Source organism: Schistocerca americana, chromosome X (genome assembly GCF_021461395.2).
Source record: "Schistocerca americana isolate TAMUIC-IGC-003095 chromosome X, iqSchAmer2.1, whole genome shotgun sequence".
NCBI lineage: Eukaryota > Metazoa > Arthropoda > Insecta > Orthoptera > Acrididae > Schistocerca > Schistocerca americana.
The window spans coordinates 370694714-370838892 of NC_060130.1; the positions used below are offsets into that span (position 1 = coordinate 370694714).

General features: G+C 39.8%; 1 protein-coding gene across 2 annotated transcripts; it reads left to right on the top strand.

Moving 5' to 3' along the window:
• Window positions 1-18496: 18496 nt before the first annotated feature.
• Window positions 18497-114004, top strand: LOC124554952 (zinc finger protein 135-like). 2 transcript variants are annotated; one of them, XM_047128650.1, is made up of 6 exons: window positions 18498-18751; window positions 39961-40026; window positions 72589-72753; window positions 77402-77584; window positions 82161-82216; window positions 109161-114004. In XM_047128650.1, exons 1-6 carry the CDS (start codon window positions 18749-18751, stop codon window positions 109804-109806), a joined length of 1119 nt encoding a protein of 372 aa, XP_046984606.1. In that variant the 5' UTR covers window positions 18498-18748; the 3' UTR covers window positions 109807-114004. The 2 variants fall into 2 exon arrangements, with proteins under 2 accessions (XP_046984607.1, XP_046984606.1); XM_047128651.1 differs by lacking the exon at window positions 39961-40026 and having other exon boundaries at window positions 18497-18751.
• Window positions 114005-144179: the final 30175 nt, after the last annotated feature.

Below are 144179 nucleotides of genomic sequence, written 5' to 3' on the forward strand. Positions count from 1 at the left end.
TCAGTCCGGAGCCGCGCGACTGCTGCGGTCGCAGGTTCGAATCAAGTCTGCTTTCGGCTGCGGTGGGGCGAGGACGTCCGCTGCGCCTCGCCGTGCGCGACCGTGAGCGCTTGCTTGTGTTTACCTTCTCGCGGCGCGAGTTGTATTTGTTCCAAGTTCAGTGCGATTATGGCACACACATGGCGCCACGATACGATCAAAATTACTTTCCAACCAGATCACGCGCGTCCTCGAGCCTATGAAATAGAACAGTTCATACGCGACGATCTACGTTTAGATCCGGCGACTGTCGTCGGAATACATTTTTCTATAACGGCGAGCGTGGTTTATGTTAAAATGACCAGTGCAGAGGTCTGCGCGACAGTGGTTTCTAAATACTCGAACTCTCTCCGATTCAAACATGCTGACGGGCATATCGGTGCAGTGACGGTGGATCATGCAGGCATGGGCCTAAGGACTGTAAGAGTTTTTGAGCTCCCCTTCGAGGTCCCAGAGGAAGTTGTCAAGGACGCCTTCCGACCATATGGCAATGTTATCAGCCACGTTGCAGAAAAGTGGCAAACTTTCTCGACGTATAAGGTCTACAATGGTGTGCGCCAAATTAAACTTGAGCTCAAGAAACATGTGCCGTCCTATTTGAACATCGGTGGCTGCCGTGCAATCATCATGTACGACGGTCAACCGCGTACCTGTTCCGGATGTGGGCAGGAAGGCCATGTTCGATCGAGCTGCTTACAACGTAGAATTACGCAGATACCAGTGGGAGACTCCGTTTCCCTGACGGGGACGACAATCCTGCCCCTCACGTACGCTCAGACGACGATGCGCACCATAGTTGAGGACGAAACGGGCGATCAGACACATCCATCGACGCCGGAAGTACCACGGGAGGAAGAGGAAGGACCCTCGGTGCCAACCCATATGTCGCCCCCTCCACAGCAACAACAGCAGCAACAGTCCCACGGACTCCAGACGCAACATAACGTTCAGAACGCGATGGACGTGGACGCGAACATTGTCCCGACCGCGGCTTTCCTAGCGGAAGGTGATACGACGCTGGATTGCCTCCCACATTCGGATACGGATGTCCACGTTCGAAAGCAACGTTCGCCCCGACGACGCAAGCGACGTCGGCGGACCCCGTCTGACGATTGCCTCCTACACACGGCCGGTCAAGAAGGTGACATCTCATCAGACAGCATGGATGCTGCGCCTGCTGAGGATCTAAGTGGTGTAGACGGTTCACTTGCCCATACTACGAGTGCCCAGTTACTTCTTGCACCACAAACGCGGCAGGTCGCGTCGATGGATGGCGATCCGTCTACCTCTACCAAAGACGACGTACGTGAGAGAGATTTAGGTGCCGATCAGCCACACAGCATCGTGTTGCACCCACTGTGGTCGGACGATGTTGAGGAACTTCCTGACGAGGGCACGGGTGACAGGGGAGGGGGCGGCATTGGGGATGCCACTACTAGCGTGAAAGACTCATAATTTGTAACGGGTTTGGTGGGTCCGGCATCTCTTGCGGTTAGCTTTTATTGCCATGGCGTCTACCCTAGGTGAAGAGGCTAGGCAGCACACCTTTCGCCTTGCCACAATCAATATCAACGCGATAAGGGCACCACACAAACTGACAATGCTACATCGCATGCTTGATGCGGCGGACATCGACGTGGCCCTCTTACAGGAAGTATGTGTCGCTAGTTTCCCTGACTTCTACGGATATACCGCCCACATCTCCCACGCCTCTTCTACCGATTGTGGTGTGGCTGTTCTGCTACGGGACGGTTTGGCGGCTACGGACGTACTGTACCTACCGAGTGCAAGAGCCATGGCAGTAACTGTCAACGGTGTACGACTCATCAATGTATATGCCCCTTCAGGATCAGGGAGACGGAGAGATCGGGCCCGCTTTTTTTCGGAAGATATTACGCGTCTATTTATGGGCCACATAGACGATATGGTGATCGGAGGAGATTTTAACTGTACATTATCTCCATCTGATCAGCAGCCACATCACGTCCCGTGTGCGGAATTGGAAATGCTAGTGCGTGACCTCCACCTGATTGACACGTGGCGCCACATCCATGGCCCAGCTCCTGGTTACACCCATTATACAAGCCATTCATCAAGTCGGTTGGACAGGATTTACGTCACAAGCACCCTTTCGACGGCGACGAGAGGAGCAGAGCTCTGGCCCGCTGCATTCACCGACCACACAGCCTATATTTGCACCATTGCCCTCAAACCTGCACGTGTGTGGCGCAGTAGGCCTCCCTGGAAACTGAACGTCGCCCATCTGGACGAGCCGGCATGTAAAGGTGCTGTCGAAGAGTCGTGGAACGCGTCCTTACGGCGTCGTGGTCGGTACCGATCGACCCTCAGTTGGTGGATTGAGTGTGCGAAGCCTGCTCTTAGACGCACCTTCATGGCTTACGGCCGGGAAGCAGCGGCATGGAGGAGGAGCACGGAAAACTTTTATTACACCGTCCTACGGGAATGTCTTGCTATGGAGCCCTCACCTGACAGGCAGATCACAGTCAATCGCGCGAAAGCGCAGCTCGTCTCCTTAGCACGCCATCATTTACAAGGCGCTGTTATACGGTCGCGTGCTCCAGAAATGATACAATCAGAAAGGCCATCTATGCACCACGTGCTCATAGAACGCAGGAGGCGCCGTAGGGCACTGGTAACCGACATGATAACCGACGACGGTCGACATGTGGTAGAACAAGCAGATATAGCAGAAGCCTTCTATGGGCATTACGCTCAACTTTATTCAGCAGTGCTCCCTGATATGGCGACGGTAGACACCGTTTCAGCACATGTCCACGGTACAGTTCCACCAGACATGGTACCGACTTTACTGGGAGAAGTGACAGAAGAGGAAGTGCTCCACGCCATTGGTAAAGGTGCTCCCCATAAATCACCAGGAATCGATGGGTTACCATTAGAGTTCTATCGAGCCTTTAAACAACTGTTGCTACCGTGTTTGATTGAAATTTGCCAGGAATTGATGTCCCCGGGTATAACATTGCCTGCACCATTCTTGGAAGGTCTGATTGTCCCCATCCATAAGCCGAAGGGACGGAATCATGTCCGCGACTATCGTCCCTTAACGTTATTGAACAGCGACTTCAAGATCTTTTCGAGGCTGCTATCAGAACGTATTCGCGGCACACTATTGCACGTCTTGTCCGGCGATCAGACGTCCTTGGGGGGACCCAACAACATCAGAACTGCGTTATGTCGTTACAGAGATCTCATCTCCCTTGCACGGGTGAGACGTCTGCCGGCAGCCCTCGTGTCTATCGACTTTAGCCAGGCTTTTGACCGTGTGGGCCACACTTTCCTCACGGCCGTTCTACGGCGCATGGAATACCCCGACCCCTTTATCACAGTGTTGACACGCCTACTACATGGTGCAACTTCTCGAGTTCTTGTCAATGGAAGACTGACGGCACCCATGCCGATCCGCCGATCAGTACGACAGGGATGTCCATTATCAACATTGTTATTTGCATTGGCCTTAGAACCCTTGTTGTGTGGTCTCCGAGACAGGCTCACTGGGATACAGTTCGGCGGCTCCATCTATCGCTGCACCGCATATGCGGATGATTTGATGATCGTCATACGAGGAGCTGACGATATGGCCGCAGCTTTGGACTGGATTGGAACCTACGGTACAGCTTCTGGTAGCCAAATCAACGTTGACAAGTCCGTCGCCTTGAGCATCGGGATTGGGCTACCGCAGGAACACATTGCCCCCTTACGCTTCAGTGATACTGTACGCTGCTTGGGCTTAGATTTCATGAACGACATGCGACGCGCGACGACGCTCAATTATCGACGCCTTCTTAACCAAATTAGGGCCGGAATTGCAAATCAGCGGTTGCGATCCCTCAACATCGTTCAGCGGGCGTATTATGCCAATGTATACCTTGCGTCCCGCATACCGCATGTCGCCCAAACGCTACCCATTCCGAAGCCCTTGGCTCGTAGCATTATGGCAGCGCTGGGATACTTCGTCACCACTGGTATGTTACTGAAGATCAGATACGTATCTCTTACCCCCCCCCCCCCCCCCCCCCCCCAAGGACAAAGGTGGTCTCGGCCTAGTTAACGTCCATGATAGGGCCATTGCCCTCTATGTCAGCTCACATTTATGTCTGCTGCGCCGTTGTCCTACGAGCCTCACGAGTCTGCTTCTGACGGCGCTACGTCCTGCTTCACTAAGAGCGCCGGTGCCACTACAGGACATCCCGGCGCCCCTCTTTTATATAGGACGTTTCTATTTAGAACAAAGTTATTGCAGTGTAGCGCTCACGACACCACAAATGGCCACAACTCGACGCCTATATCATGACATGCTGCAACGCCGCCCCCTAAATGTGGTCGAACTAAAATATCCTGACGTACGGTGGCGCGTGGTGTGGAAGACTGTACACGATGCCATGCTTGATTCCGATGTTGTTTCTCAATGGTACGTCGTCGTTAATGGGAAGCTCGTGACGCAAGCACGTCTCTACAATATCCACATGACAGAATCTCCCAATTGTGTGGGTTGTAATACAGTAGATTCTGACGAGCACCGCCTCAGCTGTGGAGAGGCGGAACCGGTTTGGCACCTAGTGCGGCAGATGCTGGCTTATCTCTTGCGAGTTAGGCCGGAGCATATATCTGCACGCACGTTATTGTTTCCGGATGAGACATTTTACCCCAAGACTCGAACCAACTCCGTCACCTGGATACGTGGACATGCCGTCCATTACCTCTGTCGTGACGGACACAAGGATTTCCTTGACTTCTGGCTCTATTTGCAAGAAAGACATCATGCTATTTCCGGGCATACCAGATATCGACAGTGCTTCGCAAACTACCTATGGAGTGCCTTTCACAGCCCGCCGTGTAGCTGGAATGTTCCAGGCAGTGGCAGATGAGGTCAGAACGAACTGCAAACGACCATATATTGAACAATCTTATCAGTGGGCGCAGTCGCTGGAAAGCCTCACTACGACGTGGTAGTTTTCTTTTCATGCTATTTATGTCTCATATCTTCGATGGCGTCTTCATTCTGTTTTAGTTTTCCAGGCTTGGTTAACTGTGACTGTTCGCACATTGAAAAAAAAAAAAAAAAAAAAAAAAAAAAAAAAAAAAAAAAAAAAAAAAAAAAACGTGGGTAGGAGACCTGCTTTCAAATCCAAATAAATACACAAGAACAAAATAAGAGCCAAATTAACAACAAATAAAATTTAATAAAGTATTATACCCTTTCCTTTCTTCTTTTATTTTATTTTTTTTATACAAAGTTCAGAGGCATATTTCACTTTTGTTCGTTAGCGGAACCTGAAGTGGCGGCGAACGGCCGTCCTAATTAGCTTCAGGATGAAAGTGGCGGTGGCACTAGCTTTGTTTTTGTTTTTAGGCTAGATAGGTTTTTGGGGGTAGTATGGGTGATAGGGGCCAACGCCTGAAGTGAAACAGGTAATTTTCAAAAAAAAAAAAAAAAAAAGGTTGGTAGAGCACTTGCCCGCGAAAGGCAATAAAAAAAAAAAAATCCTGCTTCGGGCATGGATGTGTGTGTTGTCCTTAGGTTAGTTCGGTTTAAGTAGTTCTAAGTTCTAGGGGACTGATGACCAGAGATGTTAAGTCCCATAGTGCTCAGAGCCATTTGAACCATTTTTTTGTGCACGGAATTAAGCCTCAAAGTTCACTTGATTTTTCCTCTCATTTCCATTGAATAGTCTGAGTTATTATCGCTTGAGGTGTAACAAAATATTGTAAATTTACGGTTTTCAGCCCAGGAAAGTCGTTGCACGCGGAAATCGCAACCAATCTCGTACTTTAAATAGCGGTTTACGAGTTCTAGAGACTATTGGCCTCATAAGAGAAAGGCGTAACCATACCTCTGTTATGGTTCGCAGTTCCAGTCTCGCAGACTGTAACGTTTTTATCCCTTCTGTGAAAGAACTACAAGCAGTCAGATCAAACATCGATAAGGAAAACGCAAGAAAATACTTTCAGCTCATAGTGCAGTGGTAAAAAACTTGCAAAATTGGGTTTCTAGGAATACACAACTTTATTTATGAAACGTCACATTTGCATAAATGTTGAGTATGACACAGCATACCAATTAAACACAGACCCAATCGAATTCTAAGTGAGTAGTATTTTACTAAATCGCGCCGATAGAGACACGCTTGAGAACAGATACTCAGTTTTATTAAAACAGACTTTCGTCGTAAGGTTATCGTGGGTAGTTTTATTTCATTTCTTGTAATACAGTACACAATATTCGTAAGGTTTCCTTTAGTGCTGTTAAAACAATACTAAACATGAGAGAGAATATATGCAAATTCTCTGATGTTATCTATAACAGTCTGACAATGCACTTGCAGTTTATTGATTACATGCATGTAGAAAACTTGTTCTTAGTTAAAGCTGTCAAACAAGGTTTGAAGAAGAATAAAATGCCACTACCAGACGACAGATAATGTAGAAAATACTTTCCTGACTATTTTGGCACAATGCGGTCTCCCCATACATAATACAAAAGCTTCGATATGCATCTGCTGCCTGGCCGTCTATTAAACCTGAAAAGAACGAAATGTCGCAGAACGTTAGCCCTTTTTCCACATGGGACCATTTTGGGTTGAGAAGTGAAGGGAATTATGTTCAAAGTTCCATTAAATTGATAACTGCAGCAGAGAGCAGAATTGCGTTTTTAATAAATGTACCAGTGAATGTACTAGAACTCACGACGTCTTATCTACAGTGTGCGGCGCTTACCGTTACACTACTAGCTGGCATATATTATAGCACCTTCAGAAATCAACAACAGTTCCTCCAGAACTTCCACATTCCACAGTAATGTAAGATAATGCATATGGCCGGATCTAGACTTCTGAGAGACAAACAGTTACAGCTATTCTTTTGCATTGCACGACGTTTTCAACAAACAGATAGCGCAATAGCGTAGGTCAAATGGAAAGGAACACTTCCTATTTAAATTTCTGCATCCTACACTGTTGGCAGTTCTGTGTAGGTGGCAGTTACGTGATTTTATTTCTGTGATTACAACATAGAATCGAATGTGTGCACTGGGTAGCCGAGGCAGCTAGTTCATGGCGATTCGGTCAACCAAGTAAATGAATGTACCAAACATGCTACAAACCACTACAGGGAACCTCTGTGTTAGAATTCTCACCGAGTATGCCGCAACGGTCTTCTGATAGAAAAATGAGTGTCAGACAAGAGGATTTGGTGGTCTGATGGATTGATGATAGTTTCGTATGATGATGGTCTAGGTTCGATTCTAACTTTTGCTGATCATTTTTGATAGGGAAACACAGATTCTATTCTCTTCTGGCTATGCCAAGTGAAGAAGGTATAATGGCATTGTGGTCTGAAATTCACATTAAACATGATACTCCTCTACCAAGTAGACGTTAGGTTGAACTACAACAAAGTCAGGAGTGGCGCAATGTGGGAACTCTATCACCAGTAATCTTTCTTATTCTAGTTATTTATTTCTAGTGACGATACAAACGCCATGTAGGGTCACAGAACACTTATTCCATCTATTATTTGAGCTTCTGCATGTCGATAAAATTGGTTCTTAACTGGGAATGCAAATCAGACCGCCCTTAACGCAGAATTTGATCCCTTCGTTACAATACAGCTCGACTAAAATTTGTTAATTGTTCAAAACCGCAGATTCATCAACATCTCCACATATTGCGCGTGAAAGGGTTCGAATCCCGGCGTGGCACTAAAGTTTTCATTATGTATTATGAAGCTCTAGCATGAGAACACATATCTGCTGGTGGATAATAATTTTGATTTTTAATGCATTTTCATTCGTTGTCAACACTAACGATATCTGAAGTTTTTGACTCCCAGTGAGACACAGAACTACACTCCTGGAAATTGAAATAAGAACACCGTGAATTCATTGTCCCAGGAAGGGGAAACTTTATTGACACATTCCTGGGGTCAGATACATCACATGATCACACTGACAGAACCACAGGCACATAGACACAGGCAACAGAGCATGCACAATGTCGGCACTAGTACAGTGTATATCCACCTTTCGCAGCAATGCAGGCTGCTATTCTCCCATCTAGACGATCGTAGAGATGCTGGATGTAGTCCTGTGGAACGGCTTGCCATGCCATTTCCACCTGGCGCCTCAGTTGGACCAGCGTTCGTGCTGGACGTGCAGACCGCGTGAGACGACGCTTCATCCAGTCCCAAACATGCTCAATGGGGGACAGATCCGGAGATCTTGCTGGCCAGGGTAGTTGACTTACACCTTCTAGAGCACGTTGGGTGGCACGGGATACATGCGGACGTGCATTGTCCTGTTGGAACAGCAAGTTCCCTTGCCGGTCTAGGAATGGTAGAACGATGGGTTCGATGACGGTTTGGATGTACCGTGCACTATTCAGTGTCCCCTCGACGATCACCAGTGGTGTACGGCCAGTGTAGGAGATCGCTCCCCACACCATGATGCCGGGTGTTGGCCCTGTGTGCCTCGGTCGTATGCAGTCCTGATTGTGGCGCTCACCTGCACGGCGCCAAACACGCATACGACCATCATTGGCACCAAGGCAGAAGCGACTCTCATCGCTGAAGACGACACGTCTCCATTCGTCCCTCCATTCACGCCTGTCGCGACACCACTGGAGGCGAGCTGCACGATGTTGGGGCGTGAGCGGAAGACGGCCTAACGGTGTGCGGGACCGTAGCCCAGCTTCATGGAGACGGTTGCGAATGGTCCTCGCCGATACCCCAGGAGCAACAGTGTCCCTAATTTGCTGGGAAGTGGCGGTGCGGTCCCCTAAGGCACTGTGTAGGATCCTACGGTCTTGGCGTGCATCCGTGCATCGCTGCGGTCCGGTCCCAGGTCGACGGGCACGTGCACCTTCCGCCGACCACTGGCGACAACATCGATGTACTGTGGAGACCTCACGCCCCACGTGTTGAGCAATTCGGCGGTACGTCCACCCGGCCTCCCGCATGCCAACTATACGCCCTCGCTCAAAGTCCGTCAACTGCACATACGGTTCACGTCCACGCTGTCGCGGCATGCTACCAGTGTTAAAGACTGCCATGGAGCTCCGTATGCCACGGCAAAGTGGCTGACACTGACGGCGGCGGTGCACAAATGCTGCGCAGCTAGCGCCATTCGACGGCCAACACCGCGGTTCCTGGTGTGTCCGCTGTGCCGTGCGTGTGATCATTGCTTGTACAGCCCTCTCGCAGTGTCCGGAGCAAGTATGGTGGGTCTGACACACCGGTGTCAATGTGTTCTTTTTTCCATTTCCAGGAGTGTATTTGAGAGATCACTGTAAGTTCAAGGATGTTATTCCGAGCTGCTGGTGGAGAAAAAATCGGTAGCTGACGTCTGTTTGTGTGCAGTCAACAACGAAACCTGTGGAGTGCTATTCCCAGTTAGCACTGAACTCTTCGTCATATTATTTCTAGTTCAAAAATGTTCACATGTCGCTGCTGGTGTAACAAACACATATTTTAACGTTCGTTTTCTCTAGAATATAACAGATAGGTGCCGAGTTGGAGTCCTGGGAAGGAGAAAAGTAATGTTTCTTCTCGTCATTTCAGTTAAAACATCTAGCTACTGCCGAGAAAATCCGATATGTCACAGTTGATTGTGCTTCGATAACAATCCGATTAGGTTCTGGGTTCGAATCCCAGTCCAACACAAAGCTTTACCTCACGGCATTTCAAGTAAGTTACTTGTGAAGAAGCAATATTTAACATCTCTCGTGATCGTTAACAGGGACAATAGATGCCGGGTAGGAATTCGCGTCCGTTAAAAATGTTTACGTTATGTAATTTAAAGTTGATATTTGCTAACTGATACTGTCTAAAATCGAGGTATATCACTCTCTGTATGCCTAGTCAGGAATGACTGTTAGTTTCCGTCAGTCACGAAATCTTAGTCTACATGACATGGGTTTGAATCCACACGCAGAACGAGGCGGTTCGTCATGTCATTTGAAGTTCATACATATTCTCAACTAGCTGCTCGTGAATATCTTAATTTTTTAATGTCATTTTGTGTTAAATAACAAGTACGGTATGTTACTTTGAAGAGGAAATCATAAACACCACGAACTTACTACGTGCATTACCTATCTGAGGTAATAATGAGAGTGGTAACATGTCAGGTATATCTTTTATTGTAATAAATGTGAGCTCACAAGCCTTAAGCACAGTATTATCTGTGATAAGGTGTTCCTTGATATTTGTAGTATCGTGGTAATACTTTAGATCTTGAGTTATTGCGATACAGAGCAGAGTTTTCTAGTGGTGACTTGTTATAATCATTTTCAATAGTCAAACGACTGTACCAAGGAGCGATTAGAGGACTTACTAGACAGCTGCGTTATGTGGGTCGCATGCGAATCAGGAGAAATGCAATTCGGGTCGTTCGGATACTTTTGAGCATGACTGTACGTGATAATATTCTGCATATTGCTTAAACACCAGATTTAATAACTCCTGAAACAGTTTGTGTTCAATGAAAAGGGATATCAGTGTGCCACAAAGAAAGAAGGAAGGGCGAGATATTTCCAGCGCGACAGGAAGTGCTTAGAGCAGCCCCTGCAGTTGCCGTTGGTCAGTGGCTGGTGTGGAGTGGCCCAGGATATGGCGCCATACAGCGGCCACGCCTCTAGTGCACAGAGCAGGTGGGAGAAAGTTTTTCAGATGTGTTTAGTGTGATCTGTGACATTGTAGTTACATGGTTCCATCTCGTTATCGACATAATGAAAAGTACAGCAATTGTTTAAAATCGTCTAAACTGTTTAAACACCAGAGTCAAGTTCGAGGGGTATTGCAATTTCAGAAGTAAAAAAACAACATTCTCAAACAAATTATTTAAACAATAGGTGTGCTTTATTAGCCTACCATTGAGAGGTATTCCCAGTACAGTAGCTCAGCACAGACTGAGCGAATTTCCCGCCATTTTTTCCATGGCCGCCATCTTGGATAACGTCACAGGAGGGGACGGGGAGGGGATGTGGGAGGGTCAACAGCGCCCTCTGCTGGTGGTGTTGTGAATTACTTAAGTTAGTCTTCAGACCTTAAGGTGAACAGTCAGAATGGAGCTACTGTCTAGTGCTCGATCATTGGCAACTCAAATTGTTTAAATAAACAATACACTGCACTGCATACAAAATAAAGACTTATGTCCATCCTATCCGGCAGGCCAGCACAGACTGTAGCTAACAGAAGTTAAGGATATTGGTCTGTAATGTCGCAGGTCCATTGTTTTACGCCCTTACAGGGTGGCGCACGAAATGTGTTACCAATTGTTTCTCTCACAATTTACGACGCACGTTAGATATCTTGCTGGGATCTCTACAGCAGTACCAGCAGAGCTTGGAAAAACAAATGAGTTACGAAATGACGTGTAATTCACGATACTGCCGCTAGGAGACTAGTAAGCAGCAATGGCTGACTATGGAAGACTGACGGCGCAGCAACGATCGGCAATTGTGTTACTTTTGCATGAAACGAAAAGCCTTGTTGTGACTCAGAGGTGTTTTCGACAATAGTTTAACACACGATGGGTCCCTTGCAAGAAGACCATCCACAGGTTGTACGATAAATTTGTACAGGAAGGAACAGTATTGGAAGCGAAGCGACTTCGGCCTAAGCCTGTTTGTTCTCTGGAGAATATTTAAGCGGTACGAGTTGCTGTACAGAGAAGTCCCGGGAAATCGTGTAGAAAGGCAGCAGTTCAACTGGGAATATCCAGACGCTCCGTTCAACGCATTCTTAAAAGTGACCTCCATATGTACCCATACAAGATGACCTGTGCACAGAAGCTCACTGAAGAATACAAGCAGCAGAGACTACTGTTTGCACAGTGGGCGAAGGATAGGGAACAAACTCTCAACAACGTTTGGTTTTCAGATGAGGCGCATTTTGATTTAGACAGTGTGGTTCAGAAACAAAATGTACGCTTTTGGGCCACTGAAAACCCACAAGTGCTTCATGAGCGACAACATTATGCTCCGAGGATTACAGCGTGGGCAGCAATTTCCAGTCACGGACTTATTGGACCCTTTTTCTTTGAAGAAACTGTGAACAGCGAGCGTTATTTGAGCATGCTTCGCAATAGCTTCATTCCACAGCTTCTTGCTACTGCCTTGCCCTTCAACACGCAGTGGTTCATGCAAGATGGAGCAAGGCCACTTACTGCAAACACTGTGTTGGAGGTTTTACACGAGCATTTCGACATGCGGATCATTTCACTCAGGTTTCTTGGTCGCTTCAATGACGTACAAAATTGGCCCGCCAATAGTCCAGACCTCAATCCATGTGACTTATTTCTTTGGGGGTACCTAAAGGAAAAAATTTTCCCGTAACGTCGACGTGATTTAATGGAGCTCAGAAGACTTATTCTTCGAGCTTGCAGTGAAATTACGGAAGACATGTGCTGTAGGGTAATCACAAACTTCAGTGTTCGTTTGAACGAAGTTAGGAAACGAAATGGTGGACATATTGATCATGTGCTGAGCTCGAACAAATCTCCATGGACGGCTCTTTATTGTAGTATACGTTCCTTTCAGATTGTATTGACAATAAAGTTTATATTCGAAAAGAAAATGGTAACACATTACGTGCGCCACCCTGTATATCTGGAGTCACCTGCGCTTTTTTTCAGTCACATGGTACTTTTTGCTGGGCGAGAGACTCATGACAAATACAAGCTAGGTAAGAGGCCAATGCTGTAGAATACTCTTGGTAAAATCGGACTGGAATTCCATGCGGACGTGGAGATTTATTTTCTTTCAAATCTTTCAGTTGTTTCTCTAGCAAAAGGTATCTGCCCCAGGTGGCCATTTCAGGGAGCACCAAATTCATATTCTTGAAGAAAAACCCCTTGTTTCACAAAGCTCCTAACATCCAGTGCACGTTGGTTTATCGATTATTCATATGATTTTGAAATGCAATCCTGTTGGTTTTGAATATTTTTGAACACATTCTAAGTTTATTTCTGAACGAATCATCAGTTAATTTTTGAATGCGTGCATAGTGTACGTGATGTGTCTGCCAGGGAAATTCCGTCGCATCTAGAAATAAAAAACTTTCCCGCAGACAAAAGGGAATGGGGCTATAATAGCTGAGCCGAATAAACCCGAACTGGTGAATGCGAATCGCTCTTGGTTTATGTGGTTGATTAGGTGCGCGAATGATCAGCGTTGTATAATTATTAGTGAAATCCATAGATTCAGACTACCAAAGTGGAAATAAACGACTAACAGAAATAACAAGTAAGTAAGAGTACATGTTAATCTTCTCGCTGTATCAAAGAAAATGAAATTTTGACAGAAAATTTTGTCAGATCACTACAATACTAAGGGCCAGTTGTACAGTCCCTGGTTAACAGCCGCTGAAGTTCAGTTCTCGGAATAGCGCGTAAAACGCGTTGTATGAACACGTAATAACGCCTAACTGGAAAATAAACGAGTGATAGCAAAACTGATGATTATGGCAGGGATAGCGAAGTTAACTGGAGAATAAGTTTTGACAATGGAGGGAACAGTTACAGAATTAGTGATAACAAGATTGGTTGATAGAACGGGAGGAAGGAGAAGAAACAAGGATCACACAATTTATAACTAAGAATATGACGATTCCAAATTTATAGAAATATTTCGTAATACTACTTTTCGATCTTGTGCTTGGGAAACTGGAGCATATGAATGAGATGTGAAACTATTTCCTAACATAAAACTTTTTGCTTGTAATAGGTCTAATAAGCATTTGATATTGGTACTTCTTGAATTATATTCTGTCGTGTTATAAATGTACATGAGGTAAATAAAAATGACCATTAGTGCCAAAACATTGTCTTATTGCTGCAATATTAGAAAGGCATATTTCGTTTTATCTAGCAGTGACAAAATGGAAATAACCAAATCAGGAAACCACACCAGTCTTTGGTACTCGCATTAGCAGCTGTATCATTATTAGAAAACGACAATGTGATTTTTCATGTAGCAAAACATATGACGAACTTTGATGAGGTCATAGATTCTTTCGCAGAAAGGAAAGCACGCCGTGTAAAGCCGTAGCAGGGTTAGAGAGAAAAAAATGCTGGGACCTAAGGATTGAAGAAATGTGTACCGTCTTTCTTATTTCTAGTCTATACTGGTTTTAAGTTTCCTGTATATAATTGTATGTCACACAAAAGATTCAGTTATTAGCTAATAGGCAATAAAGAGTGCAGATTTTCTCCCGCTTACAAGTAGTCCCACCCAGTAATAATTGCGAGTTTTTTTTTAAGCCGATAGGATGTCAAACCGACCGACTGGGAGCAGGAGAGGCACCACAGGACATTTTAATTTCCACTGTCCTGAATATAGGTTTCATGGCTTCCATTATAAAATATATGCATTTAAATTCCACAGAGCGAAATAAAGTGACGTGCAATATAAGACTGCTGTGCGAAGAGTCATGGCACTGTAATTTTGCACACTTAAGGCCAAATAACATGTCTTACATTTCCTGGAATATGTATGTTTCATTGATCAAACTTCTCTGACAAAGATTTGCGCTACCAAATGAATATATTTTTTGAGAAATCAATTTTTTTACAAAAGTTTCTGACGTCCTATCTCAAACGCTCGAGGGTGCGGCTGGGGGGGGGGGGGCACACCACTATCCAGTTTTTGCCCCTTTGCCCCTTTCGGAAATATTGTAGATCCGGGGTCGAAGAAATCGTGATTGTTGGTTTGCTTTCCCCTCAACATTTCCTATGTGATCGTTCCAATTTGTCCAGTTTCAGTTTTTATTAATCGCAATCCCTAAGTATTTAGCTGAATTTGCAGCCTTTAAATTTGTGTGATATATCGTGTAATCTAAATTTAGCGGATTCCTATTAGTATTACATTACATTCTTATTGGTTCTCTTGATCATTTGTTGTACAAGGTATACATTATGATATTCGACAAGCCATTGTGATTTACAATACATATTTTTAAATCATACAATAATATGTACATTGATTTATGCTTAATATTATCACAACTGAAGGTTCAGCTTCCATACATTATATTTAACCTTGGCAATAAATTTGTATGTTTTGAGATAGTCATCTATACTATAATAACATTTTTGCAATAAATATTTATGGACAGCAGTTTTAAATTTTGAAGCGTCTTTTATTTATTTAATGTTTGTAGGTAGCTTATTGTATAGTCTGTTTCCTGTTTGCAAATGGTCCATTCTGTTTTAATGTTGTGTGTGCATGCTGAACATGTATGTCGTGCTTTCTCCCTGTGTTATACAGGTGGATACTCTGGTTGGCTGACACAAGATGTTGCTATTTTCTAAGATTTCCCTTACAAATACGATTACTTGTAAAATGTACAGACATGGTAGTGGAAGGATATGTAGTTTCTTGAATAAGGGCTTGCATGAGCTTCTTGATGCAGCATTTTCTGTGGCTCTTATAATTCTCTTTTGGCATATAAAATAACTTTCGCTAGCAGATGTGATTCCCCAAAAGATTGTGCCATATCACAGTAAGGATTCTGCCTGGGCGAAGTATACATCTTTTAGTACCTCTCTCGATGTGCAATCAGAAAGAATTTTGATAGTATAGCAAATGGTATTTAATTTATTTGTAATGTATTTTGTATGTTGGTCCCATCTTAGATCTTCTTGGATCCATATCCCAAGAAATTTTGTAGAGCTTACATTTTCGAGGGCTCTAGTAAACAACTCTATGTCTGGTGCTGGTGGACATTTATTTTGCACTGTGTATATGCATTGTAACTGTTTTTTCTGTGTTTATTACTAAGTTGTTTCCAGAAAACCAATCTGTAATGTGGGTGGTACAACTTTTAATCTCGTGTAGTAATTCTTCTTTGGTCCTTCCTTTTATTATCACATGTGTGTCATCCGCAAATTTTATGTAATTATGGCATGGGCTAGTCGGTTCCAAGTCATTTACAAAGAGTGGAAACAGAACTGGTCCTAGAATGGAGCCTTGTGGTACACCATACTTGATGCTCTACTTCTCTGGGCAGTAGGACTTTATCTTGTTCCCTTCTTGGATAGTAAGCTCAACTAATTTCTCTCTGTTTTGGAGATACGATTTTATCCATTCATAGGCCGGGCCCCTAATACCTACAAATTCAAGTTTCTGAAGCAAGATGTTGTGATTGATGACATCGAATGCTTTAGAGATGTCTAGAAATATGGATGAGATATGTTCTTTATTGTCTATTGCATTTAAGGCTTCATTTAGGAATGCAAAGGTAGCTGTCTCAGTAGATTTAGATTTTCGGAATCCATGTTGAGTATTTGAGAAATAATTATTTTTTTATGAAACTGATTAGTCTTTTATAATAGATTTTTTCAATTATTTTGGAAAAACCAGACAGTAATGAGATTGGCCTGTGGTTTGAAACTTCTGTTTCTATCCCTTTCTTGAACAGGGGTTTTACTTTTGCTATCTTCAATTTTTCTGGGAACACCCCTTCTGATAGAGACCAGTTATAGATGTTGACAAGTGGCCTGGCTATGAGGGGAGCACATTTCTTCAAGATATAGTCAGGGATATTGTCAGTACCAAAAGAGAATTTGGGCTTCAGTTCTTTGATTATACTAAGTATTTCCATTTCATTGGTAGGGTATAGAAAAATAGATTTGTTATTTATAGTACATCTGGATTGATTTGTTGGAGTGCACTGTAAATTTTGATTTATAAGATGTTCAGCCATCTGTGTAAAGTAGGAATTAAATTTATTTGCAGTTTTTGTAGGTTCAGTTATCACAGTTGAGTTCTCCATTAGGCTGTTAATATATGGAAGTCTATCTGTTCTGCTGCAGTTTCTTTCCTGACAATATTCCATATGGCTTTCGTCTTATTGGTGGAATTTTTATGTATGTGTCATTTGCCATTATTTTTGTGTGTTTGACAACATTTTTGAATATATTTTTATAGTTTTTGTAATACGAGTCAAATTCTGGTGATGTGAGTTTTTTGGACAATCTGTACAGTAATCTTTTTTTGTTTGAAGGTACTAAAATCCCACGAGTAATCCATTTATTTTTTGTTTTCCTTGTGTATGTTTTCCTCTGGGTTGGAGGGAAGCACAGTTCAAAGTAGTAGGAAAAATTGTTAATAAAGTTATTACATCTTCCATCTGTGTGTTCGCAGTTTTAAATTTCTTACCAGCTTTCTTTGCTCAAGTAATGGAGAAAATTATTTATATTTTCATTACTGTAGTTTCTACTGGTGGTTGTTAGGCAGGGTGTAGGCCGTAGCTCAGTTTCCATACTCAGAGAGAGCTTTTGAGCTGTGTGATCCCCAAAGCCTATGTTTAGTGTTCCTATTGTATACTTCATTTCTACATTTACAAATATCTGATCAATCATGGTGCGTGAAGTCTTTGTGATACCAGTTGCTGTTTCTATGGTGGATTTCATGTTAAAAGTTTACACGAGATTCAGTAATTCATTCTTTTCTTTGTATCCTCTACAAAGTCAATAATAAAATCACCACATAGAATAACTCTCCTGCTTCCTTGTGTTAGTCTGTTAAGTGAATATTCGAAACTTTTTAGGAGAGTATTTATGTCACCAGTTGGAGCTCTGTATAAACATATAACGGCTAGTTTAATGTCCACTGTCTCAACTCCTGATAGCTCTACATCTGTTTCCTTCACTACATCAACACGAAATTTTATATTTGCAAAGTTTATATTATTTCTGATGAATATACAACTGCCACCATGTTTAAGAATTTTTCTACAGAAATAACCACCTAGCACAAAGTTAGGTAGGGACACAATATGTAACTTGTCCTCATCAAGCCAGTGTTCTGTGAGACACAATAATGAGGTACTCATGTAGATGGCTTCACTTCTGTCGCTCGATTCCCACTAACTTCATGAAAGTCATCACTGTTAGAAAGGCGCGGAGCAGCATTCATCAAAATGAGAAACTGATCAAATTAATAAGGATCACAGTGACACCAACGAAGTCGCGTCAAAACACTGTATGAGGGAAGTAAGAATAGTTTGGCCTCAGCCAGAGCAAAAGACCGATTTAAATCACGAAGCACATTGAATAATTTTTGTAGCGGTGAAAACATTGAAACAACTATAAAATATGTTGTTCGAAATTTTCTTTATTTTCGGAAAGAAAAAAAACTGTAACGAGATTATAAAATCTGTCCTTTGAATAAATAAGTGGAGAGCTTTCGAAATAAGTCCAAAAAATGTGGACTGTATGCTCACCGAAAGCTTTGAGAAGAGACTGAAATTTTAACAGAAGACACGTGTAAATTTCAGTATTACTTCCAGGTTCACTGTTCTGTTCCAATATAAGCAAGTTACTGAATAATGGGAAGCCAAGCTACGCAATTTTTTTTACTTTTTCGGGAAAAGTTTCATTGTAGTGGCTTAAGAATGTCCATAATGAAGACAATATTTTCTGCGGTTACATTATTGTGAAGGAATGACTTGTTTTTCTCCGAACATTAAAATTTGCAGGTGGCCTCTCAAGACAAGCGCAAGACATGCGCAAGACAAGTCTTTGTACTTTATGTGCGCGAGTCCAGAAGGAAATGGCGGATAGTGTGTGTTTTGCTGCTGCTTGTGCGGGGGGTATAGTGCTGATGCTATTGTTATTCGGTGAATGGTGTTACGTATTTCATAAAAAACAGTAGTTTCAACAAACATATTCAGAATGGTAAGTTGAAATTTGTACAAACTCTGAATAAAGTTTGAGAAACACTTGGCATTTGTTGATAAACTTACACTGACAACTTGAAGTAATAGGGATGACAATGAGTCGTCGTTATCGCGTTTGCTGAAATTAAATGTGCATATTATCATCTGTCAGCACGCGTTCTCGTACTAAAAAACAGATGTTACATGTTTGTTGATACTTGATTAGTTGTGATAATCGCTGAAACATCGTCTGCTGATTGAGGGCGTCGTGAAGTTCATTACTGTTAGGTGTTCACTTGCGTAGAAGTTGTACTGTCACAACCTGACTTTGTATCATATTTTTCGATAAAGTTGATATTTCTCAGACCAGTATAATCATCTCGACAGCAATGCTAATATACAACTTGTTATTCGATAATGGGCTCAAACGCTCATAAACAGAATTGCTTATACATTCTAGGCACTCTCGTTTATTATTATGACAGTGGTACATGTGAACGTCATTTCTTTCGGAACCAATGTTTACCACAGTTATTAACGGGTACAAAAAGAAAGCTACTGGGTCAGTCTGCCATTTTTAAATATTAGTAATTATTTATTGCTTTGCATTGGTATATTTATTCTGTCAGTTATAATTATTGAGCACATTACACAACTTTGAGTTCAAATAAATGATCTAAATAGTTATGTTAACAACAATGCAAGAGTTGTGCTTAATAATTGGTGTTTGTAATAGAAATATATATACGAGACGCTGGATTTTCTGGGAACTAAATAATGTTAAGTGCTCCACGGTCCCATGATAGTCGTGTATGAAAATTGGTTGCTTGTTAAGGCATGTTAGAACGTGCATATATTTTTATATTGATATAGGTTGTACTGTATTATTGTGAATCAGGTTTCACATCTATCATCAGTACTTGTTTACATAATGTATATATTTTTTGTGAGCAAAGAGTGTCTTGTTTCATGATATCATCACACTTCTCTCCAGTTTCATTTGCAAATTTAAGGCTTTTAAATCCTCAATACATTTGTGAAGCCTCTTTGTGGTGGAAAGTGAACAAAATACAACTATTTATGTCCATTCATTGGTTTGCAGTATTTTACAAAGTGAAAGTACAGTAGTGTTGACTGTAGCATACCATTATTTCTGCAACAGTTTAAATTCAGTATACTATCCCTATTATTTAATACAGGCTTCATCATTGATAAACAGCTGGTGAATGCATACATGGTATGTATTTCACCAAGTGATATGCTAAAATATGAACCTGCTGAATTGTACAAGTTACTAAGGCACTGTGACAGTCACCATTCAATGTTATATTCACATGCTCAGCACTTTTGGCATCTGTATTCTTTAGATCACCATATGGCGTGTGCTGGAGAGCACATAATGTATCAGAATAATTTCCCCCTTCCTACTCCATTCCTGGTTGGTGCATACATGCAAATGAAACCTGTTGTACTCGTCTGTGTTATCATCATCATTATATTTTGTAGGAAATAGTATATTTTTGACACATTTTGGAAGGTTGGTTCATAGAATTGTAACTGATGGTATCTGTGATGCAGAACATATTTCTTGTAATGTCTCACACTTCAGTTCATTGAGCATTTTGGTGACAATTACCTGCTAACTAAACAAACGTGTGACAGATGTTTTTCTTCTATAACGTTAATCCAACTTCATAAGTGTCCCAAACTGATAAACAGCACTCAAGAAAATTGGGCTAACAAGGTAGACTCTTTTGTGCTTGGATAACACTTTTTTCAGGATTCTTGCAATAAATCTGAGTCTGGCACTTAACTACTCCATGGTTCAACTTGTGCAGTCATTCAACCTAAAATGACTCTCAGTAGAAACTCCTAAATGTTTGAAAGTTGTAACTGATTCCACTGACTGATTGCCGATCAGATAGGCAAATGATATTGGATCTGTTCATGTATTTACCTGCATTACATTATTTTTATTTATGTTTAGAGTCAACTGCTAATATTTACACCAGACATTGATCATATGCAAATGTGTCTGCATTTTATAGCAAGTTTGTAGTAATGTAATCTCCTAATACACACATCATAGGGCTACGGACTCTCTTATCCACCAGGTCATGTATAATTGTGAACAGTAACAGTCTTGTCACACTACCGTGGGGTACGCTAGGTATTGCCTTCACTTCTCAAGGTGCCTCTCTGTTAAGACCGGTATACTGTGTTCTGTTTACAGAGAAGTCTTCAGTGCAATTACATAGTTGTTCTGATATTTTGTACAGGCGTAATTTGTTTGCTAAATGACAGTGCAGCCTTCCTGGAAGTCAAAAATCACAGCGTCAACCTGAGCTAGTGTCCATGGCATTTTGGATATCATGAGTGTTCAGAGTAAACTGGGATCTGATTGATTCGTGCTTATGGAAACTATGTTGATTACCGCTTCAGGAGTTGCTTGGTGTCGAGAAATGTCATAAGATGTAAACAGAATATATGTTAAATAATTCTGTAGGTAGTTAGTTATATGTTCAATGTATCGTTTTGCACAATGGATTGTAACGGTGGTGAACAAGTCATTTTACATTCACATCGCAAATTAATTTGTACATACAATTACTTTCTCAACATTTCTGATTTTTTATCTTTTTTACAACAAGAAAAAGAGTTACAAATGTGAGCGCACACACCTTTTACACATTACAATAATGCAAATTCTTCTACAGAATAGAAGGAGTTGTCAAGGAGAAACTTTCTCAGTTTTTACTTTGCTGTCTGTCGGACATTTCATATCGCTGGGTAAATGATAAAAAATGTTTGGTGCAGCATTGTGCACCCTTTTTTGTGCTAAATACAACCTTAATGTGAGAAATGAATGTAATTTTTCTTTCTGGTATTGTAATTATGTAGTGCATTGTTCCTCTTGAACTGTAGTGGACTATTTACAATAAGCTTTGTGAGGGAATAAACATACTGTGAAAGAACATTCAAAATGCCCAGCTCCTTGAATATATGTCTACAAGATGATCATGGGTGAGTGTCACATATTATTCTCACAGCACATTTTTGCACACTGAAGACTTTCTTTTTTAAAGACGAGTTATCCCAGAACATCATTCAGTATAACATTACTGAATGAAAATATGCAAAATATGTCAACTTACTGATTTTTCTCTCCCAGAGATTTGCAATGATTCTAAGTGCAAGTGTGGCTGAACTAAGTTGTTTTAGGAGTTCCCAAATGTGTTGTTTCCAATTTAAATTCTCATCAATAAGGACCCCTAAGAATTTTGAAGTTTCCACCATATTGATTATTTCCTCACCATGTGTTACACTTATTATTGGTGTAGTACCTTATGATGTGCAGAACTGAATATGTTGGGTCTCTTTAAAATTGAGGGCAAGACAACTCACAGGAAAACCAGTCAATGATGCTTTCAAGAACTTGGCCTACAATTTCTCCTGTGTATGTACCTGTATGTATACTGGCAGTAATAGGCAGCCCGTGTGGCTGACTAGTGGGATAAGGATATCATGTAGAACAAAGCGGGAATTATATCAAAATGTTAGTAGTCACAATCAAGTTACAGTAGCCCATTACAAACAGTATTGTAAGGTGCTTAAAAATGTTATTAGGAAGGCAAAGAGTATGTGGTACACAAATAGAATAGCTAATTCTCAGGATAAAATTAAAACCATATGGTCAGTTGTGAGGGAAGTGTCTGATCAGCAGCACAAGGTCGACGATATAAAGTCAGTTATTAGTAAAAATGTTCCTGTTACTGAAAAGTCAGGTAGATATATGTACAGTATTTAACAATCATTTTCTGAGCATTGCTTAGTTCTTCCATAATTTTGGGGTGTCTCTGCCCATGCATCCTCTTAACATGCCCATACCATTTTAATCTCTTCCTTTTCAATTTCTTCTCTCATACTTTCTTGTTTAAGGTCCTTTCTAATCTCTGCATTCCTTTCTCTGTCCATTCTTGTTTTTCCCTTAACTGCTCTGAGAAATATCATTTCTCCTGCTTGCAGTCTGCTCCAGTCCCTTTTTTGTCATTGTTCATGTTTCTCCACCATAGGTGACTATAGGGAAGTAATAATTCTTACACATAAGGAGTTTTACCTTTTCTGAAACTTCCTTATTCCAAATCAGGTGTTTTATTGTTTGGTAGAAATTGTCTCCCTTCTGTAACCCCCTATTAATTTCATTGGTTATTCTTCCATCCCTAGATATTTCACTCCCTAAGTAAGTGAAACTTTCTACCACTTGGAGTTTTATGTTTGCTGTTTACTTATGTCATACGGTATTTTATTTTGGGGTAACTCTTCCCATTATCAAAGGATATTTTTGGCTCAGAAGTGGACAATTCAGGCGATAAGGGGTGTAAGTTCATGAACCTCTTGTCGATCCCTGTTCACTAGTCTGGGTATTCTGAAACTGGCCTCTTAATACATATATCTTGTACTGTCATTTCTTGTTAACAATATCAGAATTAGCAGCTTTCACTCAGTTAATTCTAGACAGAACTCCAGTGTGCATTTGGCTCACACTTCCTTAACTCTTGTGCAGAAAGGTGTGCTATATAGTGCTGCAGCTATTTTCAGTAAGCTACCAAAAGAATTCAAAAATCTTAGCAGTAATCCACTTGCTTTCAAATTGAAACTGAATAGTTTCCTCATGGATCACTCCTTCTATTCTGTTGAATAGTTTCTCATAAATTTAGCTGATTGTTATGTTATATTGTTGATGACGTGAACTTGACCTCATGTCTTGACTTTTTTGGGTTCATCTAACATTTTATTTCATGTTATAATTTCATGTACTGGCATGTTTCCATGACCTTGGAGATATGCTCCTCGATTTGGTCCTACAGAATTAGATGTGCAAATAAATTAAAAAAGGAAGATAGTACTCCCTTGGTTGTTTACAATCCAGAATTAACAACAAATATGCCAACAACACATTGCTGTGTTGCATGTAGTAATAGTCAGGCAGCCTAGAAATTCCATGAAACTGAAGAGGATCTCATGCACCAAAGAAATGTATCAAAATCCACCTATAAATTGTAAGAAGTGTATTATGCTCTAAATATTTCACCTGGATGATGATGATGAGCACTGCCTGAGACTGCAAATTTTAGTCTCCTTTGTACTGAAATTGGTTGTCTGCAGCAACAGTTGACAGAACAAGCCTGGTTATTGTTTGTGTTTATTTTTCTTGTTGTTTGCGTTTTAACAGGGCCAGCTGCTCTTGCTAATGAATAAACTGTACAATTACAAGCTCGAGCAGCTACTGAATAAGCCTCAGGCCCCCATTGCCAATTCAATATTTCCTTGTGGGTGGATGAGTAGACTGAGAAATTATTATAAACTAACAAATACGTTTCAGTGACTCTTCCTAGTTACAGAAACTGTCTACGATGGAGCTTTATGTTTACTGTATTGTTTGATAAACACTGCAATGGACTGTTATATGATTCCTGCAAATGGTTGTGGGACAGTAAAAATGATGAATGTTATCAAAGAGTTGCCACTTGTGAATTCTTGTAGGTTTGTGAGTCATATTTGCAAGCAGATGTGCTCATGGATGGCTCCCAAATGGAGCTCTACTGACTAGGCCTAGAGGATCAGCCCAGAACCCTTCTGCATCGCTAAGCATTTAATGTTATGCTGCTGTGTGTACACTACACATTTCTACAACATCCTTTCTCAGTGGGCTGTTTAAATCTGGGGTTCCATAAAAATCTCAAGGAAGCCTTTGTTACAGACCTGCTAGTCTTCTAGGCAATTGTAAACACTTCTGAATAATAAAGAACAATAGGAAAAAAAAATAGAAGACAAGCTTCAAGCTGACCTAGGAACATCTTCAGATTGTTATATTGATCGAGTGTTGCCTCTGATTGGCAAGATTTCCCCGATTCAGCATGCAGTTTTAATCTCTCACTGAATCAAACTCATAAAGTTTTCCCACTGTCTAAGGAGGATTAATTTCTGTTAGAATTAATTTCTGTTGGAGTATTGGAGTATTATGTCCAGAGAATTTAAAGCTATTAAGTTTTCTACACTGTGTCGTCAAGTGACCTGAATCATCTATATAGTGTCAGGAATCTGTGTTAGTTTGTTAGAATGATAGCTGTTCTGAGACGCAGTGCTTAGTATTGATATTCAGTCTTCAAAGGGCTGTCAGGATTAGATTTTGTAGTAACAAGTATTGTGAAAAGTATTCACACTCATACAGTAACAAATTGCAGCAGAAACTTGATACTGAGAAATAACATAGTTGTACAGCTGTAGCGTATCATATGTAAATTCAGCAACATCTCCATGATATCAACTTAGCCCTATTTTATCCACATCTGCCTTATGAGATTTAGGATATGAGGGATGTCCACCTCATTCTGTCTGCAGTTGCAGTTACTACCTATATAATTTACATTCCCCTCTCCTGCATTTCCTCCTCTCTTTCATTCTCCATTGTTTTCCTCGGCCATTCTCTTCTTATCTCGGCATGTACCCTTGTGTCCTTCATTAAGTTTGACAGACAATCTTTCAACATTCACTAAATGTGTCCAGACCACTTGAGCTATAACTCTTGAATAGTCTATTCAAACGGCTTCATGTTTAAATTTTTCTGATTGGCTGTGTTCTGGGTCTGTCCCTCCTACGCTTGTTCTCTGTTTTCCAAAGATACTTCATCACTGCTGTCTGTATCTAACTTTTTGTTCACTACATGAAATTATCAGCTCTAGATCAATGTCAGGGTGTAGGTACATCTACACATATCTAGCTTTACCCTTTGATATCTTTCTATTGTTGAGGCTGTTCCATTTGACTCCATTAAACAGAGGCTGTGCTGCCCTAACTCTTTATGTAATTTCTGTTTTTGTCTTACCATCTACACTAATGACAGAAACAAGTATTGAAATTTACCAACATGTTGTAATGACTTTCCTCCAACTATGGTATAATGCATTTTTTTCCCTCTGGTTATAATCATGTTTTTGGTTTGTAAATTTACCACCAGTTCTTTCTCCTTCAACTTTTCCACACAGACATCGCTGCTGCATTGTATGATTTGTTCACAAAAGGCTACCATACTAGGGTGTCTGCAAAGCCCAAACTGTTCTTTAAACTACTTTAATCTGGCAATTTTTGATGGTCAGCCCTTTAATTTGCTGCTATGTACCTTTATTGCCCAGTGAAGGTATATTGCTAAAAGCAGGGAATCCAGGCTACAGCCTTGCTGGATAACTTGCCTCATAATTCATAAATTCTCTGGGTCCCTGTTCCTATGTTGTTCCTCTAATTTTTTATACACTCTCCTAAAAGATCTATATAGAGTTCAAGAACTCTGCTTTTGGGACCCTGTTAAATACCTGCTATAGGTCAAAAAATAATTTATCTTTTACATCAATTGATACGATTGTCCCACTGTCAAAGGGTTGTTACTTTTCCTTGTAGTTTTGTATCCAAAGATTGAATTCCAGACCACAATGCTAACTGTTGAGAGAAATAACAAAGGAGTACTGCATATGAACTTGTACCACAGCAGGATTTACAATAGTTTTGGTTGTGGTATGCACCATATCATATCTAAATTCAGCTCCATCCCCATGACATGAAAGTGAGTTTTTTGCTGGATTAATTTATTTTTATTTATCTTTATTCATCCAAGCATCATCTCTCAATGATAGAAGAATTGCCAAAGTAATAAAACGCAAGTCAGTAGCTCAAAATGTACAACACAGAGTATACATAACATGCTTTATGAAAATAGGACAGGTGATCGCTCATGGCCTTGATTAAGGAACCATCCTGGCATTTGCCTAAGTGATTCATGAAAACCATATAAAACACACATCAGGATGATGGGACAGAGCAACTTCATCCTCTTGAATATGCGGTCAGTGCCTTAACAGGTGCTCTGCCTCATTCGGTTGGTCCCTATTGTTCATTGCTCCTTGATTTACACACAATGTGTTTCAGGTAACTCATAATATAAAATACAAATGTGTTCATCATCATAGCACACACTAAGAAAACATACTGGTGGCTCCTGGACTGTAAAGATGCTGCTTGTGAAGCTGCTGCTCTGCCTGTTGCATTAACTTCAGCCTGTTCGCACAGCTGACTCATGCACACATGTATTCAACTGTGCTCCTCAGTCCACCTGAAAAACTGAGTCAGCAGACACCCCACCTCCACCCCCCTTCTTCCTCCATAATGAGTTAAGAAGGAAGCAAATACATTGTTTCAGTAAGCTGGCTGCTGTTGGAAGGACAATGAGACAGTCACTGAAACGTGCAGATTCTATTGAGACTATTTCTGGCAGTCTTTTCCAATGTACCATCTGCCACTTAGTGCCTCCTGTGTGCAGTGAATAGCAATGTATCCTTTTAATGTTGTTATTCCATACTAGAATTCCATTGCTTGAAAGGTATGATAAGGATACTTGTGTTTTAGTATATACCCAGTCCCTCTCCTAAGATGCTCCAGGCCCTCTTTTTCCCATGTTTTGGTACATATTTTCAATTTTGTTTTTGCAATGTGTGTATGGAGTCAGCTCAAACAATGGCTTCTCATTACACCTGTCATGCAGCACCCAGTGTCAATATTTCTAATAGAATGTTTTTTTATGAAGGGAAATCCTTTATGTGCCCATTCAGTAGAGCAGTTCCAAATTAGTCTAATGCAAAATTTAGTTTAATGATAAAACATGTAGCACTTCGGAGGGTGGTTTGAAAAGTTCTCGGAATGGAATAGAAAAAAAGTACTTACATCACTGAAACCTTTTTTATTTTTCAGTGTAGTCTCCTTGTAGATTAATGCACTTGGTCCAATGATGTTCCAGTGCCTTGCTCCTATCTCGAAAGTGAGTTTCCTCCACGCCTGCAAAATAGTTGTCAACTCTGACTGTCAATTCTTCGTTTTAAGTGAATCTTCGTCCACCAAGAAAAATTTTCTGTTTTGGGAAGGGATGGAAGTCTGGCGGAGCCATATCAGGTGAATAAGGTGGGTATGGCAACAGTTCATACCTTAGTTTGTGTAATTTTGCCATGGCAACGGCACATGTGTGGGTGTGCATTTTCTTGATGGAAGAGACATTCTTCCTTGCTAAACCTGGCCTTTTTTCACATACCTTTTGTTACGGTTTGTTCAGGAGGTTAGCATAGTATTCTCCAGTAATTGTTTTTTTTCCAGTGGGGAGATAATCTACAAACCGAATCCCCTTCACATTCCAGAACACTGATGCCATGACCTTTCCCGCCAAATGAATTGTCTTTGCTTTCTTTGGTGGCAGAGAATCAGCATGTTTCCACTGCTTTGACTGTTGCTTTGTCTCTGGGATATAGTAGTGCACCCATGTTTCATCTGTGGTCACAAACTGGCATAAAAAATGTTGTTCGTTTCTCCTATGGGCCAAACATTGTTTTGATATGTCCATTCTCGTGCGTTTTTGATCCAGCATAAAGAGTTGTGGCACCCACCTTGCAGATAATTTTTCCATTTCTAATTCTTCAACTCAGTTACTGCTGGAGTACTGCTTATTCTTCATGTTTTGTTGTGCCCGTTAATGTGTAGGTCTTGACTAATGTGGGGCCACTCTATCAAATGGGTCACCAGGGAACTCATGATTCTTTCATGAGCATGTGTGGCAAGCATGGGAACCTGAGCAGTTTTAATACTTCCTTCCTTGCTTGTGCTGCAGCCCCTTTGTTTTAATATTTGTGTATCTTTTTCTTACTGTTTCACATTTCAGACTGAAAGCCCCCAGCAGAATCTGTGTTAGAATAGGCCCATGCTAATGCTTGTCATAAGAGCTTACTAAATGGAGAATATTACTTGACATCATTTAGCACACACCTTAGGAAATGCCTTACCTGAGGTATCACTCCCAACTTATTTAATACAATAATCTATGGCCTTCTTCATGTTTGACTTCCACCATTTTGGGAATTTTACACAGGGGTGATCCATGTGGGAAGGAACACCTTATATGTTGCAAACATGACCCACAGTTAGTCGTGTAAAATGCCTGGGCATTTATAAGTCAGTGTAGATGCCCAGGATAATTGCCTGGGCAAATGCTCAGACTTCATAAATGCGCAGGCATTTATACATTTTAAAGATTAACTGATAAGTGGCACTTATAAAAAAATTTTAAGCTGATACTTTGTGTTGGAAAAGATATTTTGCAACACTGCTTCTTCAGTGTTTGGCTAACCAAGTTGGAAAAGCTGCTTGAGAGTTAGGGGAGAGTTATTAGGGGAAATAAATTGTACCATAAATATAATTTTTTACATCTTTAAAGTGGTCACTTCTTGTAGTAGTACATAATTGAAAAAAGAAAGAAAACAACACTCAAGTATGAAAGAAAGCTAGCTCGTTATGTAGTATTTTCAGTTATACTCTGTTACTGCAAAAAAATTAAAAAGTTGTCCTCAATCACTGTACCTAACTCAAGTGCATTTTTCAAATTCTGAGGACTCTGGAAAGACTTGTTGATATGTTTTTCCATTTTGTTGGAATGCGACGTTTGTATTCCTTAAAACAATATTTACAAGATACTCCTTTCCCATTTAAATTGAAAAAATTCCAAACAGGTTCTTTTTTCTTAACCTTCTTGCAACTGTATTGTCTATAAAACTGTAACTAACACAAAGACGAGGTTATGTTGCTGCTCACTAAGCCATATGGACATGAATGAATGTCAGTCAGTCAGACCAATGTTAGTAATTCCAAGTAAATAAATAACCCTCAGAATTGCACAAATTACTTGAAATTATGAGCCACTCACTCAAAATTTCATCTAGTATCTATTGGCAATATAGCAATAGCACTAATATTTACCCAGATTAACTGGAATTAGAGTAAAAAAAGGTATATATAATGATTTTAGTTAGAAATGTGTCACATACCAATTCAGATTACAGAATTCCAAGAATCGTCGATTCTCTAGAAATCGACTAGTATCTGAATCAAGCAATTTGAGCATCTTGTGCATTAATTCTTTATTATTAAATCTTTTTTATGTTAGTGTTCTCATTTTATCTTCACAACAGTGCAGCCATACAAAAGTAGATAAAGAGAGGAGCAGAATAGGAAACTAGAGTCTGTCTCAAATGTCACCACATCTGCCAATAATTTATTTATTTATTTTATTTTTTTCTGAAAGCAGTTTAACATTTAAGAATACATTAATACATTCAGTTTTTTTTATTTTTTATTTTTTTTTATCAGTTATCGTTCTTCAATATTACTCAGAGATTTGAATTGGATTTAAAGAGTGTTACATTACAAAGCGATGTCCTAAGGACAGTATATTTTATACCATCTTATTACTGTACAGCTGTTCAGTGCTGTGGGTGTGGGCGGTCTGCATATATATATATATATATATATATATATATATATATATATATGTGTGTGTGTGTGTGTGTGTGTGTGTGTGTGTGTGTGTGTGTGTGTGTGTGTGTGTGTGAGAGAGAGAGAGAGAGAGAGAGAGAGAGAGAGAGAGAGACGGGGGGGGGGGGGAATCATAGTAGGTGACAGTGAAAGTTACATGGCGAAGATATTCACGTGAAGAAAATGGCGAAACCAGAGAAAAGGAGAAGCTGTGAAAGAAATAAAGTGCAATAAAGAACATGAAGCCCAGGAAAACCACAGCATGTGGTACAAGAAATAAAACAAAAGCTAACTGATGATGTGAAACTCCAGCAAAACATGTCTGGGAGATAGAGGAAAGGATAAAATTGTATTTTGCTCAGAGCGGACCACCTCCAAAAACAAAGCTGTTTGTAAGCAAATATGGACAGAAAAGCTTCAACGTTAAGTATGATAATTAATTAACAAGGTTTAACCGATGGATCAGTTTTCTAAATTGAAGTAAGGAAAGCAAGATTTACACAGAATATTGGCATTAATTGTATGATACTGGTTTGGAGGATGTGCATTGTGTTCCTGATAGGCGAAGAGGTGGCATCTGACTGATCTAGCTCCGCTCACCCCTTCGCCGACACCTTCTAACACTCCCAAATTTCTTCACAGATTACTTCTCTTTTAGGCTGCACACATCAAGAGTGTTTTTTCGGTGTGTAAACATTTCTCTCCTGCTCATTATTAGTTTAGTCATATAATGGACTACAGTAATGTGTCATAACAAATAGATCTGATGCTGAAAAAGATCATAGTTTATCCACCCTCCCCCACCCCCTCCCACCAAATCATACTCATTAACATGTGTGTTTAAGTAGGATGGGCAGACTCGTGGCCTTGTCATGCACCTATAAAACCTCAAATCAGTTAGTTTTCCGTCCATTCAGGATGGCAGTCATGCATGACATTGTGGGCTGTATTGTTTTGGCTGATTCCACCAACACATCGCAAAAACAAAATTGCAGTTATGTGGTGGAAAAACCAGCAAAAATGGGCCTAATGACATTTAGGAGAGGTACATAAATGATGTGTAACACAGTATGAGCAGTATTTTCAGTGTGTTCATTGTTGATGCTTTTGGACACAAGAAAGTGTCTTCCTTTTTGATAACTGTAGTGAAATTTCCTTACAGCATCCCTTAAATATGGGTTGATGCAAAATAATTTGTATAAAAATAAGAAAAATGTTTGATAACCATTTAGAACAGCATTAATGGTACACTGCTGGACTTACTCACCTCACTTAAATGTCTTAAAATGGACTTTATTGAGGTCAAATTGAAGATACTTATGTATGATGAGAATTTTGGGCTTGTATACAACACTAATGTGATGTATCCTTGAGCATTAATTGAGTGTTATGGATCCAATCGAGGCAAATCTAATGGGTGTGATTGAAGGAACCTAAGAGTTGTGGCCAGGCACTGTCATCTGTATGATGATGCAGACATTTTGCAAAATTGTTGAGAAGGTGTTGTATTCTAGAATCATATCTCACTTTAGCAACAATAATATCCTCAGAAAATCACATTTGGGCTTTCAGAAGAGTTGCACCACTGAAAATGCCATTCACATGTTCACTCACAAAATTTTACAAGCATTAAGTATTACAATAGCACCAGTTGGTATGTTGTGTGAAATATCTAACAAGGGAACCTCCCCATCACACCCCCCCTCAGATTTAGTTATAAGTTGGGACAGTGGATACTCCTTGAAAAACTAAACACATATCAATCGAGAAAACAGGAAGAAGTTGTGTGGAACTATGAAAAAAAATAAGCAAAATATACAAACTGAGTAGTCCATGTGCAAGATAGGCAACATCATGGATAATGTGAGCTCAAGAGCGCCGTGGTCCCGTGGATAGCGTGAGCAGCTCCGGAGCGAGAGGTCCTTGGTTCAAGTCTTCCCTCGAGTGAAAAGTTTAATTTTTTGTTTTCAGACAATTATTATCTGTCTGTCCGATGCGAGGTAACTGCACCGTAGTAAGGGGACGCTACACCTAAACAAACATATGTTTTGACAGAGCACAGGGAAAACTGTGCGACTGTGAAACTGTTACATTCATTTGTTGCAGTTTATGTGACAAACTCTTACGTTTTCATCACTTTTTTGGGAGTGATTATCACATACACAAGAAAACCTAAATCGGGCAAGGTAGAAAATCTTTTTACCCATTCGCCAAGTGTACAAGTTAGGTGGGTCGACAACATATTCCTGTCATGTGACACACATGCCGTCACCAGTGTCGTATAGAATATACCAGACGTGTTTTCCTGTGGAGGAATCGGTTGACCTATGACCTTGCGATCAAATGTTTTCGGTTCCCATTGGAGAGGCACGTCCTTTCGTCTACTAATCACACGGTTTTGCGGTGCGGTCGCAAAACACAGACACAAACTTTGCGAAAATAAAGAAAGTAAACTTCTCACTCGAGGGAAGACTTGAACCAAGGACCTTTCGTTCCACAGCTGCTCACGCTGTCCACGGGACCACGGCGCTCTTGAGCTCACATTATCCATGATGTTGCCTATCTTGCGCATGGACTACTCAGTTTGTATATTTTGCTTATTTTTTTCATAGTTCCACACAACTTCTTCCTGTTTTCTTGATTGATCTGTGTTTAGTTTTTCAAGGCCTATCCACTGTGCCAACTTATAATTAAATCTGAGGGGGGTGCGATGGGGAGGTTCCCTCGCAACACATGTGACTCTGTAAATCACAGTACTCTCCTAGATAAAATGAAGTTTTATAAGATTGATGGTTTAGTCAACTAATGGATAATGTCATATCTAACTAAAAGAATGCACGAAGTTGTACTTAGTCATTAAAGCAATATAGTCCAGGGACATAATTCTGACTGGGGAAAAATCACACATGGGGTTCCTCAGGGATCGGCCTTAGATTCACTGTTGTTTCTCACGTATGTAAACAATCTTTGGTCTAACACACAACAAGCAGAATTAGTTCTTGCTGCAGATGACACTAGTATTGTTATCAATCCAAGCATACTTACAAGTACATACACAGGAAAAATGGTTAGCAAAGTTATTAAAAGTATCATTGGTTTTCCACAAATCGTCTCGCCCTCAATTTTAAAGACACACAATGTATTCAGTTCTGCACATCTAATAATCACAAGATAAGTGTTGCACATGGTGTGGAAATAATAAATAGGATGAAAACTTCAGAATTCTTAGGTGTACATATGGATGAGAATTTAAACTGGAAAAAGCACATTTTGGAACTCCTAAAACAACTTAGTTTAGCCACATCGACATTGAGAGTCATTGCAGATCCTGGGGAGAGAGAAATCGGTAAATTGACATTTTGGATATTTTCCTTCAGCAATGTACATGGAATAACTCGCCTTTAAGAAGAAACTCTTCATTGTTCAAAAACATGCTATAAGAATGATACATTGATCAGCCAGAACATTGTGAACATCAACCTACTATTGCTATAAACCCATCAAGGCGATAGCGGCATCGCCTGGTGAGGAATGACTGCTAGTCAAACATACGCAAGGGCATGTAGTATCAGTGAGAGTGCTTTCCATGTGTAGAATGAGGAAGACACACGATTTATCTGAATCTGACCAAGGGCAGATTGTGATTGCCCAGAGGCTCAGTATGAGCATTTTGGAAACTGCACAACTTATCGAGTGTTTGAGAAGTGCTGTGGTGAGTGTCTTCAACACGTGGCGAAACAAAGGTGAAACCGTGTGTAGACGTCGATGGGTTGGGGGTCACATCTCATTACAGATGTCAGACGTCATAGGCTGGTCAGACTGGTAAAACAGGATGGGTGGCGAACTGTGGTGGAGCTAACATCAGGCTTTAATGCTGAGAAGAGTACAATCGTGTCTGAACAGACAGTGAACTGAACACCCCTAACAGTGGGCCTCCACAGCTGGCGACCCATGCATATGCCAATGTTAACACCACGACATCAGCAACTATGACTGAAATGGGCACATGACCACCCGCACTGGATGTTGGCACACTGGCAGTGTGTTGCATGGTCTGATGAACTCCAATACATTCTTCATCATGCTGATGGGAGGGCGCGGATATGTTGTCGTCCAGGAGAACAACTTCGTGACACCTGTATTGTGGGATGGAGACAAGCTGGCGGTGGCTCCATTATGCTCTGGGGAACATTTGTGTGGGCATCCATGGGTCCAGTGGAGCTCGTGCAAGATACCTTGATGACCAAGGAGTATCGTACACTGGTTGCAGACCACGTACACTCCTTCATGATGACCATGTTCCTGACACCAATAGCATTTTTCAGTAAGATAATGCACCATGTCAGAAGACCAAGAGCATGATGGAGTTGTTTAGGAACACAGGGGCAAGTTCCAGTTGATGTGCTGCCCCCTCCAACTCGCCAGATCTGAGATGTGATTGAACGTGGCATCAGAGCTCATTGTCCCCCTTCCCAGAATTTACGGGAATTATGTGACTTGGGTGTGCAGATGTGGTGCCAACTCCCTCCAGCAAGTCTACCAAGGCCTCGTTGCTTCCCTGCCATGCCACATCACAACTGTTATCCATGCAAAACTTGCACATACCAGCTATTAGGTAAGTGGTCATAATGTTCTGGCTGATCAGTGTATGCGGTGCTCACCCATGCTTGTCATGTAGACATCTGTTTAAGGAGTTAGACATTCTGACTACTGCTTCATAGTATATTTATTCCCTCATGAATCATGTTGTAAATAATCAACTATAGTTCAAATGGAACAGTGGTGTAAGTAATTACAATACTAGAAGGAAAAATGAGGTTCATTACTTCACACATTAAAGTCGTCTTTGGCACAAAAAGGATTGCACAATGCTGCAGCTAACATTTTTGATCACTTATCCAATGATATAAAATGTCTGACATGCAGCAAAATATAATTTGAAAACAAACTTAAAAAGTTTTTCCTCCGCAACTCCTTCTGTTTTGTAGAAGAATTTCTATTATGTGAAAGGTGGTGGGTAGGAATTGCTAACTCAGGTCTTTTTGTGTGTGTGTGTGTGTGTGTGTGTGTGTGTGTAAACACTTCACAAAACACCTTATAAATGTTCAGCATGTAGCCATATTTACTGATTAATTTCCGATGTGACTGTAAAGTGACTGGTTCCATGTCATTATGATTATAGCGTAAAATGATCCATGGAACATGAAACTAAATATGAGTGTTTTATAGAAATGCTCAGGATATTTATATGGGAAGCATTTGGAGAACAATGATGTTCAGCTTGTGTAATACTGTTAAATTAAGTTCAAAAAGCTGCCGATTGGGGCAGACTGTGGTATGATTCTACTGTTAGTATGAGATGTTACATAATGATCTTAAGACCACGATAAGACAAATTAGGGCACTTACAGAAGTGCACACACACACACACACACACACACAGTATATGTTTAAATGTGAATCCAACATTTAGAAATTAACTGAGTTGTGTTTTTCATCAACATGTACATACATACATACATACATACATACATACATACAGGGTTATTACAAATGATTGAAGCGATTTCACAGCTCTACAATAACTTTATTATTTGAGATATTTTCACAATGCTTTGCACACAATACAAAAACTCAAAAAGTTTTTTTAAGCATTCACAAATGTTCGATATGTGCCCCTTTAGTGATTCGGCAGACATCAAGCCGATAATCAAGTTCCTCCCACACTCGGCGCAGCATATCTCCATCAACGAGTTCGAAAGCATCGTTGATGCGAGCTCGCAGTTCTGGCACGTTTCTTGGTAGAGGAGGTTTAAACACTGAATCTTTCACATAACCCCACACAAAGAAATCGCATGGGGTTAAGTCGGGAGAGCGTGGAGGCCATGACATGAATTGCTGATCATGACCTCGACCACGACCGATCCATCGGTTTTCCAATCTCCTGTTTAAGAAATGCCGAACATCATGATGGAAGTGCGGTGGAGCACCATCCTGTTGAAAGATGAAGTCGGTGCTGTCGGTCTCCAGTTGTGGCATGAGCCAATTTTCCAGCATGTCCAGATACACGTCCTGTAACGTTTTTTTCGCAGAAGAAAAAGGGACTGTAAACTTTAAACCGTGAGATTGCACAAAACACGTTAAGTTTTGGTGAACTGCGAATTTGCTGCACGAATGCGTGAGGATTCTCTACCGCCCAGATTCGCACATTGTGTCTGTTCACTTCGCCATTCACCACTTCATCACTGAAAACAAGCTTCACACTGAACACATCCTCTTCCATGAGCTGTTGCAATCGCGCCGAAAATTCAAAGCGTTTGACTTTGTCATCGGGTGTCAGGGTTCATAGGAATTGTAAACGGTAAGGCTTCTGCTTTAGCCTTTTCCGTAAGATTTTCCAAACTGTCGGCTGTGGTACGTTTAGCTCCCTGCTTGCTTTATTCGTCGACTTCCGCGGGCTACGTGTGAAACTTGCCTGCACGCGTTCAACCGTTTCTTCACTCACTGCAGGCCGACCCGTTGATTTCCCCTTACAGATGCATCCAGAAGCTTTAAACTGCGCATACCATCGCCGAATGGAATTAGCAGTTGGTGGATCATTGTTGAACTTCGTCCTGAAGTGTCGTTGCACTGTTATGACTGACTGATGTGAGTGCATTTCAAGCACGACATATGCTTTCTCGGCTCCTGTCGCCATTTTGTCTCACTGCGCTCTCGAGCGCTCTGGCGGCAGAAACCTGAAGTGCGGCTTCATCCGAACAAAACTTTATGAGTTTTTCTACGTATCTGTAGTGTGTCGTGACCATATGTCAATGAATGGAGCTACAGTGAATTTATGAAATCGCTTCAATCATTTGTAATAGCCCTGTACATACATACATGCTCTGCAAGCAGTTGCACAGTTTATGGCAGAGGGTACCCTTTACCACTACTAATCATTTCCTTTCCTGTTCCACTCGCAAATAGAGTGAGAGAAAAATGACTGCCTATAAGTCATAATTTCTCATATCTTGTATTTGTGTCCTTATGCAAAATGTATGTTAGTAACAGTAGAATCATTCTATTGCATTCAGCTTCAAGTGCTGGTTCTGTAAATTTTCTCAACAGTGTTCCTGAGAGAGAATATCTTCCCTCCAGGGATTCCCATTTGAGTTCCTGAAGCATCTCTGTAACATTTGTATGTTGTTTGAACCTATTCGTAACAAATCTGGGAGCCTGCCTCTGAATTGCATTGATTTATTCCTTTAACCCAGCCTGATATGGATCCCAAACACCTCAGCAGTACTCAAGAATAGGTCGTACTAGTGTCCTATATGCGCTCTCCTGTACTGATAAACCACACTTTCCCAAAATTCTCCCAATAAAGCAAATTCTACCATTTGCCTCCTGTACCGCAATCATCACATGCTCATTCCATTTTATGTTGCTTTGCAGAATTACACTCACATATTTAAACAACGTGACTGTAATGCAGGACACTACTGAAGCTATATCTGAACATTATGGGTTACTTTTCCTACTCATCTGTATTAACTTATGTTTTTCTACATTCAGAGCTAACTGCCATTCATCACGCCAACTAGAAATTTTATCAAAGTCATCTTGTATCTTCCTACAGCCACTCAACTTCGACACCTTACCGCACACCACAGCATTGTCAGCAAACAACCACAGATAGCTGCCCACCCTGTCCACTGAATCATTTATGTATACAGAGAACAACAGTGGTCCTATCATTGTTCCCTGGGGACTCTTGATGGTGCCCTTGTCTCTGAATAGACACTCGCTGATGAGGAAAGCATACTGAGTTCTGTTACTGAAGAAGTCTTCAAGCCACTTACATGTCTGGGAACCTATTCCATACACTCATACCTTCGTTAACAGTCTGCAGTGGGGCACCATGTCAAATGCTTTCCAGCCATCTAGAAATGTGGACTCTGCCTGTTGCTCTTCATCCATAGTTCACAATATATCATGTGAGAAAAGGACAAGCCGAGTTTTGCATGAGCTATGCTTTCTAAAACCTTGCCAATTTGTGGACATAAGCTTCTTGATGTAAATAAAATTTATTATGTTCAAAATATCTTGAATACTGAATAAAATAATCTCATTTACCAAAGCAAGAGATCTCAGTGGTGCTAAAAGTTGGACAATAACTCCTAAGCATAAGGAGATCATTGCTTTCCATCATAAGCTGAGAGGAAGTTATTCCTAAGGGAAAACCATTATGAAAAATTGGCTGTGTGTGTAATGAAAGTTCAAAAATACACATACTTGCTTTCTGTATGGACACAAACCTATAAATGCTCTATATGGTGTGAAGCATTGTCTGAAACAACAATTTATTTACAACACACAGTGTAACTGTCATATTTTTTTATACTTAAGAATATGTTACATTTAGGATCCTGTGTATACTTCGGGAAACGGTACTGTATGTAGAGTACAGCAGGAATTGGTTTTGCTTGAAAAACTTTTATAACCCTCATTTAGGGACAACAGAGTTTGTTGAACACAAATAGCTTCTGTAACAACATTGTGTATTAGTGTACGAATCAAACAGTAATAGTTCTTGGATTGGAGGCACAATATAAATTAACATGAGACAGTTCCTAATCAAGATCAGTATGTCCAAGCATCACCTAGCAAAGAGCTGTATATTTAGTAGTCAAAGTTCAATTAATCCTAGCGGTTGTGGCAACCACAAAGTTGATAATTTGTAGCACCATGTATTCAGTAAACAGTTATGGCATTCAAAGAGTCCACTGGTAGAAGTAAGTCGGATAACAGCATCTGAAGAAGAGACCGCCACCGGGCGGCCTTATATTTGTACACTGTGGAAGTTCACATGACCAGCTTGCGATAGACAAGTCTGTGTTATGCTGCAGGCACCCCCTCTGGACATGAGCAATGTTACACATGTCAATTCATCCATGTCTTTGATTTGCACATCCAGCAGGGTTAATGAGGAAACCACTTAACTAAAGCTACTGTGTGGAATCAACAGTCTGTGCAAAATGACTAGTTCCAGCTAAACTTTAAAACTACTTCAGTGGTACTTACCATAAGCTGGCTAAAAATTTCAGAAGTTTCATTTTAACTGCTTTCCAAAACCATCAGTGACAGAGCACAGTGAAATACTGAAAGGATTTGTAGCTTTGCCTTCTAACTTTTTGGTATTTATCAGTAGGATATGCAAATGTTTGGCTCTTGTTGTACACTTTCTAGTAATGTCCCAAGAAATACTTAAACCCTCCCCCCCCCCCCTCCTCTTTCCTCTTCCTACTGCTTCTTCCCACCTCTTTAAGCAGTTCCAAAGCGAAAAGAAAAAAATAATCAAAGAAAGACATTAGAAAGAATTACTTGTTTACAAAAATTTTATTTCCTTAGGTTTATTAATATTATAAAATGTAAATAAAGTGTGTTAAAGGAAAACAACTGGCAAGTCAGTCATAGTTGTTATACTAGCTAAGCACAGTTAACAGTTGTGTATAGCTATGCCTCCATTAAGTGAAAAGTGCATCTCATTTTTCTGCAAATTATTTTACAGCCAGTCAGCATTATTTTCCATATGTTAGATGAGTAAGTCTGTTTAAATGATGATGAGCATCTTATTAGGACAGAATAGATGCTCACTAATAAATCTCTGTTGTTTACCTGCATTTCTCTCTGTTTCATTGTGCGCTAACAGCACTTTTCAAGTAACTATTTTTTCACATTTTTGTTACCCTTTTATTACATTGTTTATTGATAGGTAATTATTCTCTTTATTCAGTTTTTTAATTTATTTTAAACTGCAATTTGTTGTACCTTTTATTAATTTAATAGGAGAGCTCTTCTGATGAACTTCCTGAGAAAGAGCCACCATCACCTGCTTGGAAAGAGGACATGCAGGTAAATATTTACCATATTTCAATATAGGTGGAGAGTGATATTTATTGAGCTATTTAATTGTGCTTACAGTTATAGTTTTTTTCAATTTGGGTGGATGATCACTGATTTGTGGAAGAATCAGTCAAATGGTTGTGTCACTGTTACCTTTAAAGGGAGTAACTCTGGTTAAGTGTGTAATACTAATGTTACATTCAGAATTCTCCCAACTTTATTGTAAACGATGGTGATAAAGTCATACAATGTGATGATGCATGCAACAATTAAGACATTTTGCTGTTTGGGAAGTATGTAGATTTCCTTCATACGAAATTTTTGTCTTTCCATGCCATGTTGCAGGCTGTGATCGTGTCTTATCACAGTGCAGATTAGCTTCAACATGCATGGTTTAACTACTTTCACGAGGCACACCAAAATCTTGTTTTCCTACATACTCTTTTATATTCAAGATGGAGGGCTGATAAAAGCTTTATGAACATGGTGCGTAAGGAAAAGATGGTTCCATCATTTCGAACTGCAGATGAAATGAAGAAACTGAAGAGCGTTAGGTACATAATAGAAAGGAGGCAAAGTCACTCAGAATCGGGATTATGAAACTCATATATCCAGTAGCCCCAGAGAAGGTTGAGGTGGCACTGGTGAAGTTAATGGAAGGGAAAACACGTTGGTCTGATACCATCTATGCAGAAATTCTGCAACCACTACCTCCAGAGATAATATGTTACTTGACATCTGTGCTAAACGAAGCATTGTGAGTTGGTTGGTATTCGAATATTGGATGACTTCAAGAGTAGTATTATCCAATAACTGAAGCCAAAAACCTCAAAATGTAAGTCCTACAGGTCTATTTGCCTTATAAATATACTGTCAAATGTCCAGGAGCTTCTCCTCTCTGACCAGCTCTAGGCACACAGGGAGCTTCATGGACTTGGCCATTGTCAGTTTTGTTTTATGCAATATCAATCAATAAAGGCCATAAATTAAGCACTTGACATAGTACATAAAACCACTCAAAAATACGTAATGGCAATTGTCATTGACATCACAGGCACCTTTGGCAGTGTTTGGTGGCCTAAGTTATATTCGTTTGTCTGAGAAAGGTACAGGTAACTGCGACACATTGTCATCTGTGGTGGCTCATGAGTATAGATTCTGGGTGTTCACAAGTTTTGAGATTCAGCTAAATATGAGAGTGTGAAATTAATAGCATTTGCTGTAAAACAATTATGCTTATCAACATATTTATACACCTACAGCCATTGCCAATAATAATAATAATAATAATAATATCCGTAACTTATCTGAGGAAAGAAAGAATTGTTTTTGTGGAATTTTGTTGTTTTGTACATAATAAAGTGCAGTTTACGACAAGAATGAAATAGCATTTAAACTTTAGGTACTGCCTGTTTCAATTTGTGCGTAAGTGGGAATTTTCATGCTTTTTTTTAAATTTTTGATATGCTTATCAACATATTTATACACCTACAGCCATTGCCAATAATAATAATAATAATAATAATAATAATATCCGTAACTTATCTGAGGAAAGAAAGAATTGTTTTTGTGGAATTTTGTTGTTTTGTACATAATAAAGTGCAGTTTACGACAAGAATGAAATAGCATTTAAACTTTAGGTACTGCCTGTTTCAATTTGTGCGTAAGTGGGAATTTTCATGCTTTTTTTTAATTTTTGATAAATGTAGAAGATCCCTGACACATGTATTAGTTAAAAAATTAACTTCCGGCAGAAAATCGGATATTATTTTGTTGCACTCGGACAACAACTTATGCTTATTATACACATCTTTGTTAAATGTTCACTTATAGTCACGCTTATGTGATTTTGTCACTTTATCAGTCAACAGATCTAGTATGGAAAGCCCTCATACATTTGTGGCTAACTTTTCCTAGTTTTTTTTTTTCTGTTAGCACTTAAAACAGTTTCAACAGAGTTCCTGTTGACACTGCCGGCAAAAGCTGATTCCTACACAGTAAACAACCAACTCCAAATACAAACTGCTGTTTGTGGAAATGATTAAAGTCAAAAAGTACTGTCTACCAACGTTGGCACTTGACGAGAATGCAAATGAGGCACTGAGAACCACAAGGACCAAAAGCACACCATCTTCGATCCCACTTTAAGTGAATATCAGAGAAACCAGTGAGACTACTGTTTGAAAAGTTCACATGCACAGTGTGGGTCTAGAGTACAGATAAACATGACCCACCGTAATACCAACAGATGTCAGAAACATGAATAAGTGCTACAGTCTCACAATCAATGATGGTGTGCTTTATGGTTCTTAGTGCTGCAAGCTGATTACTGTATGATAAAATCCAAAGCTAATATACTATATCTCATTCAGAACCCCACAAAATAGGTTTTTCTATCAATATAACTATACCATATACTGATATCCAATCTAATTTTATTACATATTGAGTGAACTGGCATATCTGAGGAGTGTGCTACCATCTAGTGAGATTTATGCCAATCAAAAGGGGATAAAAGTCTGCTGCAGTGTGCTACCACCTGGTGGCATTGACGTAAACTTGTAGCTGAGTGATAAGGGCCAGCTGTGCACACCGTGAACCATGCGCATTGTTTATCAAAGCTGTATGTATTTGGTCTGTAAGACACTTACATCATGCCAGTTGTGTATGTGCAAAAGCTCCTTAAAAGATGCACAGCTGAAGGTGTGCTCATGACCCTGATGCCAAGTTTCATGGAGCTAGAGGATAGCAGTGAAGTATAGCACAGTAGATTTAATGCCATGTATTTCAGATTACCTTATCTACATTATGTTTACCAGTATTCAAAGAAAAATAATCAATAAATATGCAAAGTGTCAAAATCTGGGGTGTTCATGTGCTCTTGTGCTCTTACACAACAGCTGCCACTGATTATCATAGCTTCGAAGATTACTGCCGAGGGCAAGTGGAGGAGTAGTCTGTGGGAAATTGGAAAGTGCTGGATATATCTCATGATAGACCCCCCCCCCCCCTCCCCCCTCACTTTGATGGATGGGAACACTAGTGTAGCTGGTGTATCTTTGTGTATGGTGAAAATTTTCTAGTAGTGGTTTTTGTGAACTCAGTAGCCACTTTTAAGAATAAAAGCCTGTGTAGTGTGCTGCAGCAGATGATGAAGTGGTGTGATGGAATGAAACTGACAATTGCAGCACATTAAAGTAGCTACATTTTGCTTAAAGGAAGACTACGTAGGTCATTGTCACTTTTTACAAAGAGTATAAATGATGTTCTTTGCTAAGTCATAGATGCTGAATTCATGCTCACTTTTCTTGTGAAATGCTACTCTCTACGTACTGAAATCCTCGAAAATGCTATATATTGGTTATTCCCCTGTGGCTTAATTTAAACAGTCTGTAGATTTAATAGTTGAAAGTAATTGAAGTATGTAAAGGAATTGCCATGCATGACCCTCAGTTCAGAAATCTACCTCCAGGAAAAGAAAGAGGTTTGGCAGCACTGCTGATGAGCTGAACTTGAACACACAGAATCACTTTTTTTTTTGTCACTTAATCTCATCAGTGAGAATGCTGAATTTTATATAAAGGGACTTCTTATTCTAAATTAATTAAAGTTTGCATTTTGTTTTAATTTAGAATAAGGAAAGCCTCTTACTCTGTAAATAGCACAAATTCTTTTTGTTATATCTGTGCAGAGTTAATGTTGCAGTTACAAAATGGAAACTTAATCCTTTTGTAAAGAAGTGCTACAAACTTTATTTTGTGCATACGGTTGGTGACCAGGACAAGAACATATGCTGTTTGTTATGTCTGATAGCCTGAAAGGGCAGTTAAGAGGATCATGTTACATGCCTTGTGGTGCTCCCAGAATTTGGAAGGAACAAATGGACCACACAATGTATATTATTTTTTCAGACAAAAATATATGGAACTACCCCCAAAAATGTAGAAAACTCTGCAGAATCCCAATTTTCCACCTGCTATTAGGCCTTGTACGTCACAGTGAAGAATTGCCAATGCAGGTGCATCATGGGAATGTTATAGCATGTGAAGACTAATACAGTGCTGAACATGCAAAAGGCAGCAGAGGAGATATGCAAGTGGACCAAACATTCCAACACCACTGTGAATCAAATGAGCCACACATTTTGTCTTAAGGGGTCTCAATGATCTTGTCATTTTGCCAGATACATATACTGATAGACCAAAGCTTAATAGAGGGTTTATCTGCCTTTGAAACACAGTACAACATCAAGTCTGCATGGCATGGCTTCATCAAGTCCTTTGTATATTTCTGGAGGTATGTGGCACCAGGTGACTATAGACAGATCACACACTTCCTGTGAATTATGGGCCAGTAGTTTGTGGGCACTGAACTGGTGCTGATTGTGTCCCAGATTCTGATCAGGTTAATTTAGTGGCCAAGACGTCAACATGAGTTCACTATCATGGTGTCCAAACCACTGAGGCACAATTATGGCCTTGTGACAGACATTTATTCTGCAAGCAGGGACAAGAAGTGCGGAGAGATTCAGGTGATCCTCAGTAATATTCATCTACTCCACAAATATGATGGTGCATTCAGTTACTACTGCAGGCCAAGTGAATTTCCCCCGTGCCCCCACGAGCCTGTGTCCATGGCATGTTTTGAGCAGCTGTTCACCTGGATGATGACGTATCTGTAAATTGCCATCAACTTAGTAAAACAAGAAACATGATTTATCTGACCAGGTGACACGTTTCCATTGATCCACAGTCCAGTCTTGATGATCCCATGCCCAATGCAATCATCATTGATGATTTTGTTAGGTCAGCACGGGGAACACACAGCAGTTGTCTGAGCCCCATGTTCAACAATGTGTGGTCAGTGCACCTGTGTCAGTGGAATTCCTGTTTTTTTTTACCATGTCACATGTCTGAAACACCAACTGGCAGCATTCAATCTTGTGGTGCACAGCGGTCATAATGTTGTGGCTCATCAGTTTATAATACAAAGGCTGCTGGAAGCATTTACAAAAACAATATTACGTGAAAATTGAGGCCAGTACAGAAATTCTGAAGTTTATCTGGATTCAGGGGTGAATTATCTTCCAGAATTGGTGTATGTTGTTCTTGTAGCTGAAACCAAGATTTATTTGTTGACTGGTGTTATTAAATTATTCACATCTAGGAAGATGACTAGCAGATAGCTGGATGTGTAAATTGATAAGAAACTTAGTTGTAGCATCACATATCAGCAGTAGTGGATAAGTCTTCCAAAATTATGTATAATTTCTGGCTATCACCATCTGCCATGTTAGCATACAACAGTACCACTTTCACAACAGTACGCAGTTTTGGAGCCAATACATGGGCGGTATAGTGTGACATAGAAGAACTGTATGTTAAGGACAGAGGGGAGTGCGAGTGAGACTATTTGTGGCATTCCAAACTACTCCAGTAGAGTCATCAGTTTGTGGTAGATACCCAGTACAAATCGCTATTAGGTAAAATGTTGCTTTATGCTGACTAAGTAATGTAAATACAGAAAACTGGCTGAAATAACTGTTGTTAGGGTCACGAATAAACGCCACCTAAATAATTAGATAACAGGGTCAGTGGGACAACACTGGTAAGGGTATACGAGTTTATTCTCTCGTCTCAAATATGTAGGGAAGCTTGAAAATACACCTTGTCAATCCGAATTGGGGCATGGTGCATCTTTTTATAGGACATGATTCTTACCCCACTCTTCTTAACTGAGTCAATCTGAGGCAGAGAGGCATCTCCAAGTGTGGAGATTAAGGATCTAGAAAAAACATTGTCTTCCACTGCACGTTATGTAACACCTTTAGAGAGAACATTCCACCTGCGTCCAATGTATCAACAGCTGTAGGAGATCCTGAAAAGTGGCATATAATTAAGAATGGAGCCAAGAAAATTTCAAACTAACTGCTAGTATAATATAAGGAAAGGTGTCACTGTGCTTTTCCAGCTTGCTGTGGGTGCAAATTAGAGAGTAGGACCCTGCAGAGTTTGTCAGTGAAGAGGGAGCATCAGGTAGTGAAAGTGTATGATCAGTGACAGTATTATAATATGTAACTCATATCTCCATAGTTAGAAACCCTTGCCTCACCCACACTTACATTTACAGTGCTATCTCAGAAGTGTTGTTCATACATCTGGTACAGGTCAAACATATGATAATTGCTGCCATTAGATTAGTATTATAGCTATAATAATAGGATCTATAGGATATCTTCAATGTAAAATACAGTTTTAACTTTTATAATGTAGCATAATATTCTTTGATTATTACTAACAATGGCCTTATGCAACTATCCTTGGGGTTTAGACTCCATACATTCTAAGGCCATAACCACTGGCAGGTGCAATGGGATCTTGACTCATCTCTCTTCCTATTTTCTATTATCTGTTTTCTCTCACTGTCATTTCTTTGGATTTCTTCTGTTTATTAGATTAAGCTGTACAGATCACTGTTAAAACTGTTATCTTTCCTATTATTATTCTACTTTCAAACCACATTGTGTATATTAATTGTGACTGAATGTCATAATTGTATATGGTTGTATTATTGTAACTCTGATTGTTGGTTGTGGCATTAATTGAAATATGTGGTCCGCCGTAGTTTCTAGACAGTTGCCAATAAAGTTCATGCAGCAGAAAGTAAACGAATCTTTGCTTTTACTATAAAGCCCTTAAGAAATGGACATGGAAAGAATAAGAGCTTCTGAAGATAGATAAATATTGGGGATATCTTGTTCGTTAATCACAAGGTATCCTGCATTGTTATTCTGCCCAAATTTTGTAACCAAATACCTCTGGAACTTAATATGACTCATGCTGATGGTATGTCTGTTACTCTTTGATTATTTTGATCTGGAACAACCACACTTCTGCAGTGATGCAAACAATAGCTCCCATCATGTGAAAAGTGTTGTGCCCTTCAAGTGTCTCACATGTCTCACATTGAAATCATCCTCGTCGTACAGAAATTGAGAGAAGTTTGTCTATAAACTTTCAGAGGTAAACTTATGATGGGTGATGACTTAGAATATAAAGTTTCATTATGTGTGAAACAAAATTCATCAATCAACTAGCAGGAGTCGTATTTTTGTAGATTTATAATGTCAGGCCTACCTACAGTGTTGGTATAGACATCACATCACTCATAATATTACGTACGGTAACAATTAACTTTTACCTATGTGTTAATGTCACCACACTATTCTCCAGTACAACAGCAGCAGTGAAAGTTTTGTATCCCCTGCAGCCATTGATGAGGAAATGAACATGCTCACCGTCATAGTAACTAAAAGGAGTTGATTCTTGCTGGCAGCGGATAGCCCTGCACTTGCTGAGACCACTACATCATGAGGCAGACCACTATATAACAGGACCGCATGGTGTGAGATAGATGGTGCCTTTCACTATTTAAGTATGGCATTAGCCACAAGAAGTCAGTTTGTTGTGTTCTATTAAGCTGTTCATTTTGCTGAGTTTATTGTATGGTGGATAACTTTGGTATTGTATTTGGATTTGTCTCTGGGTTGTTGTTTTGGACTGTTCTTGTGAGCTATTATGCCTTGGCTATTTGCACACTTCTACTAAGTACTAGAACCACACTTTGGCTTTATCAAACTTTCTGCTTAAGCATCATGAGATTGTGAAGTTAATGGCAGCTTCACTGCATTTCTCTGTATTGTATGCTCAAACAATGTATATGTGCATCCGTAGAGATACAAAAGTGACGATGAGGAAATACTCATTATATGGACAAATAATTATTCAAATAGTGGCAGCAGAAAACTCAGCTGCAACAACAGCAACAGCAGTTGCTTCACCAGCAAGTACAACAGAAGAAACCACAGCAGCAAATGGAGCAACAAATGGCGTTATTGCAGCAGCTAGTGCCGCATTCTCTCCTTTACTGATGTCGTATGATATTCTCGACAAGTATGAAGAGATTTAAGAAATGTGCCTTATCCTCTGTTGTGAGGTTAAAGAACTGATTGATCTCCCCTCTAGGCAGGTATACTTATTGTCCTCTTTCAGCCAGATGTACAGAGTGAGGCAGAAATTATGGCCACAGTCTGACCCAGGTAGCATAGACTTCAACAATATTTAACTGACTCAACATTTTGGCTGGAAAACTCACATTGTGAAAGCTTGTTTGCACGTTAATCAGTGTGAGCGGAAGTTTGGGCAAAAATATGTATCATGGATTGCTGATTTTCAAAGTCTTAGCTGAAAGTGTAATGAGTGTGAAGTGTCATACACGAACTCGTTAATTAGAGCTGTTATTGTTCGGCTCGCTCCCAACGGGAAAGTTTGGTCTGAGGAGGCTCTTGCCCTGTCAGACTCTACACTCCATGACACTTCACATACAACACAATAATTTGAAGTGGTGTCATTAGCAAAGGAAGTTTTTTTACAAACAAAGTAACCAGAGTTCAATGCATCAATTGTAGATTGCACCACTCGTCATCTGACATAGTAACAATCCATAAGCTAGATAAGTCAGAGAAAGGCCGCCACTTAATTAATAGATCAATAATAAGTGACAAGCACAGATTTTACATTTCTTTGTTAAAAATGATTTCATGTTGTTTGTCATATTATCGTTTGAACGAAATTCACCTGTCCCAACAAATAGCTCTCTAAGGATGCGAGGCAATTTTAAATAGACAGTAAAGACTCAGTTAGTAGGAGATGCCTACCGTATATCTCAGCAGGTTGCAAATATTTTTCAAAGTTAGTATTAACAAATCCATACTTGCAGTTACCCATTAATGAAGACTCAAAACAGTTCTTGGTGATAACCGCACCTACAGGACTATACCACTATCTTCACCTTTCATTTTGTGTGACAAGTAGACTAGCAATTTTTCTACAGTGTTTGTTACAGCTTACGTGTCAATGAAAACTGTTTTGACAATATTACTGTCACTGAGAAGAGCAAAGGTGACCACCTGTGTGTGTTTGTGTCATCAAGAAGCAGAGCTGAAGTGCAGCCTCCGGAAGAGCAAATTTTTTGTAGAGTACTTAGGTCATGTGTTGAGTGCAGCTTGCACTACACCTCTGGAACAGCATTTCCCAATGATTGACACATTTCTCTGGTTTGCTAACTTCTTGGAACTACAAACTTTTTAGGCAAAAAGTAAATTGCTGCGAGTCCATGAGAGGACACCACAGCTAGCACCACCAATGAGGTGGGGCCCTTGGCATTTAAGTTCATACCTAACATCCATCTCGATGGTTATTTTTGGCCCTATACGCCAAACTTGGGGAAGAGGGTTGGTATCAAGCAGAGACATCAATAGCAACTACACTAGACTCTTGCTAATTCGGCCCTCAGTAATCTGGCGCACATCCAAAAACACACGCACAATGAATTATTGTGCGCAACAGTGCATAGTTAAACAGTTCTTCACATACTGTATTTGAAATCGTAGCGTTCTTTATAGTTCGGAATCATGTCTTTTAAAAGGAAATACATTACACTAGACCTCAAGCAGAAACTCGAAATTTTAGATAAGTTAAATCGAGGTTCTTCGCAGAAAGCCATTGCTGCTGAGTTCTGTGTTGGGCAAGCAACTATTTATGACATCAAAAAGAAAGATGATGATATTTGATAGTACTCAACACAAATGGATAGCGAGTTGGTAAAATGGAATGTTACGCGAAAGAGTGAGAATGAAAACTGGATGTAGCTGTTCATTAGATGGTTCATACAACAACACATTAAAGGAATTCCAGTCAGTGGCCCGATTATAAAGGAAACAGCAGCTGCATTTAACAAACAACTTGGTGGTAAATAAATAAATGTCATGTGACTAGGGCCTTCCGTCGGGTAGACCGTTCACCGGTTGCAAGTCTTTCGATTTGACGCCACTTTGGTGACTTGCGCGTTGATGGGGATGAAATGATAGTAACTTGTTTGCAATGAGCGAAGGTTGGTTATCAAACGGAAGAAACAACATGGCATTTGGCAGCTGACAGTCACCTGGGAAAGTCGCTCAGCTAATGATAAGAATGCTGATGAGTTTGCAAGCAAGATACGGAAGATAATAGAGGAAGAAGATTTAACTATTGATGCCTTGTATAATGCTGATGAAACAGGACTCTTTTACAGGATGCTTCCTTCAAAAACATTAGCTGCCAAGAACAAGAAGGAAGCTCGTGGTTACAAGCAACAGAAACAGCGCGTAACATTAATGGTGTGTTGTAATGCAAATGGGAATCATAAACTACTGCTTATGGTGATTGGAAAATCCCAACATCCATGTTGTTTTTAACACACTGACATAAATACTCTACCAACCAGTGCAGTATTGCACCCAGAAGAAAGCGTTGATGGACAGACAAATATTCTCTCGGTGGTTCCACGAAACGTTTGTATCAGCAGTGAGAAAGAGCTAAAGATGGAAAAACTTCCACTGTAAGCTATCCTTATAATTGACAATGCTCCCAGTCGTCCTTCAGATGTTTCTCTAAAGTCTGATGATATACATGCACAAGCACCCGATCTCTCACCCAATGTGACAGCCCTAATTCAGCCCATAGACCAGGGAATTTTGGAATCGATTAACATCTACATCTATGTGATTACTCTGCTATTCACAATAAAGTGCCTGGCAGAGAGTTCAGTGAACCACCTTCAAGCTGTCTCTCTACTGTTCCACTCTCGAACATTCACTTCTTGTCTCCTTTCTGAATGAAAGTGAAAACAACTCTGTCGAGAGTGCTGAAGGTGTGGAACGCAATTAACATACGTGATGTTGTTTTCCAAGCAGTCGAAGCATGGGATAAAGTGGAGAGCACTACCATAAAGAAGAGCTGGAGGAAATTGTGGCCATCCAATGATGCCGAGTTGGATCCAGTAGTGAGGGACAGCAATGAGCCATTCAGTTTGGAATCAGTTACTTTGTACACTGACATGTTCCACAACCTTCCAGGAGGAGAAGAAATTGACGATGACGATGACGATGATGATGTTACAAAGTGGCTGAATGAGGAAAACTGTGATACAGGCCAAACTTTAACAGATGAAGAAATAATCAAAAGCGTGCAAGAAAGTAATGATGAAAACGATGATGGAGAGGACACAGGAGGAGAGAGCATGAAGATTTCTCACACTGCTGGTGCTGTAGCTGCCGAGGTCTTCCTGGAGTACATTATGCAACAACCAGATATGTGCAGTGCTGATGTAATAGTTGTAAATCTGTTGCATGATAAAGCATTCCACCGTCGTGTATCATCATTGCGACAGTTAAAAATTAGGGACATGTTTCATAGTGAGTAATACAACTGTATAATTATGTACAGTCACTCAAAGACTAAGTTTTCTTTGAAAATTAGTGTATTTTTGGATTTCATAAAGTGTATCCTCTGTGTTTTAGAATTGTATCCTTTGGTTTAATAAAGTACAATACACTATATCCCCTATGTTTTCAAAATAAATAAAAAACAAAATAAATGAATAAAATAAATTTCACACACTCAATAATCCGGCACTTCCGCTAATCTGGCACCCATATGTGCCAGGAATGGCCGGATTAGTGAGAGTAGTGCAGAGGCCAGAGGTGGCTAAGTTAATAAGTTTGCTCTTTTACCAGTGGTCAGTGGAGAGCAGGGCATGCCTTGACAGGTCACCTGAACAAAACCGCTTTTCACTGCAACCTATTATATGTTGCCCACAGAGCAGCACTGGCGGTAATTTGTGTCTACCACCAAACTGTTGCTCTCATCTTTTCATCACATGGATGACCTGCATGTGAATGAATGATGAGGAATTACCTTGCAGAATACTTTGCTGGTCATCACAGCATCATTTACACTTTCTGCTGTCTATGTGTTACTGTTGAGGTCAATAAATGTTGGACTAGTTCTGGCAGAACAACTCAGTTTGTTACACATCTGAATACCTAGGAATTTCACAGATGAAGTTTCATTTCATATGTCGCCATTGATCTCTACATGTGGTATGCTGAAGTCATTTTTATTTGTTTGGAATTGCATAATATGTGTGCCCATTTTGTGTAGAAAGTTTTCAGTTTTCCTTGAATGTACTTTCTCAGCCTGGATCACTGGCAGTTAACTGTGTGCACAGTGCGCTGTTAAGTATGAACTGTAAGCCGTTGAGTTTTGTGTATCACTACCAGTTATCGTAGAAGTATCAATCTTCCATGGTACACTGATATTAACTACAAAAATTTAATAGAGTAGCTGTCCTCGCCTTTCTTATTATTAATTAGGTTTCTTTCAGAGCATGCTGATACAATAGCTCTATACTTAACAATCATATACAACTGCTTACTCGGGAGAGATCCATACCCAAAGACTGGAAAGTTGCACAGGTGACACCAATATTTAAGAAAGGCAATAGGAATAATCCACTAAATTACAGACCCATATCATTAACATTGATATGCAGCAGGATTTTTTAAATAAATATTGTGTTTGAACATTATGAATTGCATCAAAGAGAGCGGTCTATTGACAGAAAGTCAACATGGATCTAGAAGACATTGTTTTTGAGAAACACAACTAGCTCTTTACTCACACGAAGTGATGAGTGCTATTGACAAAGGATTTTAAATTGATTTAGCACATGAGTGTTAAAATGAATCTTTTTACACTTTGGTTGCATGATAAAGCAGTCAAATCTAAAGGCCATGAATTCAACTAAATACTTAGGAATTAGAATTATGAACAACTTAAAGTGGAAAGAACAGATAGAAAATGTTGTGGTGAAGATGAACCAAAGACTGCGTTTTATTGGCAGAATACTTAAAAGATGCTACAGATTTACTAAAGAGACCGCCTACACTGTGCTTGTCCATCCTTTTTTTGGAGTACTGCTGCACGGTGTGGGATCCTCACCAGGTAGGATTAATAGAGTACATCAAGAAAGTTCCGAGAAGAGCAACACATTTTGTATTATCAAGAAATAGCAGAGAGAGTATCACTGACATGATGCAGGATTTGGGGTGGACATCATGAAAACAAAGGCGTTTTTCATTGTGGTGGAATCTTCTCGTGAAGTTTGTCACCAACTTTCTCCTCCAATTGTGAAAATGCTTTGTTGATGCCAACCTATATAGGGAGAAAACAATCGTCATAATAAAATAAGGAAAATCAGACCACACACAGAGAGATATAGGTGTTCGTTTTTTCCATGCGCTGTTAGAGAGAGGAATAATAGAGAATTATTGAGAAGGTGGTTCGAAGAACACTCTGTCAGGCACTTAAGTGTTATTTGCAGAGTTTCTATGTAAGTGTAGATATAGATGCAGGACTTCAATGTACAAAATCCATTGCTAGATTGTACCATAGATCTGTATCTATGTTTTTTAATACTGGAGAATGAACACCTTCAGCGTACCGCATGGTTCGTAGACGTGACAGTTTGTTGTCTAGTTCTCACTCCTCTGTTCCAATGAAATGTTCTCCACAATCTCTATGACTGTGACTATTTTCCAATTACGAGCTGATAGAGAGCTTATTGTCATGGTGCGGTCTAACCAGCCTTCATTTCCATAACACTTATCACTAGACCAAAATTGCCTATGTTATTAAGTGTTACATTTCTCGAACAAGTTGTAGTCCTGATGACCGTATGTTTCTCTGGTTATCCTCATGATAAACCCTTTTATCTTGGTAGTTTGATGAAATCACTGAAGGCATCAGAGAAATACTGAAAGGTGACTTACAGTTACATGTCATCTAACAAGGGAAAGTAAAAAAGGGTTCCTGGGAACATTACGTTTTCCATAACAATGCAAATGCTATTTGTACAGATGTGAGCTGGGCTTCATTTATATGCAGCTCTTGGCAACCGTCTCAGAAATCTGTGTTGACAATGGCATTATCATTGATCTTCTTGTCATTACCAAGGACTTGGTATCACAGTTTGCCGAAGTCTCTACATCCAGTGACCATCATTGTGCATTCCTGTCAGTGAAATGTACATCAAAGTATGTAAGATTATTGTTCTCTTTGTGTTTCATTGACCTGTGTTGTGGCCCAGCAAGTGGAAGATTTCCTTTGAATTAGCACTATAACAGTATATATCTTCATTAATTGGTTGAATTCATAACAAGATTCTGAAATACCTTAGCAAATCCAGATTGGTAACAATTTGATGACAATTGACTCTGCAGCACTCATTATCTTGGCAGCAACCAGTGGCCGCATGTGACAGTTCTTGTTGCATAGTGACTAGGGGCTAGTTTCCAGCAAGACACTACATATCCACATAAAGTTCTGGACATACAGCAAAATGTATGTCAGCTTTGAATCTTTCTGTTGCTATCATCTGACTTGTCATTATTTGCATGTTTTGGAAATGATGGGTGTCAGTTACTTCTGCCTTGTGCATTCATGGTTTGGAGTACACACTTCACCAGCTACTGGATTGTGCACTTCTGAATAACATGATGTCTCTATAATTCCACCCCTAGCTTAACCAGTGTGTGTAACATTACCTAACTGTAAGATATTCCATTCCAGTGTAAAGGTAAGTTTACTCTGGGCTCAACAATTTCTTGATTTTAAATGGCATTGGAATAGCTGTTTTATGCAACAAAACACTTAAAAAATTCCATTTGATGAGAGCAGTGCCTCCTTCATTTTCAGATTAATATGATATTGTGTACATTATTTAGTAAGTAAAGTGGTCATCAATCTGAAGGTTGTTTTGAATACGGCAGTGCTTTACTAAGCACGGTGCTGTCAGAGGTGGTACGCCATTACTTGACCTACCCAGTCAGTTACGGGGGTTGTTGTAACCCCGCTAGGAATGGTCACAGGGTTACCGCTAACGAAAACATGGCGGGACTGAACAGGAGCGCCCCGCGAATTAACAAGACGGACGAATGCGAATGGAAGGACAAGATTGACAACAGACAACCATGCAAGACACCAAGATCAACAACAAAGTATTAAGCAACGGGGTCACAAGAGATAACCTCATGTAATTAAAGCAATGTCTACTCGTAAACGGGAAGTAAGAACACGCAATGTAAACACGATGTCTGTAAGCGAGATATCAATCGACTCAACGAAAATACCAGACTGCCTCACTGAGTGAGAGGCAGCTGCCTAAATACACGACAGGGTATGTCACTATTGGCCACTGGGACCATGTGATTCACAGTGTCGTCACGTTAGACCCGGGGCCAGGAGTGCGCAGCCACGGCTTATGGCGTGACTGCTGCAGAGACCTCTAGTGGTCATCGAGTTCCATGCCGACTGGTGAGGATTCGAAACCTGAGACACTTGGTACCAGATCTCTCCCCACTGAAACTTATGAGTAGGTGCAAAAACGTCCCGGACGGTGCCGTGGTGGTCGGCAGATGGGAGAAGACCCAGGCTCATCAACATCTGTTGTCAGGGAGGAAGGGACGTCTCAGGTGTCCATGACGGCCAACCCAGAGGCCAGGGCATCGGAGGGAGCCTCCGATCCACCTGGGGGTGGGGAGGGCCGGTGGCAGGCTCGTGGGGAGACAGCAACTGGGGGATAGTGGCGGTGAGTCAAGGACCACGTCTTTGTACCCGAAGGAGGTAGTGTAGGAGGAGGCGGCGGTGGCGGCAACAGGAGTCCTGGGGGGGGAGGGGGGGGGAGTACATGTGGGCAGAGCTGGTTATGATGGCAGTGCTCCAACCCTTGTGACATCTGCACTGATGTCACACACTGCCCATGGGCCGCGATGACCGTGGCGGGCATCCAACCCGCCTTGCTCCCGTACACGCAGGCCCACGTGGTCATGCCGGGGGCGTAATGCTGAGAGGGCCGGGAGTGGGCTTGGGAGGGTGATGGCATCAGCAAATGAAGCAGGGTCTGCAGCTGTTGCCCATAGAGGAGCTCTACTATACTATGTCCGTCAATTGGTGTGGTGCGATATGTGCTCAAGAACAGGGTGAGGGCCGACATGGTTGGAGATATTTTGACTGCCTTTGTCAACTGTTGTTTAAATGTGCGGACAAGCCTCTCTGCTGCACCATTGGAGGAAGGGTGGAAACTATGATTTATTGTTGACAACAATCACCATAGCTACATTTAGCACTGTGAGGTGGTTGTCAGTATTTCCAACTGTTAAAAAAACTGTCTAAAAGAGGTCTAGGACATGACATATTATGCTTATTACATGCTTCTGTGCAGTACGCACTTTTTCCGTTAATTAATGAATATGGTGCTATAAGATATTACTGAATGAAATGGGAAAAGTAAGTTAATATTTTGACATCCCCGTCTCCAAAATCTGATGCCCGTAATGCAAAAAGTTACAGAGCTTAGATGTAAATCTGTAGCACGTGACCTCCAGTTCAGGTTCTTACCAATGTTATCACGTCGTAACCACAGTTGAGCCCAAACCCACAAGCAGTGTCATTAGTGAAGTACAACATTGGGCACTGAAAGCATGTTTATTACTGACACCAACATATGGACAGAACAGAACAGAAGTACCTGGATGCAGAATACTGCTATTTATTTATAAAAAGTAGAATATTATGGAATATGCAGACATTACAAAGCTACAAAATTTTGAGACCCTTTTAAAATGATAAATAATGAATAACAAATACATGCTGGTAATTGGATTTGAACTGGTGACCCACAGCACAACAACAAGCAACGCTAACCAGTACTCCACATTGAGTGCACCGCAGTTTGCGCCATTGCTTCCTCTCCTGAAGAACATCTTATTTGAGGACCTTAGCATCCTAGATGAAGATTTTTTCAGGGGTCCTCTGAAGGACAGCAGTGGAGGATCCTCTCACTCAGATCATGTTGTCACATCTTCTTATCTGTGGTGAGTGTAGAAGGTAGCCCCTGCCATCAAATTTTCATGATACTTGAGCAGGGTTTCAGTTTCCTTGAACAAGAAGCCCCCATCATCGATCTGAGCCTCAGGACAGTAGCAAAATACAAGCAACAAAGTATATGATACAGTCCAAACTAGCATTTGAGTAACTTTTCCAGTAGTCCTACTTCCCATACAGGCATAGAAATCCATATCCAGTCTGCTAGGCTGTCGTTCACAGGCCAGTGCTTGGTGTTTTAGCTCTCTCTGTCCTACTGAGCATCCACGGAATCTGTGTAAGCCAGGTGTTTTGTTTATTTGGTCCTGGTGATATGAGGTTTCACTTAGTCATCTGAATATCGTATGGTTGCAGCAGTAACAATATATCCATTGTCATTATAGCCCCGCGACTGTGGAGCAGAAAGAATGATGTAAAGCTTGTAGTGTCTTGTTTCACTGTGTTATATGCAAATGTAATGATGGGCATTATTGTATCCCAATTTCTCTGTTTCACATAAACACATATCTGCCATTGTATTATTAAAGCGTGAGGTCTTTCCACTGATAGTAGTCTCAGCAGCATAACTTTTCCGGAATTAGAGATAGTCACATGGAGTGCTTTGTGATTCAAAATGATGTTGGCAGTCAGTACTGCTTTAGTGACAGCATAGTGGGTGAGGTAGTCAGTGCAGATTGCTATCCATCACTTCCCATTTGTTGACTTTAGAAACCTTCCCAAGAGGTTGATTTCAGTCAGGTGGAATGGCATTGCTTCAAACGTAACTCGTATGAGATGCCCTGGAAATAATTGTGACACATGCTTCTGTCACTGACATTTGTTACATTGTTTCACATAATGTCTAATGAATCGGTAGAGACACAGCCACTGATACCTGAGTATGATCTTGTCTAGAGCCTTGACAGATCCCAGATGAACAGATGCTGGAGTGTCATGGAAATGACATTGGCAGCACTGACACCAGTTACGAACGCTGTTCACTTGCTGTGGTAAGAGTTAAGTAATTTAGCTAGAAATTAATCTTTTTTTTTTTTTTTTTTTTTGCTGTATATTCTATAGTATTTACATGCATTAGTGTCAGATAGACATGATAAATTGAGGGTTTGTTTTTATTTGCGTCTGAATAAGATAAGCGAAGTTTCTGTTTAGGACAGTTTCGCATGTACACAAACGTTTGTTTACATTAATAACTGACGTTAAATATGCGGTATTGTCATTTAATTCAGTGCTCAATACTCAGTATTTACGTTTATTACTGTCATTTAGACTTGATATATTGAAGGTTGCAGTTTTTATATGTTTTATTAGGACATTTTTTCCGTGTGCATAAATGTTTGTTTACATTATAAATTCGAGGCTTAATCAGTTTAAGTTAGTGTACAATACTCAGTATTCACGTTTATTAGTGTCATTTAGACTCGATGCATTGAAGGTAGCAAATTTTATATGTTTTGTTAGGAAAAGTGATACTGACAGTGAATTCTAACCTCACTTGTATATGTTTGACTAGCGCAAGCTGTGATCATTAACAGTTAAGCAAACATAAAATACGTGGTGAATAGTGTTACAGTACAATATCTGAGTAAATCAGTGTTACAATACAACTTCTGAGTACTCCTTACATACGGTTTAGTTAGCAGATAGCTAAAACTCTTATTGTTATCTAAAGGTTTTGTTTTGTACCTGCATCTGCCAGTGTACAATACTCAGTATTTATGTCTGTTAGTGTCATTTAGACTAGGTACATTTAAGGTAGAAGTTTTATAGTTTTGTAAGGTCATATTCGCCTGTACGTAAATGCTTGTTTATGTTATAAATATGAGGGATAATCAGTATGTGTAGCTTTCCATAGGTTACTGTTTAAATTCGTTAATAATATTCACTAGATAGCCCCTAGTAGTTTACTTTAGGTCACTGTCTTATTCTTTAGTATTTACTAGATAGCCGCTAGTGGGAAAATAAGCACCAGATCTAGCTTCTACCATACATTTTTATTGTTTTTCATTGTTGAGTGTCCTTTCTGCCAACTAGAGTGTAGCTGTTAATCTTCTGTGGTTGTAGGTTTCCTTAAGTTTTTTATAGTAAATCAGTTTTAGCTAGATGGATAGGGACTGTCTGTTGTGTGCGGATGCAGGAGGAGTTGGTCACAGTCCAGATGCAGCTGGAAGCATTGTTGGCCACAGTCAACAAGCTCCAGAGTGCCACCTTGAGGTTCAGTGCGGATGGGATGCCTGGGGCAGCCTCTGCTGTACTAGATGTGCAGGTGGGGATGTCACAGCTCTCTTGTCACTGAGCCGATCTCCAGTGTGATTGAGCTGGCCGCCCACTCTCACCTGTGTGTGGGTGGCGGACTGTGTCGAGGTCTCAAGCCTCAAGGCAAAGGCTGCATGGGGGGATGCAGGCTCCTGCCAAATCCTATGCACTTTGCTAATGCAAAATTTTAAACATGGCTGAAGCAGCAACTGTTGATCTTTGGTAAATGATAACAAACAGTTGCAGGATAAAGATGTATTGAAATCCTTTACCACGGTTTCGGTATATCTAAATATACCTTCATCAGAAGCAAAAATACACTAAAATCACATCCTGCAGTGTCGGTGCATAAAACAATCATGCCAGAGGTGTAATCGGTAGTTAAAATTAAAATATCACCTCCATCTGTGCAGCATATATATTTGGCACAATTGTTTTATGCACCTCCACTGCAGGATGTGATTTTAGTGTATTTTTGCTTCTGATGAAGGTATATTTATATATACCGAAACCGTGGTCAAGGATTTCAATAAATCTTTATCCTGCAACTTTTTGGCTGTTATCATTTACCATGAAAACTTTGCTGATAGATTCAGTGTGCTACCTGATGCTGGGGGGGGGGGGGGGGGGGGGCTGAGCCGGATCGGAATGCACCTTCTGCCAGGATAGTTGCCGCTCCTTCAGCAAGGTCTGGACAACAGGCACGTAGGGGTGGGGGTTTGTTAGTTTTTGGGAGCTCCAATGTTAGGCGTGTCATGGAGCCCTTCAGGAACACAGTGACTAGGGCAGGGAAGAAGTCCAATGTTCTCTCGGTGTGCTTGCTGGGGATCTTGTCCAGGATGTGGAAGAGGTTCTTCCGGCAGCTATCAAGGATGTGGAGTGCAGCCAGCTGCAGATTATTGCACATGTCGGTACCAACGATGCCAGTCGTCAGGGTTCCGAGGAAATCCTTGGGTCCTTTCAACAGGCCTTGCCCAGGATGTGGAAGAGGCTCTTCCAGTGGGTATCGAGGGTGAAGCCAGCTGCAGATTGTTGCACATGTCGGCACCAACAATGCCTGTCATTGGGCATCCGAGGAAATCCTTAGGTACTTTCGACGGCTGGCTAAATTGGCGGAGGCGGCCTCCATCTCTTGAGGAGTGGAAGCCTAGCTGACGATCTGCAGCATCATATGCAGGGTGGACCGGGGTTCTCTAGTTTGGAGTCGAGTGGAGAATCTAAACCAGAGACTACATTGACTTTGTGATGAAAATGGTTGTAGATTCCTCAACCTACACTATGAGGTGGAAGGTTGTAGGACGCCCCTCAATAGATCAGGGGTGCACTACACATAGGAAGCAGCTACGTGGGTAGCACAGTACTTGTGGCACGCACATGGGGGTTTTTAGATTAGGTTCTTCCCCATGGGAAACAAACCATTGGCCTGAAAAATTACCAGTTCTTGACTCTGATGTGGGTGTGCCAACTTTAAAAATTGTTAATTCGCCTAAACAGGTCATTCCAAAGAATTTAAATATGCTGCGTCTCATGTTAGTAAATTATCGAAGTGTCTGTAGCAAGATCCCCGAGTTACTCTCTGAAATAAACAGTAGCAATGCCAACATTGTATTAGGTACCGAAAGCTGGTTAAAACCAGAAATAAATAGCAGTGAAATTTTGAACTCGGATTGGACAGTGTTTAGGAAGAATAGGACAGATGTTATGGGAGGTGGTGCGTTCATGCAGTTAAAAGCTGTTTAAATGCAGTTGAGATCGATACTGGGTTGGACTGTGAAATAGTTTGGATAAAGCTATCAAATCACACAAGGATTGACCATTGTATTAGGAGGTTTTTATAGACCACCAGCAACCACAACAAACATCGCAGAACGTTTCAGGGAAAGTCTTGAATACATAGGAAATAAGTATCCAAATTATCCATTAATTATAGATGGAGACGTTAATTTGCCATCCACTGACTGGGAAAATTACACGTTTATCACAGGGGACAGAAACAAAGACTCATTGAAGTTATACTAGGAGTGCTCTCAACATACAACCTTGAGCAATTGGTTAGAAAACCAACTCGAGATGGGAACACATTAGATATCTTGATGACAAACAGACCTGATATTTTTGAGGAAGTTATTCTAGAAGAAGGTACTAGCGACCATAATGTTGTTGTGGCTTCTATGTCCATGGAAGTTGCAAAAAAACCAAAGAAACAACATGGAGTTTTCTTGTTTGAGAAAGCAAATAAAAGTGTCATTAATGAACATCTTCATAGTCAGCTCCAAGCATTCACCACGGGACACAAAGATATAGAGCATCTTTGGTCGGAATTTAAAGGTATTGCCCACCACGTGCCTGGCAAAAATCTAGGGGAGGGAAAGGATCCACCTTGGTACAACAAACATATTAGGAAGTTGCTGAGAAAGCAGAGAATTTTGCACAGTTGTTTTAAATGTAATTAATGCCCGGCTGACAAACAGAAATTATACGAAATGAAAGCAGCTGTCAAAAGGTGAATGAGAGATTCTTTTAACGAATTTGAAAGCAATATTTTATCTGCAGATTCTAAAAAAAAAAAAAAATTTGCTCGTATGTAAAATCTATCAACGCTACAAATAATTCAATACCTTCTCTTGCTGACAGTACGGGTAATGTAATGGATGATGATAAACAGAAGGCCAAAATTCTAAATCTAGCTTTTAAAAATTAATTTATGGTAAAGGACTGCTGCACCATTTCCCCTTTCATTTATTGAACAAACGCAACGATGGCTGACGTAGCGATTAGTGTATCTGGGATTGTGAAGCAGTTAAGGACGCCAGGAAGGCATCTGGCCCAGACGGTATCCCCATAAGATTATATGTTGACTATGCTACAAATATAGCTCCATTCTTATACACCATCTATCAGAGATCATTGGAACAGCAGAAAGTTCCACGAGACTGGAAGAAGGCCCAGGCCATAGCAATCTATAAAAAGGGGAGAAAATCGGATGCACATAATTACCGGCCAGTTTCACTGACATCCATTTGTTGTAGAATCGTGGAACATGTGGTGTCACCGCCAGACACCACACTTGCTAGGTGGTAGCTTAAATCGGCCGCGGTCCATGTCGGACCCGCGTGTCGCCACTGTGTGATCGCAGACCGAGCACCACCACAAGGCAGGTCTCGAGATACGGACGAGCACTCGCCCCAGTTGTACGGACGACATTGCTAGCGACAATACGGACGAAGCCTTCCTCTCATTTGCCGAGAGACAGTTAGAATAGCCTTCTGCTAAGTCCATGGCTACGACCTAGCAAGGCGCCAATTGTAACAGTGCCTGTATCTTACGAGTCTCATTTGTATAGTCAAGAGAGATGTATCACAAGGAGTGATTAAAAGTTAAGTATATTCCAAAGCTACGTATTTTCTTGATAGCAGTCATAACGTATCCTGTTCCAGACTTGACGCCAGTCGGCGTGTGTGTACGCGTGCCTTTCGGCTCCCTTCTCAGTGTGGCGTAACTAGCTTGTTACGCCACAACAGAACATATTTCGTGTTCAGGCATAATGACCTTTCTAGACTTTGGGAAGCTCACCTGCAGAAACCAGCACGATTTTAGGAAACAGCAGTCATGCGAGACACAGCTGGTCCTCTTTGTGCATGATACACAACAGGCTCTAGATACAGGCTCCCAGGTTGATGCCATATTTCTCGACTTTTGAAAGGCATTAGACTCAGTTCCGCAGTGTCACTTGCTCCAAAAAGTGCGTGCTTACAGTCTATCTAATGACATATGCAGTTGGATAGAAAGTTTTCTAACAGACAGAGAGCAATATGTCGTCCTGAATGAATGGGGGCCTCAACAGAAGCAAGCGTAACTTCAGGTGTGCCCCAGGGCAGCGTAATAGGTCTGCTGCTTTTTACGATTTACATAAACAATCTGGCTGATGGTATTGACAGAGGCATTAGACTGTTTGCCGATGATGCTGTAGTCAACAGGAAAGTAGTATCACATGAAATTTGTGAACAAATCAATGAGGAATTGCAGAAAATAAATGCATGGTGTAATGACTGGCAGTTATCCTTCAGTATTAGTAAGTGTAACCTACTGCGTATAACAAGGTGAAAATCCCCATTAATGTATGAGTACAAAATAAATGCCCAGTCTTTGGAAGCAGTAACATCAGTCACGTATGTGGGTGTGACTATTCGAAATGATCTCAAATGGAACAATCAGATTACACAAGTAACAGGCAAGGTGAACTCTAGATTGCAGTTTATTGGTAGAGTCCTGAAGCGATGCAGTCCTCCAACAGAGGAAATTGCTTACAATATGTTGGTTCATCCAATCTTAAAGTATTGTTCGTCTGTGTGGGACCCTTACCAGTTGAGTCTGATTAAAGAGATTGAGAAGGTCCAAAGAAGAGCAGCAAGATTCATGAATGGTACATTTAGCCATCGCAAGAGCGTTGCAAATCTCATAGAAAGTCTGAGGTGGGACACACTTGCAGGTAGACGATGTGCTGAATGGAAGGTGCTGCTCACTAAATTCTGAAATCCGATCTTCACCGAGAATGTAGAGCATATATTATTACCACCAACTTTCAAATCATGCAATGATCACCATTCAAAGATAAGGGAAATTAGAGCTTGTGCTGAGGCGTTCAGACAGTCGTTTTTCCCTTGTGCGATCCTCGAATGGAACAGACGGGGGGAGGGAATATGACTTTGGTGCAAATTGTGCCCTACACCACACACCGCTTGGTGGCTAGCGGAGTATGGATGTAGATGTAATTGTAGATGTAGATATTTCAGGATAGTTGGCCACAGATAAGCTGGGATAATGAGCAACCATTTCCACTTCATTAGATTAGAGTTCCTCTCATACTGTGTTCAATATATTGGAATTCTCCTTTAGTTTATTCCTCCTCCTTCAAGGCATCTGTGGTTTTCAGCAGTGCTGCATCTTCCCTCTGTTCAGCAGCAGTATCATTTAATGCTACAATGACTGAGATTTCATCCATGCTGCTGTGTTCCACCAGAGGATACCATGAAAGGCAGTCAGTGTCCTTGGGTTTGTGAACATGTTTGTATACACTGTGATGTACTTCTGAGGCCTCAGTGACCACCTCACAATTCAACCCAACTAATCTTTCACACTAGTCAGCCAGCATAGAGAATGGTGGTCTGTCACAACATTGAGTGGTTTGCCAAATAAATACGGGTGGATGATGGCCCAAACAACTGCAAGGCACCCTCTCTTCGTTGTAGAGTAGTTCATCTTGGGTTTGGAGACTATTCTGGAAGTGCAAGCTATCACCTTTGCAGCACTTTCCAGAATTTGAGCCAGACCTGCACCTATCGCATAACCAATAATATTGGTGTGAATTTTTGTACCAGCATTCTCATACCACAATGCTTGGACCATAGAGGATGTTAGCACTGCCTTGAGGACAAGGAAACTTCTTTCTTGCACTTTCTTCCAGGAAAATTTGGTGTCTCCCTGCAGTAGTTCTCGTGAGGGATGCGCCTTGATAGAGAAATCCTTTATTAATAGCTGATAGTAAGAGCACATTCTGAGAAAACTTTTCAAATTATAAATGTGTAGAGTAGTCAGAAAGTCTGTGACTGCTCTTTTTTTTCTGGCTTAGGAAGGGCTCCACCCCCATTAACTAGAGGCCCCAAGATATGTGTTGGGTGGTGAAGAGGCATTTCTCATCTTCAAATGTAAGCTTATGGTCTGAGAATGCACCAACATGGTTGTCAGGCAGAGGGAGACACACGAAGAGAGTGGGAAACGAGAGTGGAAAGGAGGTGATAAGACAGAAGGTGTGGAAACTATTGGATGGAGAGTGTGGGGACAATATGTTGCTGTTGGTTGTGACCAGAATAGTTTCAGGAGCAGAGAATGTGTTGTAAGGATAACTCCCATCTGCGCAGTTCAGAAAAGCTGGTGGTGGAGTGGAGGATCCAGATGGCTCAAGTAATGAAGCAGCCATTGAAATCAAGCATGTTACTTTTACCTGTGTGTTGGGCCACATGGTGGTCTGCTTTGCTATTGGCCACAGTTTGACAGTGACCAATCATCGTGGTGGACAACTGGTTGGTAGTCATATGAATATAAAAAGCTGTGCAATGATTGCAGCAGAGCTGGTGTGTGATATGGCTGCTTTCACAGGTGGACTGGTCTCTGATGGCTTGGGATTAGCCTGTGACAGGACTGGGATAGGAAGTGCTGCGTGGGTGGATCGGGTAGGTCTTACACCTGGGTCTTCCACAGGGATATTATCCTTGTGTCATTGGGTTGGGTTTGTGACTGGCATAGCGATGAACTAGCATGTTGTGGTGGTTGGATGAGTTACAGAACACCACTTTAGGAAGGGTGGGAAGGATCTTGGGTAGGATGTCCCTCATTTAGGGTATGATGATAGGTATTCAAAGCTCTGAAGAAGAATGTAGTTCAGTTGTTCCAGTCCAGGGTGGTATTGGGGGATGAAAGGGAGCATTCCTTTGTGGCTTGTTCTTGGGACTGGTGGGAGGATTTAGGGTGTGAGTAGAAATGGCATCGGAGATCTGTTCGCAGACTATGTCTGGGGGATAGTGCCTTTCTGTGAAGGCATTGGTGAGACACTCAGCATACTGGGCAAGGGAGTTCTTGTCACTGCAGATATGCTGTCTCTGGCTGGTCAGGATGTATGGGGGTGGGGGGGAGGAGGAGGGGGAGGGGACTGATGTGGAAGGGATGACAGATGTCGAAATGCAGGTACTGTAAGTGATTGGTGCGTTTAATGTGGAGAGAGGTGGGGTGGACTCATCAGAGAGGAGGTGGTCAACATCAAGGAAGGTGGAACGTTTGGTTGAGGAGGATCAGCTGAAGCGGATGGGAAAGAAGGTGTTGAGGTTGTGGAGAAATAAAGATATGGTGCCTTTACCCTGAGTCAGATCACAAAGATATCAAAAATAAACTTGAACCAGACTAGGTGTTTGGCATTTTGGGAGGCTAGGAAGGTCTCCTCTAGCTTTTCTGAACTGTGTAGATAGGAGTTATCTTTACAACACATTCTCTGCTCCCAATATTATCCTGGCATCAACCTACAGTAACGTACTGCCCCCACACCCTCCCTCAAACAGTTTCCACCCCCTCCATCCTTTCACCTCCTCCCTATTCCCACCTCCCACTCTTCTTGTGCGCCTCCCTCTGCCAACTCACCTGCCCATATTTCCCTGCTACTCTACTTTTTCACTATCCTGCCCCCTTTCCCTCCCCATCCTCTCCTCCTTGCCCCACAGCCTCCCAATGCTGCACTTGTTGGCAGTCCCTTTCACTTCCCCACATTCTCCAGATTGTTGCTTCCATTCCACATGACAGTTGTATTCTGGTCTGAGCTGCTAGAGATGGTGGTTATGGGTGTGTGAGGTGTCTTTGCTTGTGTGAATGAATGTGTGTTGTTTCTATTTCTTTCTCTGATGAAGGCTGTTGCTGAAAGATAATGTGTAAGTGTCTTTTAATTGTGTCTGTCTGCAACTTCATGTGAAATCTTTACAGTAAGTAGCAATCTTATCTTTTCCTTATATTCTTGATATTCCAACCTGGAGTTTTCATTTTTTTTAAAAAAAAACAACAGTGTCATCCAGACGACAAAGAGACATCATCCATTTAAGGTGTCCATCATACGCTTGAAGGTGGCTGGAGTGTTAAGTACTTCAAACAGCACAACTCTGAACTCATAGAGGCTGTCAGGACTTGTGAAGGCAGTCTTTTACCCTGTGAGCCATAGTTGAAAAATGCTTTGCTCCTTTCAAACAGTCTAGGGTGTCATCCATGTGCAGCAGTTGATAAACATATTTTTTTCGTAATTTGTTCAGTTGGTAGTAGACCCATAAGTGTCATGTGCCATCCTTTTTCTCCACGAGGACCACAGAGGTAAGACCAAGGACACTCTGAAGGTTTCACTTATGTCACATTGCAGTATCTTCTCCGCTTCCTTCTGAATTATATGTTGTTCAGCTGGTGACACCCTATACAAGCACTAGCTGATTGGTAAATGATCCCCAGTGTTGATACTGTGTTTTACGAGGTACTGGTTGTTCTGTCTTTTCTCCACTCCAGATTTGAAAGCATCTGAAGATTACTATTGAACAGCTGACACTCAACGACATTTTTGCTCAAATCAGGCAAGATCCTATTGGCATTTCAGTAGTAGCTTCCTCTGCTGTGTTGTCTGTAGTGGTCGCGGGGCACGAGTCTTCCTCGATGGCACTGAGCTGCCCATCCTAGACTGGTTCAGCTGTTTTATGCACGTATCTGTAGGGATGTGTAGTGGCTGCCCATAACAATTGGTTATCCAAAGTTTTCTTTAACCACATGCAGTGTTTATGATTGTTGCTGTTATGTAGCTTTCCTTTGTGAACCTGAGTAGCTTTTTGCAATCTACAAAAACTTCACAGTTTAATGCAGCATCTAGATTTGTGACTGGAACTTCTTTTGATGACAATGTTGGGATAACAGTGTTGTCAACACAAACAACCACCCAGAGCATTCTTTGTTTGGTGTGCATGTTGGAATAGCTCCGTCAGTAGGGAGCTCTAACCTCTCACGGTCTATGACTGCTTGTGATGCGTGCAGGAAGTCCTAAGTGGCTTTGTTCTGTCATTGATAGTTATTCTTGCAATACATGTTCCTCTCGGAGGATGTATTTCACATTTGCGACCTTCAGCCTAATCACTTTTGTGTCATAGAACACAGTCTTCTTTAGCTGGTGATGATAAGCATTCAACATTACAGGGAGGAAAAAAAAAAAACCCTTAGTCAAATAGCACCTGGACAGGTTTGCTGTCAGTGATAACATCGATGAGATTTCCTGACATCTTGGTAACTGTTGTCCATAGATAATATTTATCTGTGGGAGCCTCATCTCCATAGATAGTTGCCTTGCTTAGTTTTACTGAATTTGGGGGCCGGGAAGTGGCTGGTACCTCTTAATGGCGGTGGGGAATGGTTGCAGTGTGTTGGGAAGTGACCTCGTCGAAGGTACAGTGATGGGCTTCATCCCACAGGTCAACTGTAATTATCTGCAACTGGCATGAATAGGACTGTTGTGATGGTTGATGCCATGCATCATAATGGTAGTCAGACACTCACTCTTCTTTCTCTGCGGTAGCATACATCTCGTTTAGGCTGTCCAAAGTGGAAACATATGAGCATGTTCTATTTCAAATTTTATTCCGCTGTGGGGTGTTATGCTTGGGGGATTAGTTGGTTGTACCTGCGTTGGTCAGATGCTAGATTGTAGTTTAACAGCCGCAACATAGATCTGAGTTGGCTGAGTCCATTCTTCTTGGCATACTTGACTAATAGTAAAGATTGGTTCTAAAGATCGATAAACCTCATCTTCAATGTTCTGTTTTACTTCCTGACGTAAAGGGTTGACATTAATGGCTGCTGTCTCTTGTATACTCGGTCTGACATTCCTTGCTACCATAAACTGCTGTCTCTATTCTCTTACTACATAGCTTAAAGCGGTCTTGTGTAACTGCCTTGAGGACGAAATTCGGGAGTCAGCCATACGTTTTTCATCTGACTCATTTCTGTTGCATTTCCTCGATGCGCTGGCACAACACAACTTGATGGATTCTCTGTTGTGACATCTTCTACTAGGAGAGCTTGGTATATGTCTTTTGCACTCCTTTCATCGAGTGCGAGATTTTGTCAGCTTCTGTCGTGAGTATTTCATCTGTAAGGGACAGTATTATGAGGGCTGTGACTGTTGATAAATACAACTAAAACAGTTTTTGCATCAGTCACTTGTTTATTTTGGCACAGCACATTTTGATGGTTCACACAATCATCTTCAGGTGGGGAATTGTTTCATCATTTTTGTCTTTTTTTCCATTGTTCCTTAGTTGCTTCAAAATTCATGGAGGTATGTTCCGTCCATGCAATTAAATAAAAGGCAGTTTGTTTATTGCCATATGCATTTCACTTCTTTTATTTGTGAAGCATCTTCAGTGCCCTGTAATACATGTTTCCTTTTATACATGTAATAAATGTATTATGTGGTAGTTACAATATGTTACAATGTTACATTTCGTCATGTTTTTTCCCATGTTTTTCAGGGTGGAATCAACTTTTGTAGCACAAATTTCATGTGGTGAAATTGTTTTTCAGTGTTACTTATGATTTCCAATGCTGTTAGGCATTTGTTACAAAACATCACTTACATCACTTGCACTTTTCATTTTGTGATAAGTGTGTATGTTTACAGGGTGTAGTGCTGCCGGCTGTCACTGTGTGTTTATCTTTCATCTTTTGTTTGTGTTGTGTGTGTGGTTTGCTTCTATGGATTTGGTCATTAACTACTTCCTTTTTCATTGCAAGGGCTCTTTGTATGTGAAAGTTTTCATATAATGTCAGAAAAACATCAAACCACACACACACACACACACACACACACACACACACACCACAAACAAAAGATGAAAGATAAACACACTGTGACAGTCGGCAACACTACACACTGTAAACACACACATGTTGATCGCAAAATAAAAATTGGAAGTGATGTAAGTGATTTGTTGTAACAAATGTTGTTGAAAAAACACCAGAAATCAGCCACCTGGAGTGTGGGGACTAATGAACACATCTCCAGGACCACACATATAGGCTAACAGCACTGTAAATCATAAGTAACACTGAACAACAATTTCACCTCATGAAATTTGTGCTACAAAAGTAGATTCTAATCTGAAAAACATGAAAAAATGTAACATAGTAACATATTATAACTACTACATAATACATTTATTATATGTGTAAAAAAACATGTATTGCATAGCGCTGAAGATGCTTCTCAAGTAAAAGAAGTGAAACACGTATGGCAATAAACAAACTGCCTTCCATTTAGTTGCATAAATGGAACATACCTTCATGGAGAATTGTTTATTTACATAGCTGGTGTTAGTGAAGAGTACAGACATATTTTCCCGGTAGCAGACCAAGTAAGTGCAGGTTACTTTGTGTCTTTTGCTAATGATAAAAATTGTTTATTTAGAAAGGGCACTTTTTAAGTTAAAAAATAAAAATAAAATGAAGAAATAACCCATAACATCTCCCAAAAAATTTTCAATATCTGCAAGCAATACAATATGAGAGCTACATTCCTAACAATCGTTAAAATTTGCCAAAGACTTCCTCATAACCTTAAAAGCAGTCAAGATAAATTTTCATCCTCTGGCATATGTAAACTCATATATAGTAAATGCCCAGGTCAGTACATAGGTCAAATAGGTCGTAATTCCACACCATATTCACAGAACACATCAATGCCTTCTGATATACAGACATCACAAATCTGCAATAGCATCCCATATAGAAGATACAGGACATCCATTTGACAAAATAGAAAGCAACCTTTAAATACTACATACTCTGAAGAAAGGGCACAGAATGTCTTTATATGAAGAACTGGAAATCTATATATGCAGAAAGAAACTTGAGGAACATCCCTTCAGTGGCAATAGTGAAACAGGCTCAACCAACTTTTTCAAAAGCTTTGACAAAGTACTTAAAGCATTATCTTAATATACAGTTCCAGTGCACAGCATTTAATGTAACCACTCCCATTCACTGATCAATATGTTTAACCTACTACCGATATGCATGATCTATTGTAATCATGTAGAAAATTAATATAATAATTGAGGTATGCACATATCTGTATTCAGATTCAGTACATTCATTTTTTTTTAATTAAGGGAAAACATATTTATGTACATAACCATTTTTTTTGCAGCCAATGCTGCAGCCCATTCATTTTTTTTTTTAAACGGGTATGTATATATGGATACCTAATATAGTAATTGAACTGTGCACATGTCAGTATTCTGGTGCAGCCCATTCATATTTTTTACAAAAGAAAAACATTTATGTAGAAACCATTTAATAGTTTATCCTTGTATCCAGTGTAAACAAACATATCTGTAATACGTAAAATATACTTAAAGCGACAGTGTAAATGTAATGTGCGGTGGACAGGACACACATCAGGCAGCAGTATGCAGACTTTTTATAACTCTGCTGTCCCAGTAAGTACAATTCACTGTCAGAAATTCATGGCTTCTTCTTTTTTTTACCTCAAAAGTACCTTTTCTAAGTATAAACAATTTTTATCACTGGCAAAAGACACAAAATAACCTACACTACCCTTGGTCTGCTACTATGAAAAGACATCTGTACTCTTCACCAGCACCAATTGGATTGTGTCAAGGATGGGGAAGGAAATCAGCTGGGCCCTTTCAAAGGAACCATCCCAACATTTGCCTGGAGCGATTTAGTGAAATAATGGAAAACCAAAATCTGGATGGCCAGATGCGGGTTTGAACTGTTGTCTTCCCGAATGTCAGTCCAGTGTGCTAAACACTGCGTCACCTCGCTCAGTTGTGGCATAGGGGCAATGCATTCTGTATAGAGGACGGTGGCATTTCACCATGATATTGGGCCCTCGTCTTCAGTTGCTCCTCTGCTAAGCTTACTTGCTTTTTATTGTCACCAAATGTTTTCTTTTGTTCAACCTAGAATTTGTCCCAGCTATCGAGCTTCTCGTCATCGTTCTCAAACCACTGCTGGGCTGTGCCATCCAAATAATACTGCTATTTATACCAGCATAAAATATTCCAGAATGTACAAACACAAGAAATTTTGAGAACCTACTACAAATCATAAATTCTAAATAACAAATATTTGCTTGAATTGAATGCAGCACACTTCATGACAGTACAAACACCCAAAAATGTTGTATATTCTATTTCATTTCTTGATTTATCTAAGTTCATTATTTGTAATGGAAGTTTTAGTGGAAGATTTAGCAGTTCATATATATTTGAACATATGCATTCTGTGAGGTGGCATCGTACAACCAATATAATTTTCAGTGAACACAAGGAAAAACATTCTCTTTACTGATTACAACAACATAAATAAACATTGTAAGAATGTTTACAATTTACCAGAATGCAAGTGTCTGTATGTTGCATGTATGTAAATATGGCTAATAATACATGGGTAGCTTTGTGCCACTGCCATTAGTATGTTCATGTAATTTTTGTATACTGTTATAATTAAAATAACAACAAATTTAATTATTTTAATCAGCATAACAACAATTGAATGTAGTAAGAATTAAGAGAGAACATTTGCAGCATTGGTGGTGTCATGCAGTTCGTGCAATTATACAACATATTTTTAAACTGTGTTGCACATTATTGAAAAAGCATCCACCCAAGAGCTTGGATCCATAATAATATTTTCCCATCCTTATGAACTCAACACCTTTATCATGAGGGATGCCGACTCAGTTTTTGAGACACACAAATGGGAAAGCACAGAAGATGTAATGCTGGCACGGTTAATATTGTTGTAAAAATGTTATGTGGCTAAATAAACAAGTAATTAGCTAACTACTAATTAAATAAGGTATATAAATGTTTTTGTTCATGTACACTTAATTTGTGTGTTTCAGATCCCAAACGGTGAAAATTTTCATGAAGAACTGCAGTCAGGTGGAAAAAATGACACTGCAGCAGGAGAGAGTGTAAAGCCATTACTTCTAAGTGAAAAACTGCACCGAGTTCTTTGTCTTACCGAAGAAAGTGATATGAAATTGGCTCAAGAAAAAGTTGCCAAGGTTTGTGATATACAGTGTAATTTTCACAGTGCAGAACAAAATATTTAGATAAGTTTATGTTTTGAGTTTCTTAATTCCCACAAATGGAGAGCACTTTCATAAAAACCATTTGGTGTTAGTAGTTTTGAAGGATATTTCATTCATAATCAGAGAGAGAGAGAGAGAGAGAGAGAGAGAGAGAGAGAGAGAGAGAGAGAGAGAGAGAGATATCATCAGTAACAGATTGAAGAGCACTCTAAATGATAAAGATCATTTATAAAAATTTTGTTGCTACATTGCTTAATGTACCCCCAAAAGAAAAAAGTCTGAAGGAATAAGGTCCAGTGATTGTGTTGGTCATTCTATCTTTTCGCTTCTGCCTAATCACCACTGAAAGGATTTCTCGTCAAGAAAGCATCTATAATGTCTGCATTGCTGTATCTGCACCTACATTCTACCACACCGTGACTGCAGTGCACCCACTGCAGGCCAGCTAAGACCATGACACTCTCTAGTAGGAAGACAGCAGCATCAACAACAACAAATACAGTGCAGTTTGTTATTTTCAGGAATGCAGGACACCATCACTGTAGGCACTGCTGTCACCATCAGGTGGCCTTCCAATTGATGACAGGAGGTGCAGCCAGTGCTTGTCTCTTTCCTTCTGCATGTGAAGTGCAAGGAAAGAGCCTGTGCTGTATATCTCCTCCTCTAGGGTACTTAGGCTGGTGCATGGCCTCCTAGATGCCAGGCATTGTTGGAAGGTATGCTAGGCAATTGCACCAACTACTTCATGGTACCTCATTCGGAACAATCCCAACCAGCACTGACCTCTGCAGATGTGAGTAGTTATGTCTCAGCGGATCCAGGCTCACCAACCTAGGCTCCGTGTTACGCTTCACTGTGCTAGGGCTTGTTCAGGTGCCTTCCACGGAGTTACTGCTCTGTCTTCCTGTAACTCCCATCAGAGCTGTTCCATAACCTGTAATGTTATCATATGCATGTGCCCCCCCCCCCCCCCACCACACACACACACACACACAAACTGTTATGGTGACAGTGATAGTTATGACCTCGCAGCAATCTCCTCTCATCTGCCATACTTCTTATTGGCAGTGAGGATAAAACTCTTCTTGGCATATTCCATTTTGTCACTGGTGATGCAGTTTTCACATTGCACTGTCATTTCCATTTTTGGCACTCAAATAACTGATTAGGCAATGGCCATAACATTCCTATTTCGTCTGCCATCGGGCTGCCACCTCCTGCAGCTGTGGTTGGCATTGGCAATCAGATCACACATATTTCACTGGCTCTAGCACTGCTTCTCACATACCAGATTTGGTGACAATCCCGCATTTTCACCTTTAGTCATGCTCAGTCATGCTACCTGCTGACTAGGTCAGTTTCGTGGCTCCAGTGCCACTTTTTGGTGCCTTTTTTCCCCCACAGGTTTCTTTGCACCAAGCTCACTCTCTGTTGACGCTGGTTCCTCTCTTTGCTTCGTACCATTTCCGTATGGTCTTCGTGCCCAATGCTATTTCTGTTTTTCTGACTTCTTGGATACAGGGTTACAGTACATTCTGGCAGCATCAAGTTCCTTTGCCCTTGGCCTGCAGCCCTCCTCCTCCTGCCATTTGAGGCAGCGTGTTGCATGTGGACATTGCAGTCATGGCAGGCTCTCTTCTAGAGGGTATCTTTCCTCCGGACATTAGGCAGCCATGGGGCTCAAGTCCCATCTTTGAGGTCGACCGTCTTCTGGGACTGACTGTTCTCCATGGTTCCAAGGATCAACCACTTTCTTTTCCCTGGCCCCCTCAGCTCAGCTGGACCCTGCATTCATCATTTCTTTTCTGATTCCTCTTACTTTCCTTTGTGTACAAGCAAGATTGCTTCACCAGTTTCTCCACAAGAAAGAATAGGATGTGGTGTCCATACCTACTTTTCCAACTGCACAGAAACCACAACACACCCATGTCTCAAGGGTGGCCTAGTTTCAGGCATTGTCCACTTTCTGTTCAGGCTTTCCAAGCCAGCTACGACAACAACAGTCCTGAGTAGCAAGCCACCAACAGCAGCAGTAAAAACTTCCTGGCAGATTAAAACTGTGTGCTGGACCGAGACTCGAACTTGGGACCTTTGCCTTTCGCGGGCAAGTGCTCTACCAGCTGAGCTACCCAAGCACGACTCGCACCCCGTCCTCACAGCTTTACTTCTGCCAGTACCTTGTCTCCTACCTTCCAAACTTAACTGAAGCTCTCCTGCAGACGTTGCAGAACTAGCACTCCTGAAAGAAAGGATATTGCGGAGACATGGCTTAGCCACAGCGTGGGGGATGTTTTCAGAATGACATTTTCACTCCGTCAAGTTTCAGTCCGGCACACAGTTTTAATCTGCCAGGAAGTTTCATATCAGCGCACATTCCCCTTATCTTCCACTCCCCTCCCTTCCCTTCCCCTCCCTTCCCTTCCCTTCCCTTCCCCTCCCCTTCCCTTCCCCTCCCCTCCCCTCCCCTTCCCCTCCCCTCCCCTCCCCTCCCCTCCCCTCCCCTTCCCCTCCCCTCCCCTTCCCCTCCCCTCCCCTCACTTCCCCTCCCCTCCCCTACCCTTCTCTTCCCCTCCCCTTCTCTTCCCCTCCCCTTCTCTTCCCCTCCCCTTCTCTTCCCCTCCCCTTCTCTTCCCCTCCCCTTCTCTTCCCCTCCCCTTCTCTTCCCCTCCCCTTCACTTCCCCTCCCCTTCTCTTCCCCTCCCCTCCCCTTCCCTTCCCCTCCCCTTCCCTTCCCCTCCCCTTCCCTTCCCCTCCCCTCCCCTCCCCTTCCCCTCCCCTCCCCTCCCCTCCCCTTCTCTTCCCCTCCCCTTCTCTTCCCCTCCCCTTCTCTTCCCCTCCCCTTCTCTTCTCTTCAACCCTTGCTTCCTTTGTTGCACCCTAGCTCCCTCCCTACTCCCTTGCTTCTGCTGTTCTCAGACTTCACATGTTCCCTCCACCTTTATTTACTATATGCTCAAATCGCACTCCCTCCCTCTGCTTTCTTTCACTTTCCTGTCGTTGTTCCCGCTTGCTCTGTTCTTACTCGTGTGCCCTTATTGCCAAAGAAACTTAATTACAAGCCTTGTCTGGTAGCTCACATATTCTTCCCACAGTTGTAATTAAGTGAAGTGACGTGGTAGTTGTGACACTGGACTTCTGCTCAAGTGTAGAGGGCTTTAAGTTTATGTTTTCTTTGTTTTCCATAAATATTTTCTGGTTGGGTCTGGAATGGATCATTCAAATGGACCAGATTCAGTTCCTTGACTATTTAGGATCAGTACTAGCTTGTTCTCCATTCCTTTTTAAATTCACATGTGTTGAATTTTCCCTCTTACTTTCCAGGGCACTGACATAGCAAACATTATCAGAGGCTTTTAATTACAAAGATTTAGCTATTATATTGCCATGTCATTTGTTGCCCAATGGAAAGTCTTCATATACCCTCTTTTGTAATTGAATTAGAGGTAGCTGTGATGCTAGAAAAGTCTTTGAGCACATGCCTACTGTTGATGAGGTTCTGCATGTTGTTGACTTTGTTTCAAGCTGTATTCATAAAGAATATGTTTCTGTGTAGCAGTCATTAATCAGCATAGCTTCATAATGCATATCTGTAATGAGATCAATGTCAAACAGGCCACCACAATAATTAGGATAAAAGTAAGTGCTGCTGATATTAGAGAAGTGAATATAATTGAGTTTCTCGTCAAAGCACTACTATGCACAGTACCTGTGGCGAAAAAGAGAGAATGTATGGATTCAGAATTTTTTAATAGTTTCATAATTTACTGTATGTCACTTTTATGCATATCAAAGTAATACAGTAATGTGTGTAATGTAGAATATGATGCACATACTTGTTGCCCAAAAATTTCATAGAAATAATTGTCAATGTGCTGGATAGTAACAGCAAAGCAGAGTTAACACAAAATTAGTAGGTCGAGGGAAAGGTAAACAAAGAAAAGTGATCAGTCAGGATGAGGGCAGGTCATAAAGAAACATTAAATTTATAGTACTAACCTTGACTATAGATGGTAACTGCAAATGCAAAGTGGTATGCTGGCAAGTGTTCCAAAACTAATGGATGACAAGATAAAGAAGTGTTGTTATATAAAATAGTGTTGGTAGTATGTGAATACATGTATTACACCAATAAGGTAGCCATACAGCGCGCGCACACACACACACACACACACACACACACACACACAAAGTCATTTAAGCAGTCATTCTTCCCACACACTACACATGACTGGTACAATGGGACACACCCTCTATCATGCACTTCAGTGGTTGGCAGAGTATAGATGTAGATACAGATGACAAATTACCTTTAATGAAGGTATAGTCTTGTAATTAGTGTAGCCAACTCTGTCAATGGAAAACAGAATTTGGTTCTCAATTGCTCCAAATACGGTGCAGCATTTTCAGGTTAATATTTTACAGTCATGACAACTGATCATTTACTTTTATGGCAGAACTGCCTTACATGACAGATACAAGTTATCAGTACCCATGAATAAAGAAAGCCACTTGAACCATTCATTGGATTCCAAGTGAAATCCGTTTTTACTGTACATGGTATATTGCAGATGGTTACTAATTGTATAAAATATATATTGTAAAGTTGTGTTTTCCTTTACAGAATTTTTCCAGTGAGACTTCCAGTATACGGTGTTTCAAAAATGATAAGCTTCGAGCACATTCTGTTTTGCCTGAGAGCCAGAATGCAGTACTCTTGAGTGAAGAACTGAAGAATGTCCTAAGCTTTAATGAAGACTGTGTGGAAAAAGACAAATCAAAGGCAGAGCCTTTTGAGAATAGTTATGTGAGTTGAATAATTTCTGTTTTATGTCAGCATATCAATATTCCATTGCTCATAACAATGTTATAGCATAAATTTACTTTTGCACTTATTTACCAGTACATCTGTAAATTCAGAATGTGTCTCGTCATTTTTATTTTCTGTTGCATTACTGTCAGTGAAGCAAAACAGTGTTTATTGGAGATTATACACTGTATTACACACTATGTTTATGCATGACAGGAAATTTTCACTGCAAAAATTAAAAAAAAAAAAGCACAAAATAGTTAATGTGCTGGCTGATTTTTATTTAACTACTTAGTCTGAGTCTGACCTTCCATTTGCTATAATATCATTGTAGTATTATGGAGTTGCATCTCCATTTTTGCTGTTGTTGATGTTGACATTGACATTCTTCAATGCTTAAAACTTACATTCTAACTTGTCCCAAAGGTGTTCCATTGAGTTCTCGTCAGGACTCGCAGCAGGCCAATCAATTTCAGGAATGTTATTGTCTACAAACCATAGGCTTAAAGATTTTGCATAATGACAGGTGCATTATCATGCTGATACAAACACTCGTCATCTCCGAACTGTTTTTCTACTGCACGCAGAACACAACGCTGCAAAATGTGTTAATGTCCTTTTGCATTTTCTTAAGTGCAGTAAGGAAACCGCACCCTAACTGCAAAAAACACCCCACACTGTAACACCACCATCTTCACACATCACTGGCACTACACCTGATGGCAGATAATGTTCTTCAGGCATTCGCCAAACTCAAACCCTTGCAAACCACACAGTTTCTGTACAGTAGTGAACATGCATGAAATAGATGCGTTACCTCTGTTAGCGATTGTCGAAGACTCGCAAAGATGATTTTGGATTTGTCAGTGGCTTGAACAGTGAATTGCTGATTGATGAACACTACACAGTGCTTTACAATGATCTGAGATATGTACAAGGGTTGCCTAGAAAGTGATGCACTCAATTTTTTTTTTCTCAGCAGAAAACAATACTATGAATGCAAACATTATGAATGTATTATTTGAAGTCTCCTGAGAGAGCGCATCAAGTTTCCCTCACATCCAGCAGATAGCGTAGCTGCAGGACAGTTTCAAAATGTCGTCTGTAGGTGATGTACGTCATAAGCAATGTGCCATCATTGAATTTCTCACTGCAGAGAAAGGAACTGTGGGGAATATTCACAAACACTTGTGCAAAGTGTATGGAGCTTCTGATATTGACAGAAGTGCAGTTAATCACTGGGCACGTAGGGTGAGGTCATCAGAAGGCTGTTCAGTAGAGCTCCATGATTTGCAGCGGTCGGGGAGACCATCCACAGCTGTCACACTTGACATGTTGCAGTGAACTGATGTTGTCATTCACAAGGACAGACACATTATGACACGGCAGTTGGCACTGTATTTGTCAATCAGCAATGGAGGTGTGGATACAATTATCTGCACTCTTGGATGTTCAAAAGTGTGCGAGATGGGTCCCGCAGTATCTGACAGTGGGTCACAAATCACCCAGAAAAAACATTTGTTTTGATTTTTTTGTGACTTTCTGAAACTGTGATGGAGGCCTCCTTGTCCTGAATTGTGACAGGTGATGAAACCTGGGTTAATCATTTCGAGCCCAAAACAAAACCACAGTTGATGGAATGTCACCATTCCCACTCCCCACAGAAAAAAAAATTCAGACCAACCCCTTCCGCCGGTAAGGTCATGATCACCATGTTCTGGGACTGTGAAGGTGCGATTCTCATTGATGTGATGCCAAGGGGCGGTAGCATTAATTCAAAGGCAAACTCAAGACGTGCTTCCGGCGACTTTGGCACCACAGCAACCCACGGGATGTTTTGCAGCAACGCAATAACACTCAGCCTCACACAAGTCTGAGGACTGCTGAACACATTGCAAAACAGGGTTGGACAGTGTTACCCCATCCACTCTACAGCGCTGACCTAGCCCCTTGGACTTCCACTTGTTTGGGCAATTAAAGGATGCCATTCGTGGACATTTTTAGGATGATGAGGAGGTGATTCACACAGTGAAGCACTGGCTCTGCCATCAGGACAAGGATTGGTACCAACGGGTCACACACGCTTTTGTTTCGCACTGGAGGAAGACCATAGAACGGGATGGAGATTTCAGGGAAAAATAGGTTGTGTAGATGAAACACCATTTTTTCGTGTGTTTAATTCTCATTATGTTCAATAAAGAATTGTCGAAGAAAAAAATGTGGTGCATTACTTACCGAGTGACCCTCGTACTAGTATAAGTTATTTGTTAACTCAGCTGAATTTTCACCCACTGCCTAATGTCAGTGTGCGCATGCATAATATCCACTACCAACACTCTGAAATAAAGTACTTTGTCACATAGATTTCAAGATAGAGATTTTTTTTTGTAATGTCATTCGAGTAGAGGAGATTTTTTCGAAGTTGATTTTATTTAATTTGATTTTATCAGGGAAGCAAAAACAACATTGGTCAATCCCACTACTGCCCGCACTGAAACAGTTTATTGTGCGGTATCGTTCCCTGTGTCTCTAGTAAATGGCTTTGAATAGTGCAAGGAGTTCCTTTACCAGTGCTTTACTAGACACAATTTCTTCAGGTCTGGTTGATCTGAATATTCTGTTTCTTTTTAATCTCCAATGCCTCACATTTGAAGATCAAGTGTGATGCTGTTTCCACACCCACACCACACGTCCTACATTTGGGGTATTCTTCTATTACCCCCTTGTATGTAGGTGTTTTTTGAAATTCCCATGGCCTGTCAATAGTCCAACCATGAGCTTTATTTCTCTCCTGTTGAAGCCCAGGATTGAGAGACTTATCTTAGAACATGGCTTCGGCATCAATGCATTTTCATGTTTTTTTCTTTTGGACTTAAGCCTGATATTCTACATGCTGTCTCCTTGTCCAGTCTTGTAATTTTACTTTTATCATTGCCTTGGTGATTGTCAGGACAGGTTCCAGTCCAATAAATGGTGTCATCGCCCCCATCCTGGCCAATCTATCGGCTTGCTCATTACTACTAATCTCTGAGTGACCAGAGACCCACAACAGGTTTACCCTATTGCTTTCCCCTAGCTCCACAAGGACTTTGTGGCATTCTGCCACGATCTTTGATATTGTTGCAGAGGCTGGCAGTGCTTTCAGGACTGCTTGGCTGTCTGAATAAATGAATATTTCTGCTTGAAACACAATGGCCATCTTTCCTAGTGTAAGTAAGTAAGTTAGTTGTAGACAGTGTCATGTTGCAAAATGATCTAACAAATTTCAGCAAGTAGTCTTCTTCGCGGCATCTAATGAAATATTATGTAATATGATAAAGGCCACTTGCAATAGTCTCTGTAATTTTGGTAGATCATTGTACAACAACTCATGAGAATTTTATGGGAAAAGATAATGTATGCTAAGAAAGTGGGATAGGGATGTTCATGGTCTCGATAAATGCAAGAAATCATTCCAAAGCAAGAGTGTAAAGTCCAAGCATTAGTTAGCTGGATAACACAGAGTTTGTTATCATAATGGGAACCACAAGTTCATGATCCGTAGTGTTAAACATACAGTAGACAGTCGGTGCTGCAGATACCACTTGTGGAGGCTAGTTGGATAACAGCAGCTAGGGCAGAGAGTCTGCCACAGGATGACCTTATATTTGTTTCACTTCATAAGCTCATATGATATACCTGCAGTATATTTCTTGTTCCTGGTGCAGGCACTTTGACTGAATGTGTGTGATGTTATACTTATTGAGACATCTGTATCATCCATCTGCACATCCATTGGGGTTATGAAAGGAATCTTCCTGTAATTTCAACTGGACAGTTTAGTCAGTATTGTATTATGGAGCTGCTAGAGTGATTTAAACGAGAATCATTGGATCAAAGGTTTTATTTCTCTAGCATAAAGCTGATAGATGAAGCTAGAGAACCAGTATTTCACTTAGATTGTTGAGGATTGTGCTGATTTCACTATAGACTATTCATTTTGCATACGGTCTAGATAAAAGAGAGAAGGTTCATACAGGCAGTCATTTTTCTCTTTCTCCATGCCAGAAAGGAGCAGGAAAGCAAACTACTACTAACAAAGTGCTGATGCCTGTACCATGTACTATACAGTGTTCGTAGCTGTAAATTTTTACTATAACTTTAAATGCAAATCAAAATCTAGTACCATTTAGACACTTGGTTGCTGTAATGTGATGCTTTGTATATGCAAAAAAGCTCAAGTTGTACTGTAGTTCATAACCAGTATAAAAGTGTAGACCACTTTAAACTGGCTGGATGGTATTGCAGCAATAGGGAGCATATCTAATAAACTACTATGATACTCAAACAACCTTTGGGTTGCAAACAACTTTGCTATAATTTTCCTTTTTGTTTGTTCTGAATATGTTCTTTTTTTTACGTGGCTTTTTATGAGGTATAGAAGTGTTCCTACCTGGTTGCAGAAGACTGGTACAGTCTTTTTTATTTCTTCGTGTGTATGCTATTTAGTACCATAACAGTATTGCTTTTCATTTAAGTTACTTATTATGTTCCCATTATTATCTTTATTGAGACATAGCAATGCATATTACAGGGAAATGCAGAGAGTGAGAAGACTGTCAACAACAGCAGTTCAAGGGTTCTGAAAAGGTAGGTGTTTCCTGACTCTGTCAATAGTAGAACTGATTTTTCCCCCTTTATTTTTCTCTTTATTTTGAATTCAGTTGTTTACATACATCATAGTAATTTTTTCGAAAAGATAGACTTAATTTGATGTTTGTGTACGCACTGTATGTCCATTCCAAGAGTCATCAGATGCCTATTATATGGTCTTTCTGAAGATGTTTTCAGTTCTGTTTTTGTGATATGTATGTACAATCAGTTCAGACATGAGGTATTTGCTATGATGTCCACTGTCAGCAGAAAAAAATTATTGTGATTCTCATTATAGGCAAAATGTTGTCTAAACTGTAAATTTATGTGCCAAGTTGACAGAGCAAACTCAATGTGATACACAGTTCTTCTTTTTCTTCTTCTTCTTCTTCTTCTTCTTCTTCTTCTTCTTCTTGTTTTGCCTTTCCCATTCTCGTGTGGGGTCAGCATTGTTTTGGAAATGTTAGTGGTAGTTGGTGGCTGTATGCCCTTCTTGACACCACTACTGCCCCTGGGATGGGATTCATGTACTCCGTCTGCCAGCACGCAAAGTAATCTCGTGTTGAAGCCTTATAATATTTTTCTAAATGTTTGTGTAGCGTGCATCTGAAACAGGATGTGGGGACCTGCCCAATGTTTACCTAGTTGGATGTGGAAAACCACCTAAAAACCATATCCTGGCTGGTTAGCTCACCAGCTCTCAAGATCTCATTGTTGATGTGCATGGTTGATTCGATCAAGAGCAGGCTTGCCTGCCTGTATCCAGGAACTGACACTTTAAAATGCTCAGTTATCTGGGAGGATTCAGTGTGATATGCAGTTAATGGATATTTTTTGACATGACAGCAAAAAATAAGAAATAATGCAACTCTACACTGATTTCACAGTTTCATGACACAGCAGTTTGATGGGACTCAACGGGCGATGCAGTGCACCACAGTGGTGTGAGGGTACTAAAAAGACAGTGTGGCGCAATTTGGCTGTTGTTTTCAATTACTGCTGAAAAAATTGATTATTTTTCATGTTACCATTAATAAATATCCCTGAATAGAATACTATGCCAAAATAACATGAGATTGCTGTAAAACTGGAGAGCTGTAATTTAGACAACATTTTCTTTATAATGAGAGATAAAATAGCATTTCCCACCAACACTGGGCCTGGCATAAAACACCACATGTGCAGTTTCTATTTTGGCTGACATCGCCTATACACCACAAAAACAGACCTGGAAATAGCTTCAGAAATGCCAGAGAAAAGGCACCAGATGACTCTCATGATGGTCACTCAATATGTAAACAGGATGACTGTGATAAATTGCATCCCTGAGAGGATAAGGAGCAAATAAAGTTTAATGAAAGTTTGTTCTGGAATGTGTGGCTTTTATGCCAGAGGCTATTTGATATGTACCACGAAACATTTCACGCACTACGTTCTAGTGGACAACGTGCTACCAACGTTGCTTGCGGCCACCCTGGACCACATTGCATCTATGTACAAGTCACAACACAGACTGCAACACTCATTCAGATTCACCAACCTGCATCAAAATAGTGTCACAAGCATCACAAATGCATTGTTCCACCATTTTACACATCTTGGGTTGGCTCCGTGTACACAACACCTTTGGTACGTGCTGCAGGTCTTGTGGGCTCAATTCTGGTGACAAGGTGGGTGAGGTAAGTGGGCAACTTGCACAGTTCACGGACTGGGGAGACATCAGTGTACCTCCATCCTGTAATCTGCAATGGGCTAAAGTGCTGACGAGTAGCAGCCACATGACCATTCATACTATGAAAGGCACTTGTTCCAACAAGGGAAATAATGTGTCCTTGTAGGAAATGCAGTTACAACTTGTGGAAAGATGACTTATCCCAAAATGTGTCTGGCAGTTATTTACCTACCTACACACACGAGAGACAGTTTCTGGTGCAGTTGCAATCAACGAGTATACTTCTTTTGTTCAGGTATCCACTTGTAATTTGTGTGCCTTTATCCAAAGGCTATGTTGTTCTGTTTGCTGTTGCCAATTCATTCTGTAGGAAAGTGCTGAGTAACACTGCTATCCTGTGCAAAGAGCGTGCTGTGTAACACTGCCATCCTGGACAACTGTACCACCACCCTCTTGCATGAAATGACGGTGTCTTGAACATGTTGTACAGGGAGCTTTAGGATGTAGGTAAAATGGCATCCAGCATAGAAATATGCATTTGTGGACATATGTTCATTAGATGCTACTTTCTCCTTATCCTCTTAGGGATTTTTGCCCACTGTTTGCCCTCATTGCTTATAATCATCCTTAGCAAACAAAAAAGAGTGTGTGTGTGTGTGTGTGTGTGTGTGTGTGTGTGTGTGTGTGTGTGGAGGGGGTCACAAATCGTGAATCTTGAAGAATTGCTTTTAACTTGCTGTTTATTGGTTTATTGCCTAAAATTCATGAAATTGTGGAAGTGCCTTCTGCCCATATATTTTCATGTTCAATATTTTTTTCACCCCCTTCCTTCCTTGATGTATAGCTTCAAAGTTAATGCGATAGGTGTATGTGAATCACTTGGTGGGCAAAATAGTTATGTTCAAATATAGAACTGTATCTGTATTTGTCATTCATCACATCACATTGAAGGCTGCATTTGCATCTGAGATTTACTGAAAAATATTTCATAATGAAAACAGTTTACCTCAGCACTGGTTTTGTAATCCAGCAGTGTTGTAGCTCGTTTGGACATTACAAGGAAATCTTTATCTGTTGAACATAGTTTATGAAAAGGAAACCTTACTGCTATTATGTGTGTGTGTGTTTTTTTTAAGGAAGCTTGTTCCTTTATAGATTCCTGTACTTAGTTTAATAGGCTGGATGGGTATGAGGGTAAGACAGAACACTTTATAATTACTTATCATAACTGACATCAGAAATTCTAAATCTTGTCTGTAATTATAATTTTATTATCTTCAAAGTAAAAATATGTAGAAAGAGGTCACTATCTATCCTTATAGGAAGCAATACATTTACTTAGGACTATGTCAAGATAGTGATAATTTTTGTTATAAATATTGAGAAGGAATTTAGAGTTAAAAAAAAAAAATTGGCCTTACTTACTCTGCAGTTAAATTTGTGACATTATCAAGTTAAACAAAATCTGTAGTAAATTCGGTGCTTTTGTTATTGAGAAATGTGTCTTTAGAATATTGGAGAGTGAATGGACAATGCAGCTAAAGTGAAGTTAAGTCAGCAAAAAATCAAAGGGCTCTGTACCACATTAAACTGTAGGTACCCATATAATTCCCTTGGTAAGTCAGTTCGAAGTCTGAGTAAGGTAGGGGCATACCACCTCCAGTAGGATCAAACCTAGTAAAGCACTTTGCTGTTCAAACCAACCTTCAGGTTGTTTCCCATTAACATAGTTTTGAAAAATACAGTTATTCCTTGCAATGTCCATGATGTGGATGATTACTTAAATTCAGTACTTCAGCACTAAACTTGTGACCTGTGAAATTAACGTACTAATTGGGTCTTAAATTTTCAGTTTAATTGTTTTTGTAATCATTTCACATAATAAGCTTTATTAATTGAAATTTTCTTTTGGTATTCATGTCCATAAGCATTAGACTTCATTTCCAAGTTAATGCATCTCCCCTTACATTCCTGTTACCAGCAGTTTGTGTATTAAGAAATTTTCCATATTTTAGTAATTATTGTCTCTAACCTTCCTAGTATCACTGGGGTCAGTATGGTCCCACAGGCACACTGGGAGTAATAATCTCCCTTGTTTTCAAAAGTATTATTTTCAAAATGTATGACTTCTTCCCTCTGAGTCAATTGTATCCAATGATGTTTCATTCATTTTTATATTTACAACTCATTAAAATTTTCTTTTTGTTTCTTGAATCAAATATTTACTGTTACAGTGAACAACTGTAATGTATGTTTTTATATTAGGCCTAGTTCATTAAAATACTGCCAATATATACAGTGTATATCACATGGGGTATATTTAAATTTCATCCGTGGTCCTGACATAGCTTGGTTCACAACTTTGACGCTGTCTTACAGGTCTGTCATATTTCTCCAGTGAACAGTTTTCTGTTGAAGTAATCCAGTGTTATTGTTAAAGTTAAATAGGCAGTCCAGAAAGTGATTTCAGCTGATCAGTTGCAATACTTTGCACATGCAAAAAGTCATTGCTTGCACATGAATGACAACAAATTTTTATTGAGATCAACAGACTGATTACAGTCACAAACATGTGAAATTCAGACAATTTTCCCCCCATGACATCATGAGATATAAACCATCAAATATATGAAGTTTACAAGAAAGTGAAAGTAAATTGGTGTTGATGGTCAAAACAGGATAGGAAAATGTTACAACCAACTAGTGAAAAATGGAAATGCGATTGCAGGCTTTCTCGGCGTATTTCAGCTTTGAAATCTTCACAGATTATCAGCAGAGTGGCATTCTCTTCTAGTCGCAATGTTTCAATGAAGACATTACTCTTACTGTCATTCTCTTTATGTTGTTCAAAGTATGAAATTAGCCTTTTGTTTTTTTGCAGAAACATTTCCAATATATGGCAGGTGAACTATCTAGGAGGCCTCATCATCTTCCTTGTTCTACTGTTTATATGACTGTATTACTCCATATCTGCTGAGACGAATATCCATTTTCCAGGAACATAGTTTGAAAGTATTCCATTTGCACTGGCAGGTTATCAGTATCTGAGATGATATCATATTGTTGTCATGCTATCATGTTATGGAGCATCTTGAGGAGAAATGTTTACATTTGCCGTTAGGTAGTACCAGCCTAAGACTGCACACACAGTACAGATTGGTGTATTTCATGTGGAAGTAACGGCAATTCGTGAAAGCAAATTATAGAGACAGCCTTCTTCAAAAATGGTGTTTATTTGTGTAAATAACTGTGAATTTAAATTAAAGCTTTTGTAATGCAATGCAGCGAGCAGAAGGAAGGTTGCTACTACAGTCAGTATCATCAGATCATGATTATCATTAAGACACCAAGTCAGCGCATCCTTTCCCACCCTTCAAACACTTTGAATGTGTAATAAGGCAGCTATGAGCCAACACGCTGACAATGAAAGTCTTGCTTACTGTGTTAACACTACATTGCATGAGCAGTAACTGTGCGTTCCAAGGCTGGCTGAGCAGGAATATGATGTACTTTTTGCAGATGTATGTATGAAAACCAGTGTTAAAGGTTGTGATAACATCAAAGAAAACTAAAAATGCAGGAAATGTTGTAACATAGAATCGTTAATGAGGAGAAAGCATTGTATTGACAGCGTACCATAGGGACCAACAAATATGAACATAAAAAATGGGAAAATGTAAAATGCAGGAATATAAAAATGGGGTTTCACTGTTTTTCCAAATTTGCAACCTGGAGCTATTATTGTTGGGGACAGTGCTTCAGACAGTAAGAAGTGCAACAAATGACCAATTACAGGCTTTAATAAAAGTGAAATGATCTAGTGGTTGCTAAAAAACAACATGGATGCTGGTGAGGAAAATGATGTTTTTTTTACTTCATTATGGCACAGTTGAATGATAAAATATTTAAAGTTGATAAAATACTTGAAGCCTGTGGTTATACTCTTCTGTAATGTTTGCCACACACCTGTAACTTAAGTCCAATTCAGCTGGCATGGACAAAGCTAGAAGTTTTGTCAGAGGAATAAATATTCTAGCAGATATTTGCATAACATTTAAAGAATATATGTCATCATTGTTTATTAAAACATTTTTCGGTAAGGAAAAAGCATATATCCTCATTAGTCCCAGTTGTTTCAAGTTTTGAAACTAATTTGACGTGACTGCAGTGGACGGAAACATAAAAAAGTAATTGGGCATGGCATAACTGAAGCCAGAGTAAATTATATTATTATTAATTTAGAAAGTGGTGATAATTGTAATTATGATGACAGCTGTTTTGCTGATGACTTGCATGCAGTATTTATATAGGCAAGAAATAATTTGTATTTTAAAAATGTTTCATACCTGCCGTTTTTATGTACACTGTACAGTGTTTTGGTGGAATTTACTGAATGATAGTTAAAGTGTGAATAAACTTTGAGGTAAATTCAATGAAATGTGGTCAAAAAGCATGATTAGTTTTACTACTATTTGCACTTTTCTCGAATTGAATGTTTTTTCAATCATGTAAATTCTTTGCTGCTTATGGAAAACAGAGTCATTTTGACAGTTGAGAAAAAGGCTCCAGGAGCTGAGAGAGAGAGTACTTCGAAATGGATTCTATCACTAAATTTTTATCTAGATTGTTATTCATCTGTTTCTAACTTACATAACTTAAAATCCTTTACAGCAGCTATGCTACACAAAATCTTATAAGAATGCATCAAAATACACGGTGTGTAACAGTTCTGTTAGGGCTGCTTATGTGAAATTCCAAACTGCAATGCTATCTCATGGTGAGTTGTAGCCTTACGATCCTTAAGTTTCAAAAAGTGCTGTGTAGAAAGTCAAAGCACTAGCACTACCGCAGCAGGCATCCTGGCCACTAGTAACAATACATGTCTGACACTTGTCAGAAAATGGCAGTGGAGCAGTGAAGCCTCATAAAGTTTGAGTCCAGTGTTTGTTGGTGAGAATTCGTCAATCTTGACCCGAATACTGAGAGGCAGGTTACTGGTTACTCCTCCATGAAGACATCCCAGCTCACAAAGCGAAGGTTGTGCGCAAGTTTTTGGCCAGCAAATAGATCACAGTCTAGGATCACCCACTGTATTCACCAGATGTGGCCCTGACTGACTTCTGATTGTTCCCCAAATTGAGTTTAGCAATTAAAGGACACAGTGAGATGCAATTAAGAACATCCAAGAAAAGTGTACTGCAGTACTAAATGCTAGTCCAAAAGAGGACTACAGTTACTGTTTGAAAACACTTTTAAAACGATTTCAGCTGTGTTTGTCAGGGGGAGACTATTTTGAATAAATACAGTGATTTTGTGAACATAAACTGTGACTTATTTTTCATAGCCACATAATAACGGAACTGGTAACACTGTTCATTTTTATGAGGAGATGGCATTCATTCTAGCATTTAGACACATAGGCATTACATTTTAAGAGACTTCATTGCAGATTAAAAATGTGTGCAGGACCAGTGCTCAAACCTGGAACTCTGCATTTTGTGGGTTATCCTCTTACCAACCAAGTTGTAGAGTAAAAGGTTAATTCTGGAGTGCACTCTATATTTTTAGTAGATACCTGAATCAGATTTTACATTTTGTCAGTGTTACGACTTTTGTTCTGTGTTAATATAATCTAATCTATAATGTTGAGATTTGAAAGAAAACAGTCATATTTTGTATTTCGCGTAGTTTGGCATATTCATTAAAAAATAAAATTAAAGTAATTGGACATGCCTTTGTGTTGCACCACCACTGATTTATGTGGTGTGCTGTGAATGTTTGTAATGACCTTTTAAAGCAGCCTGTAGGTGTTCCTTGCGATGTTGTTGGGTATGAAGCGTGCTCTTCAGTATACTGATAGACTTTAAAACTTGCTATGTCATTCAGAAAACCACACATTCATTTGCAGTTGGTACCGTCCCACAAGACCAGTGCCGTTATCTCCAGCAGATTCATGTGTTTGCCTTCTTAATGTTAATCAACTGCCCTCTGGCAGTTTCTCCAACGATGGCTGTTTTTGGACTATTTGTTTATTGAACTAGTACTTCATATAAACTGTTCTGGTGCATTGTGCACAAGATGCATACTTTGTCTCTACAGAGGGTATCTTATTTTGACTTTTGAACATATGAACAAATCATTATGCATCTCTATTTGCAGCACGATAGGAAGGAGGTGTTTAGGTATTTCAGATTCCTTTTTGAAGGCAAAACTATTGAAATTGGTCCAAATGAAACTGAGAACCATTCTTGGAGATAGGATTTGTATGGTACTTGTACTGGGTAAAACATTTTTAGTAGATTTGAGTGTAGCCTGTATTATTGTGGATGTGGTGCTCCCCACATATGGAAATTCTAGAGTGTGCATGCAGTCACCAGATGGATGTTGCTGATGATTGTGTTGGCATAGCCATTGTGGACACACTTTCATGGGTGCTATGACGTTGATCGAGGTGTGATGCCACCTTGTGAGCTGTGCATGTAAACCATCTGCTCAACACCGCCCGTTATTCCTGGCCAGTAAGTGTAATGTCAAGCTGAGTTTTCATCCAGGTCATCTAAATGACCACTCTGCAGTCTTGGTTTCTGTTGCTCTGGTTAAGCCACACATACTTTAACTGTTGGTGGATGCTGAAATAAATGCTGAGCACTGGAGAAATTTGTGAGAGAGCATGCTCCGGCCACATATGTTGAACATAGGAAGTGAGTGATCAAAGAATTGGTTCTGCTGCTGTTTCTTGAGAGCCTCATCCTTCAATGTCAACCAGTACCCATTAAGGTTTTAAGAGGTGGCCTTATCAGTGTGAAAACACTATGGCTCCTGAGTGTAGGAGTTGATGTCTGTGCGACATAATCAGTTCACTCCTCTGCGTTATCAGTAGGTTTTTACAACAAGAAAACTCCTATAGCATGTTTCAAGGCATCAGATTGTGATAACCCTGTTATATGGAAAGACTGACTTTAATTGGAAGTACTTCTTCGGTAAATCATAAATTTTTAATTTTTATCTCAGGTGACCAGCTCTGTTAGTGGCATAAAGTTAGTCCCCTGAAACTATTAATGTTCCAACATGAAAATCATGACTGGGACCCTAAAATATGCAACTGACTGTACTGAAATGTTCAACTCGCTCTGACAACCAAGTTCCATCACTCGTGGTGCGATTCAATTCCAAAGAGTGCTCCATTTTAAAACTAAGAATAAATCAATGTCATAATTCCACCCAGTACTTAGTAATAAAAATTAGTAATCACAGTATCGTGCATATACTCTCACTATGTAAAAGGAAACAACGAATTACTGGCAACATGTAATATCAGCATAAATTCTGCAGAGAACAATGGGGTCACTGCACCTCAAAATATTGACACACTAACTGTTTATGAATACTAATAATTTTAGCAGTAATGAATCAGGCTTGGTACAGAAATATAAAGACGTCTGTCAGGAATGAATACAAAGTTACAACTAATGTGTCAGGGCGTATACGACCCGGGACAACCGGGAGATCCGGGGAAAACACGGGAATATTTTAGAATTCCGGGATATTTTTTTGTTTTAGTTTTCAGTTAAATTTTTGTAATTTTGACTGGTAAGAAATAACACTCTGACAAAGGATATTACTGCATCCCGCTACTGCAGAATAATACTGCAGCAATAAAACATGAGCGATAGGAAAAAACTAAAATAAAATCTAAGTTGTGAAGGAAATGCACCATGTATGCAACAAAACACAGTGCTCATGCAAGTGTCTGCCAGTAGCAAAATGTGTCAAAGGCTTGAGGAAGACTATGCAACGCTTCATAACAACAAATTGCCTCCGATGAGCATGTTGTCACAACTGTTTACATTAGATTCGTGTGAGCAGTTGCGAGCGGGCCCATGCGCATGCGCAGTTGAGATGCGCATGTGCCTTCTCCCGCTTCTGGCCACAAAAGTATGGCTGTTAGCTGTATAAGTAGGCAGCAAGATGCTACCCGGAAAAATTTTACTGGCGAGCACAAGCTGCCGTATTTACTGGGAGCAAACCGGGGTATCTGCCCCGGGCGGCAATTTCAATCAAGCCTTAATCGCCTTGCTGAACAATGAAGTTATTTTTGTTGGTTTGCTAAAGAAATATGGCTTTATTAATCTTTTCCACTGAGGCAGTCAATTTATTTGAAACGAAGTGTTTAATTCCACACTATTGGCTAGTTTCAACTGTTCACTGCATTTCAAAAGAGCATGCTTTCATCTTCTAGCACATATGGCATTATGCCATAATAAAGAACCAAAAATGAGATAGTACAGTACTGGTACTCCAAGAAAATTTACAACCAAATCTGGACATACAAATGTGCACTTTAAGCCGAATTATGCATTTTAGTATGGTTCAAGAAATTCCTCTGATGTCTTGTTTCTTTATGTAAGATCTTTTAATGTTTTACACGTACGAATATACGGGCTTCCTGCGTCATCGTAGCTGCGCAAGCGCAGTGACGTCTGTTATCTGGCGCTCTCTGGCAACTGCTGAAACGAATCTCTTTGTAACTGGTCGCGGGAAAATATTGCGAATGATTGATTGAAGAGCGTTACTTTAAAAGTAAATTTCCTTTTACACAAGATGAACTAAGTGCAAGAATGTGCGATGAATTTCTTAAATCACAGAGCGTTTGGCTCTTGAAAAATCAACTATTTGAGGAAGACCATTTAGCAAAAAATTCGAACCCAGAAGATCAGACATTTATGTCAGTATTAAAAATTTTACTGGCACATCTGTGTGATGTATCTTAAAGTTTAACATGCACAAAAAAGATCAACATTATACGTGAAAGTTTAGCTTCTCTTGCAGCTTATTAATCGTCGAGACAATTATTATATGTGAAAGCTTTTCTTTTCTTGTAGCAACACCATGTATATTAATTTACACCATTAATTTTTCGTATTTGTGTGTATGCGCCACTTATCAGTGATAATGCTATTAGCTGACTACCTCACGTGTCCTAAGCTCTGAATATCCGCTGTATCAGCTGGCGAAATCACGTGACATGTGCTATGACTGGCGTACAAAAGCACATCGCAATCTCGATTTCAATGCTTCGGAAAGTAACATGTGGTGTTTAGTGGAATTCGAATTTATACTTTCGTAATACGAAAATATGCAGTGTACATGACCTTATGAGTTTTGTTTTCTAAACGGCTGAGAAATTCTACGCCGGTGTATAAAACCATTACCATTCAAAGGATTGATAAGTTTTACAGTTTCAAGGAAAAGTGTACTGTAGCTTAACACAGAAAAAGTGTATTTTCACCTGGGAGAAAGTGTGTTTTTAACCGGGAAATCCGGGAATTTTTTTCCTTGTCTGCGTATACACCCTGATGTATACATTTTATATCATTCTTGTTGTTGAGGGCATGGCAACATTGAGTTGTGAATTCCGTTGTTAGCTGATACTTCCACATGTCCACAACTTTCGTATCCTTCACCCGAGTACTTCTTTCCCAGAAGCTCAAAACTGGGTGGCAGTTCAGAAGCTATCGGTTGACAAGAATATGAAACAGATTATCACAAAATGATTAATGACAAAAAAATTTTCCACTTGCCGCCTTTTTTCCCATACTTGGCAAACATTTGAAATTTATTATTCTACCTTCCCATTTTGGGATTAATACATTAGGGGAGAAGAAATAACCTGGATGTAATTAAACCGTTACAAGGTGTTAGACTGATATGTTTTGCTGAATCATAGGTAACCCAGGCAGGTTGCTGTTTTGAGGCATTGTTTTAAGCTGTCAGTGGCTCATTGACATTAGGGTGTCTGTTGAAAGTGAAGACTTTTTTTTCCAAGACTATTTAGAGGCCTGGATGTGTGGGAAGCTTTGGCAATAAAACTGCAATAATAGTCGCTCTTTCCTAGAAAAGACAGTAGTTATGTGAGGTTGACAGACAGGTGTTGATGATTGGATTATTAATCTTCACAAACTAGAGCTTTGCCTACTATGTTAGAATGTGGCCTAAATGTTTAACCTCTGGGTCCATTAGATTTTAGTGTCTCGGAGAGTAAAGTAGATTCTGTAAATGTTCTCCCTTGGTTGTTGTGATACCATCCAGATAGTTTGCACAGTTTGAAACTCCTTGGATTGATGGTCCACAGGAACCAAAGGAAAAATTGCTGGTGCACTGGTAACACGGAAGGGAAGAGTTTGTAATGACAAGAACTGACTGAGATGTTGGTAAACGTGAAACATTCAGACTCCATATGTAAGGGGAGTTACGAAAAAGTGTCTACAAGATCAATTTTGGAAAAATGCTGGCCTATAGCAACTTAGGCCATCAGTTACCCTGTCCGAGGTGTAGGTTCTGGGTCAGTCATAGGTTGTGTTAGTAGTAATTATCACCATTAAGTACACATACTGTTCTTGGTAATATACAGTCACGTATGGGTTCTAGAAGTACGCCAGCAGAGTTTAGGTATGTGTATAAGTAATTATTGTAAATAACTTGGATATTTATATATTTACATAATAAAAGGCAACATATTTATTATTTAAATCATATATTGTGGTTATAATAATCAGCCTTAACAGAAATTTTAAGTCATTTACAAAAATCATGTCTTTTTGGTTTTTTATTTTTATAGCTAGGATAAAATGGCATAAAAATGAAATCAAAAATTAACTTCTGATTAAATTCTTTGTTTTTTTGTTTGTTTGTTTGTTTTTTGAACAGAATAGGAACATAAAATGAAATTGTGTTCCTACAAAATCATCATTTCCTTTGGGTTCACAGGACAATCAATAATTGTTTTTGAATGAGGCTTACAAATAAATTTTTTCAACTGTTACGTATGAGAGAACTCTTTTTATCTTTTGACCTTCGTCTTTTTAGAAGCACCATGACCAGGCTTATCTGAATTAGGCATTGATAAAGTTTTTTCTCTGCCAACTAATTTGCATATAATTCCCATATATCTTTGGCCAAATTTGGACTATTTTCTAATTTGTTGCAAGCATATGGCTTTACGGGACTCATTGCAATGGACTTGACGTATTCTCTATGGCTGATAATTTTTTTTTTTTTTAGAACTGACCTAAAAGTATAGCACCAAAGACTGCATTCAGCCATCCTCTTGTTCTACGCGAACAAGAGTAGTTTGAGCATTTCAAACCTAAGGCATCAGCTCCGCCTTTAGTGTTATTATAAAATTCTGTAATTTCAGGTTCCTTTGATCATGGATTTACAGACACTTTGTGATGCATAGAAGATTAAACTACACTTTTATACTTCTTTGGAATGAATGGCACAAATGCCTTGGCTTGTATAAATCCAAATAATCAGGATTGCCACAGATTCTGGAAATCAGGGAATTTCAAACATGTCAGGGAAATCAGAGAAATTTGAAAAAACACTGGATAAGTCTCATTTTTATCTAAGTAGATGAAATTGTTTGTTTACTGATGTGTCGTGCACCGTCGCTGGCTGTGTCATGCACCGTCGCTGGCTGGGTGCTGCTGAGTGCATGCGCCGCTTCCGTACTCCCTCATTCCTACTGCTTATCCCCTTCTTACCACTCCCCTCTGCTTGCAGTCAGTGCTGTCACCATTTCTTGCTGTTAACCTAGTAGCTGCCAATGAGAGGCAGGGAGGCATGAGGATTGGTTTGTTTTGATCTGATTCTGAGATACTGTAGATGCAGCAGCCGGAGATGGTGGTCAACTGTATGAGTTGTGTCTGAGTGATTGTGTGAATTTGTATGTGTTCATGTTGTCTGACAAAAGCTGTGGCTGATAATTTAGTTCTGAAAGTGTGATTGTTTTTTCTACATGCCAGCCTGTGGCTGAGCAATCATCTTTACTTTGAGTTGCTACCTATCCTCATTAATATTGATTCTCAGAGTATTTGAAAAAGTTGTCTGTTGCATGGATTGATCACTGTTGTCTCATTTCATGAACACATTGCCTGTGGCTCGTGAATAGTTGGCCACACGAGTGGATTTCCATGATGGGCCAAAACTGCAGGCTGTTTCTGTGGGTATCTGTAATTGATCGGGCCTGCTCATCTGAAGCCATTCAGTTCCTACTTATGTGCAGGCACTGCCCGTCAGATCTAGTCTCACTGATCTGCCCACAGGCCGGGTCTCTTTATGTGTGGTGTAATGCAGTGGATTTTCATGGTTTATCTATCCATGGACCCAGGACTGTGGTATTCCTCAGCAGGCCAGAGACCATGGGCAATGGATTTCAGGAATTGGGACTGTCTCACCGCGAGTATTTTGTACAGTGTGGTGTTTTATAGATATTTTATTTGTTCTAGTACAGTTTGACTCTTCAAAAGTAGTTTATATGTTAGAAAGTATGGATGATAAGAAGACGAAAATTGTGTCAGTCACTAGCAGTGTGTATGCTATGTACTCATATATTTGTCAGAAGAAAACTCGTACAATACCTGTAAAATAATAGATACAACACAGTGGGTAATAACAGACAATAACAAACATAGTAGAACCAACATTTTATTGGTGGTTACCTACAGTGATGGTTTACACAATTCTTCCCCACCTTATACATTTTTTTCAAGAGGCCTACTTTTTTCTGAAGTTATTTCTTAACACAGTGAAGATATTTTAAATCTGTCTTGCGACTCCGAGGAAATACATATCTTTTGTCACCAAATGTGTTTCCTTTTACTGAAATAAAATATAAATGGTCTTAATGAAACACATCTACCATTTGTCTTGCTTTCTCCGTCTAAAACCAGTTCATTACAAAAGATGTTGATGTTACTACTTAAGACTTTTGCTGACAGCAGGGCAACCCTGCTAATGATGTTTCAGTGGATCGTCTTTTATTAGACAAAAACTTGTGAGAAATTTCCCATTTGTTTTTTCAGACAGTACCCACATATGTTAGTATTCGGTTCAATAATTCATCTGCTAACTCAAAAGATGTAAACCAACTTCCTCCAGTGAAGTTTCTGTTAGTTCCATAAAATGCCTTTCTAAGTTTTAGCACATCCTGTGTTGGTACTGTGAGAGGTTAAGCGGTTTTCCAGAGCATATAAATGCATTATGTAAGCAATGCGTTCTCACATCGCAAATACGCTGCATTCTCAGACCATATTTTCTAGGTTACTTTTGATAAACATTTTGAATGAGCACCTTCCTCAAAATTTTACCAACATTTCACCAACACACAAATATTTTGAACAAGAAAAGTTCATGCTACCATTGCTAATTAACTTTTCATAAATTTCTCATAGCAGTGCCAGTTAATCTGTAGATTTTTCTTTCTTCTTGTGTACTGATGTCATCAAAGGTAACATTGAAGTGTATGAATAAAAATTGTTTATTCCCATTACACTTCAAAAAATCTCTCTACCAGTAAAATCAGTTGTCCATAGCGATTGAACTTCTTGATGATTTGACTAGAGTATTGAAGTAAACAGAAGTAATTCAAGATAAGCTTGTAACCCATAGCAGTCAATGTTTTTATCATAATACAGCCACAATAATGGAGTTACATATTTATCCTACAGTTTTTTTGTTGGTATGGTGCTCTATAGTCTCAATCATATCATTGGTAAATAATAGTTCCCAACTCTCTACTGGCAACATTTCATTTTTATAATCAGCAGGTCCTTTCAATCCCACACCCTCTTGTACAATATTTTCCCGTCATATACGATGAAGTGGGGCAGGTTTACTCCATTTATATCTGTTCTTACCATAAAAATAGTTCCCTGGGCTTTCTTCTTCTTCAGCAGAAGAAGAGCCTTCACTTTGATCAATCTCTGAAAGGTATTCACTATGTATCAAATCATGATCACTAATATCATCTACTACTTCTTTTTCTGGGTTATTTCTGTGTATGTCTTCACATTCTGACTCAGCACCTTCTTCTAACAGTTGTAAAGTATCCTCACCACAGAGAAAGTGAGCCATTGTTATAAATATACTGAAATAAAAGCAAATTATCATATTAGCATATTGTAAATAAATGCTGTGTAAAAGCACAGAAACCCTAACAAGGTAAACTGGGTACTTACTGTTAAGACATGGCGCACATCCAGCTATCACAAGCCTCCATGGCACACTGAGAATACCTAAAATGGCGAGCCTGTAGTGCACCAACAACAGAAATTATTAACAAAAAATTTCTGGTGTGTGTGTGTGTGTGGGGGGGGGGGGGGGGGGGGGGGGTTGTTCAGACTGTGCCCTGTAGGTAGAGGTTAAAGTCTCTACAGATGCATAGTTTGCCATCCACCTCTGTGGCTGAGATGGCAGTTTGGCTGATTACCATGTGGGGAAGCCAGCCAGCATGAAAATTTTATCTGCTCAGGGACTGACTGGGTATCGTGTTGTTGTCGTCATTTCATCATCAACTCTGCGCAAGTAACCAAAGTGGCGTCTAGTAAAAAGGCTTGCACTAAGCAGCTGAACAATTTGAGATGGTGTCTCCTACCAGAAATACCATATGGTCATTTTATTTCATTTTTCACAATTTTCCATTAGATTTGCTAATCAGCACCACATAGATTATCCATTGACAACTATACTAGCCTGTTGAATTATGTTTCTAAGTTGTCACGTGACACTAGTCTGAACTGAGTGTGGAAAAAGGGTAGTTGATTGTGTTTTGTGAGTTTACTTTAGTTATTTGTGTGCTTCATAGTTCTTCCTACGATGTGGAATGAGTCAGTTTTTACAATTATTATCAAGTTTCTCAGTGAAATATTAGGCATCTTGTTGATGATTTACTCTCAAACACAAGCACTTCCCTTACTATACACAACCAGATTTGATTTTAGTTTGTGTTTGAAGTTAATTCTAATATTATTACATTCTTTAAATTACTAGGTAAGTGGTCAGAGATTTTTATATTTCACTCATATCTGTGCCACACTAAGGCTGAGTGATGGATCGTATAAGTAATTTCTCCTTCTAGTATTGAATTTGTGGATATTACTGTTGTTTTCAAACTGTGATTCTTGTAGACAACAAAGTTCATAATGGAGTTAGTGTACTGTTAGTTGGTGTCAGTGTTCCCAACTGTTTAAAGAACTTTCTAGAAGAGTGTGTAGAGTAGACACCCCATATTATCCTTATTACACAGTTCCATACAACAAACACATTTTTCCACAGTGACAAAACCCAGAATATGGTACTCTAATACAGCAGTGAATGAAATGAGGAAAAGTAATTCAATTTTTTGACATTTTCAGCTCCAAAATCTGATATTATGTGTAATCCAAAAATTGGAGAGCTTAGACATTTAAGATGGTTTGTAGTATGCAATTTTCAGCTCGGGCTTTTAACAATGTAAACACCTAAGAACTTACAACATTCCTTTTCTTTTTTGATGTACCATAGTGCATTGTTTTTAATGGCGTCGTCAGGCATTGTGCAATACAGGATTGTCTTTTTTGTTTTATCCAAGTTCAGTGACAGTTCATTTGCAGAGAACCAGTAATTAATTTCCAAGAAAATTTACTTTATTTATCACTTTGTGTGTTGAATTCTCTCCATTGACTTGTTTATAATATTTGCATAAGCAGAGAAAAGAACTATGCTGCTGTTTGCCTGTATGATGGCTGATCATTTATATACAACAACAACAAGAGTGGGCCCACCTACAGTCTCTGTTCTGAAGATGCTGTTTCATTGTTTACCTGGGTTTCTTAATGCAACACTTGCCATTTAAGTTTGGTATAATCTGATTTGTGAAATTAAAAGTAGTGTCTTCTATGGAGAGACCCCTTTGAGATCTAAATGCGGTTAGACTAATTACCTTATTTTTAAAGAGGTATGTTATGGTTCTTGCACATACATAATCTTTCACAGTGCCTTAGATGAGAAGGTAAGTAGTGAGACTGGTTGACAGTTACTAACGTCTCTTTTATTACCTTCCTTGTAAAGGAACCTGACTGTAGCATATTTCAGTCTGTCTAGAAATATCCTGTGTGATACTGATGTGTTATATATGTGACAGAATACACTGCATATATCTGAAAAATAGGTTCTTAGTACTTTACTTGAAATATTGTCGATGCTATGAAAGTGTTTGCTTTTGAGGGAGTTGATGTTGTTGTTGTGGTCTTCAATCCTGAGACTGGTTTGATGCAGCTCTCCATGCTACCCTATCCTGTGCAAACTTCTTCATCTCCCAGTACCTACTGCAACCTACATCCTTCTGAATCTGCTTAGTGTATTCATCTCTTGGTCTCCCTCTACGATTTTTACGCTCGACACTGCCCTCCAATACTAAATTGGTGATCCCTCGATGTCTCAGAACATGTCCTACCAACCGATCCCTTCTTTTAGCCAAGTTGTACCACAAGCTCCTCTTCTCCCCAATCCTATTCAATACCTCCTCATTAGTTATGTGATCTACCCATCTAATCTTCAGCATTCTTCTGTAGCACCACATTTCAAAAGCTTCTATTCTCTTCTTGTCTAAACTATTTATTGTCCACTTTTCACTTCCATACATGGCTACACTCCATACAAATACTTTCAGAAATGACTTCCTGGCACTTAAATCTATACTCGATGTTAACAAATTTTTCTTCTTCAGAAACGCTTTCCTTGCCATTGCCAGTCTACATTTTATATCCTCTCTACTTCGACCATCATCAGTTATTTTGCTCCCCAAATAGCTAAATTCCTTTACTACTTTAAGTGTCTCATTTCCTAATCTAATTCCCTCAGCATCAACCGACTTAATTCGACTACATTCCATTATCCTCGTTTTGCTTTTGTTGATGTTCATCTTATATCCTCCTTTCAAGACACTGTCCATTCCGTTCAACTGCTCTTCCAAGTCCTTTGCTTTCTCTGACAGAATTACAATGTCATCGGCGAACCTCAAAGTTTTTATTTCTTCTCCGTGGATTTTAATACCTACACCAAATTTTTCTTTTGTTTCCTTCACTGCTTGCTCAATATAGAGATTGAATAACATCGGGGAGAGGCTACAACCCTGTCTCACTCCCTTCCCAACCGCTGCTTCCCTTTCATGCACCTCAACTCTTATTACTGCCATTTGGTTTCTATACAAATTGTAAATAGCCTTTCGCTCCCTGTATTTTACCCCTGCCACCTTCAGAATTTGAAAGAGAGTATTGCAGTCAACATTGCCAAAAGCTTTCTCTAAGTCTACAAATGCTAGAAACGTAGGTTTGCCTTTCCTTAATCTAGCTTCTAAGATAAGCCGTAGGGTCAGTATTGCCTCACGTGTTCCAATATTTCTACGGAATCCAAACTGATCTTCCCCAAGGTCGGCTGCTACTAGTTTTTCCATTTGTCTGTAAGGAATTCGCGTTAGTATTTTGCAGCCGTGACTTATTAAACTGATAGTTAGGTAATTTTCACATCTGTCAACACCTGCTTTCTTTGGGATTGGGATTATTATATTCTTCTTGAAGTCTGAGGGTAATTCGCCTGTCTCATACATCTTGCTCACCAGATGGTAGAATTTTGTCAGGACTGGCTCTCCCAAGGCCGTCAGTAGTTCTAATGAATGTTGTCTACTCCGGGGGCCTTGTTTCGACTCAGGTCTTTCAGTGCTCTGTCGAACTCTTCACGCAGTATCATATCTCCCATTTCATCTTCATCTACATCCTCTTCCATTTCCATAATATTGTCCTCAAGTACATCGCCCTTGTATAGACCCTCTATATACTCCTTCCACCTTTCTGCTTTCCCTTCTTTGCTTAGAACTGGATTTCTATCTGAGCCCTTGATATTCATACAAGTGGTTCTCTTTTCTCCAAAGGTCTCCTTAATTTTCCTGTAGGCAGTATATATCTTACCCTAGTGAGATAAGCCTCTACATCCTTACATTTATCCTCTAGCCATCCCTGCTTAGCCATTTTGCACTTTCTGTCGATCTCATTTTGAGACGTTTGTATTCCTTTCTGCCTGCTTCATTTACTGCATTTTTATATTTTCTCCTTTCATCAATTAAATTCAATATTTCTTCTGTTACCCACAGATTTCTACTAGCCCTCGTCTTTTTACCTACTTGATCCTCTGCTGCCTTCACTACTTCATCCCTCAAAGCTACCCATTCTTCTTCTACTGTATTTCTTTCCCCCATTCCTGCCATTTGTTCCCTTACGCTCTCCCTGAAACTCTGTACAACCTCTGGTTTAGTCAGTTTATCCAGGTCCCATCTCCTTAAATTCCCACCTTTTTGCAGTTTCTTCAGTTTTAATCTACAGTTCATAACCAATAGATTGTGGTCAGAGTCCACATCTGCCCCTGGAAATGTCTTGCAATTTAAAACCTGGTTCCTAAATCTCTGTCTTACCATTATATAATCTATCTGATACCTTTTAGTATCTCCAGGGTTCTTCCATGTATACAACCTTCTTTCATGATTCTTGAACCAAGTGTTAGCTATGATTAAGTTATGCTCTGCACAAAATTCTACCATGCGGCTTCCTCTTTCATTTCTTACCCCCAATCCATATTCACCTACTATGTTTCCTTCTCTCCCCTTTCCTACTACCGAATTCCAGTCACCCATGACTATTAAATTTTCATCTCCCTTCACTATCTGAATAATTTCTTTTATTTCATCATACATTTCTTCAATTTCTTCGTCATCTGCAGAGCTAGTTGGCATATAAACTTGTAGTACTGTAGTAGGTGTGGGCTTCGTGTCTATCTTGGCCACAATAATGCGTTCACTATGCTGTTTGTCGTAGCTTAGCCGCATTCCTATTTTTTTTATTCATTATTAAACCTACTCGTGCATTACCCCTATTTGACTTTGTTTTATAACCCTGTATTCGCCTGACCAAAAGTCTTGTTCCTCCTGCCACCGAACTTCACTAATTCCCACTATATCTAATTTTAACCTATCCATTTCCCTTTTTAATTTTCTAACCTACCTGCCCGATTAAGGGACCTGACATTCCACGCTCCAATTCATAGAACGCCAGTTTTCTTTCTCCTGATAACGACGTCCTCTTGAGTAGTCCCCGCCCGGAGATTCAAATGGGGGACTATTTTACCTCCAGAATATTTTATCCAAGAGGACGTCATCATCATTAACCATACTGTAAAGCTGCATGCCCTCGGGAAAAATTACGGCTGTAGTTTCCCCTTGCTTTCAACCGTTCGCAGTACCAGCACAGCAAGGACATTTTGGTTAGTGTTACAAGGCCAGATCAGTCAATCATCCAGACTGTTGCCCCTGCAACTACTGAAAAGGCTGCTGCCCCTCTTCAGGAACCACACGTTTGTCTGGCCTCTCAACAGATACCCCTCCGTTGTGGTTGCACCTACGGTACGGCTACCTGTATCGCTGAGGCACGCAAGCCTCCCCACCAACGGCAAGGTCCAGGGTTCATGGGGGGAAGTTGATTACATTCTTAATTTCTTTGCAAGAGTGTAGAGTACCTGTGATTCAGCGTTTCTTTTTGTTTTTTTAATTTTAAATATCAAAGTCCCCACACTCCTTAATTGATTTCCTGATTTCTCGCTTAACATACAGATTTAATTTTATTATCTGAATTATTAACTTCAGACATTATACAGTTTTTTTTTAATTTTTAATCACTTCCCTTAAGACAGCACGGTGTTCCTTGTCATATTAAAAGGTAAGCCACGTGGTTATTAGCGTAAGTGATACTAGGCTCAAAAAGAGAAGCAACGAAGTGGTAGCTTTCGTTACTGTAGCAGTACATCAGAGTAATGGGAATTGGTATAACTTCTCATAAAAAGTGACTTATTTTAAATTTCACCTGTGCTCTTTAGCTTAAGCTCCTATATTTTGTGCATGTTTGTGTATTTGTCGTGCCACCTTTAGTACAGATAGGAACTGTGATTTCTGTGTTCAGGTGAGAGCTGAGTTGGTAACCCTTTGCTCACAGCTCCAAGACACATTGACTTCGGTTGACTTGAAGAGCTTGAGGCTATTACCAGTGGACATCACAATGGGGGCAACAGAAGTGGGGATCTGAGGAACATCCAGCACATCCCGAGTGTCTTCGAATTGGTTGACTACTGTGGCCACTCCAGGTGCTGCCTGCACTGAGGTTGACCCATCTTGTGTGGTTGAGTGGGAGGTCGTCCCAAGGTGTGGCAGGTAGTGAAAGACTTTTCAGGGTTGGGGGGGGGGAGGAGAGGGGGGGCAATCAGAGAGCCTCTGTGGTTTGTCTGACAAGCAGGTTTTGGGTGCAGTCTGTGGCTGACAAAGTCCCTCAGCCAGATGCAGTCACTCACGCCATATGCAGGTGGTGGCTTATGGTGATACTAATGGTGTGTGTCACTTTGAACTGGAAGAGATTCTCTCTGGTTTCGGGCAGCTACCTGATGTTGTAAAGATTGCTTGCAACATGAAGGCAGAGTTCACTATTAGTAGCATCATCAACAGAACCGACTGTGATCCTTTGGTACAGAGCTGAGTGGAGGATCCGAATCAGAGGCTCAGATGGTTGTGCGACTGTCTAGGCTGCAGATTCCTCGACATGCCGTAAAGTGGTGGGTTTCCACATTCTGCTTAATAGGGTCGATTGCACACAGAAAGCTGCTACACAGTTAGTGGGAGTTGAGTGGGGGACTGGGTCTTGAGAATCTACAGAAAGGGTGCCAGTCTAAAAGGGTGCAGGGCAAACCTGGGACGAAGGTAGACCTAGCAACAATCGATGTTGCAGTTGTTGTTTGTCGTAGCTGTGTTTGGGAAAAACGAGAGCTCCAAGCACTAATAGAAGGCACTGTATCTCACTTTGTTATAGGTATGGAAAGCTGACTAAAGCCGGAAATAAGTTCAGCCGAAATTTTTACAAAAGACCTAACCTTTTTGAGAAAAGATGGATGAAATACAGTTGGTGCTGGAGTATTTATTGCTGAGGGAAGTGGTTTACGTTGTAGTGAAATTGAGGTAGATGGTTCCTGTGAGTTAGTATGGGTAGAGGTTATACTTTACACCCAGAATAAGTTAGTCATTGGTTCCGTTTACCAAACTCCCCCCTCCGCCCCCTGCCCACCTGACGCACTTGATACAGTTGCTGAACAGTTCAGAGAAAACAAGAGTCTCATTTCAAATAGGTACTGCACTCATACAATTACAGTCAGTGTTGACTTCAATCTACAGTTGCTATCAGGATGAGATTTTCACTCTGCAGCGGAGTGTGCACTGATATGAAACTTCCTGACAGATTAAAACTGTGTGCCCGACCGAGACTCGAACTCGGGACCTTGGAAGGTAGGAGACGAGATACTGGCAGAAGTAAAGCTGTGAGGAACGGGTGTGAGTCGTGCTTCGGTAGCTCAGATAGTAGAGCACTTGCCCGCGAAAGGCAAAGGTCCCGAGTTCGAGTCTCGGTCAGGCATACAGTTTTAATCTGCCAGGAAGTATTACAGTTGCTATGTTGACAAAAAATACGAGGGGTGCCCAGAAAGTAATGCAACAAATTTTTTTCCTCAACAATTCTATATTGAACATAATGAGCATTACGCACTCAAAAGAATGGTGTTTTATGTACACACACTATTTTTCCACGTAATCTCCATCCCGTTGTATGGCCTTCCTTCAGCACGAAACAAGGGCGTGTATGCCCTGTCGGTACCAATCCTTGTCCTGGTGATGGAACCAGTGCTACACTGTGTGAATCACCTCATCATTCTCAAAACATCTCCCATGAATGTCATTCTTTATTGGCGAATGATATCAGCTCGCTGCAACATGTCAGGTGTGACAGCCGTGGATGGTCTCCCCGACTGCTGCAAATTGTGGAGCTCCGCAGAACCACCTTCTGATGATCTCACCCTGCATGACCAGTGACTAACTGTACATCTGTCAACAGCAGATGCCCCATAGAGTTTGACAAGCATTTGTGAGTAGTCCCCACAATTTCTTTCTCTGCAGTGAAAAATTTAATGACGGCACATTGCTTGTAATGCACATCACCTACAGACACCACTTTGAAACTATTCTGCAGCTACACTATCTGTCAGAAGTGACAGAAATGTGGCGTGCTCACTCAGGAGACTTCAAATAATACAAACGTAACGTTTCACATTCGTAACATTGTTTTCGGCTGAGAAAAAAAAATTGTGCATTACTTTCTGGGCAACTCTTGTACATGTTTGAAGACTGTGGTAGGTATAAAATGTCATCCAAAATAGTACTGAATACTTTCTGTGAAAATTGTTTTCAGTAGTAGTTCAGGAGCCACTCAAAGTGTAAATAGTTGCGAAAACATACTTGACCTCTTGGCAACAAATAATCTTAAGCAAATAGGGAGCGTCATGACAGATACAGCAGATATGTAAATAAGTGACCACAGCAGATTGCTCAAATTTTAATGGTATATTCAGTTGGTATTTATCTAGAAGTACCATTTTCCCATTTTCAAAAATCTTTATCCATTATTGAGAAACACCTCAAAAACATGGTTTTTGGGCACCAGAACCAAGCCAGAAATTCCACATGGCTGTGTACAGCAAGTTGCTGAAATTTTTGCGATGCATTCCTAAGATCCTGAACTGGAACAGATTTGAAAATTTTCGTGATATCTGTACCTGTTTCTGAGTTACAGAGGTTCAGAGTTACTGTTCTTGTAAATGTAATATATGCGCATAAAAACCAGTGTGAGTGAGGCGAAAACTTAGTTTAATAAGTGATGTATCACACTGAAATATGCTGTTGTGATCAAAAGGGTTCTGAGAATCCCACTTTGCAGTGCTGAAGCACATGCAAAATTTTTGTGCATGTAAAATCCAGTCAGAGGTGTAAAATTAGATTTGTGTTATTTCAATTTGACATAAGCAAACTGTGAAAATTTTACTGACACAAAAAGTTCTTTTCATATGGGTGACATGCCCTGGTGTAGCAGGAAAAAGAAGGAAACCAGCGGAAAATTGCTCCTATCAGAGCACAAAAACAAGTGAATATGCTCCTGTTTGAAAGACATTGAAAAATGGGTACCAGCTGCCTCATTCTATCTCCCTCAGCACCTTTAAAAATTTTGGCATGTCAAATGTTTTTATACACAGAGAGAGAGAGAGAGAGAGAGAGAGAGAGAGAGAGAGAGAGAGAGAGAAGACAGTGGCAGGGGGAAATAGATGGAAAAGTAATAAATACTGGATGATAGTAGACAGTGGTTGTGTTGTAGAAAGAGCAGACAGTGGTAACATGAGAGAAATAGTGGGACGCAGTGGCAGTGGAACACAGTGACAGAACAGTACTAGGAAAAGAGTGAAAGAAACATTGCCAATGGGCACAGAGAAATAATGACAATGAGTTGGGCTGAATGAATGGGTGAGAGTGGGCAAGTGGGAGTTGATGAGTATGAGTGACTTATGATTGATTGACTAGTGGATGTGAGCAAGTTACAGTTAGGGGAGCTTGTGGGAGTCAGGTGAGTTGAATGTTAAAAAGAATGTATGTTTTCATGCCGAAAGTTTTGGGAAAATTTTTAAAGATGCTGAGAAAGGTCTCTTTCCCACTACTGTCTCTGCTCCCTCTCCCTCCCCCCTTCCCCCCTCCCCCTCTCAGCATAAAAAGTGTGAATTTTTTTGGATTCCAAACTTTTAAGGTGCTGAGGAAGGTAGAATGAGGCATCTGGTACCCATTTTTCAGTCATAGGCTTTTAAAAAGGAGCATATTTGCCTTTCATGTTTTTCATGTGCTCTGATAGGAGCATTTTTCCACTGGCTATTATATCCTCCTTGAAGTCTGAAGGTGTCTTCCCTGTCTCGTATATCTTGCATATCAAGTAAAATAGTTTTCTCATGGGCAGCTCTTTCAAAAATCTCAATAGTTCTAAGTGTGTGTCATTTACCCCATTTGCCTCATTTCAACATAGATTTTTCAATGATAAGTCAAATTTTTCCATAGTATTTTATCTCCCATGTCACCTTCATCTACTTTCCATATTATTGGCTTCAAGTTTGTGCCTTTTGCATAATCCTTTCATACATACTTCCCACCTTTCAAGTTTTTCTCCTTTGCTTAGTACTAACTTGCCATCTGAGCTCGCGATATCTGTACAGTTGTTTCTGTTTTGTCCAAAGGTTTGCCTTAACTCTTCAGTAAGTGGCATCTATCTTTCACAACCACAATTGCTTCTACAGTATTTCTTCTTCTTTGCCATTTTGTATGTCTTATCTGTTTTGTGTTTTAGACATCTATACTACCTTTTTCCTACTTATTTCACACTAATTTTTCTGCTGACGGAGGAATTAGTGTAATGTGTTCCTTAAAACTTTTGTATCTGATCTTTTTCCCTAAATTGTTAGAAGGAAGATTTTAATGTTTTTCCAGAGTAGCTGCTGTTTACTATTTTCTGCTCACAGTCCATCCATAGCAGCTTTGTTTTACATATAGACATTTTATGTGCATAGTGCTTGCTCTGTACTCTTTTTAATAGCATGCTTTTTAATTTTTCTGTGTTGTATATAATATGGTTTCAGTTCTTAATTGCAATTGGTTTGTGAATTAAAGGAGTTTTGTCCTCCTGATAAACAGTGTTCTAATACCATGGCAATTCTTCTTTACACCACTTTACACCCTCACATCTCCTAATGGAAAACTCTATTCAGTATGCAGTTCAGTAATGTGTAAGAACAACTTAAATTTCATGTCCAGAGTGTTACATCATAAGCATCTTCCCTCATTTATTCCTGTAAATATCATTAAATTCTTGAATTCAAATTTCAGCTATTATGAAGTTGGTGCTTGAGACTCTTCACATACACTCATTTGTTATAATAATCATTGAATTGGTGCAGCATTTCATTGCTCATTTCATTGTACATTTCTCTTCTATCGTTTCTTATTTCCTATGTGCCTTTCCCTTCTTGCAAGGATCGTGATAAGATCAAGATTTAATTTCTGTTCATTTTTCCTTCCGCTTGTGTGTACTTCTACATTCCTTGGGTTGCTTCTGTTCAATAACTGGATAGATAGGCAACTTTCTGTCACCTCACATAATATTAAACAAAATAAATGAAAATTTAGTCAAAATAATGACCTTAGCATATAAGAAGCTGGTTGATTGAAGTAGTTGTTTGGGTTATTGGTAAAAACTGAAGAAATTCTATTTGTGAAGATGATGGACCGTTAATGGTTTTGTTTCCTTGGTTTAATATATTTTATCCCATTCATAAATCTTGGTTAATTCTAAATTCTATGTATGTGCACTGATGGGTGGTTCTGCTTAGTAATTAGTGTTTCATTGTTCCTTGTATTACAGTTTAATGCTTTACCACACTTTCTTTGTTGCAGGTATTTATATTTCACGTATGATGTGTGTTATTGTATAAATTTGTTGTCTTCAGGCCCGTTCGCACTGCAACCAGAAGATTGAGGAGTCACACTCGTAGCAGAAGATTCCAACATGAGAGAAATGGCCTGGGTTTTAGTGATGAAGCAGATGTTCATGACGTTCATTCCAGTATTACAAGATTCAGTTCCATTACTGACCTACAACATGATGTGTCAGTACTTCACATAAAGAGGAAGAGGAGCCATAGTGCTGATTCTAGTGACTTTCCAGCATCATTTTCTGATAGTAGTCCACAAGCCACAGATCCAAGCACTGATGAAGAATTGCCAACGTGTGCAACATGTGGAAAATGTTTTCGCAAGAAGTATGCTCTTGTAAAACATGTCTTCACACATGTTCCAAATGTTAGTAAGCCACTGTATGTCTGTAAAGATTGTGGAAAGGTAATTCCCACAGCATCAGTTTTGAGAAAACACAGACGTATCCATCTTAATGAACTTCCCAATTCATACAGCAGTAGCAGACGATCAGTTTCATCTCTTCAGACCAGAAAATATGAAGAGGGGCCACTAGCTGAACGCACATATCGGTGTCCGTACTGCTTCCGTTCATTCAATCAGTTTGACTACTTTAGAAGACATCTCAATGTTCATTCTGGGAGGCACTTTGGCAGACACATCTATAGGTTACGCAACTGAGTAATTTTGCCAGTGTTGTCATTCCTATAGCTTCTAGGAATTTTTTGATGAGCTCAGGGAAATAGTGTGATGAAGTTTATAGAGTTGTTTCTTACCACTCATCATTTACAGCGTGTCACCTAAAACGGTTGCAGAATGAAAAAGTGATTATGGGTCCACAAATGATAAATATGCCAACACATTTATAAGACAATGATTACTAAAACAAGTTACTCCTTAAACAAACATTATTCCACTTTCAATAGTTGTTGGGACACAGATAGATGAATAGAATAATAAACTTGGTTCAGTAACAAATGACAGGAGAAAGTGGTATTATTTGATGGTGCCTGATTGGTAGCAGAAGAAATGGAAAAACTAAAGGAAGCTGAAAGTCTCCATAGTATTTAGTTCCTGAATCTCATGGTTTCAGTCACTACTTGAGAGTGACTACACCATTTTGTGTTGTATGGACTGATGATGAGATAACCTTCGAAATATGATGTGTGGTAGTAGTTTGTGTAAGAAAAATACAGCGAGTTAGGTTTGTTAGATTGTAAGAAGTAAATATAGTATCAGATGCCAATAGGCATCTAAAGTGAGCAGTCCTGCGTTATATAATTGGGAGAAGCAGGATGGTACATTGCTTGCCTCTGTTCTCCCACAGTTTTATTAATTTGATATATTTTGTGTTACTCTGAAATATCAATATTACTTTTGTACAGTTAATTAGTTATTTGTGAAAAGAATGATTTTTTAATGAATTACTTGTACACATGTTGTAGACTTATGTTTTATGTTTTTTTGAATATTTATGATACCCAGAAAATGGCCTCCTTTTGTAATATTTCTCATCTAACATAAATGACTATAAAATTTGTGTGTGTGTGTGTGTGTGCATACATTTATAAATTCTTTATGGTATTTGATCTAAATGACTTTATAATTTAAATTTTACTTGCCTTTATTTTCTGTATGTTTAATGTTTTGTTCTGTAATGCACTTCAAAATGTGCAAAAAGAACGAAGTTTGCTCAATAAAAAAACTTTGTGTGTGTGTGTGTGTGTGTGTGTGTGTGTGTGTGTGTGATTTTCAATTCAAACTTTGATTAATGTAGAAGAGTTGTTAGATTTGTTATTCCTAGAGACCGGAAAAATTTGCATTTTGCGATAAATAGATGCGAATTCTGCCCCGAAATGCAAAATTTCTTAATAGGAGCTGTTTCATAGCGAATTATATCCAAATTAGTTATTTATTAGAGATAGTTTGAAATAGCTTATTTTCTGCTTACAATGTCGAAAATGTAAGCAGTTACTGGCATTGTACATTATCTGGTGAACCCCAGCTTGGAAAGATAATGTATACAAGAACCTACTTGCAAAATATAGTGTACAAATGCATCAATGTGCTCAATGGTTTGGTGCCATGCCAATGTAGTAAAGACTGGTCTGTTCAAGATAAAAGTCACATAGTGCAACGTAGTACTCAGCCATGGGACCTAGCATTTTATAAGAAAGAAATGCATATATTTGTTTGTTTGTTAAAGCTCAAAAGATAGTACGCTGCAGACAGTTTTAATGTGGCAAATTAGGTGGCAGATGTTTTGAACTGTAGTTGCATCGAATACCGCTAGAGGTCAGGCCTGAACAACATTGTTAACAAACTTCAACAAGCAGTTGTGCGGTAGTCGTCACCAAATGCTTTGTGTTGTACATTGCTCATTGTTTTCTTTTCTTCATTTAAAATAAGTGAAGTGACTAATCCTGGTTCTTCACGGATTTCGATTACAACTTCAACACCACCAGAAGAGATCAGCGTCCCCTGTAACAATGTGTCAGTTCTGCTGTAGAATGCTACCCATCGAAATGAAGGTGCGGTTTGTTGGGCCCCACGACTCCTTCCCCTGTGGCGGTCAACATTCTAATCTGTTCACACTAGTGGGGTCCTCTGCAATTATTACCTATAGTGCCCGCCCTCTGTGCTATAGCGATTGTAGAAAATAAAAATCTGTAACGTTTTTTGATGGCGTCGAAATTCTTCCCCTAGCTTGAAACTGAGTTGCCATATATTCGGGTCTACTTCTACGGTAAGTCCCATGTCAGTTCTATCTGTGTCATTGGGTCAAGCATGGGTCATACAGCTATGAATGTCCACGAAAGGTAGAAGTTAAGTAGTCTGTGGATTTTTTAATCCTCAAATTGGGTGGGAAGGACAAATAATGTCCAGAAACACCTTATATCAGACACACATTCACTTAAACAGCAGGAAAATGCTGTTGCTTTTCAACAGAGCAATCATTTCTGAAAGCTCTAATCCAGCTGCTGGCCGGAGTGGCCGAGTGGTTCTAGGTTCTACAGTCGAAACCACGCGACCGCTATGGTCACAGGTTCGAATCCTGCCTCGGGCATGGATGTGTGTGATGTCCTTATGTTAGTTTGAGGTTTAAGTAGTTCTAAGTTGTAGTGGACTGACGACCTCAAGTTAAGACCTGTAGTGCTCAGAGCCATTTGAACCATCTAATGCAGGCAAACAAAGGCCAATTTGGAAGAAAATAGTGTTGAAGTTTTTGCAAAAGCAAACATTCCACTCAAAAAGAACCAAATCAGTACATTTTTTAACAGTCAATTTCAAATAACTAATAATTTGTTTGTCATCACTCGTGTTGCGTGACAACCTTTCAAGTCTTTTGATCTAATCATTTACAAACAAAGAAAATGGATGAGAATTTTGACAAAAATAGATGCAAATTTTGCCAAAATAGATGCTATGTTTTCCGGTCCCTAGATTCCTAAAGACTTTTTTATTTCATGAATTTACCATATGTATGACTGTCTGTAATATTGTTCCTTTAAGTGTGTTCGTGTATTTAATAGAGAATTAGCATTCCAGCTTTGTTAAATTGTAAGTTTAAGTGGTATATTTTACTTATTGACATCCTTCTTAAAGCTTTGTAGTTCTGTGATAATGGAGTCATATTAAAACAGGTAGTCTACCATCAATTATTAATTGTTATTTTATGGAAAAAGCAGAAAATAGGCTAACTGAAACCTACCTCAGTACTATGACTTTTGGTGTCCTTTTATCATCTGTCCTTATACACACTCTGTCATGAGACTTTAGTCACCATTAAGAGCTTATTGTATGGTGCCACTGATATTCTTAGTTTATTTATGGGCTCTTTTAATGCATCTGTTTAAGTTCTCCTGTACTTTCATTCAAGTCTCTGGGAGGTCAGGTTCAATACTGCTACCACCGGCGTGTATTTGAACTTACGACTGTTGTCAAATTTTGCACAAATGCCAAGCACGTGAAATTAGGCAGTTGCTCGAGAAGTGTTATGTTAGATGTTTGATAGTTAGGGCAGATTATGGAATGGGAATGCAGTCAGGTAAAAGGTCCACTGATAAAAGCCACACTTATCTGTACTATTAACTCTTTATTTACATTCTTCATTTAAATTAAAATGTCATTATTATTAATTTAATGCCAATATCTATGTACTAAAATGTTTAATGAAGTAACGAGTTATTACAACAGTGCTCTGATTTTTTTACGTCTGGTTCAAAACTAGATCAGATTAGGTCTTATATGTTTCTATGCATGATATGATCAATTTCATCTTGTCTTCATGGTATTTTACTGATTGTTGCATACTTATGCAGTCATGTGTGATTTCTGCTGTTTGCAATGTGGTTGATTCAATATGGAGTGTTTTGGTGCTCGTGTCTGTTGGATGATTGCTAATGACAGTTGTGTGTACAGTGGTACTGTTCCTCTCTCCAGCAGGACTAATTAATGAGATTCCATGTTTTTGTGGTATGGGAGGATTGTGTAGTGGTAATCAACACACACCTGTCAGAAAACGTGGTATAGCTCTTTTGTTAGTAGCTGCACACAAGACGTTATTATTGAATTGGTTATTAGGTAATCAGAACTTGTGTGTGTTTGCAATGATTCATTTGTGTGATGCAACTGCAGTGATGTCGCCTTAGATTCATAATGAAAGTGACTATTTTATGTGTAGCTACAAAAAATAAACAGGTTTAACACAACAAAGTCCTATTCCTCACATTTCAAGGGTGTTTGCGTATGATGGTCTGAGAATGTGTGTGCAATTTTCCATGCAACTTGGTTGTGTGAAGCGTCTGATTACCAATGAAGTCTTGTCCACTGCTCACAACTACAGTACTACAAAACTCATATTGCCACCAGCATCTAATGCTACACAATATATGCACATATGTACTCGTTGTTATTAAATATACATTGATATTTCATTGAAAGAAAATCCAATTTAACATAAAATACATGTTTTGAAGGTTTAATACTTTTAATTACCCAGCATAATGTCCATATGTCATTTGGTATTATAGATACGTGTGTCTCAGCTGTGTACAAATTCTCGTAATTTTTATGTTTCTACATTCATTAACATAAAGCTTTGAGAAAAGTGGTTCATGAGTATATGTGGTGCCGACTATTTATATACGTTCAGTAAAATTAGGACACATGTCAGAATCCAAAGCTACATAAAATTCCCTCATTTCAGTTGCCTATTTAAAGCAAAGTTCTTATTACATAGCAAGTTGTGCTTATAAACCAGAGTGGTGTCAACAACATCAATTAAGAATGAGCTTAGAAAAAGTTAAATTTTAGTTACTTTCATTCAAATGCTTTAAATACTGTAGATTTATTGGTATAAGTTTTGTCCCCATTTGTAGTAATCTGAACTTAAATGAGTTGTCAGACTTCTTCTTTCCTTTTTCTCAGTTACCCAAACTCCTTTCCAACACTCTTTCATGTGCTCTTGCATATGCCAGTAAGTTCGAACAATTTACCAGAACGTGCTTAACATGTATTACATCATTCACTGTCAATAGGCCTGAGGAAGTCTTGTAACTGCGAGTGATTCGAATCACAAGTTGTAATGAAATTAATTCCTCAGTACACTATAACATCCATATCAGTTTGAATGCAAACCAATACTGAAAATATTTCCCATTGTACAGTGAAGTGACAACTATGAAGAGCCTCCATTTTTTTAATTTCTTTGTTTTTTCCTCCAAGCTTAAAAGCTTCTTAAGCATTTTCAACCTACCATTGCAGAATCATCATTATTTGCCCCCCTCAAATCATTTTTTTTCTCATTGGTGATTTGTATTAAAAGGAAAATGCCATATAGAGGTTTATTAAACTTACAAGAAGACATATGCATTGATCAATACTTACCATCAGGAGGTGCAACTTACAGTATAAGAAATAGAAATGTCCAAAAATGAATAAGACAGTACTCAGGTCCACAGCTTCTTTCTTCATCGCAGAAAAAAGGAAATAATTCAGGCAGGTTGTCTTAAATGTGACCTACCTTTTGTTAAGAGATAAAGAAGCATAGATTGCTCACCCTCTGCAATGAAATACTTCCAAATTTGCAATTGGTGTTACACAGCCTGTGAGTAACCATTTGTCATTTGCTTTTTCATATTCTTCATATCAATAGGAAATTCCTCCAGCCAACAATAAATAGTGCTCAATGAAGGCCTTTTTCAAAAATTCAAAACCAAAGAAATGTGTAACCACAAAGTTTACTGTCAAAATACTTGTGAATTGTGTTAAAAGGTCTGCGATTTAAACCAAGCAAGGTGAAGTAGTGGTTAGCATACTCGACTCACATTTGGGAGGACGACGGTTCAAATCTGCCTCGAGCCATCCAGAATTAGGTTTTCTATGGTTTCCCTAAATTGCTCCAAGCAGATACTGAGATGGTTCCTTTGGAAGGGCATGACTAATTTCCTTCCCCATTCGTAACACAACAATCGAAGCTCTCTCTCTCTCTCTCTCTCTCTCTCTCTCTCTCTCTCTCTCTCTCTCTCTCTCTCTCTCTCTCTTTTTCCCCCCTCCCTCCCCTCTCCCTCTCCCTCTCTCCCCCCCTCTCCCATTTCCCCCCCCCCCCTATCTCTCCCAGTTTTTTTTGCAGTGTTACTATTATGTTAAACTTTGTGCATCAGTACAATTCTTGCAGATAGGGTATTGCATTTCCTCTTTCTGATCATGGCAGAAATACACACCAGTCAGTGTGGCTGAGCAGTTCTAGGTGCTACAGTCTGGAACTGCGCGACCACTACGGTCCCAGGTTCAAATCGTGCCTCGGGCGTGGATGTGTGTGATGTCCTTAGGTCAGTTAGGTTTAAGTAGTTCTAAGTTCTAGGGGACTGATGACCTCAGATGTTGAGTCCCGTAGTGCTCATAGCCATTTGAACCATTTTTTGAGAAATATACGCGTTTACACTCTAGATAAGCATTATAGGTCAACATTTTTGTTTGCTGGAGATATGAATTTTCTGCAAATGAGTTTGCTGCACTAAAGACAATGCAAGAGTACTATAGAAACTCGGAGGAACATTCCTTTCTTGTGATGTTCTTTCATGCCCTTCATCACATCTGATAAATGAGCATGCAGTGTGTACACCACTCCTTTTTCCATCATATGGTGTGCACCTCTTTGGAGAAAATCCAAACATATAAAATAAAGGTTACACACATTAACAAATAGAAAACTGTATTGACATAGAATGTGAGGGAAGTCCTGTTAGAGGCAACAGGAATCTGAATACATGCTAGTAGATCAGAATTGGAATCTTAGATACAATACAGCAGAAGAATAGTGTCAATGATTCCTCACTCCTATCACTAATTCACTTGCCTTCTCCATTTTGTACGTTGTCTTTAAGAAGAAATTAAGGGCTGTAATACATTACAGAGAATAACAGATAAGCCACCTTGATAGTTAAAGAGGAGGAGGAGGAAAAGAAGAAGAGGAAAGAAAAGTGGTGCATCAAATTTTTATAATTGATCAATATTCTAGAGCTAGTTGTGCCAGAAAAACAAAAATGAAAAATTTTTAAACAAAATTAATGTATCAAAAGAAAAATACCATGAGAGAGACAAGAATGATGCAAAATTATTGAATCTGGTTAACCTAATATAACAATAATAGCAAAATTTCTGTGATTTTTGCCAACAGTTAATATGCAAATAAGATGCTGTCATTTGATGTTTATTTCAAAAATGGAATGCAACAGTTGAAGAGAAACTGTTATAAATGTTCTAGGGGAAAAAGAAAGATTTAGCTCCAGGAAAGAAGCGTACAGAAAAATTAAAAGTGCCACAAAATAATTAAACCCAAACCTTGTTTGGAATATACATCACTCATATTATGAACTGAACAGAGCAGCTGTTTTGGCAGCTGTTAGGTATAGACTAAAAGTATTCAGTTCTCATGTTTTCTGCATTGTCGGTAGATGATATTTTTGTATTTGGTTTTAAGTTAATTCAGATTGATATTGACTTCTAAAACTAGACAACTTTAGTGACCTTATATGTGATTCTATCTATAATATCTATGGTTAGCAGTTGGATGACGACAATGACACTGACACTGACACTGACAATGACAATGAAAATGAGGTATTAGACATTTTGAGGAGTCACTCATCATCATCTCTCAAAGTGTCAAAATACTGTGAATGTCCCTATAGTTATGAATGAGGTGCATCTACCACTCCAAGGGCGAAGGACTTGGGCAGCAAGCAGGCACAGATGGTTGGTGGGGGCAAGAACAGTGGGATGGGGTGGAGTAGTGTCGAGTTAGGGCAGAAGTTGCATTCAGATCTTTTTCTGTTCTTTCTTGATGCACTTTGCTTGTTGTTCAGTGCTGGCTGTGCTGTCAGCATATAGCTGCTAACATGCAACAACTCACCGAACTTTGTCAATAAGCTTCGTGCCTGTTGACAAGATTCTCATGGATCTGTATTTCAATAAATTATTTTATCAAGCTTTCTCAATAGCCTTTGACTGTCCGCAACCACTTGGTGGACACAAAATAAAACATATGTTCCTCATTTAGACTGTACTCTGTCACTGATGATTTCGCTCTTCTCCCAGACGTACACACCTAATTTGTGTCTAGCATTGTTTCAAGATATAACACTGTGTTTGTCCAGTGTACTGGCAACCACATTCACATGAGGTGCTGTATATCCATGGTGTGTGAAGTTTCAGTGTTTTTTGTCTTCAGTCATGATTGGAAGGTGATTTTTGATGTCACGTTTTCCAAGCAATTCGTGATCTTGGCTGAGAGTGGCCATATATGGAGCCTTCCTCTTCTTCCTTTTTTGTTGCATTTTCTTTTTTTATGTGACTGACGACCATGGTGGCCGAGTGGTTTTAGGCGCTTCAGTCCGGAACAGCGTGACAGCTACAGTCGCAGGTTCGAATCCTGCCTCGGGCATGGATGTGTGTGACGTCCTTAGGTTAGTTAGGTTTAAGTAGTTCTAAGTTCTAGGGGACTAATGAGCTCAGATGTTAAGTCCCATAGTGCTCAGAGCCATTTTTTTACTTGAATCCACGTCTAATTTGAGATATGCTGTACAAATTTCAATGAATACTTTCTTCAGATTTAGGCTCAGCTGGAAGTCTTTCCTCGTCACAGATTACTAATGTCCAATGGACCAAGGTGATTAATAATTTGGTCTTCTTTCCCAGATGGTGGAAGCGCATTGCAAACAAATACAGGTCTGTCCTGGTCTTTTTCCTATAAACTGCATGGCCTACAGTGGTGTGCATGTAAGAAGGTGACTGCGTTATGTGTTCTGTGCAGAGAGAGACGGAGAACACGTCATGGCATCAGTTTTTAATGCAAACAGTGGAAAATCCAGGCTGGAATAACATAATCTGTCATCTCTGTAGCTCAGTAATGTATGCAAACTACTTAACAATTTTGCAGTGTTATACATCAGTTGTCATCTTTTTAACTCGGTAATTTACTTCCAAGTTTGAAATTCCTTAGAAAGTCAGACTTAAATTTACAGTTGTGAAATAGTGGGATTTCACTGCTTTAATGGAGCAGCATTTCATTTTTGACTGTTTGTGAATGCTTACTGTCTCTCATAGTGCCACAGACCAAATCTGTGAGTTTAAGTTAAACATATATTTTTCCAATATATTTTTTTAAAAAATAGCATTATGAAACCAATTATTAATTCCAGTTATGACAAATGAATTCCCATTCTGTGTCAGTTTTAAAACCAGACATCCACAATGAGAATATTCTTAATTATTCCCCTGAAATTTGCCCTCTTATCAGCCAAGATTTCAGTTCTATAAAAATGCTGAAATCACATTGGGCAAGATCACAATTGTAACAATCAGTGCTGGAGAACTCTGGAGTTTACATTGATAAAGTGCAAATATTAAGCAGATCTGCTGAAGTGTTATTGTGAAAGTGTCAACAATAAGATGTCAGTATTGGGTGAGTGGGTTTAAAGTGTCCATGTGATATTTGGATGGCATTGTCCTACATATCTAGCTCCATAGGCTGTGTTTGAGTTGAACACTACATGTTAAATACTCTTAAGTGAGGAAACTGACAATAACTTTTTTTTTTAAGTGTGATAGGTGCTCCATTTTCAAACACCTATGTCTCATTTTGCAATTTACGTGCAACACCATAGTGATAAAGCCAGGCTTTATGAACTGTAACAATGCTAGTCATGCAGCAACATGTACCCCTTTACAACACACTGAGCTTAACTTTGTACCATAGAACATTGTCCCATCTGTTCCTCTCAATGAATTCGATGTCTACACAGAGAAATCTGCTTTCTCATATTATGATGTCTTGTAGAATAGTGTGTATTTTAGGTGTAGACAGCTCCAGAGATGCCATATCCAGGTCTTCCTCTCATACTTAACATACTGCATAAACATTCCTTATATTGATTGTCAAACCAGGTTGACTTGAATAGGCAGTTTTGTGTGTGAAACTGTCTGAATATGGGAGGATGATTTTACCGACATTCAATAAAGATTGAAGACATTTTGTCAAAGCTATTATATGGTGTAAGCTCTCAAGACAAATTTTAGTACCTCATCTCTTTGTTACTATCTGATCTACAGCTGTGGTAGAGCATGAGAAGGAGCTCAAGTTATTGACAACAGTGTGTGTGTGGCCATGTCTAAGCATACACTGTAGCAGGCTGCAGATTAACCACATTGTAAAACTATTCTACTTACATTTATATTGTCGTTAACTGCAAAGATTTCTTCATTTCCTTAATTTTTGTGCACAACTTGCGTCACTTTCGTAGGTAAAGACTCTAAATCTCCACTAAATGAATAAATGCTATGCTTTTACTTGACTTGAAACTAACATTGTATGGAAATTTTTCACCTCAACATCTCTTCCATCTGTATGCTTTGCTTTTGGTGCACATACTATGCTTTGCTTTTTAGTGCATGTACCTTCCAGTTAATCTCAGCCTACAACAGTTCTCATTTCCAGATATTTGTTCAGGGTCAGAAGTCCTCTTTCTCATCATCTTATTTGTATATCACACTTTACAATGTAAATTTTAAATATCTGTTTATTATAATTAACTGAAACTGGTATCTCATTTATTTCCTAGTTGTATCTAAAAGTTTTGACTATGTTTGCCTGTTCTGTTCAGCCTGCCACTTTTTTTCTGCTGCTAGAGAAAGTTACACATTTGTCATGATGATTCTATAAGCAATCTAATGGAAAATGACTTGATTTGCAAATGAAAACTCTCAGTAAATGCTGTGGCATCATGAGCAATCGTGTTGAATTGAGACTACATGCAACATACTTAATTAGTATGTGTCTAGCTTATGGGGTCAGAGGTGAATCCCTGATTAGCCATGAAATTTCCTTGCCAATCAAATTACTATGCATAATTATTGTCATAGACAAAGAAGATGGTTGTGGATACAAAATTCTATGAACTTGTGAAAGAAATCGGTGTAAGGATTGTAATAATGTTAGTCATTAGCTGATGTCTCTCTCTTTCATTTGTCATAAACATTTTCCAATTGTTATGGTTTCATTCTCACTATTAGTCATTCTCACTATTAGTCATTAACTGATGTTTCTTTATTTCATTTGTCATAAACATTTTCCAATTGTTATGGGTTCATTCTCACTATTAGTCAGTAATTTCAAGCCCAGAGGGTACTGACGTAGATGTTTTATTAGTTATGACATGAAATTATGGCATTGTAAATATATGCCTTTGTGCATTTATTTTCATAAAAGACTTGCAAGGTAGATAACTGTACATAACATACAATTGTCAGAACTGATCATCAGATATTTATATTTAATATTAAGGTTTACAGTATAAGCTGTTTAGTGTAATTCAAACGAGACTTAATATCATAACTTATTTTTCTTCTCATAGCTATTTACAGTTTTGTCATGTATAAGAAAAAATACAAAGAAGTTTCAGAAACTAAATTCTAAATGACATTTATTCAGTGAAGAAATACCATCTAATTTTAGTTATGCATCCTGAGATTTTTACATTTAGGTGAGGATTTTCGAAGAATACACCCCTACCTGAATTGTTTCAAGACCAGCATGAGTTTCAAAGTGTGTGTATAGACCCATTGTAATGGCATCAGCAGATAAAAAGCATTTTGTGTGTGTGTGTGTGTGTGTGTGTGTGTGTGTGTGTGTGTTTGGGGGGGGGGTTTATGATGCTCGTATGTGCATGCAAAAGAGAGATAAAGTCAGGACAAAAAGGAAAAGGGAGAAAGCAGTACATAAATGTTCTTTGATACACAAACTTTTAGTATTTTTAAAGAAATAAAAAAAAATTTATTTGTGTTTTGTACTCTGAATTAATTTTGATTTAAACCTCTACTTTAAAAATGTATACACACTTGAAATTTCCATTCCATAGTTTACATATATTTTATCACACAAAATGATTTGTTACTAGACAAATTTCACCTAACAAGTTAATAAAAACTATTTTTTTCCCTTTTGTGCTTAACCATCTTATTTAAATTACCCTATCCACTTTTCTACACCCACAGTGAGCTTCAGTGTCGTGCATTACAAGATCAAGAAATGAAACATATTCGAAAACCAGCAGTAAAATATTTACTGATTTTTGATCTGCCTTTTCATTTTACGCAAATGACTGTTTTGAAATAAATGTTCATCAGAAATCTCTATCTCTTAAGTTTCTTTTTGCCTTTTGCAATATTTGTGGATTATTAATATTCTTTTGGTAACCAAATTTTTAATTTGAGTTCATGCAGGGGGAAATGGTTACATTTGGTTACCAATAAATTCCCAATACATGCTATGGACATCCAAAAGATCCCAAAACAGATGCTACATACTGTACGACTAAACTCATTTACATGTTTAATTTATATTGATCTTAATTTCTTCTGATTGGAATAACTGACATAAGGAAGTGTGAAGAAGTTTACAAGACTATTTTTGTGACAAAGGTGAAAGAGGGAATGATTTTTGGTAAATAATTTTGCTTTTGAAGTTAATGGAGAAAAATGGAAACAGTGTAGAGATGGGAAAATTTAGGGAATAATTGTAGTTGGAGTCACTTCAGTGAGAAATACAAAATACACTTTAATATGCATTTTGTGGGAAAAACAAGTAATACCAGATTATAGTATGATATGAATCATCAAGGAAAACTAGTTGTATTGGTACCTGCATGGTAATGGAAAGTCCTTGCTGGAATATAAATGATGGAAGAAGTAAAGATTATAGCTGACTATAAAGCATCGACTTACACTGATCAGCCAGAACATTATGCCCACCTACCTAATAACCAGTATGTCCACCTTTGGCCCGGCAAACAGTGGCAATGTCTCATGACATGGAAGCACTGAGGTCTTGGTAGGTCACTAGAGGGAGTTGACATCACACACAAAATACCTAATTCCTGTAGATTCTGGGAGGGAGTGGGAGCTCTGACGCCACATTCAATCACATCCTAGATGTGTTCAATCAGTTTCAGACCTAGCAAGTTCAAGGAGTGGGGGTGGGGGTAGCACATCAATTGGAGTTTGCCACTGTGTTCTTTGAACCATGCTGTCACACTCGACCTTGTGACATGGCTCATTATCCTGTTGAAAAATGCCACTGCCACTGGGAAACATGATTGGCATGAAGGGGTGTATGTGGTCTGCAACTAGTGTATGATATACCTTGGCCATCATGTTGCCTTGCACAAGCTCTGCGGGACCCATGTATGCGTGAATGTTCCCTAGAGCATAGTGGAACTGTTGCCAGCTTGTTTCCATCCCACAGTACAGGTCTCAAGGAGCTGTTCCCTTGGAAGACAATGAAATTGCGCTGCCCCATCGGCATGATGATGAAACTATCAGGATTTGTCAGACTATGCAATGCTTTGCCACTGCGCCGACATCCAGTGCCGATAGTCACGTGCCTATTTCAGTCGTAGCTGTGACGTCATGGTGTTAACATTGGTGCATGCATGGGTCGTCAGTCACAGAGGCCCATCGCTATGAGTGTTCGGTGCACTGTGTGTTGAGACACAATTTTACTCTGTCCAGTGTTAAAGTCTGAGGTTAGTTCTGCCATAGTTCACTGCCAGTCCAGTTTTATCAGTCTGCCCAGCAAACAATGTCCGACGTCTGTAATGAGGGATGGCCGCCCAACCATTCGATGTCTGAACGTGGTTTCACCATGGGTTTGCCGCATGATGAAGACACTCGCTACAGCACTCTTTGAACATGCAACAAGTCGTGCAGTTTCCAAAATGCTCATTACAAACCTCTGGGCCATTACAGTCTGTGTGTGTGTCTAGCAATCATCCCTCACCAGGTGATGTTATGGCCTGGATGGGTTTATATTGATAGTAGGTAGGGCGTCATAATGTTCTGGCTGATCAGTGTATAATGGACTGTCGACATGAAACCTTCTTAGCCACCCAGGATCCCAAAGTCTTTGTCTGGTTCAAGTTCATTGGTGTTATTTTCATGATTTTTGTAGCTGACATCCCTTCCACGCCAAAGAGTATCTCGTAAACAGCCTGGCCACCAGTGGATAGCACATCTCCAGTGATGAGCAATCCCTTGACCAGTGTACTAACGACCTTACTAAGGCCTTCACAGACAGGTGTTGCCCTCGAAGTCTAGCCTGCAAACAGACCTTGTACATCATATGTACATATGCTACCCTCATGAGCCAACTGCAAAGGAGCACTCCCCTCATCATCCAGTATCACCCCAAACTTGATAACTTAACTACACCAATTGGGAAGAAAAAAAAATGCAACACCAAGGAGTTGTTCAAAATAAACAAAAGTTGGTAGGCATGTTTCAACATCTGAAAGATAATGTCTATCCAAATTTCATGCCAGCTGCATAAGAGTAACACTACTATTAAGATGCAAAGCAAGTTTGCTTTAAATACATGCTGTAATGATTGTGAGCATTAGCCACGTTTGTGATTAGATGTGGTGAGTTGATATTAGTCAAGAATGCCATATTAAGGCAACAAAGACTCCATTATCAACACTTCACTGAATGAATGTGAACGAGTAATAGGGCTGTGTGAAGCTGGATGTTTCTTCTGCAATACTGCAGAAAGACTTGGCAGAAATGTAGCTGCTCCATACAGCCATGTGACACTGCCGAGAGGGAAGACCATTATATGTGGCATATGGCTCTGGCACATTGTACTGCATCTGTAGCAGCAGTTGGCACCACAGTGACACTATGAACTGTTACAAATCAGTTCTGTTAAAGGTGCCCTGTGGCGTGCACACCACCGACACCAAACCACCGCTGTTTGCGACTTAATTGGTGTCAAGTGAGAGCTGATTGGAGGGCAGGTTTTAGGTCTGTTGTGTTTTCTGATGAAAGCTTGTTCTGTCTCTGTGCCAGTGATGGCCATGTGTTGGTTAGATGGAGGACAGTTGAGGGCCTGCAACCAACCTGTCTGCATGCACTAGACTTACACCTGGAGTCATAGTGTGGGATTTGATTTCGTATGACAGCAGGACCACTTTCATGGTTATCCCACACACACTGGCTGCAAATGCTCGTTCACGTACTGCTGTTGTAACCCAATGTTCTCTATGACTGTTGACATGTTGCCATGACATGCTCAGTCTCTCCAATCGAGCACATATGGGACATCATTTTACGACAACTCCAGCATCATCCACAAACAGCATTAACTGTCCATTTATTGACTGACCAAGTGCAACAGGCATGGAACTCCATCCCACAAACTGACATCCAGCACCTGTACATCACAGAGCATGCACACTTGCAAACTGGCAGTTACACCAGATATTAATGTGCCAGCGTTTCACCTTTGCAATGCACTTGCATTAACCTGTGATCTTGCAGTGTTAATCACTTAAATATGCTACCTAGATAAATGTATTCCTGAAATTTCATTACTCTACATGAATTATTTTGTGGTGTTGCAATTTTTTTTCCCCCTCTGTCAGTTTATATCTGTCACTAAGGCATTAATTACTTTTTGTTGTGGCTGCAAATGAGAAGCATCATATTGACAATTTTTCCAACTTCTCCCAAAACAGTATTCTGCCACCCAAGCAATCTATTAAATATCCCAGTCCATATTCATGCTGGAGCTATTCTGATTCTCTTGCCACATCTACTTCCAACCCTTTGACACATGGGTCGTATTTGTATCGAAGAACCAGGGGCAAGGTCCACCCCATGCAGTACCTAGCACATCTTATTCCATTCCATCACAAATAAATTTTATCCTATCAGATACTGGGCCACCTGTGAAAGCAGCTATATCATATACCAGTTCTGTTGAACTTCTACACTTCCTTTTATGTGGGTTTTACCATTAACCAACTGCTCACCCTAATAAATGAGCACTGCCAAACACTAGGTAAGAGCAGAGTTCAGCACCCAGTGGCAAAACACACTGCTGACCACAACATCCTCAACTTCAATGGCAGCTGCCATCTGGATACTTCCCTCTAATATCAGATTTTCTGAATTATGTAGATGGGAATTGTCTTTACATCAAAAATCCTGCAGTCCTCCTGGCCCAATCTCCACCAGACTCTGCCCCCACACCGACACCCATCTCTGTCTCCATACCCCCACAACACCTATTCTACACACACCTTCCTCTCTGCATTCTCACCCTGCCTCTGTTCTGTCCCCCACGTCATTGTGTGCCACATGCAACTCCCCGCATCTGCACCAGAGCAAATTACTGGTGTTATATTCCTATCATGCGTGCTTGATATCTCCCTGTCTCAGCTGTCAGCCACTCTTCCCTCCAACCCTGCCCCCCCCCCCCTCTGCCCCCCCCCCCCCCTCCGCTGCCTCCTTTCTTCCCTTACCCATACCATACAACAATCCATCGTATTAGTCGAGCTGCAGTGTCAGTACAATTTAGTTGGCTGGTACAACATTGCCATGTAGGTTGTGTGTGTGTGTCTTTATGCATGTATATGTGTGTATGTGTATAATGTTACTCTGAAAAGGATTTGTCTAAAAGCTTAACAACATTCTCATTCTTGTTTGTGTGTATCAATGCGGCAGTACCTCAACTATATGGTAAACTGTGACTTTAGTCCTTCCACTGCTAACAGTGTGTCCAATAACAGAGGAGTGCAGGAAGAAAACTGGTAAAGTAACCTTTTTCCAAAAATAATAATAAAAAAAGAGAAGAAGGCAAGCATTTGATGTAAGAAAAAGAAAGGAGGAAGAATAGCAGGGGGAAGAAAACTACATGACTCAAGTACAGCAGGAGACTGCATTGGGCACAGTTGGCAACAAACAAAACCCTGAAAGGCTCATAATATGGTTGTTAACAACACTGTGTGTGTGTGTGTGTGTGTGTGTGTGTGTGTGTGTGTGTGTGTGTGATGTTCGGCCATAAGTCGGTTGTCAAAAATGCGTTTGGTGCAATAATACTAGAAAAATGAAAATACAAATTAATTTATCAAAGCAGAAATGTATGTGCAATTCAGTGAACCTACAAAATATGCTCGAAGTGGTACTAAGCAAACCTTGCATCTTTTCAACATAGATGTACAATTTTTGTGTCAGCCTTTTATGAATCATCCATAGGTTTATCCTTGCTATTTCGTACTCCTTCAATGCTCTTCTTTGAGACTTAGTGATTATACAAAACTTTGTGCAATGACATTAAGGCTCTCTTATGTAGTAACAGACTTTGGCCTACACGAACAGAGAAGTTCCCCTACAAATAGTCTCTTCAAACCTTAAATTTAACTTGCAAATACCTTGTCAACAAGGAGGTTGGATATTTTGAAAATGTTCCACAAACAAATCACAAACATCATTGTAATTATGGTGATGTTTCTGCCATGTTTGCAAAACATGTACATGCTATTCTGTAGTTAACTTTCTATTCATTGTTTGTAAGATGATGATAACATAACCTCAAACTGGTAATGTCAACTGACTTAAGGGTAATATGCATTAACCAAGTTCACGACTTAACTTATACAACTCTATGTAAAACAACATATAAGGATTGGTAGTGACCACTGACATACGCCCCACCCTGTATATATATAAAAACAAAGATGAGGTGACTTACCGAACAAAAGTGCTGGCAGGTCGATAGACACACAAACAAACACAAACATACACACAAAATTCAAGCTTTCGCAACAGACTGTTGCCTCATCAGGAAAGAGGGAAGGAGAGGGGAAGACGAAAGGATGTGTCTGTATGTGTGGATGGATATGTGCGTGTGTGCGAGTGTATACCTGTCCTTTTTTCCCCCTAAGGTAAGTCTTTCCGCTCCCGGGATTGGAATGACTCCTTACCCTCTCCCTTAAAACCCACTTCCTTTCGTCTTCCCCCTCTCCTTCCCTCTTTCCTGATGAGGCAACAGTCTGTTGCGAAAGCTTGAATTTTGTGTGTATGTTTGTGTTTGTTTGTGTGTCTATCGACCTGCCAGCGCTTTTGTTCGGTAAGTCACCTCATCTTTGTTTTTATATATAGTTTTTCCCACGTGGAATGTTTCCTTCCATTATATTGATACCACCCTGTATATAGTAACAGCACCTAAAACTTTGTAAAATAGCATCACAGATTACCTCTTTATTTTAATTCAAAGTTTTTTCATCCCTTAATACCGGTACTTGGGTGACAAACAGCTGTATATAGTTTTGACCTCTGTTGCAATACAAGTTAAATCACTAACAGACCATGAGTAAGTTTTAAGATGTTCATTCCTGGTGATCTAATCATTGCCAACTTTCACTGTTAGTTGAGGATTTAGAAATTGAGTTCAGAGAGTAGTGTTGTTACACTAAGGACCACTAATTACTTTGTCAAGGAGTGCAAATATTTATTTACCAGATATTTACCAATTTTGTCCAGATTTATAGTATCTGCAGGGCTTCCCCAGAAATGAAAGTAACAGAAGTGTAGCTCTAGATGGCCAAGCATTTAGAAAAAGCATTTTTGGCACAGGTCAGGTGTGGCTTGAACCACTTACATTAGTGTGTTCTGCAGACAGTGATTGGTGCAGTGGGAAAAGAACAGAATGGTAATCCAAAGATTATGGGTTCGAGTCCATATGCTAATTTTATTTTGTTTTCAATTTTTACATCACTCACCCTGCAAAGAAAACACAATAATGCTTAGTATATTGTATTTATTAAGATTTTCAAAAATAAAAAGCAAAGGAAAATTTGGGATTGTCAATAAATATCCAGGAATGGATTATAAGGCATACACAAGAACTTTATATGTAAAACTAATTGCTTTTGTTATTTTACTGTCAACAATTTACACATGTTGGGGTGATATCCATTGTAAAAAAAAGGGAAAGTAGTAATTTTTTCAGCATCTTTAACATGTTATAAATGCCGCATTTTTACTATTAATTACTAATACTGGCAATGGTATGTGATGATGCTCAGTGGAATGTGTTTTGATAGTATTTCTAGGATGTAATTTCTTTTTCTCTCTCAATACGATTGGAGCAGTTTTGAAGCTTTTTATTCAAATTCTTTAGCTGACGTAACAACTGGACATTGTAACGTTACACAAGAGAAGTGCATTTTGGGGGGGAGGGGGGGGGGAGTGTTATTTTAATACTGCACAGTGGGAGTCGTCTTTCATCTTGAAAAATCTCAACGTTTATTTGTGAATATGTTTGTCTCCCCTATGATTCAATTAACAGAAGAAATTTGTTCTCCTGTTCACAGCAAATACAATATATTTAGCATTATTTTGGTTTATTTGCAGTGTAAGCAACATAACAATTGAAAATTAAAAAACAAGTTTCTGCGTAGGGTTTGACCACATGACCCTTGCCCATTCTGTACTCTTCCCACTGCTGCCTGGAAACAGTGCTAACATAAATAGCTCATATCCCACCTGACCCATACTGAATGGGCTTTTTCCCCCTAAATGCTTGGCCTTATGAGTTTCCCAATTCTGTCACTCTCATTTCTGTCCAAGCCCGGGATATACCGCAAATATGGGTGATAACTAGTAGGCACAGTCCCCTTGTAAGTGACATCAGTAATTCTGTGTTTAAGTTTCTCTTGTTAAATAAATGTCATAATTTAGTCACATTAGTTAAATGAACACCGTGACAGGTCATACTATTGTAATTTTTGTTCAACAGTTAGCATTAAATTCTACTTACAGACATGAAAGAAAATCCTAAGAAATGCAGGTCTTGTGTGAAAGCAGTAAATGTATCAAAGCCATCTGTCCAGACACTCAGTGACCACAATGACACTGCAACAGTGGATCACAGGGAGAAGGCCTAATTACTAAAAGCTTTTTTCCAAACTGTTTCACTGAGGAACATTCAGTGATGAATATAGCTGCTTTTCTTGAAGTGGTGGTATTAAGCTTGATGCGTGAGGGATGGTTATATACTTCAAATTTTAGTGGCACAGTACTAAAAAATTAGCAACAGAACAGTTATTTAAAAATTTCCCTTCATCTCTAATATTTAATTAAACTGTGTGTAACTACTAAGTGGGTACAGCATAAGTTAATTAATTATCTTGAAGAATAAAATTATGAGAATCAATAAAACTGTATTTATTGCATGCAATGAATTGCTTTTACAGCAAACTATACATCATCAGTCCTTTACAGCATAATTGTTTATGACATCTTCAATGAAAGTTTCAGTTAGTTCCTCATCCCCTTCTGTTGACATGTTCGTTCAAGCTTGAAGCATATCCTGACCCATCCTATTTCTTAATTTTACCATCGCCCTATTCCTTGTGCTGAATGACCTTCCTACATTGGAAAGTAGAAACAGAAATGCACAGTACACATTCAGTGAGTGTCCTTAGTACCTGATAACCAGTGTTGGCCCTTGAGATAAAAGAATCATCAGAAAGTGAATCTTCTGATTTATTATGAGCAGCATACTTAAAATAATGCAGGTCTGCAACAACAATGTCAACATTTTTGATTCTTAACATCATGCACAGCTGTTTACAATCATTATCACTTAATTCATGAAATGTTTTAAAACTTCCAAGTAAAAACTTAGTTCTCTGTCTTTCACAGCCATGTCATTGAACCATTTCTCAGTTTCATTCATTAAACTTTTCACAAATTTCCTTGTGTTTTTCATAATTTGGTTACCATATAAGGTAGAAGAGCTTCTTATCTGTTTGGAAAATTTAGAGAGCTCTGAATAGATAGACATCTTGTGCCTGTCTGAGCACCACATAACCACAAGGTTAGATGAGTTATTTATAAAAAAATTACACTATTGCAGCTGACTCATGCATAAATAACATAGGAAAAGGAGGAGTCATTACATACATTAAGACAGAGTACAAGTTCAAAAACATTGAGACAAGTAGATTTTGTAGTGATCAGCACATAGAAGTGTATGCTCATGAATTAATGCTGAAGAATAGTTCATTTTTAATTGTAACTGTATGTAGATCCCCACTGAGAAATTTTGAACTATTGTGCTATCTGCCAGACAGCAGCAAACAGTTAATAGTCTGTGGTAACTTCAATGTAGATTTTATAAAGGATTCTGATAGGAAAAATGATATGGAAACCTTATTTGGATCTTACAATGTTGTCTCAGTAATTAACTTTCTAACACGGATGTATAAATACAGTAGGATCCTAATTGATAATATTTTCTTTGGTGAGACTCAAAGTAAGAAAATAGCTGTGTACACAGTAACAAATGGCCTCTCCGATCATGATGCACAGTTAGTTAGGATAAATAACATAGCACCTTACGGTGGAAATCAGTTATAATACTTAATGACTCCAGAGCAAATGTGTTTAAGAGTAGTTTACAGGAGATGACGTGGGATATAATTTATAATGAACCAAATGCTAACATTAAATTTAATCAATTCCATGATAAATTCATATCATTATTTGAAAATAGCTTTCCGGATAAGCTAATCAGAAAGGACACTAAACAGCCTGGTAGAAAACTATGGATCACTAGAGGGATTAAAATATCTTTTGAAAGGAAAAGGGAAATGTATCTTTCAGAAAGGACAAACAGGAATCCTGCATTAGTTGCACACTAAAAAAAATACTCAAAATTACTAAGAAAGGTTATTAAAAAATCAAAGAACATGCTCATACTGTCAGAAATCAGTACTTATGACAATAGACTTAAGGTAATATGGAATGTAGTGAAGCAAGAGACAGGACAACCAGTCACAGAACAATATAACAGCACTATTGAACTGAATGGAAGGGCTACGAATGATGAGTCACAAGTACCAAATCCATTTAATAATCATTTTTTAAATATAGTAGAAAGCATAGGGACAAAGAGTTCAAGAGGAACATCACAGCAGTATGTTGAAAATATAACTTTCATAAAATTCAATCATATGAATGTATCACCAACTTCTCCTTCTGAAATTAAGAAAATTATAAATTCTCCCAAAAATGAAAGCTTGTGTGGTTTTGATGGTGTTTCCAATAGAGTACAAAAAATTTGTTCCCATGTAATAAGCCCAGTCTTATCCGAAATATGTAATACATCACTAACTCGAGGCGTTTTTCCAGAGAGACTGAAATATGCCGTTGTCAAATCCCTCTTTAAGAAAGGTGATAAGAGAGATGTCAATAATTACTGACCTGTTTCACTGCTGACAACATTCTCCAAAATTTTTGAGAAGGTGCTGTATTCTATAATAGACTCTCACCTTACCAACAATAGTATCTTTAGCATATCACACTTTGGGTTCAAAAGGGTTGCTCTACTGGGAAAGCCATTTACACTCTCATTCACCAGATTTTACATGCATTAAATAATAAAAATAGCACCGGTTAGTATTTTCTGTGAACTCTCTATGGCCTTTTGCTGTATGAATAAACACTTTATGGGATTCGTGGTATAGCCATCCAATGGATAATACCAAATCTAACCAAAAGAATGCAGAAAGCTGTACTTAGTAATTCCAGCAATATAGTCCAGGGACACAATTCTGACTGGAGAGAAATTACATATAGGATTCCCCAAGGTCCAATCTTAGGTCCCCTACTGTTCCTCATATATGATAATGATCTTCCGTCTAGTATACAACAAGCAGAATTAGTTCATTTTGCAGATGACACTAGTACTGTAATCAGTCCAAGCATATGTACAGAAACAGAAGAAATGGTAAACAAAGTTCTTAAAAGTATCATTGACTAGTTTTTTGCAAGTGGTCTCATCCTCAATTTTAAAAAGAGCCACTGAATTCAGTTCTGCACATCTAGAGGTACTACACCAATAATAAGTGTAACACATGGTGAGGTAATAATCAGCAGGGTGGAAACTTCAAAATTCTTAGGGGTCCATATTGATGAGAATTTAAACTGGAAGAAGACGCATTTTGGAACTCCTAAAACAACTTAGCTCAGTCACATTTGCACTTAGAATCGTTGCAAATCTTGGGGAGAGAAAAATCAGGAAGTTGACATATTTTGCATATTTTCATTCGATAATGTCATATGGAATAATGTTCTGGGGTGACTCATCTTTAAGAAAGAAAGGCTTCATTGCACAAAAATGTGGTGTGTGAGTAATATGTGGTGCTCACCCATGATTATCTTGTAGACATCTGGTTAAGGAGATGGGCATTCTGACTACTGCTTCACAGTATATTTATTCTCTCATGAATTTTGTTGTAAATAATCCACTACAGTTCGAGAGGAACAATGAGGTACATAATTACAATACCAAAAGGAAAAATGACATTCACTACTCCACATTAAGGTTGCCTTCAGCACATAAAAGGCTGCCCAATGTTGCAACAAATATTTTTGATCATTTACCCAGTGATATAAAATGTCTGACAGACAGCAAAGTAAAATTTGATAACAAACTGAACAAGTTTCTCCTTGACAACTTCTATTCTATAAAAGAATTTCTTTTGTGCAGATTAATCCATGAAACATGTTACTAACTAACTGACTTACTTACTTGTCCTCTGTGATAGCACACTTTTAATTTCTATTACATCCACTTGTAATTTTTTAATTTTATTTACTGTTTCATTTTCTGCACTATTTTCATTGGAATCACAAAGGCAGTCAGTGTGTGTTAAATATTCCAGAATTCCAAGAATAAATACAGGGAGTTATGAAATTTTGAGTGACTTTTTTTTGCAGAACTTTAAAGTTTGAGACAGCATTTAATGTATTGTTTAACATCACTAAACCTACAATGAAATTTTAACTCATAATTTCTAACAAGATTCCTTCTGCCAAAATTGCTAAATCTGTGCCATCCTCATGTATCTGTTCACATCTCATCATAATGGACTTGCATAGTCTGATTCAACAAACGATAGTGATTTGCGCAGGTCAAGGCATAGTCATGGATTCCATTGTTGCTGGTTCGAAGTGAAGTTGCAGTATGTTTGCACACATGCTTTGTACTTGAAGAAAGCATGTATACAGCAAATTATGTCTCAACTGCTTGCGTAGAATTTGTCACCACCAACATCAACGATGACAACTCACAATAAATGCAATAAAAATGCACTACATGACAATACGATCACGTTTAATGCTTGCAGTGACAATGACGTTCACAGCAGAGCACTCAAAATGCTACTAAACGTTCATTGGCTGTCAGAGAATGTGTGGAATAGGTGTGCAGAATGATCTTAAACACAGCCATCATTATCAGTAAACTCTTCCGGGCTAAGTTACCGTGGTCAATCTGTAGAACTTCTTCTCCCTGACGTTTCGTTCTCAACTACGGAGAACATCTTCCGAGGTGAGTCGACGACCTCGGAAGATGTTCTCCGTAGTTGAGAACGAAACGTCAGGGAGAAGAAGTTCTACAGATCGACCACGGCAACTTAGCCCGGAAGAGTTTACTGATAAAGACGCCGGCCGTGAAAGCCTACATGGAATGATTCGACAACCATCATTGTTTGTGATTCCAACTATAGCTCAGGAATATAGCATGACCTGTGCAATGGGTACCAGAATGAGATTTTCACTCTGTAGCGGTGTGTGCACTGATATGAAACTTCCTGGCAGATTAAAACTGTGTGTCAGACTGAGACACAAACTCAGGACCTTTGCCTTTCGCGGGCAAATGCTCTACCAACTGAGCTACCCAAGAATGACTCACGCCCTGTCCTCACAGCTCTACTTCCGCCAGTACCTCATCTCCTACCTTCCAAACTGCGAACCATGCAGGCCTGGCACTCCTGAAAGAAAGGATATTGCGGAGACACGGCTTAGCCACAGCCTAGAGGATGTTTCCAGAATGAGATTTTCACTCTGCAGGGATTGTGCGCTGATGTGAAACTTCCTGGCAGATTAAAACTGTGTGCTGGACCGAGACTCAAACTCGGGACCTTTGCCTTTCAGGGGCAAGTGCTCTACCAACTGAACTACCCAAGCACAACTCATGCCCCGTCCTCACAGCTCTACTTGTGCCAGTACCTTGTCTCCTAACTTGCAAACTTTGCAGAAGCTCTCCTGCAAACCATGCAGGACTAGCACTCCTGAAAGAAAGGATATTGTGGAGACATGGCTTAGCCACAGCCTAGGGGATGTTTCCAGAATGAGATTTTCACTCGGCAGTGGAGTGTGCGCTGATATGAAACTTCCTGGTATGGGGCGTGAGTCGTGCTTGGGTAGCTCAGTTGGTAGAGCACTTGCCCGTGAAAGACAAAGGTCCCGAGTTTGAGTCTCAGTCCAGCACACAGTTTTAATCTGCACTCAGAATATAAGAGAAAAATGTAGGAACTTCTCAATAACACAACGTACAGAAGGATAGAAGGAGACCCGACAAGTTGCCAAAGAAGAACCGTTGAACTTCTTCGCAGTACCTTTGATGGAAAAACTGTCAAGAAACTTTGACCACAAGCGGCTACACCGCCATGACTGTATGGGCTACCAAAGGTCCACAAGGATCTACATCTACATCCATACTCCGCAAGCAACCTGATGGTGTGTGGTGGAAGGTACCTTGAGTACCTCTATCAGTTCTCCCTTCTATTCCAGTCTCGTATTGTTCGTGGAAAGAAGGATTGTCGTTATGCTTCTGTGTGGACTCTAATCTCTCTGATTTTATCCTCATGGTCTCTTCGCGAGATATACATAGGAGGGAGCAATATACTGCTTGACTCTTAGGTGAAGGTATGTTCTCGAAACTTCAACAAAAGCCCGTACCGAGCTACTGAGCGTCTCTCCTGCAGAGTCTTCCACTGGAGTTTATCTATCATCTCCGTAATGCTTTCGCGATTACTAAATGATCCTGTAATGAAGCACGCTGCTCTCTGTTGGATCTTCTCTATCTCTTCTATTAACCCTATCTCGTACGGATCCCACACTGCTGAGCAGTATTCAAGCAGTGGGCGAACAAGCGTACTGTAACCTACCTCTTTAGTTTTCGGATTGCATTTCCTTAGGATTCTTCCAATGAATCTCAGTCTGGCATCTGCTTTACCAACGATCAACTTTATATGATCATTCCATTTTAAATCACTCCTAATGTGTACTCCCAGATAATTTATGGAATTAACTGCTTCCAGTTGCTGACCTGCTATTTTGTAGCTAAATGATAAGGGATCTATCTTTCTATGTATTCGCAGCACATTACACTTGTTTACATTGAGATTCAATTGCCATTCCCTGCACCATGCGTCAATTCGCTGTGGATCCTCCTGCATTTCAGCACAATTTTCCATTGTTACAACCTCTCGATATACCACAGCATCATCCGCAAAAAGCCTCAGCAACATAGGAGCAGCAACCTATGAACTGGCCCAACACCTGACGGGTCTCCTTAGTCCATTTGTGGGAAAATGCGAACACCACATCCACAATTCCATCCACTTTGTGCAACCTATACAAGAACTTCAGCTCCAGGATAGCGACTGGTTAGTGAGCTTCGATGTAGTGTCCCTCTTCACTAAGGTACCACTGAAAGACTCCATTGATCTGATAAGCAAGGAATTCGACAGCAACCTAATAAGGCTCTTCAAGTTCATGCTCACCTCAGCATACTACCTGTTCGACGGAAATTATTATGAACAGACATATGGCGTCACCATGGATTGCCCGCTTTCACCGGTTGTAGCCAACTTTTTTTATGGAGAATTTCGAGGAGAAGGTATTAGAACAAGCCAAACAAAAACCAACTTGTTTCTTCCGCTACGTGGATGACACGTTCGTTGTTTGGCCACACGGACGGGACAGCTTAAATGAATTTCTCGAACACCTCAACTCGCTGCACCCCAACATACAGTTCACGATGGAGGTGGAATAGGATGGTGCCCTATCGTCTCGTGACCTCCTGGTGAAACAGAAACCTGATGGCAGGGTGGAACACAGTGTATACAGAAAACCTACACACACAGATTTGTACCTAAATGCCTTCAGTTGCCACCACAATTCCCAGTGTGAAGGCGTTTTGCGCACACTTGTTCACAGGGCACAATCGATCTGTGATCAGGAGAGCCTTCCAGCAGAACTGCAGCACCTCGAGACAACATTTCGGAAAAATGGGTAAAACCAGAAGCAAATAAGATATGCACTCAGACAGTCTGCACCAAGAGAACAAGAAGAAGAAACAGAAGAACACAAGTTATTGGCATGCATTCCGTTTGTCGGAAACACCTCAAGAAAAATCAGTAGAATCCTGGGGAATCACAATGTTAAATGTGTATTCCAACCCCGTGCAAAAACCATGACTCTACTGGGTTCAGTGAACGATGACATAATCCTTCGAAAACCAGGTGTTTATCAAATTCCCTATCAGTGTGGAAAATCATACATTGGGGAGACAGTCCGCACTATAGAAGAGAGGTGCCGCGAACACAAGCGCCATACCGAATTACGCCAGGCCACTGAATCAGCTGTGGCTGACCATTGTATAAAGACTGGCCATATTATGGACTATGAAAAAACAAAAATACTCTGTCAATCCTAGGCCATCGAGATCTGATTACAGGATGATCTAATTAATAAAGACAGTGGCCTTCAACTTAGTCAGGCTTGGAACCCTGCACTCAGCCTGGAGAGAAAGATGCGGTCTCAGAGATCGAGGACTGCCCCTGACGGCGGCAGCAGGGAGACTGCAGACCCCAGTTCAGACCCAGGCACCGCTTCCCCCACCACCTGCAGTAGCCGCCGCGCCGGCACCAGGAGAGGAACAGTGGAGGGGGTAATGGCTAGTTTATATAGGGCGCCGAGAGGAACAGCGCAGCATTCATCAGAAACCACATGAAGATGGCAGCGTCTATGTCTGCCAAAATATTGTGGAGAAATTACGACGCTACCCGGTCGAATACCTGAGAACTGTTCAAACAAACATTGTACCATGTGATGGACCTGATCAGCCAAAACAGTCACATAATCCTCGGCAGTAATTGACCTTGTTGAGTAACCATGAGCCCAAGGAACACTATGATATGGCTTCCCAAATCATCACTGAACCCCTATCATATTTCGCTCTATAACATAAACTCAGCCAGAAGTTGGAATGAGTGTGAAATGAGACTCATCTGACCAAATGGTTTTCCTCCATTACTCCACCATCCAGATTTTATGGCTTTGGCGCCACGTTTTCCTGTTACAGGCATTTTAATCACTGATGTGAAGTTTTGGAATTCCAGCTCACCTTGTACTTCCCTACTTATGGAGCTCTCTTCAAACTGTTTTGGTGCTGAAGGGCTTGCGAGTGCAACATTCAGTTCAGCAGTGACTTTTGCAACTGCTGTCCTCTTATTTTTCATCACAGTCCTCTTCAGTGACAGTCTGACATGATTACTCAACACATACATTTGTCTGTGTTGTGACTTAAAGGACAATATTTTTCCACTTTCCCTGTATTCAGTGTAAACACACTGCTTCTTGAAAGATCAAACACTGTAGCTACCTTGCCACCCACCATATGAGCACCAACAATTTATCCACATTCAAATTCACTTAGCTCTGACAGAAGGCACTACAGAGAAAACTGTTCTGATCATGGCTGACACTTGCACATATTAAGGGCATTGCACAGGTAACGTTTGTCGGCAAATGCAACAGTGCCACCTACATACTGGACTAGCATCTGCATTTATGTTCAAGCATGCATTTCTCATGGTGTTTCCATAGTTTTGCCTAAACGCTTTATGTAAATTATTAAGATTAAGTTTCTGTTTCTTGTTTTACAACCTTCCAGACTTGTTTGCTTTTATTTTTAGCATTAAGTATTGTTTTGTCATCTGCTGGCTTTTTTATGGCAAGTATCACATTCCCATAATCTTTTTGCGCCTTTGACAATAGTTAAGGGCCTTGGGAGTACTGTGGGGTTCTGTTATGGAAGTGAGCTAATTCATCATCTGGGATGGTTGGATGTCCATGGCTCTTGACAGAATGGGGGGTTTGGAGGTTGTCTCCTGTTAACATAGGACACAACAGTTTTCTCAACAGGTGTAGTGTGTCTCACTACTCAGCTTCAGTGGAAGACAGCATGCCATACATGTTGGTTAGGGGATGGGTGTAAGACCTTGGAGTTCCTTGGTCCCTCCCTTCCTTGTACAGGACCTCTAGACCTACCTCTAAGATTCTATTCACAGTCAAATCAAATAGACAAGCAATGACAGACCTGTACTTCATGCAGAGGAGACAGCACCCACTGAAGATCTTTGGTATCTTTGGTACATATGTCTCAGCATTTATTTATTTATTTATTCATTTATTTATTTATTGTTCTGTGGGATCACATTAAGGAGAAGTCTCCATGGTCATGGAACGAGTCAATACATGAAATTACAACACGATTGTAGAAACAGATAAAATGAAATATAAGAAACATATTCAGTTGTAGATTGTAGAAACAGATAAAATGAAATATAAGAAACATATTCAGGTGACACGTCGTTAGTTTAAATAAAGAAAATCAAGAATGTAACACTGGAATTTGCTAAATTTTTTAGCTCTTCCAGGAGCTCCTCGACAGGGTAGAAGGAGTGAGCCTTGAGGAAACTCTTCAGTTTGGACTTAAAAGCGTTTGGGCTACTGCTAAGATTTTTGAGTTCTTGTGGTAGCTTATTGAAAATGGATGCAGCAGAATACTGCACTCCTTTCTGCACAAGAGTCAAGGAAGTGCATTCCACATGCAGATTTGATTTCTGCCTAGTATTAACTGAGTGGAAGCTGCTAACTCTTGGGAATAAGCTAATATTGCTAACAACAAACGACATTAAAGAAAATGTATACTGTGAGGGCAATGTCAAAATTCCCAGACTATTGAATAGGGGTCGTCAAGAGGTTTTCGAACTTACACCACACGTAGCTCGAACAGCCCGTTTTTGAGCCAAAAATACCCTTTCTGAATCAGAAGAATTACCCCAAAAAATAATACCATATGACATAAGCGTATGAAAATATGCAAAGTAGACTACTTTTCGTGTTGAAATGTCACTTATTTCAGATACTGTTCTAATGGTAAATAAAGCGGCATTTAGTTTCTGAACAAGATCCTGAACATGGGCTTTCCACAACAGCTTACTATCTATCCATACGCCTAGGAACTTGAACTGTTCCGTCTCGTTTATAACATGCCCATTCTGTCTGATTAAAATATCAGTTCTTGTTGAATTGTGAGTTAGAAACTGTAAAAACTGAGTCTTACTGTGATTTAACATCAAATTATTTTCCACAAGCCACGAACTTATTTCGTGAACTACATTATTTGATGATGTTTCAATATTACACACAAGATCCTTCACTACCAAGCTGGTGTCATCAGCAAACAGAAATATTTTTGAATCACCTGTAATACTAGAAGGCATATCATTTATATAAATAAGAAACAGCAGTGGTCCCAGCACCGATCCTTGGGGAACGCCCCATTTAACAGTGCCCCATTGGGACTGAACATCATTACCACTCTCAATATTGCGGAGAATTACCTTCTGCTTTCTGTTCTTAAAGTAAGAAGCGAACCAATTGTAAGCTACTCCCCTTACTCCATAATGTTCCAACTTCTGCAGTAATATTTTGTGGTCAACACAGTCAAAAGCCTTCGTTAAATCAAAGAAAACACCTAACGTTCGCAACCTTTTATTTAATCTGTCCAAAACCTCACAGAGAAAAGAGACTATAGCATTTTCAGTTGTTAAGCCATTTCTAAAACCAAACTGTACATTTGACAGCAAATTATGTGAATTTAAATGCTGCATTAACATTGTATATGCAACCCTCTCGATAACTTTAGCAAACACCGATAGCATAGGAATAGGTCTATAATTATCAACATTATCCCTGTCTCCCTTTTTATAAAGTGGCTTCACTACCGAGTACTTTAATTGGTCAGGAAACCGACCACTCCTAAAGGAAAAGTTACAGATATGGCTAAGTACTGGGCTAACATACATGGAACAATACTTCAGTATTCTGCTAGATACCCCGTCATATCCATGAGAGTTCTTGGTCTTTAGTGATTTAATTATTAACTCAATCTCCCTCTTGTCAGTATCATGGAGGAGCATTTCAGGTAACAGTCTCGGAACACTTTTTTCTATGAGCGCTATATGATTCCCTGTTGGGACTAGGTTTCTATTTAGTTCACCTGCTATATTCAGAAAGTGATTATTAAATACTGTACATATATGCGACTTATCAGTAACACTGACATTCCCACTACGCACTGATTCTATATCCTTGACCTGTCTCTGCAGACCAGCTACTTCCTTTACGACTGACCATATGGTTTTAATTTTATCCTGAGACTTAGCTATTCTATCTGCATACCACATACTTTTTGCTTTCCTAATAACTTTTTTAAGCACCTTACAATACTGTTTGTAATGGGCTATTGCATTTAGGTTGTAACTGTTTCTAACGTTTTGATATAATTGCCACTTTGTTCTACAAGATATTCTTATACCTTTAGTCAGCCACCCAGGCTGCCTGTTTGTGCTAGTACCCTGTTTTGGACATTCTAATGGAAAGCAACTTTCAAAGAGCACGAGAAAAGTCTTGAGGAAAGCATTATATTTATCGCCTACTGTATCAGCACTATAAACATCTTGCCACTCTTGTTCCTTGATAAGGTTTACAAAAGTCTCTACAGCAACTGGATCAGCTTTCCTAAAAAGTTGGTAACTATATTTAACATGTGTTGCAGCACAAAAATCTTTTAGACTTAAAATTTGTGCATCATGATCTGAAAGGCCATTCACCATTTTGCTAACAGAATGCCCTTCTAGTAATGATGAATGAACAAAAATATTGTCTATGGTTGTTCTACTGTTCCCTTGCACTCTCGTTGGAAAGAATATGGTTTGCATAAGATTATATGAATTAAGGAGGTCTACCAGCATCCTTTTCCTTGCACAATCACTTATACAATTTATATTGAAGTCACCACATATAACTAACTTTTTGTATTTCCGATAAAGTGAACCAAGAACCTCCTCTAGCTTTAGCAAAAAGGTTGTGAAATCGGAGTCTGGGGATCTATAAATAACAACAGTAAGAAGTTTAGCTCCACTAAATTTAACCACACCTGCACAACATTCAAACACCTTTTCAGTGCAGTACTTTGAAACATCAATTGACTCAAATGGGATACCGTTTTTCACATACATGGCTACTCCCCCACACCACAAAGAGCTCCTAGAAAGGCTGCCAGCCAATCTGTATCCTGGTAAAGGAAGCCTCTGAATTATCTCCTTATTTAAGAAGTGTTCAGATATACCAATAATTTCAGAGTCAACATCTATAAGCAGTTCACTAACTTTATCTCTAATGCCTTGTATGTTTCGATGAAATATACTAATTCCCTCATTAATCAGATACCTAAGCTTTGTCAAAAGTGGTTTCTTTGTTACAGAGACTTCCCTTAAGCAGGAATACCTGTCAGCTGACTTCAGTCTAAAAAAGGTACAGCTCTAACACCCACAACTACCGGAATTTTCCCATGAGTGATCCCACCACCCCCACCTATGCTGTCACCTATAAGCTTTGCCAACCTCCCCTTTCCATACCTGTTGAGGTGCAGGCCATGTCTAGTGAAACCCGTCCTGCTGATAGACTCCACCGACACCACTGAAATGCGACTCATGCCTCTGTCATTAGCGCACCCCCAAGTCTCATGTTATTACGCCTGACGGCTGTATTAAGATGAGGCCGATCGTGATGCTGAAACAGTTCCACGAAATGCACATTCGTGTCGCCAGTCTGGGTGGCTATCTTTTCCAGGTCACCATCTATGTCATACTCCACATCCCTATCAATACTATTACCAGCCCCACCCACAATCACTACCTGATCCTCTTTTGTAAAATCCCTACATAACCCCCCTATGTTAAAAGTCACCTGAGCCAATCCTGCATTAGGCTTCACAATGCTGGTGACCTGGTACTCACTCCCCAAAACTTCCTGCAACTGCTGGCCTACACCTCTACCATGAGAACTACCTAACAGCAGAACCTTCTTCTTTCTCTTAGACTTTGCAACTGTCCTAGCCACTGTAACTGCTGAGGTCTGCTGCATACTTCCTACATCTACAGCTACTAGAGATTCCTCTTCACTAGACTCTGACAGTTGGTCATATCTATTACAAACACCAGTAGTAAAACTATCTGAAAATCTCCTTCTCCTAGCAGATCTCTTGCCAACAGCCGGCTCCCATTCCCCAACCCCCTTCTCCCTCCTCATCCTATCTAGCTCCTCCCGTGCGTTTTTCAACTGCACCTGAAGGGCACAGATCTTACGCTCCTGCTCCTCTATCAACTTACTCTTGCTACATAACCTACAGTTCCAGGAGAGGATCTCACCAGAATGCCCACTGGCTTCCCCACTGCATTCCCCCCAGTGAAAATACTTAGAACAAGTCTCACACCACAATCCACTACTCACGAACCTACGGCAAAGCCCACACTTCTCACTCATGGTAAAATTTTACAGTTATTGAAATAAGAAAACAACTTTATCTAAGTTCCGCTACTACAATATGAAGATGTTAAAAACTGACTACAATAATCACAAACTTGCTCTACAAGGAAAGTAACTACTATTATTGACAGTATTAATCAACAACAAATGAAAATATAACAAAATACTAACACATAAAGAAAATCAAATGTCTAATGACAGTAACGAAACTGAAAGCAGTTCGCAAAAATTTCTGCTGAAGTTATTTCACCGGAAAACACCAAGAACACCAGTTGAAGACTACTAAAGTTCCTAAATAAACTACTATACACAAACAATTAATTAGTACTTAGCTTTCGATGCGCCGCTACAGCTGCAACTGGTCAGCGCGGAATGTAAACACGGGTAAGAGGTTAAGTTGCTCGATACGAAACACTCACAAATATCAGGTCATAACACAAGAAAGGCAGAGGTGAATGAAGAAACCACTAATAAGTCACTTATATAGTAAATATTATCACAAAAACCGTTAAAATATATATCTGCAACCTAAAAATAGATGAAAACTTAGAGAGCGATCTCACACGCAGTCACGTGCTTATGACGTCACACTTGCCCAATACATCAGTTTGAAGCAGCTTCCAATCACTTGATAGGAGTCAGAGTAATTTCAGACTCCTTAAAGACAGCACCTAACTCATTCTGTGTACTAACAGAGTTTGTATTACGGAAATACTTCATCTCAGATGCTTTATAGCCACATACACATAGGATGTGACAAACACAGGCTGTTTTCAACCTGTAAGAGTTCTATGGCTTCAGAATAATGCATTTCTTTTTTAAATCTTTATCACCTGTATCTTCTTTCCTTCAGTGAATCCATGATTCCAGATTGGATAATCCAAACAGTTCACTCCCTTGTTTGGCACTACATGAAGGATGTCCCTGCTTCATGTGCAGTTTATCTACATTTTGCAAAGACAGCCTGTCCTTAGCATATAATGGATGTGTGTCCATAGAGAAAATATATTGGATATGAGATATAAGGCAAGATACACTCCCAAAGGATTATGAAAATAGCTGTTCTTTATTTCAGTGTAAGTGCTGCAGTTTTCTCACATTCACCATGTACCATTTTAATCATATTTGTTTCATCAATAGTGCGTTCCCCATTCCATTCCACTTTTAACTATTCA

Excerpts from the sequence above, each read along its gene's own strand:
- LOC124554952 (XM_047128650.1), top strand. Across the intron at positions 40,027-72,588 it reads CTTGGAAAGAGGACATGCAG|ATCCCAAACGGTGAAAATTT; the intron begins GTAAATATTTAC and ends TGTGTGTTTCAG. Across the intron at positions 72,754-77,401 it reads CTCAAGAAAAAGTTGCCAAG|AATTTTTCCAGTGAGACTTC; the intron begins GTTTGTGATATA and ends TTTCCTTTACAG.